This window comes from Lissotriton vulgaris, unplaced genomic scaffold (genome assembly GCF_964263255.1).
Source record: "Lissotriton vulgaris unplaced genomic scaffold, aLisVul1.2 SCAFFOLD_1186, whole genome shotgun sequence".
NCBI classification, from domain to species: Eukaryota; Metazoa; Chordata; class Amphibia; order Caudata; family Salamandridae; genus Lissotriton; species Lissotriton vulgaris.
In genome coordinates this window covers 570,073-714,251 of record NW_028251468.1, presented here as the reverse complement: position 1 = coordinate 714,251, position 144,179 = coordinate 570,073, and positions in this window count along the sequence as shown.

The window sequence follows — 144,179 nt, the reverse complement described above, 5'->3', positions numbered from 1 at the left end:
TGGAGTAGGAGTAGCAGGTGGTGGAGTAGGAGTAGTAGTAGGGGGTGTAGGTGGTGGAGTAGGAGTAGTAGGAGGAGTAGTAGATGGTGGAGTAGTAGTAGGTGGTGGAGTAGGAGTAAGGAATAAGAGGAGTAAGAGTAGGGTGTATAGTATGTGGTGGAGTAGTAGTAGTAGGAGTAGTAATAGTAGTAGGTGGTGGAGTAGTAGTAGGTGGTGGAGTAGGAGTAGTAGGTGGTGGAGTAGTAGTAGTGGGTGGTGGAGTAGTAGTAGTAGGTGATGGAGTAGGAGTAGGAGGTGGAGTAGGAGTAGTAGTAGGTGGTGTAGTAGGAGTAGTAGGTGGTGGGGTAGGAGTAGTAGGTGGTGGAGTAGGAGTAGTAGGAGTAGTAATAGTAGTAGGTGGTGGAGTAGTAGTAGGTGGTGAAGTAGGAGTAGTAGGTGGTGGAGTAGAAGCATTAGTAGTGGGTGGTGGTGTAGTAGTAGGAGTAGGTGGTGTAGGAGGAGGAGTAGTATTAGTAGGTGGTGGAGTAGTAGTAGTAGGTGGTGGAGTAGTAATAGTAGTAGCAGTAGGTGGTGGAGTATGAGTAGTAGGTGATGGAGTATTAGTAGGTGGTGGAGTAATAGTAGTAGGTGGTGGAGTAGGAGTAGTAGGAAGAGTAGTAGATGGTGGAGTAGTATTAGGTGGTGGAGTAGGTGGAGTAGGAGTAAGGAATAAGAGGAGTAGGAGTAGGAGGGGTAGGAGTAGGTGGTGGAGTAGTAGTAGTAGGAGTAGGTGTAGTAGGAGTAGTAGGTGGTGGAGTAGGAGTAGTAGGTGGTGGAGTAGGAGTGGTAGGAGTAGTCATAGTAGGTGGTGGAGTAGGAGTAGGTGGTGGAGTAGGAGTAGTAGGTGGTGGAGTAGTAGTAGTAGGTAATGGAGTAGGAGTAGTAGGTGGTGGAGTAGGAGTAGGTGGAGGAGTAGGAGTAGTAGGTGGAGTGGGAGTAGTAGGAGTAGTAGTAGGTGGTGGAGTAGGAGTAGTAGGTGGTGGAGTAGGATTAGTAGGTGGTGAAGTGGGAGTAGTAGGTGGTGGAGTAGGAGTAGTAGGTGGTGGAGTAGGAGTAGTAGGTGGTGGAGTAGTAGGTGGTGGAGTAGGAGTAGTAGTAGGTGGAGTAGGAGTAGTAGTAGGTGGAGTAGGAGTAGTAGTAGGTGGTGTAGGAGTAGTAGGTGGTGGAGTAGGAGTAGTAGGTGGTGGAGTAATAGGTGGTGGAGTAGGAGTAGCAGTAGGTGGTGGAGTTGTAGTAGTAGTAGGTGGTGGAGTAGGAGTAGTAGGTGGTGGAGTAGGAGTACTAGGAGTAGTAGTAGGTGGTGGAGTAGTAGGTGGTAGAGTAGTAGCAGTAGGTGGAGTAGAAGGAGTAGTAGTAGGTGGAGTAGTAGTAGTAGGTGGTAGAGTAGGAGGAGTAAGTGGTGGAGGAGTAGTAGAAGGTGGTGGAGTAGTAGGAGTAGGAGGTGGTGGAGTAGGTGGTGGAGTAGGAGTAGCAGGTGGTGGAGTAGGAGGAGTAGTAGGGGGTGTAGGTGGTGGAGTAGGAGGAGTAGGAGGAGTAGTAGATGGTGGAGTAGTAGTAGGTGGTGGAGTAGGAGTAAGGAATAAGAGGAGTAGGAGTACGGGGGTATAAGTATGTGGTGGGGTAGTAGTAGTAGGAGTAGTAATAGTAGTAGGTGGTGGAGTAGTAGTAGGTGGTGGAGTAGGAGTAGTAGGTGGTGGAGTAGAAGTAGTAGGTGGTGGAGTAGTAGTAGTAGTAGGTGATGGAGTAGGAGGTGGAGTAGGAGTAGTAGTAGGTGGTGTAGTAGGAGTAGTAGGTGGTGGGGTAGGAGTAGTAGGTGGTGGAGTAGGAGTAGTAGGAGTAGTAATAGTAGGTGGTGGAGTAGTAGTAGGTGGTGGAGTAGGAGTAGTAGGTGGTGGAGTAGTAACATTAGTAGTGGGTGGTGGTGGAGTAGTAGGAGTAGGTGGTGTAGGAGGAGTAGTAGTAGTAGGTGGTGGAGTAGTAGTAGTAGGTGGCGGAGTAGTAATAGTAGTAGCAGTAGGTGGTGGAGTATGAGTAGTAGGTGGAGTATTAGTAGGTGGTGGAGTAGTAGTAGTAGGTGGTGGAGCAGGAGTAGTAGGTGGTGGAGTAGTAGGAGTAGTAGTAGGTGGTGGAGTAGGAGTAGTAGGAAGAGTAGTAGATGGTGGAGTAGTATTAGGTGGTGGAGTAGGAGTAGTAGGAGTAAGGAATAAGAGGAGTAGGAGTAGGAGGGGTAGGAGTAGTAGGAGTAGGTGTAGTAGGAGTAGTAGGTGGTGGAGTAGGAGTAGTAGGTGGTGGAGTAGGAGTGGTAGGAGTAGTCATAGTAGGTGGTGGAGTAGGAGTAGGTGGTGGAGTAGGAGTAGGAGGTGGTGGAGTAGTAGTAGTAGGTGGTGAAGTGGGAGTAGTAGGTGGTGGAGTAGGAGTAGTAGGTGGTGGAGTAGGAGTAGTAGGTGGTGGTGTAGTAGGTGGTGGAGTAGGAGTAGGAGTAGTAGTAGGTGGAGTAGGAGTAGTAGTAGGTGGTGTAGGAGTAGTAGGTGGTGGAGTAGGAGTAGTAGGTGGTGGAGTAATAGGTGGTGGAGTAGGAGTAGCAGTAGGTGGTGGAGTAGTAGTAGTAGTAGGTGGTGGAGTAGGAGTAGTAGGTGGTGGAGTAGGAGTACTAGGAGTAGTAGTAGGTGGTGGAGTAGTAGGTGGTAGAGTAGTAGCAGTAGGTGGAGTAGAAGGAGTAGTAATAGGTGGAGTAGTAGTAGTAGGTGGTAGAGTAGGAGTGGTAGGTGGTGTAGGAGTAGTAGTATATGGTGTAGTAGTAGTAGGTGGTAGAGTAGGAGTGGGAGTAGGTGGTGGAATAGGATTAGTAGGAGTAGTAATAGTAGTGGTGGCGGAGTAGGAGGTGGTGGAGTAGTAGTAGGTGTAGGAGTAGTTGTAGTAGGAGGAGAAGGAGTAGTAGGTTGTGGAGTAGGAGTAGTAGTAGTAGTAGTAGGTGGTGGAGTAGTAGTAATAGAAGGTGCTGGAGTAGGAGGAGTAGGTGTAGTAGGAGTAGTAGGTGGTGGAGTAGGAGTAGTAGTGGTAGGTGGTGGAGTAGTAGCAGTAGTAATGGGTGGTGGTGGAGTAGTAGGAGTAGGTGGTGGTGTAGGATGAGTAGTAGGTGGTGGAGTAGTAGTAGTAGGTGGTAGAGTAGTAGTAGTAGTAGTAGCAGTAGGTGGTGGAGTATGAGTAGTAGGAGGTGGGGTATTAGTAGGTGGTGGAGTATGATTAGTAGGTGGTGGAGTAGAAGGAGTAGTAGGTGGTGGAGTAGTAGGAGTAGTAGTAGGTGGTGGAGTATGAGTAGTAGGTGGAGTAGTAGTAGGTGGTGGAGTAGTAGTAGTAGGTGGTGGAGTAGGAGTAGTAGGTGGTGGAGTAGAAGGAGTAGTAGTAGGTGGAGTAGTAGGTGGTGGAGTAGGAGTAGTAGGTGGTGGAGTAGGAGTAGTAGTAGGTGGTGGTGTAGGAGTAGTAGGTGGTGGAGTAGGAGTAGTATTAGGTGCTGGAGTAGGAGTAGTAGTAGGTGGTGGAGTAGGAGTAGTAGGTTGAGTGGGAGTGGTAGGAGTTGTAGTAGGTGGTGGAGTAGTAGTAGTAGGTGGTGGAGTAGGAGTAGTAGTAGGTGGTGGAGTAGAAGTAGTAGGTGGTGGAGTAGGAGTAGTAGTAGGTTGTGGAGTAGCAGTAGTAGTAGGTGGTGGAGTAGGAGTAGTAGTAGGTTGTGGAGTAGCAGTAGTAGTAGGTGGTGGAGTAGGAGTAGTAGGTGGTGGAGTAGGAGTACTAGGAGTAGTAGTAGGTGGTGGAGTAGTAGGTGGTGGGGTACTAGTAGTAGTAGGTGGTGCAGTAGTAGCAGTAGGTGGAGTAGTAGTAGTAGGTGGAGTAGTAGTAGTAGTAGGTGGTGGAGTAGGAGTAGTAGGTGGTGGAGTAGGAGTAGTAGGTGGTGGAGTAGTAGGTGGTGTAGGAGTAGTAGGAGTAGGAGTAGATTGTGTAGGAGTAGTAGGTGGTGGAGTAGGAGTGGGAGTAGGTGGTGGAATAGGATTAGTAGGAGTAGTAATAGTAGTGGTGGCGGAGTAGGAGGTGGTGGAGTAGTAGTAGGTGTAGGAGTAGTTGTAGTAGGAGGAGAAGGAGTAGTAGGTTGTGGAGTAGGAGTAGTAGTAGTAGTAGTAGGTGGTGGAGTAGTAGTAATAGAAGGTGCTGGAGTAGGAGGAGTAGGTGTAGTAGGAGTAGTAGGTGGTGGAGTAGGAGTAGTAGTGGTAGGTGGTGGAGTAGTAGCAGTAGTAATGGGTGGTGGTGGAGTAGTAGGAGTAGGTGGTGGTGTAGGATGAGTAGTAGGTGGTGGAGTAGTAGTAGTAGGTGGTAGAGTAGTAGTAGTAGTAGTAGCAGTAGGTGGTGGAGTATGAGTAGTAGGAGGTGGGGTATTAGTAGGTGGTGGAGTATGATTAGTAGGTGGTGGAGTAGAAGGAGTAGTAGGTGGTGGAGTAGTAGGAGTAGTAGTAGGTGGTGGAGTATGAGTAGTAGGTGGAGTAGTAGTAGGTGGTGGAGTAGTAGTAGTAGGTGGTGGAGTAGGAGTAGTAGGTGGTGGAGTAGAAGGAGTAGTAGTAGGTGGAGTAGTAGGTGGTGGAGTAGGAGTAGTAGGTGGTGGAGTAGGAGTAGTAGTAGGTGGTGGTGTAGGAGTAGTAGGTGGTGGAGTAGGAGTAGTATTAGGTGCTGGAGTAGGAGTAGTAGTAGGTGGTGGAGTAGGAGTAGTAGGTTGAGTGGGAGTGGTAGGAGTTGTAGTAGGTGGTGGAGTAGTAGTAGTAGGTGGTGGAGTAGGAGTAGTAGTAGGTGGTGGAGTAGAAGTAGTAGGTGGTGGAGTAGGAGTAGTAGTAGGTTGTGGAGTAGCAGTAGTAGTAGGTGGTGGAGTAGGAGTAGTAGTAGGTTGTGGAGTAGCAGTAGTAGTAGGTGGTGGAGTAGGAGTAGTAGGTGGTGGAGTAGGAGTACTAGGAGTAGTAGTAGGTGGTGGAGTAGTAGGTGGTGGGGTACTAGTAGTAGTAGGTGGTGCAGTAGTAGCAGTAGGTGGAGTAGTAGTAGTAGGTGGAGTAGTAGTAGTAGTAGGTGGTGGAGTAGGAGTAGTAGGTGGTGGAGTAGGAGTAGTAGGTGGTGGAGTAGTAGGTGGTGTAGGAGTAGTAGGAGTAGGAGTAGATTGTGTAGGAGTAGTAGGTGGTGGAGTAGGAGTGGGAGTAGGTGGTGGAATAGGATTAGTAGGAGTAGTAATAGTAGTGGTGGCGGAGTAGGAGGTGGTGGAGTAGTAGTAGGTGTAGGAGTAGTTGTAGTAGGAGGAGAAGGAGTAGTAGGTTGTGGAGTAGGAGTAGTAGTAGTAGTAGTAGGTGGTGGAGTAGTAGTAATAGAAGGTGCTGGAGTAGGAGGAGTAGGTGTAGTAGGAGTAGTAGGTGGTGGAGTAGGAGTAGTAGTGGTAGGTGGTGGAGTAGTAGCAGTAGTAATGGGTGGTGGTGGAGTAGTAGGAGTAGGTGGTGGTGTAGGATGAGTAGTAGGTGGTGGAGTAGTAGTAGTAGGTGGTAGAGTAGTAGTAGTAGTAGTAGCAGTAGGTGGTGGAGTATGAGTAGTAGGAGGTGGGGTATTAGTAGGTGGTGGAGTATGATTAGTAGGTGGTGGAGTAGAAGGAGTAGTAGGTGGTGGAGTAGTAGGAGTAGTAGTAGGTGGTGGAGTATGAGTAGTAGGTGGAGTAGTAGTAGGTGGTGGAGTAGTAGTAGTAGGTGGTGGAGTAGGAGTAGTAGGTGGTGGAGTAGAAGGAGTAGTAGTAGGTGGAGTAGTAGGTGGTGGAGTAGGAGTAGTAGGTGGTGGAGTAGGAGTAGTAGTAGGTGGTGGTGTAGGAGTAGTAGGTGGTGGAGTAGGAGTAGTATTAGGTGCTGGAGTAGGAGTAGTAGTAGGTGGTGGAGTAGGAGTAGTAGGTTGAGTGGGAGTGGTAGGAGTTGTAGTAGGTGGTGGAGTAGTAGTAGTAGGTGGTGGAGTAGGAGTAGTAGTAGGTGGTGGAGTAGAAGTAGTAGGTGGTGGAGTAGGAGTAGTAGTAGGTTGTGGAGTAGCAGTAGTAGTAGGTGGTGGAGTAGGAGTAGTAGTAGGTTGTGGAGTAGCAGTAGTAGTAGGTGGTGGAGTAGGAGTAGTAGGTGGTGGAGTAGGAGTACTAGGAGTAGTAGTAGGTGGTGGAGTAGTAGGTGGTGGGGTACTAGTAGTAGTAGGTGGTGCAGTAGTAGCAGTAGGTGGAGTAGTAGTAGTAGGTGGAGTAGTAGTAGTAGTAGGTGGTGGAGTAGGAGTAGTAGGTGGTGGAGTAGGAGTAGTAGGTGGTGGAGTAGTAGGTGGTGTAGGAGTAGTAGGAGTAGGAGTAGATTGTGTAGGAGTAGTAGGTGGTGGAGTAGGAGTAGTAGTAGTAGGTGGTGGAGTAGTAGTAGGCGGTGGAGTAGGAGTGGGAGTAGGTGGTGGAGTAGTAGGTGGTGGCATAGGAGTATTGGGAGTAGTAGGAGGTGGAGGAGTAGTAGTAGTAGGTGTAGTAGGAGGAGGAGGAAGGGTAGTAGGGTGTGGAGTAGTAGTAGTAGTAATAGAAGGTGGGGGAGTAGAAGTAGGAGTAGCAGTAGTTGGAGTAGTAGTAGGTGCTGGAGTAGGAGTAGTAGGTGTAGTAGGAGTAGTAGGTGGTGGAGTAGAAGTAGTAGTAGTAGGTGGTGGAGTAGTAGCAGAAGTAGTGGGTGGTGGAGTAGTAGGAGTAGGTGGTGGAGGAGGAGTAGGTGTTGGAGTAGTAGTAGTAGGTGGTGGAGTAGTAGTAGAAGCAGTAGGTGGTGGGGTATGAGTAGTAGGTGGTGGAGTAGTAGTAGGTGGTGGAGTGGTGGGTGGTGGAGTAGGAGGAGTAGTAGGAGTAGGTGGTGGAGTAGTAGCTGGTAGAGTAGTAGTCGGTGGTGGAGTATGAGTAGTAGGTGGTGGAGTAGTAGCAGGTGGTGGACTAGGAGTAGTAGATTGTGGAGTAGGAGGAGTAGTAGTAGGAGTAGGTGGTGGAGTAGGAATAGTAGGTGGTGGAGTAGGAGTAGTAGAAGTGGTGGAGGTGGAGTAGTAGGAGTTGTAGGAGGTGTAGTAGGAGTAGTAGGTGGTGGAGTAGGAGTAGTAGTAGGTGGTGGAGTAGTAGGTGGTGGAGTAGTAGGTGGTAGAGTATGAGGAGTAGTAGTAGGAGTAGGTGTTGGAGTCGGAGTAGGTGGTGGAGTAGGAGTAGTAGGTGGTGGAGGTGGAGTAGTAGTAGTAGGTGGTGGAGTCGTAGTAGGTGGAGTAGTAGTAGTAGGTGGTGGAGGAGTAGTAGGTGGAGTAGTACTAGGTGTAGTAGGTGGAGTAGTAGTAGTAGGAGTAGTAGGTGGTGATGACGAAGTAGGAGTAGTAGGTGGTGATGAAGTAGAAGTAGTAGGTGGTGGAGTAGGAGTATTAGTAGATGTAGTAGTAGTAGTAGGAGGTGGTGGAGTAGGTGTAGTAGTAGGTGGTGGAGTAGGAATAGTAGGTTGTGGATTAGGAGTAGTAGGAGTAGTGGTAGTAGGTGGTGTAGTAGGAGTAGTATGTGGTGTAGTAGGAGTAGTAGGGGGTGGAGTAGTAGCAGTAGGAGTAGTAGTAGGTGGTGGAGTAAGAGTAGGAGTGAGAGTAGGTGGTGGAGTAGTAGGAGTAGTAGGTGGTGGAATAGGATTAGTAATAGTAGTAGGTGGTGGAGTAGGAGTAGTAGTCGTAGGTGTAGGAGTAGTAGAGGGAGGAGGAGTAGTAGTAGGTTGTGGAGTAGGAGTAGTAGTAGTAGGTTGTGGAGTAGGAGTAGTAGTAGTAGGTGATGGAGTAGTAGTAGTAATAAAAGGTGGTGGAGTAGAAGTAGGAGTAGCAGTAGTAGGAGTAGCAGTAGTAGGAGTAGTAGTAGGTGCTGTGGTAGTAGTAGGTGGTGGAGTAGGAGTAGTAGGTGTAGTAGGAGTAGTAGGTGGTGGAGTAGTAGCAGTACTAGTGGGTGGTGGTGGAGTAGTAGGAGTAGGTGGTGGAGTAGTAGGAGTAGGTGGTGGTGGAGTAGTAGTAGGTGGTGGAGTAGTAGTAGTAGTAGGTGGTGGAATAGTAGTAGTAGGTGGTGGAGTAGTAGTAGTAGTAGCAGTAGGTGGTGGAGTAGTAGTAGATGGTGGAGTAGGGGTAGTAGGTGGTGGAGTAGAAGGAGTAGTAGGTGGTGGAGTAGTGGGAGTAGTAGTAGGTGGTGGAGTATGAGTAGTAGGTGGTGGAGTAGTAGTAGGTGGTGGTGTTGGAGTAGTAGGTGGTGGTGGAGTAGTAGTAGTAGGTGGTGGAGTAGTAGTAATAGGTGGTGGATTAGTAGTAGTAGTAGCAGTAGGTGGTGGAGTATAAGTAGTAGGTGGTGGAGTAGAAGGAGTAGTAGGTGGAGTAGTAGTAGTAGGAGTAGTAGGTGGTGATGACGAAGTAGGAGTAGTAGGTGGTGATGAAGTAGAAGTAGTAGGTGGTGGAGTAGGAGTATTAGTAGATGTAGTAGTAGTAGTAGGAGGTGGTGGAGTAGGTGTAGTAGTAGGTGGTGGAGTAGGAATAGTAGGTTGTGGATTAGGAGTAGTAGGAGTAGTGGTAGTAGGTGGTGTAGTAGGAGTAGTATGTGGTGTAGTAGGAGTAGTAGGGGGTGGAGTAGTAGCAGTAGGAGTAGTAGTAGGTGGTGGAGTAAGAGTAGGAGTGAGAGTAGGTGGTGGAGTAGTAGGAGTGTAGTAGGAGTAGTAGGTGGTGGAATAGGATTAGTAATAGTAGTAGGTGGTGGAGTAGGAGTAGTAGTCGTAGGTGTAGGAGTAGTAGAGGGAGGAGGAGTAGTAGTAGGTTGTGGAGTAGGAGTAGTAGTAGTAGTAGGTTGTGGAGTAGGAGTAGTAGTAGTAGGTGATGGAGTAGTAGTAGTAATAAAAGGTGGTGGAGTAGAAGTAGGAGTAGCAGTAGTAGGAGTAGCAGTAGTAGGAGTAGTAGTAGGTGCTGTGGTAGTAGTAGGTGGTGGAGTAGGAGTAGTAGGTGTAGTAGGAGTAGTAGGTGGTGGAGTAGTAGCAGTACTAGTGGGTGGTGGTGGAGTAGTAGGAGTAGGTGGTGGAGTAGTAGGAGTAGGTGGTGGTGGAGTAGTAGTAGGTGGTGGAGTAGTAGTAGTAGTAGGTGGTGGAATAGTAGTAGTAGGTGGTGGAGTAGTAGTAGTAGTAGCAGTAGGTGGTGGAGTAGTAGTAGATGGTGGAGTAGGGGTAGTAGGTGGTGGAGTAGAAGGAGTAGTAGGTGGTGGAGTAGTGGGAGTAGTAGTAGGTGGTGGAGTATGAGTAGTAGGTGGTGGAGTAGTAGTAGGTGGTGGTGTTGGAGTAGTAGGTGGTGGTGGAGTAGTAGTAGTAGGTGGTGGAGTAGTAGTAATAGGTGGTGGATTAGTAGTAGTAGTAGCAGTAGGTGGTGGAGTATAAGTAGTAGGTGGTGGAGTAGAAGGAGTAGTAGGTGGTGGAGTAGTAGGAGTAGTAGTAGGTGGTGGAGTATGAGTAGTAGGTGGTGGAGTAGTAGTAGGTGGTGGTGTAGGTGGTGGAGTAGGAGGAGGAGTAGGTGGTGGAGTAGTAGTAGGAGTAGTAATAATAGTAGGTGGTGGAGTATGAGTAGTAGGTGGTGGAGAAGTAGCAGGTGGTAGACTAGGAGTAGGAGATGGTGGAGGAGGAGGAGTAGTAGTAGTAGTAGGTGGTGGAGTAGGAGTAGTAAGTGGTGGAGTAGGAGTAGTAGAAGTGGTGGAGGTGGAGTAGTAGGAGTAGTAGTTGTAGGTGGTGAAGTAGGAGTAGCAGGTAGTGGAGTAGGAGTAGTAGTAGGTGGTGGAGTAGTAGGTGTTGGAGTAGTAGGTGGTGGAGTAGGAGGAGTAGTAGTAGGAGTAGGTGATGGAGTAGGAGTAGGTGGTAGAGTAGGAGTAGTAGGTGGTGGAGGTAGATTAGGAGTAGTAGGTGGTGGAGTAGGAGTAGTAGTAGGTGGTAGAGTAGTAGTAGGTGGAGTAGTAGTAGGTGGAGTAGTAGGTGGAGTAGCACTAGGTATAGTAGGTGGTGTAGTAGGTAGAGTAGTAGTAGGTGGAGTGGGAGAAGTAGCAGTAGGAGTAGTAGGTGGTGGTGAAGTATTAGGAGTAGTAGGTGGTGGTAAAGTAGTAGGAGTAGTAGTAGTTGGTGGTGGAGTAGGTGTAGTAGGAGTAGGTGGTGTAGTAGGAGTAGTAGGTAGTGGAGTAGGAATAGTAGGTGGTGGATTAGAAGTGTAGTGTAGTTCCTATATTCCCAATAGGCTCTGCGCATTGGAATAACAAAAACGACAGTGTAGACGTAGGACTGAGGTCGACTAGGTCTCTATTGAATATGTTAGACTTCATTATGCCAGCTAGCTCCGAGGTCACTAGAAACTTTCTCGAATAAACAAGAAGGTGTTAACTTTCCTGAATAGACAAGAAGGGATTAGTTTCTGACAACTGCATAAACATGACAACTTTGCTCCCCTAGAATAAGGAGTATATCTCCAGAGTCGCGGAAACAATAGATAGCTATTTCACTCAGTTAAGCTTGCATGCTTCGTTTCACCAGAAGTGCAGAGAAATAGAGAGACGGGCGTTTTCAATAAAAAAGGTATTAATTGAGCAGTCTACTTTCTCATGCAAGAGAAGTGAATTGCCACAATTGCAATACTTGTCATAAAGTAAAGTGCGTACATTAAAATGAGTATTATGAAAAAAGCATTTATATGGTTTCTAAGCAATATGATACTTAAAATGGATAAAATATATACAATGATAAAATAATGACTAAACGTACTCAACTGGTGTTTCAAAGATATGCCTACCCAGGTGTACCTAACCTAAGCCTAGTACAGGGAAGGAGTAGATGAGTTACAGTTTTGCCAAGAATCTGAATCAAGAATTCTCTGTGGGTCTAATCAGCTCCGTACCTTGGTTATAGAATGAAGGAGGTCTTGTATCTCTTTCTCAGGACTCGATCTCCCAGCAACCCACAAGGGTGACAGGGAAACACTGGAGCTGGATTTCTCGGCAGGAGAAAAGACAGCTTCTCTCTCAGTGCGTCAGCAGGGAGGGTCGGCTTCCTTCGGCACTCGCATCAGCAGGGCGTCGGGCAAGTAGATAGCCGATTTGCTCCAACCCACCGTGTGTTGCTTAAGGCAGATGCTGGTATATTTATACCTGGAAGGTGCCGAGTTTGACGTAAGGTTGGACATAAGACGTCACTAAGAACTAGCAGTTCTTTCAGGACTCCAGGAGTTCTAGGACAAATCAATACAGAAGCAGGGGGAATTCCCGGGCTGCTGGAAGCTTGGTTTGTTTAAGAACGCGTTGTGCTTTCAAGGAGTCTATGGGAGTAGCCTTGCCGTATTTGGACTGCATTGGCTATGTCTTAATATGGGTATGATTCTTATGCCTTTATAAGGGTATGATTTGACATAACCACATAAGGGCATGAAATCGGAAATATTTACTAGAGTCCTAGAATCATCTACAACACCCACTCCACGTATAATGTCCATCATTACTAAATACTAAGCAATGTTTAAGCATATCTAAACATGTGTTTTCCATCCCACCCCAAAATACATAAAATGCATTTGAAATGGTATATACATGAAAATGAGTATTACACTGTACGTTTTTTGTAACAGTGGTGTCATTCAGATAATGCATATATTGTACATTTAGAATGTTGACTGAATGAATCATGAAATTTACATTTATGAAATGGCTCTTAATACAGAAGAGAAGGTCAAGACCATTTCATCACATATTTATACAAGACTGTACATGTGCTAGAGACTAAGAAAATATTGTCTCTAGAGTTTCTTAAAATAGAAATCTTGTTCTCTAAGAATAGTTCTACTTTAACCCCTTGCGTGCTGATGACAGAACGGTTCCGTCATCAGCATCGGTTGAGCTGTGCTGATGACGGAACCGTTCCGTCATGACTCCGCCCGCGCAAGGCGGAGTCAGCACAGGCGGGGAATACGCCCCGCACGCAAGGGGTTAAGCAGAGTATCATATGCCAAAACGGTAAATATTTTGGGAACTGGAAAAAATCAATATTGTTCTCTGGGGAAAAAAATAGTTCCAAAGTTTTTTAGGTTCTGTTTACCAAAACTGACGGCAGAATTCAGATTTCAGGGAACGCTGTGTGCTTGCTTTTTCAACAGTTAATTCTCGTTGTTAGGAGACAACATCAATTCAGATAGGCTGGCAAAAAATTTGTCTACAACAGTAGGTGAAAGTTGGGCCATTTCCGAAAAAGTGGAAATAGTGCATATGTGAGATGCATTACCGTCAGCGTTATCTGGATCAGCAATGTTCACAGAAGGTTGTACCTGTGTGCCGCTTTCATCAGCTACCTCACCGCCACCTAATCGTAATGGTGAGGTCTTAACGAATGCCGTCATCAGAATGGGTAGCCGCTGGGGACAACACGTTGCATGAGCCGTTACCGAACCAAGCAAAGTATCGATATCCATAGGTACTGCTGATGGAAGTGTGAGACAGACGTCTAACACACATTCTTCTCCGCATAACAGGCATCGTAGAACAGGTAAGATGCAATCTTGCCAGATTGGTCTGAATGAAAGAAACCAGGTAGTATTCAGATCTCTTAGCCGAGCCAAGCCAAGGACTTTAGTAATCCGCTCTCGGTACTGCATTGCTAGGATCGTGTCTTCCATTGTCGCCTGAGTTTTGTCTGTGATTTGACTTGCCATATCGAAGCAGAAGGAACAAAAATAAGATTCCTGCTACTAGTCCCAAGATGAGAGGCAGGCCGCCGAACACAGAGTGCACGAAATTCGGGAAGATGCTCAGGACTGCTTCAAAGGGTGCTAACAGTCCCGAAAAAATTGTCTTAAATACATGTGCGATGCCACTGGTATCAGACATGTTTAAGATTTGGTTTAACATTTCTACAAAATGTACGGGGCAATTTGTTGATAATAATGTATGTATCTCTGCTGCTGTCCTTGCAACTTGCAGATCATACGTTTCTCTAGACGAGGTTAAACGCACAGTTGTTTGTAAAAGAATAGACTTCATTTTGCTTAAAGTATCAATTCGAATAGAAGAGATATTCAAAAAAGGCCATATTGCCGCCTCCATCTCTAGCTTGTTGTTTGGATACAATACTTGCATACAACAAGTGACCCTGGAAGTAACGCCCACGAGATAGGCCGTTCCTGGCACCATGCCTCAACAGCTGTGGTCACTTATTAGAACTTAGCTGCCATTGGAAAGCTGTCTGAAAAAAGGTTCTATCTGTGTAGCAGGGGTGCAGTGCAGGTGGCATGAAAGGTTATTTGATGAACCTTCGCAGGCTTCGTGTAAGTTAATTCCTTGACACAGAAGTGTACCGCTTAGTGAATTTTTACAGTTGTTACCACTAAGGAATACCTCTTTCTTGCCCCCACTCCAACATCTATGTGTGTAAGGTAAATTCCAGGTTGACTTGATGTACCCTTTACCCAACCTTTCATACAGGCCTGCTGGTATATACTTTTTGCAATATTGAAACTGAAAATTTGTTATCGGAATTGTAGTGGTGAATTGTATTATCCATTAAATGACAGGTCTTTCGGAGGCTGTCAAAGGTAATCTTTCTAGTTTTTCAATGCTCAGCACTGTATAGTCTGCCCCTCTTTGTGCCAAAGAGATTTGTTTATCAGTAAGGATAAAGATAGAAAATAATGACGTTGTGTTTATCAGACGCCATGGCACGTAGCCTGAACGCAGATTTTGTAACGTCCAGCCTATCTGTACAATAGAACGTAATTGGAACTGGCCATGTTTTAACATGAGCATATCCTGTTCTATTATATCAATAGCAGATGATACAATGCTGTCCAGTGAATAAATTCTGGAGGACAGAGTCGTTAACCCATTGTCCACTACAGAAAGTGATTTTTCCAAATGAATACGATCAATTTCTCGTATTTTTTCTGCAGTTTCAATTTGCGTTACTTTCCAAGCTTCATTGTAAGCTGCGTATATACCGGGGTATATGAAACGTTTTTTGACGCTGTTTGCGAGGTCCCAGTAAGAAATCTCGCAAGTCAGCACCTTCTTTAAGTAAAGTCATGTGTTGCTTAATTTCAGGTAGTGTGGATTTCTGTAGCCATTCGAGGCATAGTTTTCCTACACTATAGGTTGTTATTATCCCTGGATGTTGTCTCTGGGAATATCTTGGGTCTGGCCTATTCTGTTTGAACCCCTGTATTTTGTTCCGGAATCTATCTTGGCAGTTATTGGTGTCTGTGGGCCAGATCAACTATTTGTTTCAATTAGGAAGTGTTCTGTTATGTTTTAAAATATGGGATACGTCTATCTCCACTTCTGTAGTGCTATTACTATCAGGTATGGGTTTTGGTATAGACGGTTTGTTTAGGGCTTTTATCCTGGCTAAGCCAAGACAGGTCGTTTGTTGAATGGTGTCATTCAGGAACATTATTTGTTCTGGGATCATGCAGGCTCTGAATAATGATTCTAAACCTTGTACCTGCCAGTCTTTTGTACCCCAGACAGTTTTTGTCTCAATGTTGTTTTTCCAAAATTCAAAACCAAACGTAGACATTTTTTCAAAAAAAATTCAGAATAAATCAGTTTAGTATTTGTCAACATGTTTTTCATTCCTGTCTTATTCATAATTTTAAAATAAAACGTTTCTGGATCAGTGATATTAAACCCTGAGAAGTATGGGAATTTTTCATAAAATGTTTTTGAGCTGCCTTTTGGCGGAGTTGGACAATGTTCCGATTGATTATACATAAAAACATTTCTAGGATTTGCTGATTTATGCAAATAGTGATGCCCATAATGATTATAGCTATACATTTCTTCATAATTTGATGAACCTTGTAAATAATCATGTTCTGTATATTTAGCTGACATTTCTAAATCTGACATCATATTGTTAATATTTTCAAAGTCCCAATCATCAGAGAAAGTACTAGGTGATACAAAGTCACTTAAAGAAATCTTGAACTCATGTGGATGTTTCAAGAGTTCAACCGGGCCATAGATGTCGTAATCAGTATTGTCCCACGCTACACCACCAGGTATAGGAATGGCTGTAATGTTCACTGATAGTTCTCTTTTTTCAATGTGAGAGGATCTGTGAGGTTTTAGAACCAAGTTGATGTTCTGGCTTGCTGTGTCCATTGTACTGTATTTTCCATCAATCATTCTTCCCAAGTTTAGGATTAAAATGAGCCAGAGTAGGAGGAAAAGTGCACCTAACACAATCCACAATTCAATCCATGGTGAAAGAAGATATGTTTCCCCAAGTTGATGAAAGAGTCTTTGAAAGTTTTGTTTGCTGGCTTGTCTTCATGTTCACTTGGATCCTCAGAAAAGTCATTGAAATTGATGAAGTAGCCAGATGCAGTTCTGTCAATTGTTTGAATGGCATCAGGATTGTTATTAATCTTCGTAGTTGCTTCTTCCTTTTTCATATTGGTATAGTCCGAGGCTGCATCATTGTAGACAGGTGTTTCTTGACGAACTGTTGCAATTTGGGTTTCAAGAGATACAAGTTCCATGGCTTTGTTGCATGGTCCTTTTTTATTCACTGCAGGTTTATCGAATGTGATTAGTCTCTCAGTTTGAACCTCTTGGATTGTAGCAAGGTTTGGTCTTCTGCTACTTCTTGGGAGTCCACTGGGCCTACTACTTATTATTGGCCACATGGTTGTGGTTTTACCAGGTCGATTGATACAACTCTGTTCTCCTTTTTACCAGCAAGGGGCGGTAGTACGACTGATCTTGTTCCGCTGATAGCTAAGACAGGTACTGCTTTTCTGTAAGAAGGCCCAAATTCCTTCTTTACCTTGATTTTTTTCTCTGACCAGATCCCCAATCTTTGGAATCCAGACAGGTCTTGCTGGGACAGGTGGTTTTTCTTCAGTGACCGTTGGCTTTAGCTTTGTGTTACTTAGACTTCTTCTTGTTTCATTCAAGTCCTGTAAAACAGCCAAACGATCTTTGATATCAAAAGCTTTTTGTTCCACCACTGAAGTCTGACAATAGAGATCTTCGATTATCATTCCTGTACCAAACAAAAGTTCATACGGAGTGATTCCACCCAGAGAATTTCTTGGCAGATTATTAAGACTACGTTGGACACTTATTAGATGTTTGACCCACCCATCACCCGAACCTAATACCCTCACTGTTATAGATTGCTTTATGTCACGGTTTTTTCTTTCCACTACCGCATTTCCCTCCGGATGGAATGGACTAGAGTACCGCATTGCAATGCCCAAACTGGTCATCGCCTCCTTGTAAGCGTGAGAGCTAAACGCAGGACCCTGGTCAGAATGTAGCTTGCCAATTGCGTATGTGCCGATAAAGACTCGCAAATCTTTTATAACAGTTCTGGCGTCAGCCGAGCTCTGGGGCCACATCCAAATCAATCTCCTCTTAATATTTATGGGATCACATTTGTCCGATCGGACGCCTGCGTATAGATAGTCTAATGCTGTCTAATAGTGGTGTCTGGGCTGGTCTTACTGTGCTTGAATCAGATATCTGGTCCGGTTCATAACTGCGATCTCTATTGCAGTCCTCACAATCCATTGCAAAGTTATACATTTGCATGCTCATTCCCGGCCACCAGTATCTTCATTGCAATTCTATTAGAGATTTCAGGATCTCTTGGTGCCTCAGACCCATTCCCATGTGTGCTTCTTGAATCAAGAAGACCCTTCCGTTCGTGTTTGGAATTACTCTATCCCCCTGTCAGGCATGCAGGTGTGGGTTGGCTTCTAAAGGAGTCAGCACACCACTTGTAAGGAGTTAGTACTTCTTTTAATCGATAGCCACCAAACATGCCATTCAAACAAATGTAGATACTCTTAGGATCTGGAGAAACAACAAAGGAACATAACGGAAAAGGGACTCTTCTTGAGAGAAAACGTCTCTTTAAGATATTCTTTTCACAGGAGCGTGAGATACTCGTTGTAGGTGTGGAGGCTCCGGGGAACGATTCCAGGGCACAGCAGGGGTTGTTCTCGCATGTAAAGGAAAGAGAAACAAAGACCCGCGATTACTGTCAATTCTGAGGAACGTATTGAGAGGGGAGCAGGAGTGAGGGAATCACCGGGGTCTAACACCAGTTGTGACTTTCTGCGGTTATTGAAGCTTAGAGGTGAAAGAAAAGGCTTTGTGTGCTCGGGGGGTGAAAGATCGTAAACAGCACGAAAGTCAAGCTTGTGACCTCTCTCAGTCCTCCCCTACCCCGTATCCGCCCGTGAGACAAATAGCCCCTTTAGCCGACCCCGTACCTTGTCTAGCCACACTTCTCCGGAAGTGCGGCGGGGCGGCTCATAGAAATGTTGGCCTCCTGGCGTTCCTTCTCCGCTGGGCTGTCCGTCTTCTGGGTTCCCAATGTGGCGCTCAAACTTCTCCGTAGTGCTCGGCGTCTCCTCCCTCGGTCCTCGCCCGGCTTTCGCGGCGTCCTCTTCCTGTAGGCAGGTTTTCACCTCTGTCTCGATCTCCGATTGGGCAGAAGTCAGTGACGTCACGGCTGACGAGTCCTCCTCCGGTAAAGCCCAGGCCACATTAAAGGGGCCGCAGGAATCCTGTCCACGGGGCGGAAATGAAGAAACATTAAAGAACGGCTCCCGTCCAGCAGCAGCCCCGTGACAGATCCCACCCCCGGGACAGATCCCACCCCCAGGATTTTCCCAATCGGGGGGAAAGAGGAAAGCGAGACAAAAAGCCAGCATTGCCCTGTTTTACACCTTTCCGATGACGGACCTCCATTTGGAAAGGTTGGAGCGCCAGGAACCACCGGAGTATACATTTGTTGTGGCCACGATTCCTTTGTAGCCATGTCAACGGGGCATAGTCCGTATACAAGATAAAGGGTCTGCCTTCCAAATAGTACCTAAGCTTGTCAACTCCCCATCGAACCGCTAAACACTCCTTCTCGATGGTGGAATACGCCATTTCTCTGGGGAATAGCTTTCTACTGATGTAGAGGATGGGTTTTTCGATACCGTCGTTGTTCTCCTGCGAGAGAACAGCCCCGATCCCTACCCCAGAGGCGTCCGTTTGAAGAATAAAGGGTTTGGTAAAATCTGGTGACATCAATACCGGGGCAGAAGTGAGGAAGGTTTTCAATGTGTGGAACACTACTGATTCCTTATCAGAGGGGGCTGGCAATTTGGAAGAGGAATGGTTCTTCTCGAGGAGATCTGTAAGTGGACTGGCTATTTCTGCAAATTGGCCGATAAACCGTCTATAATAGCCCACTAAACCCAAAAACGCTCGGAGGTCTCTTTTCGTTTTGGGATAAGGTACATTCAGGATAGCCTTTACCTTTTCGGCTTGGGGTTCGATCAGACCATCACCTAAGAGGTAGCCAAGGTACTTCACTTTTCGAAATGCAACTCTTGATTTCTTTGCGTTAATGTGGAAGCCAGTATCCCGGAGACTAGTAAGAATCTTTTCAAGGTGTTCGAGGTGTTCCGCCCAGGTTTTACTAAAGACGACGATATCGTCTAAATAGGCGGAAGAGTATTGATGGTGTGTGGACAGTACCGTGCCCATGGCCCTCTGAAATGTCGCCGGGGCACCATGTAAACCAAACGGGAGCACGGTAAAATGAAAGTGCCCATGAGGAGTGGAGAAGGCAGTTTTCTCTGGGTCCTCAGGAGCTAGAGGAATTTGCCAATAACCCTTGGTGAGGTCAATAGTAGTGATATAATTAGCCTCACCAAGACGTTCTAGCAACTCGTCCACTCTAGGAAGTGGATATGCATCTTGCTTGGACACTCTGTTTACCGCACGGAAATCGATACAAAAACGAATGCTGCCATCCGGTTTTGGCACCAAAACCACTGGCGAAGACCAGTTACTGTGTGAAGGGACTATCACCCCGGATCGTAGCATTTGATCAATTTCGTCCTCAAAGGCTTGTCTCCTAGCTTCGGGTATTCGATAGGGCTTCTGTTTCACCACAACCCCTGGGTCAGTGGGAATGGTAGGTACCGCTATCTGGATCTTTCCTGGTTGGTCTGAAAAGACATCCTTATACCGAAGTAGGAGGTAAAGGGCGTCTTCCTTTTCTTGTTGGTTAAGGTCGGGGTTCACTGGAGTGTCGTATACAGTATGAACGACCGTGTTGATGGTGTGAACCGCTTGTGGAGGTTTACCCAGCCACTTCTTCAAGATATTGATATTGTACATTTGCGTTCTGTTTTTAGACACCTGTAGAATATAGGTGGTTCTCCCTATCTTCTTAACTATCGGAAAGGGACCTTGCCGCTCTTTTTTAAATTTATGAGTAGATGTGGGGAGTAAAACCAAGGCCCAATCCCCAACATCCAACTCCCTCCATTTTTTTCCATTATCATAAAAAAACTTTTGTTTTACCTGAGCTATGGCTAGATGGTCATGGGCCAAGGTTCTCAGTTTATGAAGTCTGGACTGCAGTTGTCTGGTGTAATCTAACAGGGATTCTGCCTCTTGTGCTCCTTCGTTTTCCCAACTGTCCTTGGTTATTTCTAGTAAGGACCTGGGGCTACGTCCGAACAACAATTCGAACGGGGATGTACCTAGGCTGGCTTGTTTCTGACTACGGAGGACAAAAAGAGCCAGGGGTAACAACTGATCCCAATTTCTACCATCCCCTGACAGACGTTTTTTTAGAGTGAGCTTTAGGCTTCCATTGTACCGTTCTACCAACCCATCTGTCAGAGGGTGGTAGACGGAGGTTTTGATGTGATTGATCCTAAGTTGTTGACAGACTTGCTTCATCAGCCTAGAAACAAAGAGAGTCCCCTGGTCGGTAATGATCTCCCGGGGAAATCCCATTTGGGAAAGACCTCAACCAACCGTTGAGCTATTGCAGATGAAGTAGCGGCCTGGAGGGGAAATGCCTCCGGATAACGGGTGGCGTAATCAACCAACACCAATGCGTAATGATGTCCTCTTGCTGACTTGGTGTGGGCGTGGGAGGGGGTGTGGTAGAGGGCTCTGGTTCAGTAAGAGGCGGTACACCGGTATTTCTCTTCAAGCTAGGTTTTATTTTTAAGGTACGCTTTGTCCTCAAAGTTAGTCTTTCCCTTGCGAACTCCAGGTTGTTCGTGGTTGCGATGTCTTCGGCGTGTGAGACGTCAGGGCTGTCTTGACAGGCGTCGGTTTCTTCCGCTTCAGTTCTCCGTTGCAGGTATGCCGAGGGAAAAGGAGACCAACAGAGGGAGCCGTTAGATTAAGGTTTAGGATACGTCGAACTCTTTAGGGGCTGAGTGAAAGTGAAGGGACACCCGTGTATCTCGTTATCTAGCTGTGCTCGTGAAAGGGGAGGGGTTTACTCGTGAGGGTTACCGGACGGGTAGGGAGGGAAGACAGGTATCGGGGCACACACGGGAAAGGCATGCACAAGGATATCTACAAATTTACACAGGGGCGTTCTTCTTCCCCACCCAAGCCGCCCAACATCTCCGTACCTGGGAAAGCCACACTCCTCCCTCGGGAGTGTGGCACGGCGGTGCACGGGGTCGTTGGCCTCCTGGCTTTCCCTCGCTCTCGGTTCTCTCGTCCTCCTCGTCAGCTCCACACTTCCTCTCTTGCTCGCCTTCTCCGCTTCCAACCTCCGGGGTGTGAACACACCCACCATACAGGACTTCCTGCTCTTTATCCAGTCTGTGTTCACTGACGTCCGAGAGGGGCGGAGTAACGTCCTGCTCAATGAAGGTCCAGTTAAAGGCGCCGCGATCTTTTCCCTCTTCCTGCTCCGAAACGCTGTCCCAGTCACTCCTCGTGTTGTTAGTCTGTAGGGAACGAGGGACATTAGGTACAGGCATCCACCAGTTAGTGTGTCTCTCCACCCCGACCTCGCTACACACCTCCCCCCTTGGATTCTCCCGTTCGGGGAGATTAGGCGCCCTTGACAGGTAGTCTGCATTGCCGTTCGCTATGCCTTTCTTGTGAACTATCGTAAAGGCAAAGGGCTGTAGGTACAAAAACCACCTCAGAACTCTGGCGTTCTGGGACATGTTCTTCTGCATCCATTGTAGAGGAGCATGATCGGAGTGCAGTGTGAAGGGCCTCCCCTCTAGGTAGTATCTTAGCTTGTCCACCGCCCATCGTATTGCCAAGCACTCCTTTTCTACAGTCGGGTACTTTCTTTCTCTGGGGTGTAGTTTCCTACTTATGAAGAGAATAGGATGTTCCAACCGGTCCTCCCCCTCCTGTGACAGGACTGCGCCTACCCCTGTATCAGAGGCGTCTGTTGCCAGAATGAATGGTTTCTCGTAATTAGGGGGAATTAAGACTGGGCTGGATGTGATGGTACTTTTTAGGGTTTCAAATGCAAGTCGTGCGTCTTCGGGAGGAGGCTTTCCTCGTTTGAAGGTAGAGTTCTTTTTGAGGAGATTAGTTAAGGGTGCTGCAATGTTTGCGAAATCCCTAATGAACCTCCTGTAATAGCCTATAAGTCCCAAGAAGGCACGTAGTTCCCTGATAGTAGAGGGAAATGGTGTTTTGGTTATGGCGTTTATTTTCTCTTCCTGAGGTGCGATAACCCCATCCCCTAACATGTACCCCAGATACTTTACTTTGGGAAAAGCGGCTCTCGATTTTTTTGAATTGACATGAAGTCCGGCTTTCAGTAAGGCAGTGAGGATACTCTCTATGTGGACCTAGTGTTCTTCCCATGTTAGACTGAAGATGACAATATCATCCAGATATACGGAACTATACTCTGTGTGGGGGGCTAACACGGTGTTCATTAAACGCTGGAACGTTGCCGGGGCTCCATGGAGCCCCAATGACAACACGTTGAATTCGTATAGTCCGTCATCTGTGGCAAAGGCTGTTTTATGCCGGTCGCATTCCCTCAGTGGTAGCTGCCAATAACCCTTGGTCAGGTCCAGGGTTGTGATGTATCTTGCTTCTCCTATCCTTTCTATCAGCTCGTCCACTCTAGGTATAGGGAAGGCGTTGAAGGAGGAGATGGCATTTAAAGCCCTAAAGTCCATACAAAAACGGGTTGACCCGTCTGGTTTTGGGACCATCACTATGGGCGAAGCCCAGTTGCTTTTTGACGGTCGTATTATGCCGAGTTGTAACATGTCCCTGACTTCCTTTTTTACGTCAGCTCTTATTGCTGCGGGAATGCGATATGGTCTTTGCTTGATCACTTTTCCTTCTTCGGTCTCTATACAGTGTTCTGTTAGGTGCGTACACCCCGGTTTGTCGGAGAACATGGAAGAGAACCGCTGTAACCTTTGTACCAGCTCCACTCGTTTGGTGTTTGGTAACTCTGGGTTAATGGGTAGTTGTTCCAGGGTTGAACTTTCGTCTCGTCCTGGAAGTACTAGCTGGTTTGATTTAGGAGGGGGACCTATCAATTTTTTTAACAAATTGATGTGGAAGGTCTGTTGGCGTGATGGAGAGACCTGTACTCTGTATGTTGTTTTCCCTATGGTCTCTGTAACCAGATAAGGTCCCTTCCATTCACTTCTAAACTTCTGAGTGGGCGATGGTAGAAGTACCAAGGCCCAGTCCCCTTTGTTTAGAGTTCTCCATTTCTTCCCTTTATCATAATATAGTTTCTGCTGGTTCTGAGCCTTTTCCAAATTGGAATAGGCTAAATCTCTTAGTTTGCCTAACCGGGATTTCAATTGTGTGGTATAGTCTAACAGGGACCTTTGATCTGCCGCTTCTTCTCTTTCCCAGGCTTCCCTTGTAATCTCCAACAGCGATCTGGGCTGTAGCTCATAAAGAAGTTCGAAAGGCGAGAACCCTAAACTGCTTTGCACTTGGGACCGTAACACATAGAGGGCCAAGGGCAATAGCTTATCCCAGTCTTTGTTTTCTGCAGTTAACATCTTCTTGAGGGTGGACTTCAGCGTACGATTATACCTTTCGACCAGACCATCTGTTTGTGGGTGGTAGGCCGATGTACGTATATGTTTCAGATCTAACAGTTTACAGACTTCCGTCATCATTTTGGATACGAAAGGTGTCCCCTGGTCTGTAAGGATCTCCCTGGGGAATCCCACCCTCGAAAATAACTCAATCAGTTTTTCTGCGACGTTTTTTGTGGTTGGAGCAATCAGAGCAAAAGCTTCAGGGAACCTCGTATTATAGTCTACTACGACTAAGGCATATGTGTGACCTCTAGGGGTGCGTGGAAGGGGTCCTATTAGGTCCATTCCCACCCTCTCGAATGGGTTACCAATGATTGGTAAAGGTTGCAGCGGCACTGCTGGGGGCCTGTACATATTCTTCTTCTGGCAGACTTCACACTGTTTACAATATGTCTCGGCTGTCTTGTAAATACCAGGCCAGAAGAATAAGCGCACGATACTTTGTAGTGTCTTTTCGGCTCCGCTATGTCCTGCTGTCAAGTGTGTATGTGCATAGAACAATATCTGTTCCCTAAAATCCTTCGGGACAACTAGCTGAAGGTGTTCACCTGCCTTTCCTTCCCTATATAGAAGGTCATTCACGATCTTGAACTTGGGATACCCTTGGGATGGTGTTGTCTGTTCTCTGTGTGCTGCCTCCCAGGCGTTCATAAGTGTTGGGTCATTGGCCTGTGCAAACTTAAACCCCTTATCCAACTCCCAAGGTTCGGATGCAATATATGCTTCTCTGGGTTGTTCTCTCAACTCTCTTCTGAAGAGAGCAAGGAAATCAGGGTTATCTATTCCCACTATTAGGTCCTCTGGTAGGGAGTCCACTACCCCCACTTTTACCTCACACAGGTCTCTACCCATCGGTCGTAGGGTGACTTGGGCTTCGGGGTAGGGTTTCACATCCCCGTGAACACATCGGATATGTACTAGAGCCTCGGGTCCTAACTGGGAAGGCAGGACATATTTTGACTGTATCACAGATTGTCGGCATCCCGAGTCAAGTAGGGCTTTAACGCAATGACTATTTACATAAATCCTTACGTAAAAGGAGGGCCCCTTCTCGGCTGTGTACATCACGGCTCTCGGTATGTATCCGACCTCCATAGGCTCTTCCGTTGTTTTCTTTCTTGTAAACATTCTGGCAATGTGGCCCCACTCCCCACACTCAAAACACTGTGGACCCCTATTAGGAGGAATATCATATCTTGTAGGTCGAGTCTTCCCAATGTCTGGGGTTGGTTTGTTGATTTTCTTGTCTTGTTTCACGGGTCCAGTGTTGGGTTTGTTACTTTTGTCAGTGTCCCAGGGAAACGTTCGGGGCATTGCTCGGTTATAATTCGAAGCCATCTCGATAGCTTGTTCCGGAGTTAGCCCAGAATGCTGTCTCAACCAACGTTGCGTACCGTATGGTAGGGCCTCAATAAATTGCTCCAGGTAGATGCTGGCCATTATTTCTTCTTTGGTACGACTCTCCGGTCTCAACCATTTATCTGCTGCCATTTTAAGCCTGAGGTATAGGGTCTTAGGGTGCTCCCCGGTAACTCCTTTTTCTTTCCTGAACCTGAGTCTGTAGGCTTCGGTATCCAGCCCCAAGTGGTCCAAAAGCACTGCTTTGATTGTTGCGTAGGGTGTTACTCCGGTATGGTTGGCTACTTGGTAAGCCGCCTCGGCTTCGCCGGATAGAAGGGGAGCTAAAAAGAAAGGCCACTTCTCTTCAGGCCATCCACAGGCTCTGGCTGCTCTCTCAAAGTTGACTAGGAAGGTGTCTGGGTCTTCCCCTGGGACATATTTTTGTAACTGCACTCCCGACGGGTTGGGTCCAAACTGCCTTCTGTCCATCGGTATGGGAGCACCTGGATTCTGTACCGCTTTCTGCAGGCTATCCATCTGGGCTGCAATAGTTGTTTTGAATAAGTCCCGGTCAGCATCGGCGGTTGACATCTGCTGGCCGATGCCCCACTCCAACGTCTGTTGCCCCTCAATTAGCTGCTGGATCACCTGTTCCATTGCTGGGTCCGGCAGGGAAGGGGCGGATCCCACTTCTGACACCAATGAGGGCGTGGGAGGGGGTGTGGTAGAGGGCTCTGGTTCAGTAAGAGGCGGTACACCGGTATTTCTCTTCAAGCTGGGTTTTATTTTTAAGGTACGCTTTGTCCTCAAAGTTAGTCTTTCCCTTGCGAACTCCAGGTTGTTCGTGGTTGCGATGTCTTCGGCGTGTGAGACGTCCGGGCTGTCTTGACAGGCGTCGGTTTCTTCCGCTTCAGTTCTCCGTTGCAGGTATGCCGAGGGAAAAGGAGACCAACAGAGGGAGCCGTTAGATTAAGGTTTAGGATACGTCGAACTCTTTAGGGGCCGAGTGAAAGTGAAGGGACACCCGTGTATCTCGTTATCTAGCTGTGCTCGTGAAAGGGGAGGGGTTTACTCGTGAGGGTTACCGGATGAGTAGGGAGGGAAGACAGGTATCGGGGCACACACGGGAAAGGCACGCACAAGGATATCTACAAATTTACACAGGGGCGTTCTTCTTCCCCACCCAAGCCGCCCAACGTCTCCGTACCTGGGAAAGCCACACTCCTCCCTCGGGAGTGTGGCACGGCGGTGCACGGGGTCGTTGGCCTCCTGGCTTTCCCTCGCTCTCGGTTCTCTCGTCCTCCTCGTCAGCTCCACACTTCCTCTCTCGCTCGCCTTCTCCGCTTCCAACCTCCGGGGTGTGAACACACCCACCATACAGAACTTCCTGCTCTTTATCCAGTCTGTGTTGGAGGATGGCCTGCCCTGTTTTCTCTGCTCCTGAATATCCTGCTAACAGATGGGCATGTGCAAAAAATAGAATTTGGTCTCTGAAATCCGTAGGGACCAAAAGCTGGGGTACCCCATCGGGTTTTGCTAGCCGATACAACAACCCGTTCTGTTCTACAAAAGTGGGGTAGGATCTAGTTAGGGGATCTTGACCTGAACGAGCTGTTTGCCAGGCATTGGTAAGACTAGCAACATTTAACTGGGCTGTTCTGAAATGTGTGTCCCTAGCCCAGGGTTCTGATACGAGAAGGGTATTGTTAGGAGGTTGTTTAACAGTGTCTCTCATAAGCTCAAGGAACCCTGGATTATCAGTGCCTATAATGACTGGCTCAGGCAAATCTTCTAAGACCCCAACCACCACCTCTGTGGTGACTCCTGAGGTACTACAAAGAGATATCTTGGCTAATGGGTACTCCTTGACGTCCCCATGGACACACCTTATGTGAACGGATTTCCCTACCTGAAGACAAGAAGGGGATACATATTCTTTTCTAACCACGGACTGTCGACACCCAGAATCAAGCAGAGCCCTTGCTATTTTCCCACCGATGTCTACACTCACATAGAAGACTGGCCCTGTTTCCTGGGCATACAGGAGGGAACGGGGTGCATAGCTCACGTCCATGGGTTCTTCTTCTTTCTCCTTTTTCTTCTTACAATAGGGGGTGATATGCCCCCACTCTCCACAGTCATAACATTGTGGCCCTGAAGTCAGTGGTATCTCAGGCCTAGGGAGACAAGGACGCGGAAGTTCTACTGGAGGTTTTATTAATTCCTTCTCTTGTTTTCCTATTACGTTGCGATTGGGTTTTTCTGGTTCCTTTATAGGAGGTCGGCCCAGGGCGCGTGCATAGCTTGTAGCCATTTCTATGGCGTGCTCAAGTGTCAATCCAGCATGTTGTTTTAGCCATCGCTGTGTTCCATAAGGCAGAGCCTCCAGAAACTGCTTGAGATAGATTTTATTCATGGCTTCTTCCATACTTGACTCTTGTGGCTTCAGCCACAAGTGAGCGGCTGCTTTTAAGCGATAGAATAGTGTTTTGGGATGATCTCCAGGGCTCCCTCTTTCTTGTCGAAACTTTAACCTGTGTGTTTCTTCATCAACACCCAACCGGTCTAAGATGTACTGTTTTACGAGAGCATAGGCAACAGTACCGTCTTTATTCACCATTTGATACGCTGCTTGCGCTTCTCCAGTCAAGAGAGGGGCAAGATAGAAAGGCCACCTGTCCCCGGGTCAAGCACTGGCTCTAGCAGCCCGTTCAAAGTTCAAAAAGAAGGCTAAAGGATCTTCCCCTGTAACATACTTTTGTAGTGGAACAATGGTTCCTGGGGGAGGGGCGGTGGTTTTTCCTTGTCCCAGTACTGCCATTAAATGGTTCTGTCCTTCAGCTATTTTAATAAGATTGTCGGCTTGATTTTGTATAGCAGATGTGAATGTGGCGCGGTCTGCTTCGGCTTGCGCGGACGTTTGACCGATGGCCCACTCGAGCTTGTCCTGGTTCTCCTTCATCTGCGGGATTAGGGCTTCCATCTTGTATCAGATGGCGGTTCGTTGCACCAATTACTCCTCTCTGGCTCGCCAATTGTCAGGCATGCAGGTGTGGGTTGGCTTCTAAAGTAGTCAGCACACCACTTGTAAGGAGTTAGTACTTCTTTTAATCGATAGCCACCAAACATGCCATTCAAACAAATGAAGATACTCCTAGGTTCCGGAGAAACAACAAAGGAACATAACGGAAATGGGACTCTTCTTGAGAGAAAACGTCTCTTTAAGACAGTCTTTTCACAGGAGCGCGAGGACCTCGTTATAGGTGTGGCGGCTCCGGGGAACGATTCCAGAGCACAGCAGGGGTTGTTCTCGCATGTAAAGGAAAGAGAAACAAAGACCCACCATTACTGGCATTTCTGAGGAACGTATTGAGAGGGGAGCAGGAGTGAGGGAATCACCGGGGTCTAACACCAGTTGTGACTTTCTGCAGTTATTGAAGCTTAGAGGTGAAAGAAAAGGCTTCGTGTGCTCGGGGGTGAAAGATCGTAAACAGCACGAAAGTCAAGCTCGTGACCTCCCTCAGTCCTCCCCTACCCTGTATCCGCCCGTGAGACAAATAGCCCCTTTAGCCGACCCCGTACCTTGTCTAGCCACACTTCTCCAGAAGTGCGGCGGGCGGCTCGTGGAAACGTTGGCCTCCTGGCATTCCTTCTCCGCTGGGCTGTCCGTCTTCTGGGTTCCCAATGTGGCGCTCAAACTTCTCTGTAGTGCTTGGCGTCTCCTCCCTCGGTCCTCGCCCGGCTTTCGCGGCGTCCTCTTCCTGTAGGCAGGTTTTCACCTGTCTCGAGCTCTGATTGGGCAGAAGTCAGTGACGTCACGGCTGACGAGTCCTCCTCCGGTAAAGCCCATGCCACATTAAAGGGGCCGCAGGAATCCTGTCCACGGGGCGGAAATGAAGAAACATTAAAGTCCGGCTCCCGTCCAGCAGCAGCCCGGTGACACCCCCACTCCAGGGATTTGAGCAAAAGGAACGGAGTTTGCATCAATTATGTATGTATTTCTGAGTGGATAATTCAGAGGTAACGCCACATAATTGCCTTCCATAGAGGCTTTTACTGCAAGTAGCGCTTCACCATCTATTTGTTTTTTAGAACGCTTTTTTGTAGCTACAGAAGCCGGTTGACCAGCTGCCGCTGTGACTTTATTAGCCAATGAATTCCCTGTAACGTGAACGCCATCACGTTGAAGACTCTTCGTATGTATCACCTGAGTCTTTCGTAGTTCTTTCTGTAAAAGAACTACTTGTTCCCATAGTTTTTTATGTTTTATTGTGCCACCTGTCTCATCTTTGTAACCGGTTTCAATCCAGGTCTGCATGGAATTATTGTAAGATTCGACGTAGTAATGCGAATCGCACACTATTAGTGTGGGGAATTCACGATCTGCATTTTCAAGCGCCATCTTAAAAGCCTGTAGTTCAGCTCGCTGAGCTGTACAGTTTCTGAGCGATTCAGTTTTAGTGATTAATGGTCTAAATTTACCTATGCGCCAGCCACCTTTTACAATCGCGCACGCAGCATTGTAAACTTTTTTATCCACAACGTAGTGTTGTGCAAATCTATCTGTGTAGATTACACAGGTGTACTGTTCCAGAGGTAGAATTTCAGTTGGCAGAGGACATTCGTATTGGAGAAATTGTTGCGTTTTTAAGTTAGGATCAAATTCATATACTACGTCTGATGCAGCAAGAGAATTAACCCATTGTATCCATCTCGGATGTAAGGCTTTAGCATTCAGAATGCTTGCTCTTGTTACTGCTTCTAGGGCAGGTATTGGTGTAACGATTATTATGAGTTAGCTTGTGCCAGGGCTCTTTCGTTTGCTACAGCAGTTTGTACCGCAGTTAGAATCTTTTCAGTGGAACTGAATTTCATTTCAGCTTGTGTGTACAAGTGTGATTTGTAAGCTATTGGTACCGTTTCTCCCTCATTAGAGGTTAGGTATGTAAATCCGCATCTTCCTGGGATGACTCGGATTACAAGGTTGCATTCGGTCGCGCGTGTTTGCAGTTTTGTTTTAGTTAAGATGTCTGTTTGTACTGATCGTAAAATTTCTGTGTGTTTCTGAGTCCAATTAATTGCTTTGAAATCAGGTTTTATTAGTTCGTAGAGCGGTTTAACCCTCTCTGCATAATTTAGAATGTAAGTTCTTCCGAAGTTCAGGAAACCTAGAATTGATTGTAAGTTTTTCAGCATTTTTGGAGCTTGGAGTACTGCACACTTCTCTAAGAAGTTGTCTGCTAGGCTTTTGCCTTCACTTGATAACTCATATCCTAAAAATAGGACAGTGAGGTGGGCAATTCGTGACTTTTTAAAGTTAAATTTGTACCCTTCAGATGCGAACCCAAGTATTATGGTGTTCACTCTTTTCAAGTGTGTCTCCAGGTCATCGTCTGTTAGATAGATATCGTCGACATAAGATAATGCCTCATCATCATACATTTGTAGTAACTCTGTTACTCTGGCTGAAAATAATCCTGGGCTATTCTTGAATCCCTGTGGGAGACGACAAAATTGCTTTTGGGCCCCCATATTGGAGAAAGCGGTCAAATACCTGCTTTCTGGTTTTGACAGAAGAAACCATTTGAAATATCTAATGTCGTTTTATATTTTTTACGCACGATGTTATTCATCAGTGCTGTACTGTGTGAATTTTGTACTGCAAATGTTTTGCACCATGAGTTTAAGTGTCTGTAGTCCGGTACTAGACGATATGAATTGTCTGGTTTGGATACAGGAAACAAAGGATTGTTCATTTGTGAGGTGCATGTTTCAATCACCCCTTGGTACTCAAGTTGATCTAAGATCTCCCTGACTTGTTTTTTAGCTTCTTGCTTAACAGGATACTGTCTATGTGCAGTAGGTTGATTTTTTAACTGGATTTTATGGTGAGGAGACTCCTCATCCCATTCTACATGGTTTTTATATAATGCAGGAGCTTGGGTCACTGCCCATTTTCTAGCATATGTGTATTTTTTATGAATTGGAATGTGATTTGAGAAGGCAGGCATAATCATTTCTTCGCCATGTGGGCACTCCCTGACAAACTCCGGTGGCCAGTCCTTTTCTGCTAGAAGGATATCATAACCTTTAGATAGGTTCTCCCAGAAGAGACCTCTTATTTTTCTAGTTTCGTCCCCCTCTATACGTAATGTTATTTCATATAATTTATGGGGCACACTGACTCTGGTGTCTGCAGTTTCCACTTGAATGTATTCATTCGTGTCCACTGTCTTCAGAAGATTCATCAAGATCTTGCGAGCTATGGTCACTTCTTCTGCGCTGTCTAGCATTGTCTGGGTCTGGGCCCATTCTCCGTTCTTGAGTTGTGTCCTCAGAATCCTCGGCCTGTTTTACTTTAATACTGGCTACCTTCTTTTTGGGAAACTGTAATTGTTTACTTTGATGAGCAGGTTCTTTGTCTTTGGACTTGACGCGCTCTTCTTTATGTTCTGACCAAAAGATCGAGAGGGACGTGTATCAATATCTTGATATCTGTCAGGTTTTCTCAAATTTTCCCTATTTCTAAGGTTATATCTTTTTTCAGAGGGCTCCCGTTGGGGAGACCTACCCCCCCCCCCCCCCCGCCCCCCCCCCCCCCATTCTGGAGATCTATCTCTCCTTTGGGGAGCCCTTCCTCTAGTCTGAAACTGTTTTTCTCTGGGAGAGGTCTGTTTATTTCCCTCCCACTTCTTCTTTTGAGTTATTAAGTTATTTTTAATGAAAGTCTTTTCAGGATTTTCTGTTAGTTGTGTTTTTAGTGGTTTCCCACCCAAACTGTCTCTACCTAATTATTCATAGGATTTTTCAATTATTCTGGCAAGTTCAAAAGGTTGGTCTGCTATCTCTGTTTCTTTTAATTTTTGGCGGCAGGTTGTACCATCAATTATCAATTGAACTAATTGCCTATATGCTTTTGTTAATTGCTTTAGTTGAACTAAAAGTTCTCTGTCTGACATTTCTTCAATGTCAGGATGTGGTGTATAGCTGGCTATAACCGGCCATGTGGCTCCTGGTCTACCTAGTGGACCGAGCCTGGTAATGTGATTTTTATGTTTTAGGGCGCCATTAAACCAGAGCTGATGCTCCTGGTAAGTTAGTGGAATTTCAACGTCCTCAAAAGGAACGTATTCCGCTGGAGGTTCCCCTGTTTTGTTGTAGTGGAACTCGTGTGTTACAGCATTTGCTGCTGGAAAATGTATCCAAGAATAGAATACCTCTGTCTGCGGACATTCATGTGCCTCTACCACAAATATGGCTGTACCACCTCTCGATGATACACCATTTTCTATAAGTTTTATAGTTACACTCTTCCTTACATTTACCGGGATGATTTTCGCATCCAGGTTGTTTTGCTGAAGACTTGTGTCTTCCTCTAATAGTTGAGTTGCTATTCTAGCTCTCTCCCTCTCGTCGTCACTCTCCGTCATTTTGCTGACTGAGAGTTTTCAGAGCAAGTTTCAAGGAAACAAAGATTAGGTGCACAATATTTTGGAACACTGTATCCTTCAATGTTGACTAAAATAAAAACTAATACATAGGAATCTCATCCTACTTAGTTCTGGCGGAAATTTGACCTTTTTACACACTCCTGAAGTCTATTGGAGTTTTTACGGAAAAAAGGGGTCTGTGTGAAAAGCACGACTGAGTTACTCTAGTATCTAGCGTTAAATTGTCGCCTTACCAAACGTTGGGGGCCATGTAGTGTAGTTCCTATATTCCCAATAGGCTCTGCGCATTGGAATAACATAAACAACAGTGTAGACGTAGGACTGAGGTCGACTAGGTCTCTGTTGAATATGTTAGACTTAATTATGAAATGCCAGCTAGCTCAGAGGTCACTAAAAACTTTCTCGAGTAAACAAGAAGGTGTTAACTTTCCTGAATAGACACGAAGGGATTAGTTTCTGACAACCCATAAACATGACAACTTTGCTCCCCCAGAATAAGGAGTATATCTCTAGAGTCGTGGAAACAATAGATAGCTATTTCACTTAGTAAAGCGTGCATGCTTCGTTTCACCAGAAGTGCAGAGAAATAGAGAGACGGGCGTTTTCAATAAAAAGGCTATTTATTGAGCAGTCTACTTTCTCATGCAAGAGATGTGAATTGCCACAATTGCAATACTTGTCATAAAGTAAAGTGCGTACAGTAAAATGAGTATTATGAAATAATACTGTAAAAGCATTTATATGGTTTCTTAGCCATAAGATACTTAAAATGGATAAAATATATACAATGATAAAATAATGACAAAACTTACTCAACAGGTGTTTCTAAGATACGCCTACCCCGGTGTACCTAACCTAAGCCTAGTACAGTGAAGGGGTAGATGAGTTACAGTTTTGCCAAGAATCTGAATCAAGAATTCTCTGTGGGTCTAATCAGCTCCGTACCTTGGTTATAGACTGAAGGAGGTCCTGTATCTATTTCTCAGGACTCGATCTCCCAGCAACCCGCAAGGGTGACAGGGAAACACTGGAGCTGGATTTCTCGGCAGGAGAAAAGACAGCGTCTCTCTCAGTACGTCAGCAGGGAGGGTCGGTTTCCTTCGGCACTCGCATCAGCAGGGCGTCGGGCAAGTAGATAGCCGATCTGCTCCAAACCACTGTGTGCTGCTTAAGGCAGATGCTGGTATATTTATACCTGGAAGGTGCCGAGTTTGGCGTAAGGTTGGACATAAGACGTCACTAAGAACTCACAGTTCTTTCAGGACTCCAGGAGTTCTAGGACAAATCAATACAGAAGCAGGGGGAATTCCCGGGCTGCTGGAGGCTTGGTTTGTTTAAGAACGCGTTGTGCTTTCTAGGAGTCTATGGGAGTAGCCTTGCCGTATTTGGACTGCATTGGCTATGTCTTAATATGGGTATGATTCTTATGCCTGTATAAGGGTATGATTTGATATAACCACATAAGGGCATGAAATTGGGAATATTTACTAGAGTCCTAGAATCATCTACAACAGGAGTAGTAGTAGGAGTAGGAGTAGGGGTAGTAGGTGGTGTAGTAGGAATAGTATGTGGTGTAGTAGGAGTAGTATGTGGTGTAGTAGGAGTAGTAGGTGGTGGTGGTGGAGTAGGAGTAGTAGGTGGTGGAGTAGTAGTAGGAGTAGTAGGGGGTGGAGTAGGAGTAGTAGGTGGTGGAGGAGTAGCAGTAGGAGTAGTAGTAGTAGGTGGTGTAGTAAGAGTAGTAGGTGGTGAAGTAGGAATAGTAGGTGGTGGAGTAAGAGTAGGAGTAGTAGGTGGAGTAGGAGTAGTAGGTGGTGGAGGAGTAGTAGTAGGAGTAGTAGTAGGTGGTGGAGTAGGAGTAGTAGGTGGTGGGGTAGTCGGAGTAGTAGGTGGTGGAGTAGGAGTAGTAATTAGCATTTCTTACAAAGCCCTTGGACTATACCATTTCCTGCTGAAAGACAATATTTTTCTCCATGTGTTCCTATACCTGGCTTGTCACGCAGTTTGGTGCTTGCTTACCCTCTATGTTAAACAAGCATTTGCAATGCAATAGGTCTCGCAGTTACGCAAGTTTGAGCTATTGGCATTGTAAATGTATATGCCTTTTATTTATATATTTAAAACCAAACCAAAATAAAAAGCCTAGCCATTTACAATACTACCCTAATTCCCTTACCTTGTATCTGCATATCTTCCCCTTCATTCTAATCTACATACTCCATCAGTACAACACATCTTACTCACAAACATATACAATAATATGTTGCCCTCTACCAAACACATATAGTTTACAGTTAGACACGATAAGTCTGTATGTATCACATTAGGCCATTTAGTACTATCATTTTACTTTTATTTAAAATTACAATTCATTTTCATTATGTTTTACAAAATAAAAACTACACACAAAAAACAATGTCATTTACTATATCAATAGCTCTAAATAATGTCACTGCGAGACCTATTGCATTCTTAAGGCTTGTTCTCGAATAGCCACTAAGCAACCTAACTTTGTGGTATTCAAAGCATATTATCAGATTCCTTGTCATATTCTAAATGACTTTGCTTCCTTCTGTCGTCGGGAACACGAAGGCATCACAATTTGCATCATTGTTTCGAGGCACATCATTCTCATGACTGACATATCACTCAGCAACCTGTTCTTTGCACTGTCACTCTACCATGACAGTTAAATATCTTGTTGTACCAGCCTAACTTACTTAGTAGCCATACTCTTTTATCATTGATATTTGTGGAATTGGTAATAATTTGCACACATTTCATTGGTTTTGAGAATTTTCTTCTATCCTTCCTAGATCTTACTGGGCTTTTAACTCGTACTCAATCATCCACTTCCAAGTTCGCCTCTTTAGTCCTTATAGAGATTTTGCGCCGTCCTGACATTTTCCCTTACCACAGAGGTTGGCCATTTTCCTTAGCATTCAACAGAAATTACATATCATTGTGATAAATTAAGGGAAAATGCCCCCTCAAATTTCTAAAAGGGCTGAACCCAGTCATGGTGGTGGTAACTCTGTAACCCTACACGAGTGTCTTGTTTAGTTCTTTCTCCCTGCATTTACCACCAGAAATGTCGACTTGAATACTCCCATAATAACTCTATTAAAACTTTCCACTACTCCATTTCCAGCAGGATTGCATAGTGTAGTTGGGTTTAATATTATTGCAGGTTAATAACTTCCTCACACTCTCTAACACAAACTGTGGACCATTGTCACTAAGCAACGCCCACTTCAGGCCATTTGCACAAAAGATCCAGCAGCACAATAGTATATTTAGTGGAACCAATGGACTCCAGGATGGGTCCCGAAATGTAAATTGCCAAGGACTTTCTGTACACCCTGTGGACTGTAAAGGCGATCTGTGCTCTAAGACGTGTCTGCTTAAGTTTACTCCAAACAATCCCATGTAAATCTTTCAATAGCCAAATCAACACCTGACTACCAATACTGTGTCTTTACTCTTTTTCTTTGACCTCAAGTTCAAATAACTTTATTCATCCGTATGGATATATAAGATGGGGCTTTATTCAATGATTTTTTTTTTTTTTTACTTCTGGTTTTTTCTTTATGAAATGATTTAATCATACTTTTGCACCTCTGTATCTTGCTATAATATGTGTTTTTAAAAAGGAATTATGAATCTTCTGTATTATTGTATTGCACTTTTAGGGTTTTGAACAAAAACCGAAATAAAGATTTTATTGATTTTATTGATATATAAGATGCAGTTAGAATTTTACATACCAATAAAAAAACAGTGCAAGATTACAATAAATAAAATATTCATAGAAACATGTCAAAGACACATATCTTTCCTAATCCTAGTAGAAGAGCTTTTAAAACTAATGACTGCTTGACATTCAAAAATAGAGGGTTCTTTGACCAATGATTAAATGACATTCAAACATAATATTATAATTCTCTCTCCTCAGTCCCACAGGCAGCACCACCTTGCCACAGGAATCCATCTTCATCCCAAAAATAATTTGTTCTCATCCATTTTAGGTCATCACCGATTACTATATGTTCATAAATGAATTCTTCATGGAGAAATTTCCAGGTTATTTGTAATTTCCTGAGGCTCATGTCCTAATCATCAATGGTTTTAAAGAGTTTTTGTTTGTTTTGCAAAAAATAAAACCTTTCTATTGCAAGACATATTGTAAGCTGTAAATGGTTGTCAGGATCATCCTATGCGTTCTTGAATTTGTCTGATTACTCAGGGGGCCTCACTTCCATCTCATTATAAATCCTTAGACCCTCAGGTGTTAAAGTGTGTGTTGGGAAGGAAAAGTCCCTTGCATGGTAATGGACGTCTATACTTTCCCTGAGTGCCCCTGCATTGATATCTGGATCCAAGGTAAAAATGTGTTGGTCATGGGCGAACACAGATCATGGAGGTGTTTTATGACCTAGGCCTGTCTTATAGACTGCGGTTTTGCTAAAGACCAGCAGAGGTGCAGAAAATGTTAACGTTAGATAACAGAATGCCATTGCCTTCACAGAGAGTTAAACAGCATGAGAGCAGTGGTGGCAGAATGCCGTTTTTCAAGTAATAGTGATCAGTGAAACGAACACGTCTTTCTACCTCCATCACTGGAGTGGTGCCTCCCATCCCACTTGTGTAGAGTTCCACTGATGTGTGCTCATCTCAACTTTGGCCTACATTGGGTTGTATGTAGTGCCAACAGTGCTCATGATCTTGTAAGTGTGCACTGGAATGTATGTGTGCCTGTGAAGTGCTGCAGTACATGAGAGGGCGTAATTGCAGGTGCTTGCTAGTGCCTGTAAAATGGTACAGTACATGTGAGTCAGCAAGTGTGAGTATGTGCATGCTGGGTTGTATGGATGCTTGTGAAACACACAATACACCGCAGGGCTTGCTAGAAGAGCCCCCATACAGATTTGAGGTTTGATGCATTCCTGAGAGCTGAGTGGGACACACACTGGAGGATGAAAGAGCAGGCTCTACTGTGCACTTCAAAAGGGGTTCTGTGATCCTAAAGAGAGGTCACTGGTCAAATGGACCTTGGTACATCTCAGGGAGAAGATAGGGCGGATAAGAAAATCTTAGTGTGTGGAGCTGGGGCCATTTTTAACCCTCTGATACACATATCACTGAGGTTGACATCCAGGTGTGATCCTCTAGTCACTCCCATGACCTGTGTTTGAGGCTATCAGATTTGAAGACACTCCTGCTGTGATATACTCCTTTCCGGAGGAAGAGCAAGACAAAGGGCCACTTCACAGTGGGCAATCCCCCGAACATAAAATTCGAAGACAGACACTAAATCATGTTTGGAGATGGTTTAGAATTAGGGCAGCTTGAGACTACTAAATTGTCAATGAAGTTGCACATCAGCCTGGAGAAGCTCATCATGAGTTCTGCTGGTCAGTCTGAGGACGAGGGGACATCACCAAGGAGAATCAAGAACAGTTGCCTGGAGCCTTTAGTATCAGCTTCTGCCTGACCCAATACCAGAAAATACTGTGAGGAAACTGAGATTGCCTGGAGAGAGTGAGTTCCAATGGGGATCCTGCTGAGTGGATTCTGGGAACATTGTGTGAGATTGTGGTCACTGGGCCACCCGCCCGTGTGCGTGCTCGCGACCTAAATATGCATGGTAGGGCTGTAGTGAATCTTAAGAGCTGTTGCAATGGTGGAGCACTGTGGAGAAGATATGGCTGTCGCCCTGTGCAATGTTGTGCTCCGAAGAGGGACACCTCTTTAAATGCTTGGCTCACGGCCTCCGTATGCCAGGTGGGGACTTTGATTAAACATTTTTTGGCCAAAAATGTGTTTATTTAATTTTTATTTTAAAAACCAGGAGATACAACACAGGTTAAAGACGTGCACATTGATAATAAGGCCAGAAATCAAACAATGTCTACAGAAGTGTTTTGCAATGCCATTCGTAGTTAGTACAAAGCCATCTTTTTGGTTTTGTAATGCATTTATATATAGAGAGACTCCTCAATTGTTAATTCAATCTCCTTTAGCCTTCCCCATCATCATCTGTATGTTTGTCATAATAACTATCCCAGTGGCCCTAAACTCTACTGTGTTTACGGGCCTCATAAATTTGCAGTTCAAGAAATCTGCTTCTGTCCATGCCTTGCTTCCATTTCTTCTGGATAGGAGGGCTCTCTTTCTTCCAATTGTGTGCAAGATATTGTTTCCCCAGTGTTAGCCCTAGTCTTAAGATGGTCTTCTCGTCGTTTGTATAACACTCATCTTCAAGTATATTTAGGAGAGTGACTTTAGGGGGAAAAGCTCCAGCAGCCTTTGAAGTACGGCATTAAATGTTCCTTCCCAAAAGGGTCTTTAAGCCCAGACATGATCACGCAGTGTATAGAAAATCACCTATCTCCGCTCCACATAACTCAGGTCCTTGGCCCCTCTGGATGCACCTCTCTGTGTGTAGGTGTTTAAATTGTATCAGGGGTAGCCTATTCGTGATTGTAGCCTCTCTCTGAGCCATGAGAGCAAACATCTAGTCCTCATTCTCAAGTAGTCTCAGATCCCTCTCCCATTTATTCTGCAACCTATTGAACGTGTCGGGAGAGTTAATAATAAGTGTTGTATACAGGGACAATAACTTCCCAGTCTGGAGGGAGAGAAGTGAACCCCATTAATTTGGCATCCATTGGATTGTATTAAGGTAAGTCTTCAAGAGACAGCAAAAATGTCCTAAGAACGTGTCTCAGCTGGATATACCTAAAGCATTGTGTATGCACCAGTCCAAACTTCTCATCTATCTCTGAGAATGTTTTCAATGATATGCAGTGTTGTTGCATTGCTTAAGACTGAGATGCCAAGTTTATTACATCCAGTGTAAAGCCCGACAGGCCGAACACCTCTCTCTGCCTGTGCCATGCCATACCATAGGTTTGCCCTGTGAGTCTATCACTCCAGCTATACCGTTTGATAGCTTCCTTCAATCATGATTCTTGTAACTGGGATAACCCTCAATGGCATTGAATACTATTTAAATACTGCAAAGGGGAGTAGAGTCTTCACCCAGTGCCCAAAGCTCAGAAACATAAGCCAGGCCAGGCTTTTCACCCATATTAGGTGAATAGATCCATTCATTCACTACTATCAATTATGAGGCTAGGTAATGGCGCTGGATCAATCATCGCTAGACCTCCATCAACACTCAATTTAGTGTAGTTTGTATAAGAGAATCTTTGGGTGCCCCTTATTCCATAGAAAGAAGCACAGTAAGGTCTTCATTTTATTCATTATTTTTTCAAATATTTTTATTTTGGAGAGTTCATTAAAAATCAAATATACAGTCTTGTTGATATTAACAGTATGCACAAGGAAGATGAAAGAGGTTAGTTAATACATTGTTTTTAAATGCAGTGTCCGGTCCCCTTGTATTTGCATCGCTTGGCCCCAGGAGATGGGGTCCTTGGGCTCTTATTCAGCCCAGTAAGAGGGCTACATGCCCGCCTCCCTTCCAATTTGCACAGCCCGGCCCCGGTGGATGGGGTCCCCGGGCCCGAAGTTGGCAGTGGGAGGAAGACCACATGTAACTCCTCCAATAAATACATATATTTCTCCCCCTGGACCTGACCCACCTGCTGGGCAAATTATAAAACAAGTATGGGAGTCTGCCCTTGGTTTTTAACAAATATTTTTTTCCGTGGAATTACAGATCCTCTGCAATATCATGTAGGGGTGTGGAATTTAATAAAATATCTACTTGTCCATGGGGCAGGTTGCGTCATAAATCCACATGTACCGTAACAAAATTCACTTGTCCCTTTGGTGTCATGTAGTGCGACGACCAATTTTGACAACAATCTCATTATATAAGAGCTCTGATATAGCCTCTCTGATTTTGCCAGGGCTCATACCATAGTAGTGTTGAATACTTGCAATCCCCTTATGTTACCACGTTTCCGCAGATCAACATACTGGGGCTGAAGGTAGTGGTAAGCAATAGGTCCAGGGTTAGAATGCCCTTTTGAGTCTGTGCAAACCTACAAACTTGCATGTTTTAAGGGTTTTCATCAACTCTTCTCTAATCCTTTCCCATACTGAGAAATGTTGGAAATTTATTCCTGACAATGGCAGACGTAAACCTTCTTACAGAGTTGGGAAAAAAGTGGTTGGAGGGAAAGTAAACTTGCAAACACTCAGATTTTCGCTTGAGCAAGTCTACACATGCACATTTGCTCATGCTATTTTCTAGGAGTACTACTACTTGTCCTACTTCTATTAAATTATTGGGAATTCACGAAAACAGTATAGCTGCGCTTAATCCAAAGACATATACCATGTGTGCACTTTTAAGACTTTCTTGAAGAATTGGGGCCCCTAATTTGGTCTGACATTGTCCATGACCTTTTGGGTTTATTAACCCCTTCGCAGTGGGGGTAACTCCCCCACTGTGCTGGGGGGCGGGGGAGCGCGCACAGCGCCCCGGTGCTCATGACGAGCTCAGCTCGTCATGAGGCACAGTGCTCGTGTGCACATGACGAGCTCAGCTCGTGACGGCCACACCCGTTTTCGTGGAACGTTCAGTACAGCAGGGGAATTATCCCCGTGTGCGAGCATTTCACAGCTCATGACGAGCTCAACTCGTCATGAGCTCACGAGCACTATGCCTCATGACGGAAGGAGTTAAAATTCTGTGTCTGTCTGTCTGTCTCTCTCTCTCTCTCTCTCTCTCTCTCTCTCTCTCTCTCTCTCTCTCTCTCTCTCTCTCTGTATCGACTGGCTTCACTGTGAGTACAGCATTCAGCTCTATTGAAGTATTTCGGGGTTCCCAAGGCCTACACGCTCCAGAGATTACCCACTTACACAAGAACTGTTGGCACAGAAACTGTAAAATGCAAAGAACAAGTTTATTAAAACCCCATGGGGTGGTGGTACACTCAAACAGCACCCTTCGGTAATGCAAGAGGTATCACACCGAACACCGGTGTGACCCCGTTTATATACAAGTTTGGGGCAATAAAAGATAGGCGGCACAAGTTAAGACACAGTTTTAGAGACATATATGGTCATGTTTTGGAATACTGCCAGCTCATTGGAGAGTTTCAAACCCACTGGTCAGTTAGCGGCACATTCTTGAAGGTTTACGGGTCAGTGAGAACTGCGCATGTGTGGCTTGACCAGTACTAAAAATAGCCTGTTGCTGGGCAGATGAGAGTGGTCAGTGGAGCGGACAAAGGACTAAAGGGCACGTCGGCCACGAGGCCGCTCATGGTCTAAGATGGCCGCTGCAACATTCAAAATGGCGTTTATCGTATATAGCCAAGTTAAGGAGGACAACGTGTAGGTTCAGCTAATCGCTAATCCGAACGGGCCAATTACGACAGACGACCCTTTTAGCGTTTAGCTGAATCTACCTTATAATGAACATAGTCTGGATGTTCGTCCTCGATGTCTATTAACATAATTTGTGTCACCTCTTTGTGTAGCATCATTTTGTCATGGGCAAGAGCTCGTCTCGATGGTAAGCAAGCTGATAGACACATTGAACATAAGGCAGGGCCACATTGGATACACAAACATATAAAGAACATTGCTCCCACAAGTATGCAGAGAATTGTCAACAGTTTCCAGCCCCAAGTTGCAATCATGGACCAGAACCATCCAGAAAGTGTCCAAGTTCCATTGTCCGGGTGTATTTCGGCAGCTATTTTATGCAGCTTGGAAATCGCATCATACACAGATGGAGAATTATCAGGGACGTAAACACAACAGCTGCTTCCGATGATTCTACATGCCCCCCCACGATCAGCCAAAACAACGTCCAGCACCATCCGGTTTTGGAGGGTGACAATTCTGGAAATCTGCAGTTCTTCGGTAATATTCCCCAGGGCAATAGCAGTGTCATTCGCAACAGCCTCGACAACGCGAGTCAGCCGTCTGATTTTCCAGCTGTTCAATGCAGCCCCCACAAAGGAGAATAGTCCCAGATTGAAATCCACATATTGTTGTAATGCAGTGTCCGTTTGATCAATGTCCTCTAGAGCAACAGTTCGCTTAACTCTGTTCAAAACAAAATCGTGGTACAGAGTATAGTCGTTGTGGTACATCGGAGGGGCAATGAATACAGGAGGTAGCACAAACGATACATAACATGTGCCCAACCACCCCACTGGAAGCTGATGGTACCCCTTCGTTCCACAGATGAAGTAGGTGTTTCGAGATGCAACAAATGAAATGCCATTCGGGCTATCAAACGTGAGAGTAATATTACATTCGCTTTTCCCCACTGCAATCGTGCCCTTGTTTCGGATACATAAATCGGCTTTTGTGGCAATGACATTTATGACATGAGCACTGGATACATTCACATTCCGCTGATTGCTATATATTCGTGGAGCAGATACATTATCAGGCCTGTATTCTTCCCACTCAAAACGTGTACCCTCAGCCCGGGGAAACCCATCCTTGTCATGGGAACATACTTTATTCAAACGGAAAAGCACCCCCCCTTTGGTTGGCCATCTCAAAGTAAAGAGGAGGGTGTACCAGGCATTGCATGACCCATTGTGCGAAAACGGGAGTGGAATAAGTGGGGTGCCCCCTCTCTTCTGGTGCCCAGGCAACATTCCACACACCCAGCAGTTAGAGGTATTGGTCATATTATGCGTGTGGTGAAGAATCTGAATGAAGCTGTTATTTAAGTACGTTTGGCGATGGCGTTCTTCATGGAATGGCAATGTAAAATGGAAATGTTCAGACGGTGCCGGGGTAGTCGGCAGCAAATGTTCTCGTACAGGCACCACAAGTTCGACTACCCAAGCTATAACAGCTATCACCACAATAGTTAGAACAAAGAGAAAGGCACCCAATATTTTCTTGTCACGGGATGCCGTTGATGCCATAGTTCAAGAAAGTTTGTACAGAGTCTCAAGTAGCACGAATTGTTCACAAATTGTCCCAGATACACGTGCGTGTATACCTAAAAAAAAAAGAAAAATGCGGTGCTGAACTCCGAGGTAGCCGTTGTTTTTTTCTCCGGGCCAAGACGGGTGTCGCTACTCTGGCAGAACTGATCCCCCCCCCTTGGAATTCCCGGTTTCCGTTTCACAAACCTGGAGCGGTAACCAACCAGTCAAAAAAAGGAACAAAAATCTTCTTATCGCGGGCGTAGATTGTAGCGCTCTCTTCCGGTAGCAGATTGGTCCGGGAAGACTCCCTCCACTTCGGCCGACGTCACAGCTGGGCTCTTTTCTTTCTCCAGGATCTCCTTATAGTCAGTCAGCACAGCAGGAGTCACCAGGTCCGGAGAGACACGGCGACAATGGGTCGAATGCACCCACCGCTTCCTGTTCGTCACTCGTACTGCGGTGCGGGTCGCCAAGAGGACCTGCTCGGGGCCTTTCCACCTGGGCTCCAAACTGCTTGCTCTCTCAAACGAGCGGATCATCACGTGGTCCCCAGGACGAAGATCGTGGCCTTCTCCAGTGGAGTTATCAGGGAGCGCTTCTCGAACCTGTTGATGAATAGAGAGCAAATCATTTGTTAATCGTGCCAAATAATCATTCATCATAACACAAGGCACATCATGTATTAATCGCGGCTTGGGCACCCCCCAGATATTCATGGGGCGGCCAAACACCACCTCATAGGGCGTAAGGCCAGTTCGTGAGTGGGGTACTGATCTAAGAGAGAGCAGTGCTAGCGGCAATGCATCTGGCCACTTCAACGATGTAGACGCCACGATTTTGGCCAGCTTAAGCTTCAAGGTGGCATTGTACCGCTCGACCAAACCTGCTGACTGAGGGTGGAATACAGCGTGGAACTTTTGCTGAATCCCTAACCCCTTCAGTACATATTCCACAATCTTTCCAACAAAATGGGGCCCATTATCGCTCCACAGAAATTTACAGACTCCAAAGCGAGGAAAGAATTCCTTAAGCAACACCTTAGCTGTAGTCAAAGCCGTATTGTCTTTCGTGGGGTAGGCCTCAACCCATTTGCTAAAAGCACACACCACCACTAGGACGTACTTCAGGTTATTGCAGCGCTCGAGTTGGATGTAATCCATTTGAAGCACTTCAAACGGTGCAGAAGGTGGAACGAACCCTCCTTTCGGAGTATGGGCCCCCTTCCCAGGATTGTGTTGTAAACACACCAGGCAGGTCTGCACTACTCTCTTTGCAGTATTTGCAATCTCAGGATGTTCCCAGACTCGTGTTAAAAGCCGAGTTATTGCAAGAGCTCCGACATGGGCCAGTCCATGAGTCATCTGGACCATCGCCTGTAAGTAAGCCGCAGGCAATTTCCACTTCTCCATGTCTTTGCTTCTCCAACAACCTTCGTCATCTAGCACCCCATCTGCTGCCCAAGCCGCAAGCTCAGATTCTGTAGCTGATTTTTGAATATCCCGTATCTCTGCTCTAGCATCACTCCATCTCTCGGCCTGTGATTGTACCACGTACATAGGGGAGCTAGTTCGGGACATAGCCGTCTGCCTTGCTATGCTGTCTGCAAAGGCATTTCCTTGACCCACTTTATCCGTGATCTTTTTATGGGCACTGCACTTCACTATCGCTACTTTCTTGGGGCAAAGCAACGCGTTTAGGAGATCACGCACTAACTCTCCGTGCATAATGTGCTCTCCGTGTGATGTCAGAAACCCACGTTCCCTCCAGAGAAGTCCGAAGTCATGGGCCACTCCAAAGGCATACCGGCTGTCTGTGTATATGTTCACACATAGGCCAGCACTCAATTCGCAGGCTCTTGTTAAAGCTATCAGCTCTGCTGCCTGAGCCGATTTTTGTGGTATTCTAGCTGTTTCAACCACCGTCTTAAGAGTCGTGATCGCATATGCTGCGGAAGTCGTACCATCTGGTAGCCTCAAACACGATCCATCAACCCACAGTTCCCCATCCACATCAGGAAGTGGCACATCCTGTAAGTCAACACGACCCTTTGTCTGTTCCTCAGTCAGGAAAACACAGTCATGATGTTTTTCTTCCTGACCCTCCTCGGCCGGATAGGGCAATAAAGTTGCGGGGTTCAAAGTAGCGCATCTTTTCAATGTTATGTGTGGCGCTAAAAGTGTCAGCTCATATCCTGTAAGTCGTGCGCTCGTGAGGTATTGGGTCTTTGTTTGGTTTAACAGGGCATCTACTGCGTGAGGAACTAACACCAACAGTTTGTGTGATAACACTATGCCCTCACTCTGTCGTATGGCTACTGCTGTTGCCGCTACCGCTCGAAAACACCCAGGCAACCCTCGTGCTACAGGATCCAAAATGGCAGAGAAGTATGCACATGGTCTCTGCTTATCCCCGTGTAACTGCACTAACACTGACAACGCGCACCCATCATTCTCGTGCACGTACAATGTGAAAAGTTTCGTGTAATCTGGTGTTCCTAGCACAGGTGCAGAACAAAGGGCCTGTCTCAACTGCTCAAAGGCTTTCTGACATTCGTCTGTCCACTCAAGAGGCATCGGTGTAGTTTTGGACAATAATGCTAACAAAGGTTTTATGATATGTGAAAAACCCATGATCCATTGTCTACAAAAAGATGTCAACCCTATAAAGGCACGCACATCTCTCTGCGTGCGGGGGACTGGTGTGTCTAAAATTGCCTGAATTCGATCAGATGTTAATGCCCGCCCCTCCTTAGACAACAGATGACCGAGGTAGGTCACCTGGGGTCTACAGTATTGAAGCTTTTTCTTGGAAACCTTGTGATTGTTTTGTGCCAAAAAGGAAAGCAACGCAAGCGTACTCTGTTCACATTGTGCATAGGAGTCGGCGGCGAGCAGAAGGTCATCCACGTACTGGATGAGTGCCACACCAGACTGCAATTTAAAGGAATCTAGTTGACGTTTCAAAGCCTGGCTGTAGATGCTAGGGCTCTCAGTATAGCCTTGGGGAACACGACAAAATCTATACGATTTATTATTGAGCGTAAAACCAAACAGATATCTGCTATCTGGGTGAACAGGGATAGAAAAGAACGCATTCTTTAGATCAATAACGCTAAAAGTGGTGGCTGTCGGTGGAACCAAAGTAAGCAAAGTCGTGATATCAGACACCACTGGGTATTGGGGAATGACAATTTTATTTATTTCACGCAAATCAATAATAAATCGATAGATCTTGCCATCTGAGTCTCTTTTAAGAATCGGTAGAATAGGGCTGTTACAAACATTATAAGGGACCTCCTCCACCACCCCTGCAGAAATCAAATCCTGAACAATATGCGTCAGTGCAATTTCACCTTCCTTCGAGATCTTATACTGTGGCACTCGTGGTAGAGGGGCCCCCTCCTTAACAGTAATGTGTATTGGTGGAACGCGCATCTCTCCCACATCCGTATCTGATGTCGCCCACAACGTGTGCGGCAGAGAGGCCAAAGCGGGAATATCTAAAATGACACAAAATCTGTCAGGGTCAGGGCAATCATCAGGGTCAGGGTAGTTGTCATTCAGAATAACCCGCACTCCCTCTGGAGCGCAGCGTATTGTTGCTCGAAAATATTTAAGCAAGTCAATGCCCAAGATATTATCTGGGGTATAGGGCGATAACAAAAATTGGCCAAAACTAAAATATTTGTCAATGCATAGTGCAAGGGGCTTGGACAATGGGCTGGGGGAGGGTGTGCCATCAAACCCTACACACGTAATCATTTCGCCAGACAGGGGAGCCCTCGGAACCAAGTTTTTCGACAGAGCGCTACGAGTAGCTCCTGTGTCGACTAGAAACTGATCAGTAGAACCCAAAATACCCGCTGTTACATATGGACCTTGCTGATCTACTGGCACTTCAACTGATTCCTTACCCCATCCTACGCAATCCTATGCATGCACATAATCCTGATGTTCCACATTCTCTCCTTCCAAAATCTGATATTGATTCCGTCTATCAAACGTATTTCGTTCGTCCTGGCCACGGCCCCTCTCCTCAACCTGCCTACGATCACCTCCGCCACCTCTCATTCCAGTATAACCTCCTCTTGACCTTCCACTACCTCGACCACGCTGACTACGCTGTTCACGAAGTACCGGACAATCGTCGGCCCAATGCCCAAACTCCTTACAATAAGCACACTGATCCTCCGCAATGTCCGTACGACCATACGATGCGTTACCTCCACCTCGTCTACCTCTCTCATTCCCTCTACCCTGTGTTCCCCGAACCTGTGCCAACATCACCTTCGTTTTCAATTCCTTCGTCTTTTTCTCTACACTTTCTTTAGCCTCCACTTCCTGCCGCTCATAATACTGAGCCATAGTTAACAAGGACGCAGGGGTCGCCGTGGCCCAGGAACTCTCACTCGACTTCAATCGCTTTGCAATCTCTGGTAGGAGATTAGCCACATACTTATCTACAAACAAATGCCGACCCGTATCATCTGTTAAAGATTGACCACTGTAATCATGAAAGGCCTCCTCGAAGCGCGTAAAGAAATCGGAAACCGTTTCATCGGGTTTCTGCTTGCACGACGTTAACATAGTCCAATCAATCTTTTTGGCGGGAACAAGCGTTTTTAATTTACGCAAAATAGCTGCCGGGAGTTCTAGGATTAGCTGACAAGGCTTGCATGCTGGTGCCCTGTCTAGATCTGCAGCATTTATTTCTTTCCATGTCCCTCCCAATATTGTCTCATCATTATTTTTACGAATCTGCTGCCACATATCAGGGGGTAATATCAACCCAAAAAACAAATCTATATCTACAAGAGTCATCACACAAGACGATATAGCCCCCTCCACCCCTTCATAAAATGCCGCCGGATTCTTCCGAAGGTCAGGTAAAGAATTTTTCAAGGCCATCACATCTGCTCTATTCCACGGCGTATATACCCAATTATACACAAAATACCCTTTCGCATCCTTCGACAACTTATCATCATCCGTACCTTCCCCTTTTGGTGGAACATACAAAGGCGCGGCTTCACGCATAGGCATAACATGCAACGCAGAATTCTTATCTGAACCACGAAGAGAACACTCCTTAGCCTCCCCGCTATTTCCCGGCTCGGACTCCTTTTGTCTCCGTTTTCGTTCCTGTCGCAACTGGGTTGTCTCATCCCGCAGCTTGATCAATTGCTTGAACAGGTCGTCAACATCTGTAAGATCAAAATCACCTTTAGCTAAATTCTCACGATACACCGACAACACTTTAGGCTCAAGCGTATCAGAAAGTTCACGATATGCGTTTACAACTTCATCCGCCAAACTAGACAGAAAATACATTAATTCAAGATCCGACCACCCCTTTCTTCTCTGTTAACAACTGCTCCTGAGTAACACAATGCTTATTCACTTTACGAGCCCAACTACGTAAATGAGCGGACCTATCCGCAGTAAACCTGAGAGCAGATACACCCTTTTGGTTCGACTTATCCTGTCCATCATCCTCGGAATCCGCAGCCGGAGCCGTTGGCAGAACGTACGGAGGCGGTGACCGATCTAACAAAGAAAAATCATCAATTTCATTATTAAGGACAGGATAGAGTGGTCGGCGAATAGGAAATTGACCAGTCGTTTGCAATTTACGCTCCCGTTCCTCCCTTTCTTTCTTCTCCTGAGCCTCCTTTTCCTCAAGCTGTAAAGCCTTATCCCGAGCAGCCTTCTTCTGCTCTTTGTCCGCCAAGGCAACCTCACGCTTCATTCGTTCACGCACCGCTTTCTCCCACATTCGCACACAATCAAACATGTTTTGTCTAGACCTGCGCTGAAACATACATTGCTCCACAAATTGGATTTTACTCAAATCATATGACCCGTGTAGGGGCCATTGCAATTCGGGATCGGCCTTAGTGTACTTATGCCACAATTTACTGTACATAATAGGGGGGAGGCCAAACTTAATATACATTTCCCTATTTGGAGTCCCCTCTGGGGGAGCCGGCTGTGATTCCGCTAACCTAATTGAGGTACCGTCTCCAAAACAACACATTCCTCGAAGTGTGCTAAAAACAGGCATGTTCGAAAAGTATCACGAGAGCGTGACACCAGAAAAAATGGCACTTACAGTTCTCCACACGATTGTGCCGCTCAAGGGGAAAAAACAAAGTTAGAGAAACATCTCTACATGCCTGCCTATGTGAAGTGCACTACACATATAAGTTCAAAGATCACAAATTCACAATGTTAGCTAACTCAAATCAAAGTTCATAGAATTCGGCAAGCGTCCTCACCGATCACAAAGCACAGATTTTCAGTAAGCGTCCGAAGACTACCTTACCGAACACAATTCGTAGGACTTCAGTAAGCGTCTGAAGACTACCTTACCGAACACAAAGCTTACCAAATACTCAACTGTCCAGGTTCCAACTGCCAAGGTCTTGTAAGCCAAATCAGCCAAACGGCACTCTCTCAGTGATGCGGACACTTCGAAAACTCAGTCGGAGACCGGCGCCACCTGGAAGGTCAGATCGGAAGGAAAGGAAAAAACACCGTGGCAGCCAAGACTCGGGTCACTCGTGGCAGCGCGCGCCCATGGCGGATTTCCAAGCCTTCGTCACGACCTCTCCTTCGGGCATCCGAGTCGCCGATGAGTCCCTTCGTGGTCGCCAATTGAAGTATTTCGGGGTTCCCAAGGCCTACACGCTCCAGAGATTACCCACTTACACAAGAACTGTTGGCACGGAAACTGTAAAATGCAAAGAACAAGTTTATTAAAACCCCATGGGGTGGTGGTACACTCAAACAGCACCCTTCGGTAATGCAAGAGGTATCACACCGAACACCGGTGTGACCCCGTTTATATACAAGTTTGGGGCAATAAAAGATAGGCGGCACAAGTTAAGACACAGTTTTAGAGACATATATGGTCATGTTTTGGAATACTGCCAGCTCATTGGAGAGTTTCAAACCCACTGGTCAGTTAGCGGCACATTCTTGAAGGTTTACGGGTCAGTGAGAACTGCGCATGTGTGGCTTGACCAGTACTAAAAATAGCCTGTTGCTGGGCAGATGAGAGTGGTCAGTGGAGCGGACAAAGGACTAAAGGGCACGTCGGCCACGAGGCCGCTCATGGTCTAAGATGGCCGCTGCAACATTCAAAATGGCGTTTATCGTATATAGCCAAGTTAAGGAGGACAACGTGTAGGTTCAGCTAATCGCTAATCCGAACGGGCCAATTACGACACTTTCACAAAGAGCATATCGCCACACAAAGTAGTTTTGATCAGTGCCAGTCACTACTGTGGCAAGGTATGCTTTTAGAGACCAATAACAATTTTTTGTCAATGGTTGTTATAAGGGTGTGGGGCCCTGCCGCTCCCACATCAATAAGGTTTTACAAAAACCATGCCAAAACAATTCACAGATTGACAAAACTAAAAAATCGACCTCCAATTTCAGACCTACTTGCTTTGCCAGTGCTTGTTTATTTGTGTTTCCTATAATTTTATTCAAACTGGTTACACTGATTTTCCATTATGAATATTTTTGGGAAATACTACCATGCATCAAATGATGCTGCACAGAAATGGTACCTGAAAGTTTACAGTAGTTCAGCGAAATGTTTTTTTCCTGCTTTCATTCTTTTATGAACATTTTATTTTGAAAGCAGAGAATCATCAGTCTTGCTTTCAAGCTTCTGGGAGCATTATACATAGCCTCATATTGCAAAATTTTGAAAACGTGTGTACACATTTTCATGCTGAAACCACAGTCAGGAGTGCAGTCAGAGCTCACAACATTTACTTAGAGCGCTCAACCTAATAAGAAAGGCTTTCAATTAATGAACCATAAATACAAGTTTGAACAGCATTAACATATGGACAAAAATAATACCTTAACTGCAGACAGTGCCCTTCTTTGATCCATAATGGGGTACTGCAAACTGGCAGTCAAAGGGTTGTTGCCCTTGACCCCAAACAATATGTCCTGGGCGTCGGGTTATAGGCATTCCGCATCCCTGTTTGTGGCAAAAGTTTTTCAAAACGTTTTTGGGCCCCAGGGGTCAGGGTGCTCCTAATCTGCCCCATCATTCTTTTTTTCATCGTTTTTTCTTGGGTCCCAAGATGGCTGCCAACACTTCTTAGTTCAAGTGGAGGCATCCAATCAAATCTCAGCATGGGATCCGTCGGGTCGCGAAGTATTAGCGTCTCTAGATATCTATAAATACTTTTTTCTTTAATACCTCTCAAACTACAAAATGACACCAAATTACAAAAGGATTTCTTTCTGCACCAAGATCTACCTTTTTGCCAAATTTGGTGTCATTCTGTTCAGCGGTTCGGGCTGTAGTTGTGTCTTAAATCTCTATGGGAAATTGTGTGAGACGGCAACGCCCTCTACGCCGGCACCACCGCCAAGCTCCAGAAGAGACTCCAGCGGATCCAGAACGCCTCAGCCAGACTCATCCTCGACATCCCACGAACCAGTCACATCTCCGGACATCTGAGAGACCTTCACTGGCTCCCCGTCAACAAAAGAATCACCTCCCGCCTCCTCACCCACGCACACAAAGCCCTACACGACCAAGGCCCGAGCTACCTCAACAGCCGAGTCAACTTCTACGCTCCCAAACGCCACCTCCGATCAGCCAACCACGCCCTCGCCGCCGTCCCCCGCATCCGAAGAGCGACTACAGGAGGAAGGTCCTTCTCCTACCTGGCCGCCAAGACCTGGAACTCCCTCCCAACCGACCTGCGCCTGACCCAAGACCACCTCTCCTTCAGGAAGAAGCTGAAGACCTGGCTGTTCGAGCAGTAGCGGCAACCCCCCCCCCCCCCCGCGCCCCCCCCCAGCGCCTTGAGACCCTACGGGTATGTAGCGCGCTTTATAAGTGTCACTGATTGATTGATTGATTGTGAGAAAAATAAGTTTTGGGACACCCAACCCCTTTTTCTCAGCCCCACCTTGACAGATCACCCCAAAACATTCCAGACAGCAGCTGAAGTGAGTGGCAAACTAGTTTTAAAAGTGTTGTGAAGATTAATCTTATGACTGCAAAACAAAAAATGCTTTGTCGGTGGGAACCAGGTCATAACTAAAACTACCTACTGGTACCCGCACCCCCTTCCCTTAAAAATTAGAGTGGGCCCCTGGAAAATGGGATCTATAGAGCTGAAAACAGCCTGTGGAGGGAGGATTCGTGCCCCCTTCCCTTATAAAATGCTCCGGGCCCTGAGGGATGGGGTCCCCAAGGCCAAAAACAGCCTATGGAAGAAAGCTACGCACCCACCTACCCAACAAAACACTAATTGTTTTGTCCCCCTGTACCAGCTTGAGTTTTTTTAAAAAGAAGCGCTTGAGCTTGATTAAAAAAATATATTGTTTTAGATGTAGCCACAGATTTGTGGCCCCTCTGAGAATTTGTGGTAACATTTTAAAACAATAAACTTTTTTGGCACTAGGCAGGGTCGCTTTGAGACACCACCACCAGGACTAGAGGGTTAGGTATCCCTATTCTGTCCCCTTATGTCTTTCAAAACATTTTTACTACTCTGGACTGAGTCTTGAGTCCTAAGACGGCTGCCAGTAATCCGTGTTGATGAGGTGGCAGCCAATCAGATCTCAGCAGAAGATCTGTCGGCTCCTCAGATCTGCGACGTCCCTATATATACAAAGTTTTAGAGTATTAATTGCTCAAAAACTAGTAAAAAGAATTCACACCAAATTGCAAAAAGCACTCGTTCTTGACCAAGATCTAGCTTTAAGGATACAGAAATTAGAACTTGAAGAGCCATACAGCCCTGAAGAAGTCGTGGGGTCAGCCCCATTTGACCAAACATGTGTTGGCTGGGCATTGTTTGGATTTAAAAAAACAAGAAAAACACAAGACCTTTTTCACTCTTGATTGATGCATTTTTTTATCTAGTTAATGTAACTTGACATGTAAAATTGAGAGCGTGCATCGGATAAGAATCGTTATTTCTATTGGCCCTAGAGACCAATTATTTGAGGGTGTAGGGTGTTTCCCCTCACCTTGTTGCACCGCAGAAATAGGCGCCATTTCTCCATACCATATCAAATGACACCCCTCTTGGTTAAAATACAAACTAAACTATTACATTAGACTGCTTACAGTGGAGGAAAATTATTATTACTATGGATTATTTCAGTGACTGTGTATTAATCACTTTACATTCATGCACTAGGAAATGTTTTTCACGATCACATTACTAGATTTACTTTGTTTTCTTAAGTAAATTGGGTCCTCAAAATGTGATTTTGTTGTATCATAATCAGTGTCACGATTACCAACTCCTTCTTTGACGTCAGTTTTACTCTCTTTTCATTTCCATAAAGTTGTATCCTCGCCTACATTCTCAGGCTTCCCGCCACGTGGCACCATTTGCCCCCTGCATCTAATGCGTAATTCAACGCCACTAACTTATCTATTTCCGATAACATGTGTCACCTTTAATTGTAACTTGCACTTATGCGTAGCACCTAGCAAGCTGGCATGCATGCAGTTTTGCTGCTCTCTGTGCCTGTTAGTTTTTAAACGTGTTAAGTGCCGTATTGCCAAAACCGCCCTTTGACTTACAAAAGTCCCGCTTATCATGAACAGCGGACACATCAGCCTTTATGGCCACTATTACTGTGTTCTATGACGACCTGAGAACCCTCCTGTCACTCTATTAGTGATCCAAACATTCTATAAAGTTGCTCTCTTTGCTGATACCACAGACCAGTCCTTAGCTGACCTACTCCATTGGCTGCTTTTTGTCCTAGAGTTTTTAACAACATGGTGTTAAACCTCACAGGTGTTGCAATCAGTGGCTCGATTTTGCCAGACCTTGATATTTACCTTGATACTTGGTCTGTGTCCCACCCCCTCTCCCCTTGGAAGAGGGGGGGACACAGACCAACCAGAGACACAATATAAGGTGTGACAAAGGCCGCTTTATAGGAAGCAGGTGCACCCTACCAACACCACAACCCTTGGCCTGTGCCGTACAAAACTAGGCCTAACTAAATATGCACTACTTGACAAACCCCCACCCCTAACATGGTTCCCCCGAAGAACAACATACACATAATTGCAAACTGCACGATGCCTGACTAACTGGTTAAAACTTGTCATATGTACACCCCCCCGCCCCCCCCTCTGTCCAGAAACACCTCAGTCCTCCTATCCTGACACCCCCCCTAGACTAGGAAAAGCACCCTTAGAGCAACCATCATACCAGCACCTGTTCCAGCGACACAAAACAAACCCCCCAACCTAACCTTGGATACACCTGCTCCCAAGAAAACACCCAGAGACCCCTCCCCCCATGCACCAGTACCCTCCCCCCATGACCGCTTATAGGGAGGGAGGGTGGTACACAAAAAGCTCCTGCCTAATCCCCAGCTGCCGTGTCACTGTCCCTAAAATGGTGGACAGTGACCTGACATGGCCGGTTAAATACCCCCCTAGCCCAAAGAGCCCAAACCAAGCTCAGGGGAAGCCCAAAAGCCGCCCAACCAGCACAACAGCCTTGCTCCCGTCTCATCCCTGTCACTCCCCCTTTTCCCGGGGCCCCAAACACCCCAGGGGGGGCAAGCCTCCCTCCGGTCGGCCGCCTCCGCAAAGCCCCATTGGGGCCCATCGGGAGAGGTGGGGACACAGACCAACCGGAGACACAATATAAGGTGTGACAAAGGCAGCTTTATTGGAAGCAGGTGCATCCTACCAACACCACAACCCTTGGCCTGTGCCGTACAAAACTAGACCTAACTAAATATGCACTACCTGACAAACCCCCACCCCCACCACTAACATGGTTCCCCCCGAAGAACAACATACACAGAAATGCAAACTGCATGATGCCTGACTAACTGGTTAAAACTTGTCATATGTACACTCCCCCTCCTCTGTCCAGAAACACCTCAGTCCTCCTATCCTGACCCCACCTCCATCCTACCCAGACCCTCTTTTACCCAAAACCCCCGCATCTCCCTGTTAATCTTCCTCCTTGTCCTGTTAATGGCCGCCGGCCTCTCTGCTCCCCTCCAGCTTTGCCTAGGGACAACTCTGACCAAATTACAGGACACCCCGCTCACTGTTTCCGTATCTCCAATAAGTCCCGTTTCATCTGCTTCACAAGCGCTAATCCTTTAACTGCACCAAATCGTTTTCCCCTAAATGAATGACCACCACATCTGGGCAAACTCCAACATTGTTCAATGCCGGTACCAACTTGTGCCAGGGCATGCCCCCTTTACCTCGCCAATGACAACGAAACAACTGGTTATCCAACTCCAAATTGAGGTTCCTGTGCTTGTCCCATTCGGCCCTCTCCGCTCTTTTAACAAAGGAATGGCCCACAATGTAAATGCTCATCGCCGCTGCAGTTGGCCCCGCCACCGCACCTGCAAAGACACACATGTAAGCAGTGGGCAAAACAGTTCCATCCTCACTCCATGCCTACCCCCCGCATCCTGACATAAGTCCTGTAACAGTCCGACTTCCAGCGCCCCAACCGTTTGATCTCCTCTTTTCCCCAACCCCGCCGTGCTGCCTTTGTCGCCGCCCGATGTGAAATGAATGTGTCCCGAACTCCTTTGGGTCCTCACCCATAGACCGTAGGGCGAGCCGCAGGACCCGCAACACCTGAGCTGCCGTCACCCGACCGGCTCCCCCCCCACCAAAAACCTCCCCATCTCTCAGTGACTCCCCCCGCCAGCTGCCTCCCCCATCCTGCCGGGCACACCGCCGCCGACCCCCCTGGCTGCCACCGGTCCCCTTGCCTTACCGCTCTGGAGCGCAGAAACTCCTGCCATACCTACTCGTACGCCTTCCACGTGGACGCTGCCACTGACGACTTTACCAGTTGAATGACCTGCATTCTCCTACCGACCAAAGCGCCGCCGGCACTGGCGTCTTGACCTCATCCGCCTCCGTGGCTAGCCCATGGAACCTTCGCCACTGTGAACGAGACAAGGCATCCGCAATGTCATTGTCCACCCCAGGCACATGCCGGGCTTGAAAAAGAATGTCATGTTCCAAGCACCTCAACACGAAAACGCGCAACAACTTCAACACCTGCGGATCCCTAGCGGACTGCCTGTTCACGACCTGCACCACCGACATATTGTCCACCCGGAACAGAACCCACCTGTCCGCCAAGTCCTGTGCCCACACCGTAACGGCCACCACCAACGGGAACAACTCGAGGAAAGCAATGCTTCTCCCACCTGCCTGCCAGTGAGCCGGCCACTGCTCTGTGCACCAACGCCCCGACCAGTAGATGCCGAAACCGCCGACTCCCGCCGCATCCGAAGACATCGTAACGTCCCAGTCCCAGTCCTCTGGCGGCGGCATGGGCACCCCATTGAAGCGCCCAAGGAAAGCCAGCCACATGCGCAAGTCCTCCTTCGCTCCCGCCGACAGTCGCACATGATGATGGAGCAACGTCAAACCGGACAGCGCCTGCCCCACTCAACGGGAGAACGTCCGCCCCGCTCGCACCACGCGGCACGCGAAATTCAAGTGGTCCAGTAATACCTGCACCTCTCTCACCGTCACCTTCCGCTTCGCCAGCATGTCCCCAACCATCGCCACCATCACCGCCTGCTTGTCTGCCGGTATGCGCGCTTCCATGGCCGCTGAGTCGAGCTCAATACCGAGAAAGGACAGCACCGTGCTGGGACCGTGCGTCTTCTCCGGCGCCAGGGAAACCCCCAGGTAGCCCATAAGGTCCATAACACTGTGCAGCTGCCTCTGGCAGTCCGTCGAACCAGGCCGGCCCACCAGGAAGAAGTCATCCAGGTAATGCGCCACTGCCTCTGAACCTGTGCACCAGGAAAAAGCCCACTGCAAGAAGGAACTGAACCTCTCAAACAATGCACAGGAAACCGAGCAATCCCATGGGAAGCACTTTGTCCACAAAGATGAGACCGTCAAACTGGATCCCCAACGACTGGTGATCCGCGGATGTACCGGCATCAACCGAAACGCCGATTTGATGTCGCATTTTGCCATAAGGGCACCTTTTCCTGCCGCCGTCACCAACCTCCTTGCCACGTCCACGGACGAGTACGACACCGACGCCAGTTCCGCCGATATGTAGTCATTCACCTACGTGCCCTCCGGCCACGACAGGTGCTGGATCAATCAAAATTGTCCCGGTTCCTTCTTGGGAACAACTCCGATCGGGGAGATGATCAAATTGGACAGGGGAGGTTCAGGAAAGGGGCCCGCCATCCGACCCTCCTTTACCTCCTTAAACAACTTCTCCCGCACGACCCCTTTGTGTGCGTTCACGGACTTCAGGTTATCAGCCCACCAAGCGATCCGCCGACCCTCGTAGCCCAATCGGAAACCCTCCCTGAATCCCCGGCGCAACACGGCCACATCGTCCGCCCGCGGATAAGCTGTCAACAGAGGCTCGATTCGTTCCAGCCTAAACGGCGTATAAGCCTTTGCCCATGTTGCGGCCCCCCCCCTCTGCCGCCTCCCCTTCTCCCGCGGGAGCCGTCGCTTGCTGCTGCCCCTGTGCGGGTCCCCCGACCCCCCAGCAGCGCACCACTGGGTGTCGTCTCCCGAAAACGGCACACCTGCCTGGTACATGCGCCCTTATTAAAGTCCCTGCAGGCCCGACGGTGGTTTGACTAGCGGTGTCCCCAGACTCCACCCCTCCATTAGGTGGGATGGGCTGAAAAGGGGGTCGGCGCGAGCTGCAGCCCGCTGGCGGTGTATATAGTGCGTCCAAACTTCGCACCACTCATCGTCTGCAGGTACAGATCCGCATCCAGCTCCGCCCACTTAGCCTCGGGATCCGACGCCATGCGGGCCGAAACTCCTCGTCGTAATGAGACCAAGCATACCCACCATATGTTACCTGGGCCCGCCGCACTACATCCATATATTTGAATAAGGCGACCGACAGATCCGGATACTTCTCAGAATATACGCTGGCGTATATCAGAAAAGCTGCCGACCAATTCTCAATGGTCAAGGGCACCTTGGTTCGCCTGGCCAGCTCCTGCTCTTCCTCCTTCGAACCCTCTTTGGCTATCAGCTCCCCGTGCAGCAGTTTCAAGATTTCCACATACTCCCCCTTCCAAATCTTTTCCTTGGTCGCTAAAGACAGATGTGCCCCCAGCGGCTTCGTCACCCCTATATACGGGAGCTTCCGAACCGGCACGTCGCAACTCTCCTTCTTCCCTGCGCCACTCCCCGTAACCCCCCCCCGGTTGTGCCGCGTCCGCCGTCACTCCACCAACCCCCCCCGTTCCGGTGCTCGCCGATGGTGCCTCCGCCATCGCCCCCTCCTTGTCCTTACCCACCCCGGCATCTGCCACATACCTGCCCTTCACCAGCCTAACCAATTCCTCCCCCCTTGCATCCGTACCCACCGACACCTTGCCTCCATGAGGCGTGCCCAAGCCACTCCCCGCTCTGCCACCATCCTTACCTGCCGTCAAGGCTGGCGTCCGCACGGGATCCTGCCGCCTAACCAGTTCCGCCGGGGGGGGCCTTCACTCTCGGCTCTGTCTGCCGGGGGCATACCTGTTAAACACTTCCAACAGCGTTACTCCTCTCTCCCCCCCTCCCGAATCTCCCCCTCCTCCTCCGACTCCTGCTCCCTACTTTCCAAACCATCCCCCCATTGACTCGCCTGTCCATCCACAGTAATCATCCTGCTGAGCCCCGCCCTTTCCCTACACGTCTTCATCAAAACCCCCAGTTACACTCTCTTCCCGCCCGCAATCATCCTGTAAGTCCGCTCGGTCCGATACAGCAAAACTCTGGCCTCCGGCGGCTGTCTTGACCCTTTGGGGTGGGGCCGGCAGAGACCTACCCCCCGCCATCCGACGCACTCTCTTGAGGGCTCCCTCGGTGGAGCACGACCGCCCGTACAAGGCTGAGCCGGCCCATACTCTCGGTGGGTTGGAGCCGCATGCTGCTCACCCGAGCACCCAGCCAACTGCTCCTGCCAAGTAAAAAGGGGGGAAGTCCAGCATGCCGGGGAAAACTCGCCACCCGTGAACCCCCACCCCCTCGGTGCGCCCCTCCCCCATACCACGGAATGCCCCCGCCTCGCTTGTTGCCCCCCCAACCTCCCCCCGTCACCCCCATTCCTCCCCACCCCCGCCGCACTCCACCCTGCCCCCGCACTCGCCCCCCCTCCCGCAGGCTCTACACCCCCACGCACCCCCTCCCCAGCTGCTTGACGCCCCACCCTCCCCGAAGCCCCCATCCCCCAGGCCCCTCGCACCCCCTGCTCCCCCTGCTCCTCCGCCACTTCCCACCCCCCACTCACGGTCCGCCCGCGCCCCCGCGGTGACGGCTGTCTGCTCGGCCCCACCACGTCCCCCTCCCCACCCAACGACGACCCCCAATCAAACTCGCTCTCCACCCCCCTCCGACCTCCCCCCTCAACATCCAACTCCTCAATCAATTACGGCGACCCCTCCTCCCCTCCCATCTGCTCCCCAATGCCAGCCCCCCTCTCCTCCTTGGTCCTCCACCTGTACCCCCGTCCCAGCTCCCCGACCCAACCATCCCCTGAACCAACATCCTCGTCCACCCCGCCATCCTGCCCCCCCTGCCTCCTCCGCTCTCCAGCATTTGCCCCGGCAACCCTCCTGACCCCCGTCTCCCCGCCCCCCATTACACCCCTCATTATCCACCCCACTGCCCCTCCCCCCACCTTCCCCACACTCCCCTCACCCCCAGCCTCACGGTACGCACCCCTCTGCCCCCCCAAACGAACACCAGCGCCGACTTCTTTGTGCCCCTGCTCCTGTTTCCCTTTGCCTTCTTTCCCCCCGTCATCTCAGACGCACCCCAGCGCTGCCCGCCGCCTCTCGCTCTCCCTCCCCGCACCCGCCTCACCCCTCGGACGTGACCTCAGCGGATCTCCGCATGCCAGGACTGCCGCTGCTGCGCCATTGGCAGCGTGCCGCGGGGGCCTTGCTCTGACGTCGTCCTGCACCATGTCCATGCGGCCGGCTTCATTTAGGAGGTGCAAGGACTCCGGCACCCGAGAATCCGCCATTGCGTCAGCCGCCATACCAAACTGTCCTGTGATCTCGACAAGCACCGCGATACGGCCCGCACACAATCTCCAGCGACCTGCTACAAATAGACTCGCACCACCGCTCTGCCTGGTGATAACTGCACCACTAAACTAGGACACAAAAAGCTCTTGCCTAATCCGCGGCTGCCGTGTCACTGTCCCTAAAATGGTGGACAGTGACCTGACATGGCCGGTTAAATACCCTCCCTAGCCCAAAGAGCCCAAACCAAGCCCAGGGGAAGCCCTGATGCCGCCCAACTAGCCCAACAGCCTCGCTCCCGTCTCCTCCCTGTCATCCTCCCCCTTTCCCGGGGACCCAAACACCCCGGGGGGGCAAGCCTCCCTCCGGTCAGCCGCCCCCCGCAAAGCTCCATTTAGTGGGTCAGACTCATAGATATGATGCTTGGGATTGAGAACCTATTTTCGGAGTACCCAACATCCATGATTTTCACAAGTTGATTTGGGTTAAAAAAAAATATTTGGGACTCAGGTAAAGTATATTGCAGTCATCTCCCAATTTATATAATTCTTTAACTTGACCCGAACCGAACCGGGTATCAGAGCGCTTTACATAGCACCAGTTACCTTACATGAGGACACACATTCATTTTGTTAGGCACGGGGAGATTAAGTGAAATGACCAGAATCACAGGAGGTTTTAGCGACATTACCGAGACTCGAACCCGATTCCCCAGGTTCGAGGTCCAGCGCCCTGAATGGAAAATAAAGTTTACGGCTCTCTCTCTCAACAGGCATGGTTTCTCTTAGGTGCCCAAAAAGTACATGGGTAGGGCTGGCAGAAACGTACCCTCACAAAGGGAATCTTTTGAAAATTCTGCCAGTACGGTGCATTTGCAGATTTATTCTAGCCCATTCTTCGTTACCCCAGGTTTATAAAGGATCTGTTATGTGTGCACTATATGATTCAATGCCTATTAGATTCCCCATTTGATTCTTGTTGTGATCTGTTACCTTCCTTTCTCTCAAATTGTGAAGCGCTCTGATATCCCTCGGGATCAAGTTCGCTTTATAACTAAATAAAGTAAATAAATAAATAAAAATAGGTCCTTGCACTTTTGTTTATGATGCTCCATTGAGCTTATTAGCTACACTGATTGTTGCTTGTTTTAACCATTTACCTTGGTTATTTACTCTGGTCATATTTCAAGTGATCCCTCTCTGGTTAGTGCGGTGCCTATTTGATGTCTGTCTGTTTGTTTGTTTATTGTGTCTAGACCCTGTGGTTCTTATCCATAGGCCACTTGTTTCTAACGCATTACTGAAGTCTGTTATTCATTACAACATATGACAAAGAGACACAGGGTTTTACCTCTTTACTTTTTTTCCCGCTCTGTTTTTACTTTGCCATCCTCCTGGCTTGTAGGTTTGTGTGCGTTCACGGACTTCAGGTTATCAGCCCACCAAGCGATCCGCGGACCCTCGTAGCCGAATCGGAAACCCTCCCTGAATCCCCGGCGCAACACGGCCACATCGTCTGCCCGCGGATAAGCTGTCAACAGAGACTCGATTTGTTCCAGCCTAACCTGCGTATAAGCCTTTGCCCATGTTGCCGCCCTCCCCCTCTGCCGCCTCCCCTTCTCCCGCGGGAGCCGTCGCTTGCTGCTGCCCCTGTGCGGACCCCCCAGCAGCGCACCACTGGGTGTCGTCTCCCGCACTTGGAACTTTCGTGCCGAAAACGGCACACCTGCCTGGTACATGCGCCCTTATTAAAGTCCCTGCAGGCCCCGACGGTGGTTTGACTAGCGGTGTCCCCAGACTCCACCCCTCCATGGGTGGGATGGGCTGAAAAGGGGGTCGGCGCGTGCTTCAGCCCGCTGGCCGTGTATATAGTGCGTCCAAACTTCGCACCACTCATCGTCTGCAGGTACAGATCCGCATCCAGCTCCCCCCACTTAGCCTCGGGATCCGACGCCATGCGGGCCGAAACTCCTCGTCGTAATGAGACCAAGCATACCCACCATATGTTACCTGGGCCCGCCGCACTACATCCATATATTTGAATAAGGCGACCGACCGATCCGGATACTTCTCAGAATATACGCTGGCGTATATCAGAAAAGCTGCCGACCAATTCTCAATGGTCAAGGGCACCTTGGTTCGCCTGGCCAGCTCCTGCTCTTCCTCCTTCGAACCCTCTTTGGCTATCAGCTCCCTGTGCAGCAGTTTCAAGATTTCCACATACTCCCCCTTCCAAATCTTTTCCTTGGTCGCTAAAGACAGATGTGCCCCCAGCGGCTTCGTCACCCCTATATACGGGAGCTTCCGAACCGGCACGTCGCAACTCTCCTTCTTCCCTGCGCCACTCCCCGTAACCACCCCCCGGTTGTGCCGCGTCGCCGTCACTCCACCAACCCCCCCCCCCGTTCCGGTGCTCGCCGATGGTGCCTCCGCCATCGCCCCCTCCTTGTCCTTACCCACCCCGGCATCTGCCACATACCTGCCCTTCACCAGCCTAACCAATTCCTCCCCCCTTACATCCGTACCCACCGACACCTTGCCTCCATGAGGCGTGCCCAAGCCACTCCCCGCTCTGCCACCATCCTTACCTGCCGTCAAGGCTGGCGTCCGCGCGGGATCCCGCCGCCTAACCAGTTCCGCCGGGGGGGCCTTCACTCTCGGCGCTGTCTGCCGGGGGCATACCTGTAAAACACTTCCAACAGCGTTACTCCTCTCTCCCCCCCTCCCGAATCTCCGCCTCCTCCTCCGACTCCTGCTCCCTACTTTCCAAACCATCCCCCCATTGACTCGCCTGTCCATCCACAGTAGTCATCTTGCTGAGCCCCGCCCTTTCCCTACACGTCTTCATCAAAACCCCCAGTTACACTCTCTTCCCGCCCGCAATCATCCTGTAAGTCCGCTCGGTCCGATACAGCAAAACTCTGGCCTCCGGCGGCCGTCTTGACCCTTTGGGGTGGGGCCGGCAGAGACCTACCCCCCCGCCATCCAAAGCACTCTCTTGAGGGCTCCCTCGGTGGAGCACGACCGCCCGTACAAGGCTGAGCCGGCCCATACTCTCGGTGGGTTGGAGCCGCATGCTGCTCACCCGAGCACCCAGCCAACTGCTCCTGCTAAGTAAAAAGGGGGGGAAGTCCAGCATGCCGGGGAAAACTCGCCACCCGTGAACCCCCACCCCCTCGGCGCGACCCTCCCCCATACCGCGGAATGCCCCCGCCTCGCTTGTTGTCCCCCCAACCTCCCCCCGTCACCCCCCATTCCTCCCCACCCCCCGCCGCACTCCCCCACCCTGCCCCCGCGCTCGCCCCCCCTCCCGCAGGCTCTACACCCCCACGCACCCCCTCCCCAGCTGCTTGACGCCCCACCCTCCCCGAAGCCCCCATCCCCCTGGCCCCCCGTACCCCCTGCTCCCCCTGCTCCTCCGCCACTTCCCACCCCCACTCCCGGTCCGCCCGCGCCCCCCGCGGTGACGGCTGTCTGCTCGGCCCCACCACGTCCCCCTCCCCACCCGACGACGACCCCCAATTAAACTCGCTCTCCACCCCCCTCCGACCTCCCCCCTCAACATCCGACTCCTCAATCAATTAACGCGACCCCTCCTCCCCTCCCATCTGCTCCCCAATGCCAGCCCCCCTCTCCTCCTTGGTCCTCCACCTGTACCCCCGTCCCAGCTCCCCGACCCAACCATCCCCTGAACCAACATCCTCGTCCACCCCGCCATCCTGCCCCCCCTGCCTCCTCTGCTCTCCAGCATTTGCCCCGGCAACCCTCCTGACCCCCGTCTCCCCGCCCCCCATTCCCCCCCTCATTATCCACCCCAATGCCCCTCCCCCCACCTTCCCCACACTCCCCTCACCCCCAGCCTCACGGTACGCACCCCTCTGCCCCCCCAAACGAACACCAGCGCCAACTTATTTGTGCCCCTGCGCCTGTTTCCCTTTGCCATCTTTCCCCCCGTCATCTCAGACGCACCCCAGCGCTGCCCGCCGTCTCTCGCTCTCCCTCCCGGCACCCGCCTCACCCCTCGGACGTGACCTTAGCGGATCTCCGCATGCCAGGACTGCCGCTGCTGCGCCATTGGCAGCGTGCCGCTGGGGCCTTGCTCTGACGTCGTCCCGCACCATGTCCATGCGGCCGGCTTAATTTAGGAGGCGCAAGGACTCCCGCACCCGAGAATCCGCCATTGCGTCAGCCGCCATACCAAACTGTCCTGTGATCTCAACAAGCACCGCGATACGGCCCGCACACAATCTCCAGCGACCTGCTACAAATAGACTCGCACCACCGCTCTGCCTGGCGATAACTGCACCACTAAACTAGGACACAAAAAGCTCTTGCCTAATCCGCGGCTGCCGTGTCACTGTCCCAAAAATGGTGGACAGTGACCTGACATACACCCTCTAGCCCAAAGAGCCCAAACCAAGCCCAGGGGAAGCCCAAATGCCGCCCAACCAGCCCAACAGCCTCGCTCCCGTCTTCTCCCTGTCATCCCCCCCCCCCTTTCCCGGGGACCCAAACACCCCGGGGGGGGCAAGCCTCCCTCCGGTCGGCTGCCCCCCGCAAAGCTCCATTTAGTGGGTCAGACTCATAGATATGATGCTTGGGATTGAGAACTTATTTTCGGAGTACCCAACATCCATGATTTTCACAAGTTGATTTGGGTTAAAAAAAAATATTTGGGACTCAGGTAAAGAATATTGCAGTCATCTCCCAATTTATTTAATTTTTTAACTTGACCCGAACCGAACCGGGTATCAGAGCGCTTTACATAGCACCAGTTACGTTACATGAGGACACACATTCATTTTGTTAGGCACAGGGAGATTAAGTGAAATGACCAGAATCACAGGAGGTTTTAGCGACATTACAGAGACTCAAACCTGATTACCCAGGTTCGAGGTCCAGCGCCCTGAATGGAAAATAAAGTTTACGGCTCTCTCTCTCAACAGGCATGGTTTCTCTTAGGTGCCCAAAAAGTACATGGGTAGGGCTGGCAGAAACGTACCCTCACAAAGGGCATCTTTTGAAAATTCTGCCAGTACGTTGCATTTGCAGATTTATTCTAGCCCATTCTTCGTTACCCCAGGTTTATAAAGGATCTGTTATGTGTGCACTATATGATTCAATGCCTATTAGATTCCCCATTTGATTCTTGTTGTGATCTGTTACCTTCCTTTCTCTCAAATTGTGAAGCGCTCTGATATCCCTCGGGATCAAGTTCGCTTTATAACTAAATAAAGTAAATAAATAAATAAAAATAGGTCCTTGCACTTTTGTTTATGATGCTCCATTGAGCTTACTAGCTACACTGATTGTCGCTTGTTTTAAGCATTTACCTTGGTTATTTACTCTGGTCATATTTCAAGTGATCCCTCTCTGGTTAGTGCGGTGCCTATTTGATGTCTGTTTGTTTGTTTATTGTGTCTAGACCCTGTGGTTCTTATCCATAGCCCACTTGTTTCTAACGCATTACTGAAGTCTGTTATTCATTACAACATATGACAAAGAGACACAGGGTTTTACCTCTTTACTTTTTTTCCCGCTCTGTTTTTACTTTGCCATCCTCCTGGCTTGTAGGTTGGTGTCTGTACCATTTGCCTATTGTAGCACCGGACAGTTGTGGTAACATTTATGTACCTAATTGATAAGTGCCACATTCTACTACTAAAATGTTACCACATTCGGGTAAAGCAATTACATTTCAAGAATTTTGTGACCAGAGATCCAACACAATATTTTTTGTCTATTTACATTACAGGTATCAAAGTTGGACCAGAAAAAAGCATACAACCACTTGTTTTAGTATCAACACTTTGTTGTGATCATTTGTAATTTCAAATTGGGTCATTTATTTGTTTGTCAGTAGCTGCACTTCACAGATCCAGATGAAAGCCGAGACACTTTTATAGATCGTTATGGCTGAAACATGTTGATCTAGCTAATGAAGCCTTTATAGTTTGGATAGGCTCATTTTTAGCTTTTTAATCCTGTCAAAAGGGAGCTTAATAAAGTCTATCGCTCTACCTGTAGGCAGTTTTAGATTCACTCACCTATTCAGCACTGCACTATTTTTACACATACCCCACGCTCACATAGGGTTTTTAGGACAACCCATGTGCCACAAAACAAAACATCCCTGAGCTCCCTCCTCGTAGAGAGGAGGTTGTAGCCCGTGCCGTGACTAGGTCCCGACACGAGAAGGCACCCCTATGACGACTCCCCTCACACACCTTTAGGTGTGTGAGGGGAGTCGTCCTTTAAAAGGGATACCCCCACTTGACTTTTATAAGTTGGGCACTGTGGCTCACATTTTTCTTGACTGTTTCTTATGAAACCTTTGTGTTTTCAGAATTTAGTGGGGAGTTCACCCACGCTGGCCCTTAAACCTCCTCTTTCCCTCTAACGTGTGTGTGAATTTTCATGATGTACCTAGATTCAAGATGTCCAAGGGTTCTTATTTGCTCTCCTCCCGTGATACTGCATGGGACTTAATCATGTTACCATACAAACCAAATGGTCACTATTGAAGGCAGCTATTTCACTTTCCTGCCTCGGCCCCGTCCATACTGTGACGGAGGCTTACAGTGGCTACTGGGTATCCTCACTGCCATCTTGCCCGGCTGCCTTGACATCGCCTGGCCTTGCTGCGAATGTTGTGGGCCTGCCTAACTAGCCTCACCTGATTTGTGCCCGGTGGAGAAGAATGCCCCCTTGCCACCGGGGTAGGGTCCGCCCCACTACCAATCTTCGCAGTAGATGTGTAGCCTGCTGGAGGAGGCATGCAGTAAACGGGTGCATTGTTGGTGTGTGGCTGTGTTTCCCTGCGAGTCCGAGAACTCTTCGGCCCTATGGACGTCCAGGCGAGACTCCGACTTCAGCTGCCTACAAGAGGACACCCGGACACCAAGCCTCCCACCCTGAGGCTTCCGTGGTGCGCCTGGACTCCCTTGATCACTCCCGACGTACCATATGGCCTGTTTGGGCACACAGAGAACCAGAGGTGAGACGCAATCGAGGTGGCTGTGCGGATTACCTATTGTGTGGGAGGCCCCTGGAGCTTAACTTTCTCTGGTGTCGGGGATTTGTCCTGACCCTGGCAATTGATGGTGGGACTGGGGACCCTGTGACTGCCTGTACGCCCCCGGTTCAGTGATCGGACATAGCAACAACAGGGGGGAGCTTGTGTTTCAGCTGGCCGCTTGGGAGCATTTCACTGAGAAGCCCACTGCCTTACAGCCTCTACTGTATGGATGTGACCCAGCTTGACTGCCTGCCTTTGGCCCATGGTCTGCAGCCCTGCCTCCTGACGGTGGCTGGGAAAGTTGCCCTGGTCCTTAGCTATGTGTGAGGTCTCTAGAGCTGTTCTTCTCTTGTTGCCTGGTGCCTGCTCCTGCGTGAATCCAGTGGCCTTGTGATTGTTTGCCTACCGGCCTACCTAAGAGCGAGTAGGTCTAAACTTTCCTGGGGCGGCTGCTGCAGTGGAGGTGTGGGTAGTCCTCTGAGGGCCCAGTAAACTATTTCCACTGGGACCACACACATACGGTCTGACTACAGCTTTGGACCCTCTCTCTGCCACGCGGGGTGAGGACCTCCACGCCCCTGCTTCTTTGGCCCAGCTGCCTTGGGGACAGACAGCTGTCCGCACCTTCCTCTTTCGGCCTCAGTGAACCATCCACTGCCTGGTAGGCCATTGATGGAGGCCGCCCTGCGTTCTCTCCTGTTCAGCATGTGCTTGGGCCATTTACTCAAGAGAGGTGCACTGTAACTGCTGACACTCCTCTTTCTGGTGGAGTAGTGGGGAGGTGGTGTGGCCCGCAGGCTCTCTGTTGCGCTAGGCATCCAATGTAGAATTTTCTATTCTCCTTCAACCCTGAATTCTTGCACACTATTTATCCATAGTCTTAGCTGAATAAAGCCCCGCCATGGCCCTACACATCTGCCTGCCATCATCTCCTTTCCTTGCTACCACTGAACTGCAATGAATGAATGAATGAATGAATGAATGAACGAATTCATACTTGTATAGCGCACTTATACCCTGAGGTGTCTTTGCACTGAACGCATACCACTCTGGAACCCTTCCTGGCTTCTCCCTGTGAAATGCCCACTCCTGGGCACCCCCAAGGTGAAGCCAGGCATCCCAGCGCTGTTGGGCCCGTTGTGGAGATTAAGCAAGTTATTGCCCAGAGTTGCAGAGTGGGACCCATGATTAGAATAGGCACCGAGGCGAGAATTATCAGGTCCGGGGAAATTGAGCCCAAGAGCCGCCAAGGCGGGAATTGAACCCTGGTCCGGGGCCAGACCTCTGCATCAGGGTCTGCCGCTCTAACCATTGATGTGTAAAGTAACAGGAGTAGAAACCCATCAACCTTGTTGGGATTGGGGTAGAAGAATGTGTATGAGAAACAATATCCCAACTGGTATTATTTATGGACAATTAAAAAGGGGGATATCCGTACAGTATTATCTAAGAAGGAACAAGGAGACTCAATATGAATTTCATATGTGCTCACAGCATAATTTATATCAACATTTGAGAAAATCACGTGAGACAATAGCAATTACAGTTAGTGTCAGCACTGCAATTAATAAATAACCAATAATAGCCCAGTATTGTACAAGGTGCACGAGTGCAAAGTGGGTGGCACTACGGCGACGCAAGTGATAGTGAAAAAGAGCGTGGTCGGCGCAAAGTGAAAAGTGAGTAAATATATACAGTGTCTAAAAGCAATTTGGTATTCAAACAATTTCGTTTTGCATATATCTTTTTATGACAACCACTAAGTAAAAGGGCGCCTAGGAGTTCACTGGGAAGTCGACGGCGTTTCGATCCATGGAACTTAGGATCATCATCAGGACTGGAGGGCCAGGGGCAGTGCGTCAGGCAATGGTTGGGTGTGAACCACTGGTCATGAAACTGGGCGCTTGTCTCAGTTTTTTAGGGGGCGGAGCGAGAGTACAAACGGGTCCGGCATAGCATCCTCGGTAGAGTAGATGCCGAGGGTAGTTGAAAAGTAATCCGGGACCGGATGGTCCAGACAAGGTACGGATACTCTCGGGGTGGGTGATTGTAGAAGAATGAATCGATCAGCGGTAATCCGGGAGATGGGGAGAGTAGGTATATAACTTTACATCTCCTCTGGGGACAGCGGAAGCTCATATTGCTCAACATATATGCACCAAAAACCTCACAGGATGCTTACTTTAGACGCATTTTGCGGGAACAATTAATGGGGGTGGAGGGCGACATTATAGTATGCAGGGATTTTAAATGGTGTGGGATCCCACTCTAGACCGTAGCGGAGCCACTTTTCAAAAGACGATGGCCATGTCCTCTCACCCCATATGGGACATTGAGAACCTGGGCTTAATAGACGCATGACGCTACAAATACCCTGAAACATGGGTTTACTCGTTTTACTCCCACGTACATTCCTCCTACTCCTGCCTCGACTACGCTTTATTCACTCACTCCCTCCCCTGACATCAGAATACAGTAGAGCTTTCGGACATCTCTATTTCTGATCACGCGCGCCTAGAGCTGATGTGGGCGGGCAATAACCTCTTCCCCGGGAGTCTACCGAGCTGGTGCCTGCCCCCACACCTCCTACGTGATCCAGTGAATGTAGCTGAGATACGGAAAGGTATTGCTGACTACTTCACTCTCAATGCTCTACCAGAAACCCGCCTTCACACTGTCTGTGATGGGTTTAAGGCCACTCTCCGGGGTACAATCACATTGCACAGGGACAGGATGCTAGGCTAATAGAATCTAATTTGATGGCGGAAAGTAAACCGCCACCACCTCCCACCGAACCAAACTGCAGCTAGCCGTGCTGCAAGGCCGATTGCGCACCCACCATAGGAGAAAGGCTGAATGTGCTCTCTTGGCACTTCAACAACAGTACTACCAGGGGGGCAACAAAGTGGGCAGGCTTCTAGCTCGCAGACCGAGTAATGCACAGATCAAGACACACATTGCTAAGTTGGGGACAGATGGTGGGGGTTGGGCGATAGAACGAGATAAACTTAAGGCCTTTCATGATTATTATCAAATGTTGTACTATCGGGATGACCCACACCCTGAGCTGATCAAAACAGACTTAGATGCTTCTGAATAGGAACCTCTACACCCATGCCACGCAGATCTTGATGTACCGATCACTCTTGAGGAGCTGCGTGCTGCCCCTGGTAAAACCCCGGGCCATTTTAATTATCTCTTTCTACCCCACTTACAAGAACACCTATTGCAGCTATTTAATTCATCACACAAGAAACTGGTCTCACACCCACGATGACCTCTGCCAAAATTTCCCTCATACCTAAAGCAGGCAAAGACCAAACCTCATGCTCTTCCTATCTCCCCATAGCCCTAATTAATATGGATACTAAACTGTTCACTAAAATACTGGCCTCTAGACTCAAACTGTATCCCCCGGGCCTTGTCAACCTGGATAGGGTTAGCTTTAATCGACATAGACAGAGTGTGGACAACATCCACTGCATAGCTCACTTGGTTGAAAAATCACATTGCTACGACATGCCAGCATGCCTTCTCTCACTCGATGTAGATAAGGCCTGTGATAGGGTAAACTGGTCCTTCCTTTGGGCAGTGCTCTCTAAAATCTGGATCTGAAAGATTTACGTAGTGATCGATTCCGTACCTTAGACTTGCCCCCAGGCGTCAGACTGGATCCGGAAAGTTTTCATCGGAAGGTGGCATCGTGCAGCTCCGCGTCCGTCGTTGACGTGGTCGCAAAGATGACGTTGCGGCTGCAACTTAGACACCGCCCTAGCGCGCTGACGTCAATTCATTCTTTTTCTGTGCCAGCAAGAGCAGATCCAGAGAGAACGGTACCCCAGTCACTTTTTGACTGAGTTTTTCGAGGCCTTTTTGTCTCTTATCTTCGAGTCGATCGACTCCTGGTGCCTTAGGGATGCCCAGCTTCAAGTCCTGCTGGAACTGTCATCGCATGATGTCAGTGACGGACCCGCACCTCGTGTGTCTCTACTGCCTGGGGCCCAACCACGACCCCAAGTCGTGCCCTGACAGTCGCGCCATGGCGCCAAAGACTTTGTGGGAGCGGTCCCGAAAGTTGCTTGAAGTCCGGCAGTCGGCTCCGCGCCGTTCAAGGTCCCAGTCCCATGGGAGGTCGGGGGACCGGTCACATAGCCACCACCATCATTCGTCGGGATTGAAATCTTCGCATTAGATGTCAGGTAAGGCGAAGCATCACAAGATGTCGAAGAAGCACCATCGCTTTCCGACTTCACTTCGCCCATCGCACGACACAGCTGAGGGTGCGGTGGTGCCTCCCCCCGCGGCTCCAGCAGAGCCTACGCAGTCGTCGTCGGCCTACCCGCCCTTCCCAGATCCTTTGCCGACTCCGGCCCAGCTGCAGGACTTTTCTGTCAGCCGTGGCCTGCCTCTTTAGGCCGTCGGGTCCCTCCGTCGCGCCTTTGGGTCCCGCCGGCACGACTGTGGGCGGCCCCGGCATCGCTGTCGGCTCCGGCCCAGGCATCGCAGGGCCCCCAAGGATCCAGGCCTGGATCCCGGTCGACGCCAGTTGACCTTGTGACACCTCCAAAAACGTCGACCCCACAGGCACCACCTTCTACATCGACCGTGCCCCCGGACGATGTCGTCCCCGGTTTCAGCCCTGATGTGGACACGGCGCCAGAATGGTGTCGCTGGACGCCGATTCCGACGCCGATGAGGCCTTTCTAACGCTTTGTCCAGCCTCCTTATTTTCGACCTGTTCAACAGCCTTCGGAGGAAGTGGTGGACTGGGAGAGTATGAGGACCCTCTCACAGCACAGTGTGAGTTTGACCCGGACTGGGCAGAGGAATTGGGGAATGCCAGTGGTCTTGACACCTCTCCTGACCTTTGCATGCTAACTGGTGTCATGTAGGGCAGCCGAGGCTCTCCACCTCGAACTCCCTACAGTGGCAGTCTGGACTAACCTCCTGACAGAAGTGCATCAGCCTGCATCTACCTCTGCGGAGCCACAGCTGCCTTTTAATGATGCACTTTCAGACGTTCTTTTGGGCACCTGGACTAGGCCCAACACAGGGGCTCCTGTGGATAGGAACGTGGCCCGACGCCATCGCCCGCGACCGGGCGACCCCATTTTCCTTTCCTAACACCCCACCCCTTAGAGCTTGGTTGTCCAAGCCTCTGCGTCCCCACGCGCATTCCTTTCCGCACCCTGGACAGGAATCCAAGAAATGGAAACAGTTTGGTAAGAAGATTTTTTCTTCCGCCAGTTCAGGGCTGTGGTCTGTGAACACAGCATGCCTCTTGGGCAGTTATTCCCACTCTGTGTGGGATACGGTGGTGCAAGTGCTGCCTCAGTGTCCGGAAGAGGCCCTGACAGTGCTCTCTCAAGCTATTGCTGAAGGGAGAGATGCAGCAAAGTTCACAATTCGAGGTGGCCTTGACACCGCCGACTCGCTGGGCAGGGCGATTTCCACGACAGTGGTGCTCCATCGCCACACCTGGTTGAGGACCACTGCTTTCTCTGATGATGTCCAGAACACCCTGAAGGACATGCCCTTTGATGGCATTTGCCTTTTTTGGCAACAAAGCAGGCAGTGCAATGAAGCGCTTTAAGGACTCGCGGGCTACGGCCAAGTCCTTGGGTCTTCCCGCCACGCGCCCTCCTCCGCCTTCTGCTTTTCGCTCCTTTCGTGGCCACGGAAGGGGCGCCCTGACACGTTCGCTTCAGAGCCACATGCCTGTGCAGCAACAGTCTCAGTGCGGCCGCGGATGTGGAACCCGCTGAGGCGAGTCGGGGCCAGCGGGTGGGTCAGTCCACCTCCACCCCGGCCACCAATGCCTCCAAACCTTCCTAGTCCGGTCTTTCAAGCCCATCAAACACCAGTGGGTGGCAGGATTCGCCATCACTTCCCCCACTGGTGCACCATCACTTCGGACAGGTGGGTTTTACATATAGTCCAAAGGGACTACTCCCTCCCCTTCGAGACTACCCCTCCAGCCATGCCGCTAAAGTACTTGGCACTTCTTCAACAGGAAGTCGCAGCCCTCTTGGCCAAGGGGGAGATAGAGCGCGTTCCTGCTCCAGAAGGAGGACGTGGTTGTTATTCTCACTACTTTCTGGTGCCCAAGAAGGACAAGGGCCTGTGTCCTATCTTGGACCTCAGGGACGTCAATCGCTTCTTCCGGAAGGAGAAGTTAAAGATGTTAACCCTGGTTCAGGTCCTTTCTGCCCTCGATCCTGGAGACTGGATGGTAGCGTTGAACCTCCAGGACTTATATTTCAACATTCCTATCCTGCAGGCTCATAGGCGTTACCTGCGGTTCACGGTAAGCCACCAGCATTTTCAGTTTACCGTGACCCCCCTTTGGCCTTACCGGCACCCCTCGGGTGTTCACGAAAGTGATGGCATGGTCGCAGCTCATCTGCGCAGATCAGGGGTTCCAGTCTTCCCCTATCTCGACAACTGGCTGTTAAAGGCGGGCTCGCCCCAAACAGTCGTCTCCCACCTCCAGACTACAGCCGGCCTTCTGCATATGCTGGGGTTCTTCATCAATGTGCCGAAGTCACACCTGATTCCCTCTCAGAAGCTCCTCTTCATCGGAGCAGTTCTGGATATGACGCATTTTCGGGCCTATCCTCCCGAATGGCGAGCCCAGGATATTCAGGCTATGATTTCTATCTTTCAGCCTCTATCCTGTGTTTCGGTCTGGATGACCCTGAGGCTACTGGGCCTCATTGCCTCCTGCATCCTGCTGGTCTCATATGTCAGATGGCATAGGCGGGCGCTGCAGTGGGACATGAAGTTCCAGTGGGCGCAGCATCAGGGGAACCTGTCTGATTAAATCTTGGAGGGCACTGTACAACTGCTGCAGTGGTGACTCACGAACCAGCATTGGGTCAATAGCAGATCCCTCTCCCTTCCCCAACTGGAACACACAGTGGTGACGGATGCATCCCTCCTGGGTTGGGGGGGGTCAAGGTGGTGCTTCTCCTTCTCTGACTTGCACAGGAACAGAAGTTGCTCTCTTCCCAACTCCCTCTCAGGCATTCCCTGGAGACAAAACTAAATCTTATATCCAAAAGAGTCCCAAGGGGGAGGGTGGAAATTGGATAAAATAACAAATAAGAATGCCGTCCAGGAATTCTAGCTTCCAGTTTCTTCTCTATTCTGTTCTGCTTTCTAGCGACTGTATTTGAGGATGACCTATGGAAACTAAACACAAAATATTTGTTACTCACAACCCTACCTCAACTCTATCCAACTTCTCTTATTATTTTAATGTCAACTACCTACCCAAGTTTCCTGAACACTGAGCCTCTCTCCTACTTCTGGTTTTTATTCTTTTCTCAGATATATTCTCAGTCTGATCTGCTTTACACTCAGGCTGGTTACTCTGTAAGGATTAAGCACATTAATATGTCTTACAGGTTGTTTATTTCTACCTTGTTTTGTATGTAATAGCTTTACTTAAAAAGAAAATTACCTACCTAAGTGCCTTCTTAGTGCTAACTTCTTATTTAATTAACTCTCTTCTGTAGTAGATATGCAATAGTGCTGGTATTAACTGTCTACTTGTTTTCTTTTTAGGTTATCCAGGATTCTTCACTTGAGTAAGTATAAACTATTTACATTAACTGTACTTTACAATGTTCTCCATAGCATTCTCAATTCTTTCTAAATGAAAGTTTGTCTCATCACAAGTAGCTATTTAACATTTAGAGATCACTTTGCTGAAGTGAAGGTTTTCATTCCTTGACAATACGGTTTGTCAAGCAAGTTCTCTGTCTGTAATGGAAGATACCGGGAAGACTCAAAGATACGTCAGACTGACTGGAATCTCGCATGAAGCCTTCTTGTCTTGAATAGCGCAGTCTCAAACGTGCGGACGTTGAAGCTGAATCCTTAACCCAATGGGCTTCAGGATTATAGTAGAACCTGGAACTGGCTACCGCCGAACTCTTGGAGAATTCACAGGAATTTTAACAGAGCTCTACAAGTAAGTACCGATACCGGGAAAAACCTCATTGAAGTGCGCAGTTCTCTGGCAGTGCGCGCTCACCAAGGTTCCAAGAGCTTGAGGGTTAACAACTAGATCGAAGAGACGATCGAAAGATGGGCGGCCATCTTGGAAATCTTATTGTGCCAAAGTTGATACCAGGAGAGACTTTCAAATCGATCACCTTTTCCTTTAAGTGATTTTATGTCTAGCAAGGCACAGATATATGTCACTGGATGATCCGGAGGTCTGACAAGGGGCCACATGGGAGAGGCGGAGATCAGAGGCCTCTGGTCTCCGGCGGAGTCCAGACTCCATATCAACCTTCTGGAGCTTCGGGCGATCCGACTTGCACTGAAAGCATACTCTCCCCTTGGGGAGAGTAGTGCAGGTGTTCACAGACACCACCGCCATGTGGTACTGCAACAAACAGGGCGGGTGGGGTTGTGGACTCTGTGTCAGGAGGCTCTGCGCCCCTGGACATGGCTGGAACATGGGGGCATTTCCCTGGTGGTTCCACACCTGGCAGGTTCTCTGAATGCCAGGGCGGACGAACTCAGCTGCAGGTGCATGTCGGCATCTTCACTTGGGCGTGGCGCAAGGTCTTTTTTGACAGTGGAGAGAGCCTTGGTTAGATCTATTCGCCACTAAGGAGTACGGGCAATGTCAGCAGTTCTGCTTGTTGGAATTTCCAAGGCGGCACTCGCTAGGTGACTCTTTTCGTCGCGAGGGGGTATTGTTGTATGCCTTTCTGACTATACCACTACTGCCCAGAGTGCTGAAGAGGATCAGACGCGGCTGGGCGGAAGTCATTCTGTGGCTCCGGACTGGGCTAGAAGAGTTTGGTATCCCGAGCTACTCAGTATGACCATCGATCCCCCGATCCGACTGCCTGTTCGGGAGGATCTTCTGTTGCAGCAGCAGGGTACGGTCCTTCACCCGAACCTGTCCAGTCTCTACCTCATTGCGTTGAGATTGAGCGGCAGCAGTTGATTCCTTTCGACTTGCCTCCTGAAGTCTGTGATGTCATTCTGGCACCCAGGCGTCCCTCCACTAAGTTGGTATACGCCTGCAGGTGGAACAAATTTGTGGCAAGGTGCACAGCAAAGGCTGTGGATCCCCTTTCTGCCCCTCTTTCAGAAGTTCTACTGTTCCTCCTTTCTTTGGCCCAGCAAGGATCTGCTTTGGGCACTATCAAGGGCTACCTTTCTGCTATTTCGGCCTTTCTCAGGCTCCCTGATCAGCCCTCTCTTTTCAAGTCCCCGCAGAGGGTCAAAGGCATTACTCATCTCTTCCCTCCTATTCCCTTCGTAATGCCACAGTGGGACTTGAACCTGGTTCTCACATATTTAATGTGCGCTCCATTTGAGCCTTTTTTTTTTAACTGTCCTCTTCGTCTTTTGACTTTGAAGCCTGCTTTCTTGGTGGCCATCACCTCTGCTAAGAGAGTGAGTGAGCTCCAGGCTCCGTCTTGTAAACCCCCTTTTCTGTCTTTCCATCTGGACAAGGTTGTGCTCAGAACGCGAGCATCCTTTCTGCCAAAGGTTGTCACTGCCTTTCACATCGGGCAGGCCATCACTTTGTCCACCTTGTTTCAGCCTCCGCATCCTTCCAGAGAGGAAGAGATGCTGCACCGCCTGGACCCAAAACATGCGCTCTCATTTTACCTGAATTGCACCCAACAGTTCCGGGTGGATGACCAGCTCTTTGTTGGCTACGTTGGCGCCAAGAAATGCCAGGCCGAACACAAGCGGACTATCTCCAGCTAGGTCGTCTTGTGTATTAAAGCCTGTTATTCTCTGGCAAAGAAGGAGCCTCCGGTAGGGCTGTGCGCCCATTCCACCAGGCGACGGCTGCCACCACGGCATTGGGACGTGGTGTTCCCTTACAAGACATCTGTTCTTTGGCCGTTCTGTTCTCGGGACTTTCAGGTGTGATCTTGGTTCCCAGTCCCACCACCGGGGTTGGTATTGCTGGGGTATCTATTCTAAGGTAAGGAATCTATCACTACATGTTTCTTTCAGATGAACAAGTTACTTACCTTTGACCGTGCCCATGTCAATCCCACAGGATGATATTCTGCACCTACAACAGAGGCTCGAGTAGCCGGAAGCCCGCGCGGTGTAATATTATAAATCAGCATGGGTGAGAAGGCGTGCAGCGTGTGCGCGCAGCGGACGTGCCGTAGACGCGCCGGAGGTGCGCCAGAGGTAAGCCCGTTTGTGCCCGTTTGCGTCCCGGGCGCTCCCGGTGTGCTCGCCCTGGCTAGTTCTCATCTGATAGATTCTCGTGACGATTCCTATGATGCTGGTAAGAACTGCCTGTCGGCTCCATCTTCTCCTAGGGCTCTCTCATGCGGACTGTTAAATGTTCGCTCACTTGTAAAGCATTATGCTGAGATCGCTCTCCTAATTGAATCCTCTCATTTGGACATATTATTTGTCACTGAGACTTGGGCCACGGTGGACTGTGGGGCGGAACTTGGTTGGGCTTGCCCACCGGGCTACCTCATAAGACATACCCCCGAGTCTCCGGTAGGGGGGGTGGAGTAGAATACATCTTTAGAGACTCAATCTCCCTCTCGCAGCTGGTGGTAAAAGAGGTGGTGGGGTTTGAGCTCATGGGCTTCTCAATCACGGCCCAGGGTGGTACCCTGATAGCAGGTCTTTTATGCTACAGGCCACCTACTCTGATCACATCGACCCTTCAATCATTGGTCGATCTGATATACGACCTCTCTAACTCCCATGCCAAGTTCCTAGTATTGGGCGACTTCAATCTTTGGCCCTCTGGCCCTCAAGATCTGGCCTTTAGAGAACTCTGCCAAGCGTGTAGCAATATTCAACTTGCACAGCTGGTTCTGTCTCCTACTCACGCAAAGGGGCACACTCTAGACTTGGTCTTCGCTGAGAAGGAGCTGGTTGTAGTGAAAGAGGTTGTGAATCCATGCTGGACCGACCATGCACTGATCCTCATGTCTATTGCCTTGCCTGCCCCGTTATAACCATGTAACCCGGGCGGCATTAAATTCAACAGGCAATGGTCTCGTATTCTCAAGGAGCCAAACCGACCCACATTACTGCACAGGACCTTTATGGTGGAGGATAGTGTGGATAAGAGCTATGCCGTCCTCTGCCAGCAAATTTTCACATTTTTAGATGAGCTGATCGCTCTACGGAAAGTGAGAGACAGACCTAGAGGAGCTAATGCTTGGTTCACTGACGATCTTAGACAATATAAGCTCTGTTGTAAACAGGCGGAACGTACCTGGAGGAGAGGGTATAAGAAGCTGGATAAGGCAGCGTACAAAGTGGCCCTGCAGGAATATAAGGCCCAGCTAAGGAGCGCAAAAGCAAGGTTCCTGGAAGATACCTTGGCTAAGGCTCCTAATAAATCGCAGACCCTGCTCAAGCTGGTCAATAATTTAACCAACCCGTCCTGTACTGTACCAGCCATCCCGGCCTCTCAGGAATTATGTGATTCTTTTGCCCTCGCGTTTGAGGAGAAAATTAGGACCATTTTGAATGGGCTTATGGTGCCTGGGCAGTCTGTACTGTCTTCTTCTTCCCCCTAAAATCTTCCCTGCTATTCGGAACCCGAATGGGATGACAACAAGGAAGAGTCCTCTCAGCTGTCCTGTTTTCCTACTCCCTCGCTCGAGGAGTTTTGTGCCCTGGCCAATGGCGTGTCCTCGGGTTCACCGTTTGACCCAATGCCACACAAGATCTGGAAGATATTCCAAGATGAGCTGTTTCCCCCGCTCCATTCTATCTGTTGCCAGTCGCTGATCACAGCATCAGTCCCAGACAGCTGGAAGCTGGCAATAATAACACCATTGCTAAAAAAGGCTTCTCTGGACCCTCTATACTCGGCCAATTATAGGCCCATCTCGCTCTTACCATTTCTGATAAAAATTATTGAGAAGTGGGTCACGAGAGCCTTGTCCACCTTCCTGGAAACCAACTCCTGCCTGGATGCAGCCCAATTTGGCTTCAGACCGGCCCATGGCACCGAGACCGCATTGGTTACCGTGTTGGACGATCTACGAACGCGTGTCAACAGGGGCAAGTCAGCATTTTTAGTGCTGCTTGACATGTCGGCCGCGTTCGACACAATAGACCATGCGGTTCTACTGGGTCGCCTTCGGAGCGTGGGAGTAACGGGCCTGGCTTTAAGATGGTTAACATCTTACCTCTGCAACAGACAGCAAGCTGTGGCACTACCACCATTTCGATCAGCCACACGACAGGTGAATCAAGGTGTCCCCCAGGGATCAGCGGTTAGTCCGATTCTTTTCAATTTATATCTTCGACCCCTGGTAGATCTGATTAAGTCATTCGGCATATCAGTCATCAATTATGCCGATGACACTCAACTGATTTTCTCTTATGAGGGTACTGAGATAGTCTCGATGGACACCTTTCACCGCTGCATGTCGGCTACAGCAGAGTGGTTGTGAGCTAACTCACTTCAATTTAATGGGTCAAAAACAGAGGTACTCCATTGTTCCCTAGACCGACTCCCCTGTGCGCTACCGAACGACTTCTGGCCATCTTCCATTTTGGGCACGGTGGAGGCTGCAGAGTCGGCCCGCAATTTGGGAGTTCTGTTTGAGCCTAACCTACAGCTGGACGCCTCTGTAAATAAGACCGCGGCGACCTGTATGGGCCTGCTTCGTGCCCTACGTAAGATCTTGCCATTACTTCCTCAGGGAGCCAGAGCAGAGGTAGTGCGTAGTTCCATCCTCAGTAGGTTAGACTACTGCAACGCACTACTTCTGGGAGCTCCTAAGATCTTGATCCTAAAGCTGCAGAGGATTCAAAATATGGCTGCTAAACTGGCCCTCTCTCGTCCACGCTCTGCTTCTTCTTCTACAGCACTAGCTGATCTTCATTGGCTACCTGTCCAGCATAGGATTGCCTTTAAGGCTTTATGCCTTGTCTTCAGGGCTCTGCACGGGCTAAGACCGATACCACTTCAAAATCTTTTCTCTTGGTATCAAGCTGCCAGACTTCTGAGATCTTCCTCCGCGTTCCTGGTGAGGATTCCTAGGATTAACAGAGTGAGGATGGGCGGCCGAGCTTTTAGTTTCACAGCCGCCACGTGATGGAACACCCTTCCTCTGACGCTGAGGAGTAGACAAGATCTGACCTCCTTCAAAAGGGATCTTAAGACCTACCTGTTTCCAAGAGCATTGTAGGGCACTGCACCTGATGGTTAGATATGGTCTCAGCGCCAGGATACCCTTTGGGTGACAGCTGCGCTTAATAAGTATAAAATACATACAACGTGACATCCGAATCTTCATATGGAACAAAAGCGGCTTCGGGTAGCCAACACACTGTTGATGCTCCCATGAGATAGGGGTGGCCTGGCGTGCCCCAATCTCCTTAAGTATTACTGGGTGGCTCATCAGCATTATGTTTCCAAGTGGGTAGTCCAGGAGAGTAAGAAGCACTGGTTCCACATGGACCAAGCGGGGTGTGTCGGCCCCTGTGGAACCTAGCCTGGCAGCCCAAGCACGCACGGTCACGCAGTGCATATGTTGCCACTACTACCAGGCCAGTACTCGATATTTGGGACAAGGTGGCCCTCAAAAAAGGTCTGACTAACTTACCCTCTCTAAACATGCCTATTGCTTGTAACCCAGACTTTCCTCCAGTGTTTTCACCTCTTTCGTTCAGCTTTTGGAGCAACAGAGACTGTTGGACGCTTCAAGACCTCTTCACGTGAGATGTCATGAAGTCTTTCGACCAATATAGGGTGGAATACCAGTCCACGTATGCCACACGGCTCCAATGTTACCATCTGCGGCATTAGGCTTTGCACCCCTTGGTATACCCGGCGATTATTCGTCCTTACACCCTCTTGAAAAGCTTAATCGAGCCTATAATGGCGTAAGAGCCCTCATATCACCCATACCTACCAGTCGACATGGCACAACACCACCCAGGAAGATATAGCTTCCAAAGAATGGGAGACACTGTGACGTGACTTACCCAAAACCTACTGCAGTCTCTCTCAGAGAGGCAACATACAAATTGATGATCCAATGGTATTACATGCCGACCCGTCTCTCCACTATCTATCCAGGTACCTCCCGTCTTTGCTGGCGTTATAAGGAAGACGTGGGAGATTTCTGCCATATTTGGTGGTCGTGTAGAGTAATTACCACATATTGGGACATTGTAGGCTACCCAGTCTCTTCCTCCTATCTTACGGTTATTCTAGGTATTCGACCCTGGCCCTAGCCGCAATGGCTCTTGCCGACTGGACGGCACAACAACTTATAGCACTCGTGTAAAAACAGAGAACCCCTCCCTCAATGGCCCAGTGGTTTACCCACGTGTGGCATATTCTAGCAATAGAATGGATATCACAGAATTTGGTTAAAATGGAGGCAAAATTCCATTATCTGTGGAAGCCGTTAATCCACTACCTCATGTGTACAGAGTTCACTTACTTCAGCCCCGTGAAACTCCTGACGCTCCAGCTCTTTGCGTGAAACCACCTTGTGTACCCCGCCTTAATGTAATGAATACTACCATGTCAATGGGGACACCATACTGTTCCCCGCTACGCAATGTATCCCCCCTTCTCATGTCCTCTCTTCTGCAGACCCTGACCTGTACATACTATGTTTGATTTGGTTTCTTAGATTCCAGTCTAATTATTTCTCCCCCTTTTTGGTCTTTGTGTATTGAGTCATGAGATGTCACCAGGAAATGTATCTTGATAGCAGATGTTGCTTCATTGCTGTTTAATGTATCTTTTTGTTTTTATAAACTTTATTTAAAGATTTCTCAACAACATAATCATGATTGTGCAAGGGCAGTACAGATTTAGTAACACCATTGATAATGCTTCTGTACATCAGCCCCTCCAATATTCCACTCCTCCTCCCCATTGTTCTATTGCATGTGCTAGACATACGAATCCGATTACCCCCATCCTACTCCTCCCCCCGTCCTCAGAACTCCCATCATTTACACCTAGAGTACTCGTTGGGGACCCCTCAGCCAGGAACTCCCGGCATAGCTCCCTTCAGAGCCTTATTCATCATTCAATTGCTCCTCTTTACGGCTTTTCTTCATATGTATCTCTTCGGCGAGTGGTCCACTCGTGGACCACTCGCAGCCATGCCTGAATTTCTGATGCACGTGTACCCATCCACACTATTGCGATTCTGCATCTCGCCAGCACCAACAGCAACTGCTGTAGTCTATATCCCATTTTGGTACATTTTTTGCTTTTCCGCATGCAGTAAATATTGTCCCTGTCCTAACCCAAACTCCCTACAAGCCTGCTCGAACGTGATGAAGCACTCGCTCGGGTACTGGTCCGCCAGCGAAGTACAACCCCCCTCCTGCCATTCCCTGAATGACATTTTGACCATCACTTTTCGGACTGGTGCCAAATCCCACACACTCAATGAAATGGGGCATGCCTAAGGACTTGCTCCACAAATAACTGCCAGACAGACGCTGTCTGCTGAACCATGTATGATGCTGCCTCCGGGGCACCCGCACCTTCCATAATTAAGATTGGCAGCTCAGACTCTGGCATACTTTCACATATGAGCCTCTTCTCCTAGTTGTCCCCCTCTGTAAACCACTTGGTCGCGTGTTGCAGCTGGGCTGCATCGTAATACAGTTCCATTCCTGGGGGCCTCCAGCCCACCTCCCTCATAATGTTGCAAGCGCTACACTGTTTCATCACCCCGCCCAGTAGAGGTCTATCAAAAGCGAGTCCCGGGCCCTAAATATCCGTCTCGGTATTGAAGCAAAGACTTGTTCCTATTGTCTCAATTCAGAGCAATTACCAAACTCCTCTAATATCCGCTACAGTTTCGGCACTGCCTGTCGAGGAGCGGAGAAATAGAATAATGCATCATCTGCATACAATGATATTACCTGGAGCACTCCACCCACCTGAATACCCCACTCGGCCAGGTCCCTCCCCGCCCAGATTGCCAGCGGCTCAATCGCCAATATGAACAGGAGCAACGAGAGTAGGCAGCACTGACTGGTCCCCATCTCCAATCTCCACTCACCTGATCTGCTCCCTCCCTTACCCTGGCGCAAGGGGCCGTATACAGGATTCGCACCCATCTGCTGAACTGTGGGCTGAACTCAGCCACCCGAAGCACCTACATGTATCCCCAATCCACCGAATCAAGGCCTTTTCCAGGTCAATTGACACTAAGGCCAATTCCTCGTCCTCGTGCCTAGTTTTGTGTATGATATGGGACAATCTTCATGCCCGTATTGTGAGCTGGAATAAAACCACATTGATCCTCATGGACCAAATGAGCCATGTGAGGGGCCAGTCTAGTAGCCAGGACTTTACATAAATTGTGTACGCCTGAGTTAATCATCGTGATCAGACGGTATACTGAGGGATCCTGTGTGTTTCCCCCTTAAGGAGCATGACTATTTCACCCTTGCACATTGAGGGAGGCAACCCCCCAACTCAAAGGCCTCCTCATACACCTGCAACACTGCATAAGATGTTCTGAGTATGCCTGCAAGAACACTGCAGGAAACCCAGCATCACCCGGTGCCCTAAATCCCGGCATGGCTTGCAGAGCCATCTTCATTTCCTCGACCATGATCGGGGCATCTAAACTTTCCACACCCTCCGGCGGGTGGTCTGGGAGCGCCAGTTCCTCAACAACTGGAACATACCTGTCTGCAGTTACTCCAGGGTCGGCAGTATAAACCCATTGTAGGTGCTGGTGGAACACCTCTAAAACGCCAGCTCTTTTGAGAACACGGCTGCCCACCTGTGTAGTTAGAGCTATCTTGAACGTGGGAGCCTGCTTCCATTGTAAAATCCAGGCCAACATGCGACCCAATTTTTCGCCCTCTGTGTATAACCGTTGGTAATAGCATGTTAGGTTATATTTGTCCAGCAATATATATCTGCTAAACACTCACGCCAATCTCGTTCTCTTTTTCCCTTGTCTGGGCCTGCTAGGTTTTCAGCCTTTACGGCCGCCAGAGCCTTCTCCTCCCTATCGAGCTCCCCGAGTAGTTGTCTCCTTACCCCACATACAAGCCCCATACCTACCCCGCTGGTAACTGCGTTTAGAGCCTTCTACTCAGTCGCCCTCCCTGTCTCTCCTACCCAGTTCAGATCTAGATGATCTGTAATCAATTGTGCTAAGGTTGCCCTCCCCACTTGGTCTTCAAAATATCTGGCGGGAGCCTCCAGCGCTTGGGGCTCAGGTCCGGGGTCCCCCACCTCACTGTGCACCAAATGAGTCACCTCTGCCTCTGGGAACACCGGCTCCCCCAACACCAGCACTCTGTCTAATCTCCTCTGGGTTCATTGCATCAGGAATTGACAGGTAAACAGAGGGAGTGTGGGCTGAGTCTCTCTCCAAATATCATGAGCTTCTAAGTCATGCATGACCTTGCTAAGCATAAGTGTAATTTGTGGTTTCGTGCCAACCTTCGGGGGGCTCTATCAAGTGCCAGATCCAGCACACAGTTAAAGATGCCCATCTAAATAAATTGTTGAGTAATTCCTGCATTACCCGAAAAAAGGAGGGGTAATCATTGTTGGGGGCGTATGAATTTAGAATGCCAATGTCCTTGCCATCTAGGGACCCTCGCAGCAATACGTATCTGCCTCTCACATCTGATTCACTATATGTTACCGTAAAGGGGGTGCCCGGGCAACCCTAAACATAGTGCCCATAGCGTAGGTAGAATAGGAAGAGTGATATATCTAGCCTCGCCATTTCTTAGCTACCCTTTCTGCTCCACAATCATCTAGGTGCTTTTCCTGGAGACAAGCAATCAAGATATGATGCCGCTTAAGGAAGGTAAAGACCCTGTGTCTTTTAGCACAAGTACCCAGCACCTGCATGTTCCATGTCATAAATGTATACTCTGTACCCATTGCGTAGAGTACTTACTCCGGGTGCCAATGTCAAATCCTCCCAACCTCCACATCCACCGCTGTTATGCACATCATTTAAACAAACCAATTTAAAAAAAAGTTCATCATCACACCATGCCCCTCCACGGACATTTTACGTGTAACAAACTGTTCAGAATTGACACCCTGTTTCGTGCCAGGCCACACGTATTCCCTTATAAAGCCCAGCAGGGGCAATCCCCCTTCTCTATAGGAATCCGGAGGAATAGTTTTCCCCACCAGACATCACTTCAGCTATAGTAATTTTAATTACTTTATGACCTAGTAACGTTCGCAGCTGATTAATTAAATGTCTCCTTATCAGTAGGGACCCACCTCCTGGCACCCATGTGAGCTCCAAGCCTGCCATTAGTTCGTCACTTACCAACTTACACAATCAATCATTCAATCAGAGTACTTGTAGAGCATGCTACTTACCCGTAAGGTCTCAAGGCGCTGAGGGGAGGGGGGCAGGGGGGTGCTGCAACTGCTCGAAGAGCCAGGTCTTGAGGAGTCTTCTGAAGGCAAGTAGGTCTTGGGTCTGCCGTATGTGGGTAGGGAGGGTGTTCCAGCTCTTGGCGGCGATGTAGGAGAAGGATCTGCCACCGGAAGTCGTTCGTTGGATGTGGGGGACAGCGGCGAGGGCGAGGCTGGCAGAGCGGAGCTGGCGGGTGGGGGTGTAGAATCTGAGTCTGCTATTAAGGTAGGCTGGTCCGGCGTTGTGGAGTGCTTTGTGTACATGGGTGAGGAGTTTGAAGGGGATATTCTTGTCGACGGGGAGCCAGTGTAGGTCTATCAGGTGGGGGATGATGTGGCTTCGGCGGGGGACGTTGATGATCAGTCGGAGGCGTTTTGGATGCGTTGTAGTCGTCGTAGGTGTTTGGCTGGGATTCTTGAGTAGAGTGTGTTGCCGTAGTCCAGTCTGCTGCTGACGAAGGCCTGTGTCACCGTTCTTCTTGCTTCGGTCGGGATCCACTTGTAGATCCTGCGGAGCATGCGGAGGGTGTTGACCTGCATAGCCATGGAAAGAGAGGAGTCGAGGATGAATCCTAGGTTGCGTGCATGGTCGGTGGGTGTGGCTGCCAGGAGTCGTCCCAGGCTGAGTGGGTGGGTCCGAGGATGAGTACCTCCATTTTGTCCGAGTTCAGCTTCAGACAGTTGCTCCTCATCCAGTCGGCGACGGCCTTCATTCCCTCGTGGAGGTTGGTTTTGGCGGTGGTTGGGTCCTTGGTGAGGGAGAGGATGAGCTGGGTGTCGTCGGCGTAGGAGATGATGTTGAGGTCGTGATGGCGGGTCACTTGTGCGAGGGAGGCCATGTAGGTGTTAAACAGCGTTGGGCTGAGGGATGAGCCCTGGGGGACGCCGCAGATGATGTCGGTGGCTTCAGATCGAAAGGGTGGGAGGCGGACGCTCTTTGTTCTGCTGGAAAGGAAGGACGTGGTCCAGTCAAGGGCCTTCTCTTGGATTCCGGCTTCTCGTAGGCGTGTCTTTAGAGTGCGATGGCAGACCGTGAGGAAGGCGGCCGACCGGTCCAGGAGGATGAGGGCTGATGTTTTGCCGTTGTCTAGTTGGCACCTGATGTCGTCTGTGGCGGCGATGAAGGCTGTCTCGGTGCTGTGGTTTTGTCTGAATCCGGATTGGGACAGGTCCAAGATGTAATCCAGGTGGCGGGCCAATTGCCTGTTGACGATTTTCTCCATGACCTTTGCCGGGAACGGGAGCAGGGAGATGGGGCGGAAGTTCTTGAGGTCCTTGGGGTACGCCTTGGGCTTCTTAAGGAGGGCATTGATTTCGGCGTGCTTCCAGCTTTCCGGGAATGTCGCTATTTCGAAGGAGATGTTGATGACCTTCCGTAGTTGGGGTGCGATGGGTGCATCTGCTTTGTTGAATACGTGGTGTGGGCACGGGTCTGACCGAGATCCTGAGTGGATGGAGTTCATGCCCTTGCGTGTCTCGTCGTCGTTGACATTGGACCAGGAGGTCAGGCGGATGGCGCTGGTGGTGTTTACAGGGAAGGTGGAGTCTGGCGTAGTCGGGGCGGTTGTGGTGTTGAAGCTGTCGTGGATGTCAGCGATCTTGTGGTGGAAGAAGATGGCTAGTGAGTCGCACAGTTCTTGTGAGGGCGGGATGTCGTTGGCGCTGGGGTTGGAGAGTTCCTTTACGATGCTGAAGAGTTCTTTGATGTCGTGTGCGTTGTTGTCCAAGCGGTCTTTGAAGGAGGATCTCTTGGCTAATCTGATGAGGTGGTGGTGTCTGCGGGTGCTGTCCTTGAGGCCTGCGTGGTTGTCCGGTGTGCGTTTGTGGATCCATTTTTCTCCAGTTTCTGGCATGCGCATTTGGAGGTCTGGAGCTCGTCGATGAACCAGGTGGCTCTCTTGCTGGCATGGCTGTTGGAGGGTTTCATGAGCGGGGTGAGGGTGTTGGCGCAGTCGTCAATCCACTGTCTGAGGTTGCGGGCTGCTGCGACTGGGTTGGTGGGGTCAGTGGCTGGGTTCTGGGGGAGGGTCGTGATCAGCCGGTCTTCGGTCAGCATGAGCGAGGCAGCTGTTGGGTGTGGTGGTGCGTGGTTGGTTTCTTGAAGGTGAAATGAATGCAGCGGTGGTCGGTCCAGTGGAGTTCGGTGGTGTGGTTGAAGGCGATGAGGGTGCCTGTGGAGAAGACGGGGTTTAGCGTGTGGCCAGCGGAGTGGGTGGGTGTGGTGATGAGTTGTTTGAGGCCGGGGCTGGCGAGGTTGTCGATCAGGGTGGCAGAGATGGCGTCGTTGTTGTTCTCGAGGTGGAAGTTCAGGTACCCGAGAAGGATGTACTCCGTGGATGCGAGCGCGTGGGTACTGGCGAGGTCGGCGATGGAGTCGCTAAACTGAGCCCGGAGTCCGGGGGGTCTGTAGATGAGTGTTCCTCTGAGGGTGGTGTTGGGGTCGGTGTGGATCCGGAAGTGCAGGTGTTCGGCGGTGTTGAGGGTGTCATCTGCGTGGCTGGCGACCTTGAGGGTGGACTTGTGGACGATGGCTATTCCTCCTCTGATTCCGTTGGCACGATCCCTGCGGGTGATCTTGTAGCCGTCCGTGATGGCTATGGCGATGTCCGGCGCCGAGGAGTCGTTCCACCAGGTCTCGGTCAGGAAGTCCACGTCTGGGGCGGAGGTGTCAAGCAAATCCCAGAGCTCGACGGCGTGTTTGCGTACAGAGCGGGTGTTGAGGAGTATGCAGCGGAGGTGGTTGGGGCCAGTCCTTGGAGGCTTGGTGATTCTGTTGCAGGTGAAGCTGCAGGTGTGGCAGGAGAAGGGTCCGTGGGTCCCTTTCGGGGTGGCCTTGAAGCAGGTGTGGTTTCGGCCGGTGTTGACTGCGTGGAGGCTGCTGGCGTCGTAGTGGAGTCTGGTGTTGTGGCGTTCACGGGGTCCAGGGTTCTGGCGCTGGGCGCGGTCCAGGCACGGACGGGCGCAGATGGGCTTACCTTAGCATCTGCCCCGCATCTGCCGCCATTTAAAGGGGAGCTGGGAGGGAGGAGCAGCTGGGAGGCGGGAGGCAGGGGAAAGCGAATGGGCGCGGGGGCGGGGCCGCAGGGGCAGCAGCGGTGGGAAAGTGAGCAGTGGGCACGGGGCGAGGAAAAATAGCGCTGAGGGATGGGCAGCAGAGAGACCAGGGATGCAGGGCACAAACGCAGGTAGAGCTGCAGGGGGGGTGGGGGGGAGCGACCTAACAGAAGGTCAAGGGTCGCTCTCCTAACCGCGCAGCTGCTGCCATTTAAAGGGTCGGTGGGAGGGAGGAGCAGCTGGGTGGCGGGAGGCAGGGGAAAGCGAAAGGGCAGGGGGTGGCGGGGATGCATGGGCAGCAGCGGCGGGAAAGTGAGCACTGGGCACAGGGGGCGAGGAAAAATAGCGCCCAGGGATGGGCAGTAAAGAGGCCAAGGATGCAGGGCACAAGCGCAGGTGGAGCTGCAGCGGGGGAACGACCTACCTGAACACATAATTGTTCATCAGTACAAAGTCCCTGGATTCAGCGCACCCCCCACCTACATTACATAGGCTGCCCCCTCCGCCCATCCCCAGCACTCTCCTCCTACTCAAGGAGCGTCTCTGGGACCACGTCCATTGATGCATTTGGCCCCTCTGCTATTGCGCTATTGTCGGGCCGCATTATCCTCTTCAACTTTCGGGGCCGAAAGGGAATCTTCACTCAAGTGCAAAGCACAGTCGCCTCCAACCCTAATCCAGTTATCTGAGCCAGCATTCTTAATGGATGACCCCTCTCCAGAGCCCTTCTCCTGTGACCCCGACTTGGGCCAGGTCCCCATCCTTTATTGCGTGCTCTCGACTTTCGCTGAGTTAGTGCATCCCCCCCATATCTCACGCCATTCCCACGCTTCCTCTGAAGTTTAAAAAAAGTGTGCCATCCCGTGCATTAGGACCTTGAGCCAGGGGCGGCCTTAGGCATGTGCAAGTTGTGCACCTACACAGGGCCGCCAAACCCCAGGGGCCACCACACCAATATAATAACCCTCTGTGGATGGATACATATTTGCTTGGCGGCCCCTAGCAGGGATTTGGCTGCCTCCGGCACTTCCAAATACCCTGACCTCCCCCTCTTCACTGGCCTCCGCGCCTGCGTTCCTCCGGGGGCCCCCTACCTACGCTCCCTGCCCATGGCAGCCATGAGCCTAGAGCCGCCCCTGCTTGAGCTTTGCTGGATATAGGGGCATGTACTGCAGGTGGAGGTCTCTCAACTTCCTCTTAACCCCCAAGAATGATTTCCGCTGCTCCTGCACATGTCTTGTATAATCCGGATATATAGATATCTTGTTGTTCTCAAAGCAAATGTCTTATCACTGTCTTGCAGCCCGTAGAATACAGTATTGATCTTTAGAATTCAAAGTCTTTGCAACAAATGCACGGGGAGGAGGCCCGGGAGGCAGAGGAGGCACCAGCTCCCTGTGCACTCTTTCAATCACAAACACATTTGACAAACCTGCTGTACACAGCTCAGACTTAATCCAATGCTCCAAGAAAGCTTCAACCGACCTCCCTTCAACCCTTTCAGGAAAGCCCAAGATGCGAACATTGCGGTGCCTGCCTGGTACTCCGCATCCTCCACCTGGCGCTCTAGGGCTTTCTTTGTAGAGCAGTTTCTTCAGCGCAACCACTTCACCCTTCAGGCCTGATACATCGTCTTTCACGATTGTGACATTATCTGCCACCTTGCAAAGGTCAGCACGCAAAAGGTTAACATCCAGAGACACAGTGTCAATCCGGGCCTTCAATCCCCTTACTGGACCCCTGAATGGCAGCCAACAGCTCACAGTGCGTTTATACAGCACCCCCACCCCCATCTTCTTCGTCGGTGCTAGCAGTCTGGCATGTCAAACGCTGTGTGTGGGAAGTCGCAACACAATGTACTGCGTAATAGTATTGGAGTACCCTGCTCGGGCCGCTTTGTCCTTGCCAATGACAATGTAGCACCAAGACCACCCTCCGACTAGTTAGGATCCCCCACTTTTGACTGCACTTTCGCTTGAGGCCGGTCCTGCTTACAATTTGGTTGCCCTGAGCACGCCCTCAGCTCCTCCTGCCCAAATTACTCAACCCATCTCCACTGGAGTCCATCTAGAATTGGGTTCAGGAGGGTAAGGCTTGCTTCTCCCAGTGACTGTCCCAGCACAACTGTGCCCGGTTATCTTCTGATGCCTTTAGTCTCAATGTCCTGCTTTGACGCCAGACTCCGCTGCCGTTGTGCTCTTGGATACCCAGAACAGTACCCCGACCTCTGCCCTTATAGGTTCCCGCTCTCCCCCCCCCCCCGGTGAGCAAGGTCCGCGTGGGCCTCTTCAGTCATTCCCACAGGCTGTGGTCATATCGCTGCTGTGTTATCCACTCACAGGCCCATGCATGCCGCAACCATTGCGCCCAGTGTTCCCTCGTGGTGCTCCTCGCTGCGCCAGAGTTATACTCACTACCACTCTGAGCGTCTTCAAATTCACTCCTCCCCAGGCCCCTAACGGACCCATAGGATCTTCTGCCCAGTGTCTCTGTAGGCCACTGCTAAACCGCACGTTCTCCGGCGTCCCTCTAGGGCTCTAAGTGAGTTTTTCCTCAAGGCCCTGCTTGGGTGGCCCCTTCTGCCGCCAAGCAGCTGCACTTCTCCCTTACAGGTTCTCACAGGACGGTGCCAAATCTGGTCTCAGGCACCACTCTGCTTGCTCGCTGGGGGTAGCTCGGAGAGAGAAGAAATAGAAATATGCCCCAGGACCCTCCACACACCACGGAAGAGCGTCCCGCTGCGGTACAGTCTCTGATCCACCTCTGCAGTCCTCGCTCGACCGGAGCTCACCCTCACGGCAGGGTCACCCACTCACCGCCTGTGAGGGGGGGCGGAAGAAAGTCCCTCCTCAGATGATCGCTGGCTGCGACCTGCAGCCTGCTCCAGCTGCCGTCTGCCTGATCGGGTTTCCGCGCTCCGCTGCACTCCACTAGGCCTGTATTACGTAGTCTACATCTCTGCACGGGCCCATCCAGATCTAGGCTGCTGCACTTTTCCGCAGCTGCTCCACCGTGGGAAAAAGGCTCCTCCAGATGCACCCAAGTCTGCCGATCACAGCACAGTGGTCCAGGGGTTCAGACGTCTCAGGACTTCAGGATATTTGCAGGACTTTTGCCGTGGGCCGGCCCGGAGCTCGAGAGCTCACGTCCTTTCGGCCAAAGTGCCAAGCCACGCCACCTGTTTATTGTATCTTACACATATCAGATGATGCTTCATTGCTGACTAATGTATCTTACACATATCAGATGATGCTTCATCTGGTGGCCCACCGCCCTCCAAAACCCGCCAACCCCCACAGACCACGCACGCAACCTGGGAATCATCCTGGACTCCGAGCTCAAAATGGACCGCCAGATCAACTCTGTCTCATCTTCCTGCTTCCACACCCTCCGCCTCCTTCGTAAGACCTTCAAATGGATCCCCCTCGAACACCGAAAGACAGTCACTCACGCCCTGGTCACCATCAGACTCGACTACGGCAACGCACTCTACGCCGGAATAAACAAAAACCTCATCCGCAAGCTACAGAACATCCATAACGCCGCCGCAAGACTGGTCCTCAACCTGCCAAAACACTGCCACATCTCCCAGCTCCTGCGCGCACTCCACTGGCTCCCCGTCGAGGTGAGAATCACCTTTAAGATGCTCACCCACGCACACAAGGCCCTCCACGGCACCGGACTAGCATACCTGAACAGCCGGCTCAAATTCCACGCACCCCAAAGAACCCTACGATCAGCCCAGCTCTCCTACGCTGAGGTCCCCCGCACCAGAAAGACCAGATTGGGAGGCCGTTCCTTCTCCTTCCTCGCGGCCAAAGCATGGAACGCCCTTCCACTCCACCTCAGACAGACATCGCTCCCCATCTTCGCAAGAAACCTCAAAACCTGGCTCTTCGACAGACCCCCTCCTTGATGGAATGGAACCTGAACCCCCCCACCCCTAGCGCCTTGAGACCCTTACGGGTGAGTAGTTGCGCTTTAACAAACTCCAGATTGATTGATTGATCATTGCTGTTTAATTTTTTAATGTCATTTAAATTTTCTTATTTGTAAGGTGCACGAATCATCCCCAAGGGGATCTCTCGGCGCCCAGAGAAGAAGGCAGATCAGGGCTCGATAAATCCCCTCGACCGCTTGCATTTGCGAGGTAAATTTTATGAGGGCGAGCTATTTTTAGCCCCTACTCGCCCTTTCTGTCGAGTAGGAAAATATACTAACTTTTGTCCTCCGTCTTTGAAAGCGGAGCAAATGTGACAAGATAACAAGATTTAAAGGCCTTTTTATTGCTCACAAAGCAAATGGGCAATAAAGATGCCTTTAAATCTTGTTATCTTGTCACATTTGCTCCGCTTTCAGAGACGGAGGTGAAGTAGGTTTCTGTTAGGTCGAGGAAAATTTTCAGTGTACTAGACCTGCAGGACTAGTACCATTTTTGAATATATGATTTTTCAACGATTACAAGTTCCACGCATGGCATTACCACACGAATTTTACATCGCAAGTGGCTTTACCACGCTGGAATTTAAAACGAAGGATTGTACCACGGTAGTAACGTCTTACCTGCACGTCTTTCTCCAGCAGCCCCTTACTTCCATCTACCATGGAAACAAGCGTCAAAACACGTCTTCTAAAATAAAAAAAGGACTGTTTTTTTTACGTACACTGCACGTCTTTGGGGGAGGGTCATTCCTTTTACTTCATTAATACCACAGAGCGTTTTTTTCATTTATCTAACTCGCTCCTTAATTGTTGTTATTTTTTGGGGGGGAGACCCCCCCAGCCCCCCTAGCCCCCCCCCAGCCCCCCTAGCTCCCCTCCCAACCCTCCCCCAGCACGACTGGATGAAATACCACGTCTCCCCCCAACCCATGCTGAACGTACTTTCGTGGTCAAGACGGTCGTGGAAGGCACCCACGTTGAAAAAACGTTTGCGTGGTAAGTGTACCGTGGTAAACGTTATGCGTGGGGATGCCTTCGTAGTAAATGATGTTTCCCACCATTTTTCAGATTTGTCGAGCCCTGCAGATGGAGAAGAGGTGACTATTCCCTCTTTAGAATAGCCAGGTCTTGAGGAGCTTTTTAAATTGTGCAAAGTTAGGCCAGATAAGAAAATGCCCGGCCTCCCATTTTAACTTTCCTAATTCTCCTACCATAGAGCAGGCTGCAATTACTGGATCTAAGTTGTCGCGCAGGTTGGTAGCGTGCAATTTTGTTCGTCAGATAGACCGGGCCCAGCCCGTGTAGAGACTTATAGACCATGCAGAGTAGTTTGAAGATGGCGCGCTTCCTAACAAGAAGCCAGTGTAAAAGGAGAGGGAAAGAAGGGATTTGGGCTGGTTTGTTAAAAGCCAGATGGGCTGCGGTAATCTGCACCACCTACAGCTTAGATAGCAGGTTTTCCCTGATTCCTACCAACAAGGAATTACTGTAGTCGAGGTGGCTCATAAGGAGCGACTGGATAAGGGTCCTTCTAGCGTTCAGTGGAATACAGGGGAAGATCTTTCTGAGTAACCGCATGGTCCCAAAGCAGGTACCTGCGAGGGTTTTAACCTGCTCTTCCATAGAAAGTTTATTATCAATTTTTACCCCTAAGTTCTTGGCCTAGCCCCTGGGGGCAGGGGCTTCTCCTAGTTCTGTCGACCACCAATCGGCACTCCACAATTACTCTGTCTTACCGAACAACAAAATCTCCGTTTTGGAGGAGTTAGATTGCAGAAAGTTCTTCCTCATCCAGCTGGCTATATTCCTCATACACGCAATAAACTTAGCCCTAGTGTCTACGGGGTTTTTCCAATGTGTACTATCAAATTGTTATGCTTTGTGACCTCGGGGTCGGGTTGCCCACCGTGTACCTGTAATAATAGCAAATCTATTCCTTCAGGATGAACAACATACACGTTATGATGAAATTATCTGTGCTAGTTTATTACGTCACTAGTGCACATGAAATCATACAATATATAATTATAATGAAAATGTCAACGATACCCTTGCCTTCCAGCAATTCACCACGGAACCCCCTCGGCCGACAATGCCGAGCGAACCAAGGGACCAACCGTCCTCCGCAAGAACCACCGTCCTGGTGACCCGCCAACGGAGGGCACTGTGCTAAACAGCGGCCGACAATGCTGCTCGAGTTCTGTTTTGCTGAGGCAGGGCGAGCTACTGGCCGAAGTCGGCACAAGAGTTACTGACGCAACTCCGTTGTCTTGGGGGTTGCCTTGCAAGACAAAGTTCAAACTCCCCCTGCAATGAGCCGGTTCCCGGAGTCGAATCACGAAAGAGGACATGCTCGCTTCCCATGACGCTGCACGGCTCGTTAGTCACAAGATAATTCACAGCGAGACAACACGCCAGCCGCGCGCTCCTCGAATCCTGACTAGCACGGCTAGGGTTCGCCAATATCTGACGCCGTTTCTGGTTCCCGGCTTCCATTTAAACTATCTGTGTCTGTGCATGTCCGCGCAGGGCCTGATGGTGCTCGTAGTCCATTGCTTCATGTGACGCGTCTTCCGGCGATACTCCGCTGGCCGAGGCAGACAGGTACTACGGCAGACTTAGCTTTGGCTGCGATATTTCGTTGCCTCTCGCTCCGGACAATGCACTTGAACCCTTGGGATGTTCGTAGAGCGTTTCTTGAGGGTGTGTGTCAGCGCGATCCTGACAGTACATCCCCCTCCCATCCAGGGCCCACCACAAGAACGGCCTTCGTCGGATGTTTCCTGTGGAACGAACTCACAAGCCTTGGAGCGTGCACTCCAGATGCCGGTTCCCACGACTGCTCCTCAGGGCCAAAGCCCTTCCACGCCACCAGATACCACAACTTGCCTCTGTGCCACTTGGAGTCCCTTATCCCTTCCACCTGGTATTCCACTTCCGAATTCACCAGCACCGGACACTGTTTCGGCCTCCTGATGCTTGCTGCCGGTTTTAGGAGTGAGATGTGGAACACTGGATGTATGCGCATGTGTGAAGGCAGGCTAAGTCGTACATTCACCTGACTGATTATCTTATTGACCCGGTAGGGTCCAATGTACCGTGGGTGGAAGATGCTGTGTTTGCGGAAGTGTAGATTCCGTGTTGATACCCACACTTCGTCTCCAACTTGATACTCCGGTCCCTTCCTCCGATCTTGATCCGCCGCATTTTTGTACGCTTCTTTGGCACGGTCGAGGTTTATCTTCAACTGTATCAGCGTTCCTCTAATGAGCGCCGTCCTCCGTGTAGCCTCCGGTGGCCCAGGAGTTTGTGCCGGGTGTAGGAAGGGGAGGAACCTTGCATGATGTCCGTAGTTGCCATAGAACGGGGAAACCTTCGTAGAGCAGTGTGTGGCATTGTTGTAAGCGACCTCAGCAAGCCACAATTGTTCCACCCACTCCTCCTTGCCTTGTTCAATGTAACAGCGCAAGTATTGTTTGAGGGACTGGTTGAGACTCTCTGTTTGGCTGTCCGTCTTCCGATTCTCTGCACCAGGTCTGTACTTGATCGGTGAAATGGAACCCAGAGAAGAAGAGCATCCTTCTGAATTGGCGGGGAGAGAGGTGTCTGGCTTCCGTCATGTACTGGAGGTTCCGATGGTCTGTGAACACCGTCACCACATGTCTAGCCCCCATCAACAGATGTCTCCAATCAGTGAACGCCTCCTTTATGGCAAGTAGCTCCTTTTCTGCGATATTATATTTTCTCTCCGCATCGTTAAATTTCCGCGACATGAAAGCAACTGGATGGAGTTTTCCCGTTCTGGCCTGTCTCTGCGATAACACGGCCCCTATCGCCACCGACGAGGCGTCTGCTTCAACTATGTACTCCTGGTTCAGGTCCGGATGTGCTAGTATAGGAGCCGTGATGAAGGCTTGCTTCAACTTTAGGAATGCCTCGTGGACTTCCTTCGACCAAACAAACGGATGCGATTTCCTTAACAGCTGTGTGATCAGTGCAACAAGACCAGAGAAGCCATCTATGAATCTCCTGTAGAAATTGGCGAAGCCAATGAAGCATTGTACATCTCTGACGCATTGTGGAGCAGGCCAGTCTTCTACTGCCTTTACCTTTCTTTCTGCCATTTCTTGTCCTTCCGGGCTTAACATCACTCCCAGGAATTCGACTGTATGCACGTGGAAGTCACATTTGCTGAGTTTGCAAAACAATTTGTTGTTACTGAGGATTTCCAAGACATGTGACACGTGTCCGACATGGGCTTCTTCGTTGTCGGACTATATATTAAAATGTTGTCTATGTAGACCACGACATAGACATCCAATATCTCTCAGAGCACATCGTTTACGAAGTACTGGAACGCAGCAGGGGTGTTGCAGAGCCCGAATGGCATCATTAAATACTCAAAGAGGCCATATCTTGTCTTGAACGCCGTTTTCCACTCGTCCCCACTCCTCATGCGAACTAGATGATAAGCTCCCTTTAGATCGAGTTTGGTGTATATCTTGGCTGACTTCACCTGTTCGAGCAGGACGTTGATGAGTGGCAAGGGGTAACGGTTCTTGACGGTTATAGCATTGAGCTCTCGAAAGTCTACACAGGCCCTTTTCTCCGCGTTGGCTTTAGGTATGAAGAAGAGAGGAGACGCTGCCGGTGACTTGGAAGGCCTTATGAAACCTAAGCTCAACATGTTGTCAAGGTAAGAGCGTAGGTGTAGATTCTCTGGTCCTGTTAATGCATACAAACGCCCACTTGGCACACAAGCCCCTGGCACCAGGTCCATCTGGCAATCGTATTGCCTATGGGGAGGTAGAACTTCCGCTTGTACCTCATCGAATACATCCCCGTACTTGTGGTACCCCTCCGGTAGTCTCACATCCTTTTCAGCTGCCGTAGCTATCACCTGCGACTTTGCTGTCAATGGTTTCTCACCATTCCGCTTCTGAATACACCGCAGCAGACAATACAGTGAATCTATGGTAACCGTCTTGGTATCCCAACGGATGGACGGGTTGTGTTTCTGGAGCCAGGGCAACCCCAGTATGATTCCGTACGGCGGAGCCTTGATGATGTTGAAATCTATTGATTCCTGGTGGTTCTCCTTGTACCGAGCTTGTACATCTCCGGTGTGTTGTGCTATGGGCCCAGAGATGAGTTGACGCCCATCCACGGCGTACACATCCTCTGGTTCTTCCTTGTGTAACAGCTGCAGGCCCATCCTGTGGGCTTCATCCGCGTCCATAAACAATCCAGTGGCCCCTGAGTCTACCATGGCTCTTGCTGTAATCCAAACTCCCTGAACGTGTATCTTCAAGGCAATAAACAGATGTACCTGTTGAAACTGTGCAATGTTCTGCAGTGAAGGGATGAAACTGTGACTCCGAGAAGCCCCTTCTGTAATCCTGGAGTCCTTCAGTTTTCCGCCCCTGGGTCTGTGGCTGCTGCAGAGACCATCCTATTGGGACGAAACCGACTGGTCTTTGGCTTAGCTGGACACTCACGCACCTAGTGCCCCTTTTTCCCGCAATACAGGCACAACCCCTGTTTGCGTCGAGCCTCTTTTTCGGTTGTGGTAAGGCTGGCTCTAATGGCTCCAATTTCCATTTGTTCCGGTCCCAGAGACTGGGGTGTATCAGACGTACCCAACTGTCTTCCCGCCAGTGGTGACTTGTCTTTCTTTTTGTGGTCGCTTCGACGCTCTCCCATCCTATGTTCCAGCCGCAGGGCCAGGCCTATCAGACCTTCACATGTGTCTGGCTGTGGGTCTATCTGAGCGATGACGTCTTTCAATTCATCGCTCAGTCCTTGATGAAAGATCGCTGCTTTCTTAGATTCAGGCCACTTTGTTTCTGACACTAGGCATCTGAACGTGTTTAGGTAATGCAGCAGTCCTTTGCTCCCCTGACGCAGTTCCAATAGTTCTCTGTCCGCGGTGTAGGAGTCCGCTCTGCGATCGAACACCTTCATGAATTCCTCTCTGAAGGCTTCCCAATTGTGTAGTAGAGCGTCATCTCTGCTCACGAAAGGCATCTCTGCTCACGAAAGGCACTGCCCATTGTGCCGCGTCTCCTGCCAAGTACGAGATCATGAACGCTACCTTGGCTTGAATGGTGGGGAATGACTGGGGTTTGCACGCGACATGCAAAGACACCTGCGTCAGGAAGACCTGAACCTTGTTTGCCTCCCCATTATATCTCTCCGGTGTTGCAGGGGGTATTGAAACAGGCAGCTCCACTACAACAGAGGACTGCGGGGGGGGGGGGGGTGGTGCCGCCCCTGCACCTAACGGGTTCCTTTGACCCCCATCTAGTCTCGTCTTGAGGTCCAGGGTTTCCTGCCTGGAAACCTCCAGTTCCGCCTTAAGCCCAGCCAAGGCTTCCAGAACATCCTCCATAGTAGCCATCTTTCTTTACACTGACCCGGAGGGATTTTAGTTGTAAAGGTCAGATATTTTGTTATGCTTTGTCACCTCGGGGTCGGGTTGCCCACCGTGTACCTGTAATAATAGCAAGTCTATTCCTTCAGGAAGAACAACATACACGTTATGATGAAATTATCTGTGCTAGTATTACGTCACTAGTGTACATGAAATCATACAATATATAATTATAATGAAAATGTCAACGATACCCTTGCCTTCCAGCAATTCACCACGGAACCCCATCGGCCGACAATGCCGAGCGAACCAAGGGACCAACCGTCCTCCGCAAGAACCACCGTCCTGGTGACCCGCCAACGGAGGGCACTGTGCTAAACAGCGGCCGACAATGCCGCTCGAGGTCCGTTTTGCTGAGGCAGGGCGAGCTACTGGCCGAAGTCGGCACAAGAGTTAATGACGCAGCACCGTTGTCTTGGGGGTTGCCTTGCAAGACAAAGTTCAAACTCCCCCTACAATGGGCCGGTTCCTGGAGTCGAATCACGAAAGAGGACAGGCTTGCTTCCCCTGACGCTGCATGGCTCGTTAGTCACAAGGTAATTCACAGCGAGACAACACGCCAGCTGCGCGCTCCTCGAATCCAGACTAGCACGGCTAGGGTACGGCAATATCTGACGCCGTTTCTGGTTCCCGGCTTCCATTTAAACTATCTGTGTCTGCGCATGTCCGCGCAGGGCCTGGTGGTGCTCGTAGTCCATTGCTTCATGTGACGCGTCTTCCGGCGATACTCCGCTGGCCAAGGCAGACAGGTACTACGGCAGACTTGGCTTTGGCTGCGATATTGCGTTGCCTCTCGCTCCGGACAATGCACTTGAACCCTTGGGATGTTCGCGGAGCGTTTCTTGCGGGTGTGTGTCACCGCGATCCTGACAGTACATCCCCCTCCCGTCACGGGCCCACCACAGGACCGGCCTTCATTGAATAAAGAAATAGTAGGCTTCTTTAATGGGCTTGGGTTTTTTCAAATATAGGGTGGTAATTGATTGCATATTTATAACTTGTTGGCTTGCCTTGCACTTGCACTCCATTGCTAAAAACTAGTTTGGGGCAAGCCATATTTTTAGCATTTTGGTTAGCTCACTTTTAAACAGACTGTCTCTCATTGATCTGGATCACATAAATGCCATTCGTAGTCTGTTAGGTAAGTCCTTACCTAATACCAGGCAATTTTTCTGTAAATACCAGTGTTGTTAGAGTATGTAGAATATTGCAGCATGCTGTTGTGATAATTCTGCAAAAATTACTCAAGCTAGTTTCTTTAGCTTGTTTTTCTTTGAAGATACTATTCTCTCTGTTTGATCCTCCTACTCCCTGCATGGCTCTATTAAGTGTTGTCTCTGTGCATCCTTCAGATCAAAACCACCTCAACATATCAAAATGTGTCCTTCAAATGTCTCATAGTGCTGCAGTTCCTCATTGCTCTTAACAGTTGGCTATACAGAATACTTTCCATTAATGCACGCGCATATAAACTGCTTGCGGGTAAACTGTAGGTACTAGTTTCATGTCTACCACCCATATTTTAATATCCATGAATTCTATTTCTTTCTTCTCTACTGTACTACTAAAATGTAAATTCATGGTATTTTGATTTACCATTGACACAAATACTATAGCCCCTTGTTTATTGTCTCTCCATATATGATATAATCATATATAAATCGCAACCAAATACAATGACAAGACTCTTCTATGTCTGATCCACTAATCACCTCTCTTCCCTTAACCCATGTGTAAGTTTGCATAGCTGGGGGAGAAGCAGGATCCTATCATTGTGCCCTGATGCTGTTTCAGAAAATAATTGTCAAATATTAATGTTTTTTGTTAAACACAACTTTATTATTCCTATCAGAATCTGTGTATGGTGGTGCAATGTTATTGGTCTAGATCTTAAGAAATGCTTAGCTGCTCTAAGTCTATCACCATCTGTGATGGTGGGGCCAAGAAGAAGGGAGATCCTAAAACGTTGATTTCCCATGTCCATTTTAATAGGAAACATCTGACGCAGCTACAGAAATAGAAAGCTGAACTAAATTATACCAAGACTGGCAAAAAGTTAGAACTTTACTCTGAAAGTGTGCTTTCCATTATTTAGTTTAATCTGTTTAGCCATTTTCAAGAAATTTGCTTTTAAAAAGTTGCTTTGGGTAGTCATGAATAGGTTCAAAAGGTGGGTATATTTGGACAGTATGTCCTGCAGGAGTCCCACAGTAGACACGTTTTAAAAAACTAGGTCTTGCTGATTGGTCGAGGGTGCTTTTTGGGGCTGACTGATTGGCCGAAAGCCCACTTAAAGCCTTTCCGCAGTCTTTACCACTTAAGAGAACTTCAGTGTCCTTAATTCTGCACCAATAGATATACAATAACTCCAAGGTTTCCTGTATGAACCCTTCACCCAACGCTTCATAAATGCCTGCTTGGATGTATCTAAGGCAGTATTGGAACTGAAACGTCATTATTGGCAGTGTGATATAGCCATGAATTAACCATTCAGTAGATGGTGAATCTGCTGCAGTGAAAGGTAACCTCCAATTTCTCAATGAGCATCATGGTGTACTTTGCATCTCTGTGTGCCATAGTCACTTTCTGTCGGTCAGATTGTAAACTGAAAACAAACTCGTGCTATTAATGTATTTCCATGGCACGTGGCCTGAAAGCAATGATTGCAGCATCAAGCTTAAAAGCATAATGGAGCGCAATGGAGATTGCCCATGTTGTAGAATAGACCAATCTTGTTCAATTATGTCAATTGCCGAGGACACAATGTTGCCCAATAAATAAATAAATACGTGAAGAAAGTGTGGTCATACCATTGTCTACCATAGCCAAGGCCTTTTCGATGTTATTCCTATCAATTTCACGTAATCTCTCAGCAGCATCCTGTTGGGAGACTTCCCATAGTTCATTGTAGATGGCATACATGGTTTCTTGGGACCTAACAAGAAATCCCGGAAATCTATATTGTCTGATAGAAGGGACAAGGGTTGTTTCATCTGTTGTAGTGTTGAGGTTTTCATCCATTTTAGACACAACTTCCCAACACTATAAGAAGTCTCTACCCCTGGATGGTCTGTGTGTACATAATGTGGGTCAGACCTATGGATATTAAACCCTTTGGTGTTACCCTTGAATATCGCTTGACACCTTTTATTGTCTATAGGCCAAACCAACCTTCCCTTTCAATTGGGAGTTGAAGAATTGTATGTTTCATTCTGTAGCATTGCACCCAGTTCTCCTCACTAATCAGGGTGTTATTCATTATACCTTCAATAGGTATGGGTAAGGGGATGCATAGTGTTTTCAGGTCTTTAGTTTTTGCAAACCTGTAAACGCTAGTTTGTTGCACTGTTCTATGTAGGAATATTATCTGGAACTGTATGAGGCAAGCTCTGAATAAACCTTCTGTTCCCGGATTCTGCCAGTCTTTCATCCCCCAGATGGATATTGTGTCTATTGTGTCCCTCCAGTTGTCTAAACCTTGTATAGACAGTTGGAAGATGAAAGGTGCTGAATATATGAGCTTGGTATCTGTCAGCATCAGCATCATTTTCTTCCCAGTTGTATTAGTCTGTACTAACTTATAGTATTATTGGGTCTGATGTATGGAACCCTGGAACGTATGCAGATTTCTGTACGAATGTGGCAGAACTGCCTTTAGTTGGTGTTGGGCAATGTTCCCATTGGTGGTAAGTGTTTACAACACAAGGAGCACTAGCTCTGTGCAAAAAGTGATGACCATAATGCTGGTAACAAAACATGCTATCATAGGTAGGTGTATCTTCATACAATTCCCTATAAGGAAATGCAGCAGATTGTTCTAAATCTGAAAGCATAGTCTTTACAGTCTCGAATATCCCAATCATCAGAGAGTGTACTCGGGGTAACAAAGTCATTCAATGAAATATTGAACACGTGTGGAATTTTCAAATGTTCAGTAGTCCCAAATACATCAAATGAAACTCTGTCGCATACTGTACCATCCAGTACTAGAATTGCTGAAATGTTCACTAGTGACAGGTCCCTCTGTTCACGATGTGATGACGTATGAGGTTTTAAGACGAAGGTCCAGATGTAAGACCATGTAATTTTACGAGTCGCAAATTGCGCTCAATTGCGAGTCGCAATTTGCGACTCGCAAAATGACATGTACAACAGTGTCAGAGACACTATTAGCGATCCTCAATGAGGTCAAAAATTGCTTGACTCATCAATATTCAGGAGGCACTCGCAATTTGCGACCCCATTGAGAATGGCTGGCCCTCCCAAGTATGGTGGCCTGCTGGGCTCAGCAGACCCCCATGTCTGGGATTGCTTTTAAATAAAGCAGTTTTTTTTTAAAATGCAGCCCGTTTTCCTTAAAGGAAAACGGGCTGCTTAAAAAAAATACGTTTTTGTTTCATTTTTTAAGGGCAGGTAGTGGTTCCTGGGTCCACTGCCTGCCCCTAAAAAGGTTTTCCCCTGCATTTGCAAAGGCCTTCTCATTTGCGATGCATTACCACCCTCTTGAAGAGGGTGGTAAATTGCAGTTGTTTTGCGACCGCAATTGCGGTCGCAAAACATTCTTACATAGGATAGCAAGTCACAATTAGGAAGGGATGCCCTTTGAACGATCCTTCCTAATTGCATGTCACAAATCCTATTTAGCGAGTCGCAAACAAATTGCGACTCGCTAAAGAGGGATTTACATGGCCCTGTAGGTTTTTGCATGCGCAAACGGGCCGTTCATCTGGCCCTAAGTTCACAAGTTGTACTGCAGAGCGTTGTGGGAGATAAGGTCCATTCAGTAGTTGGAAAAAGACAGTTACTATACTAATCCAAATTAACAGAATCAGGATCCCCAATGCAAACCAAAGATGCAACCAAGGGGACACAAAGTAAGTCTTTTTCAGCCACATATAGAATTGTCTAAGTTTTACTTTCTTGGAAGTGGGTGGCTTTTGCTCAGGTTCACTTGGATCTGAAGAAAAGTCATTGAGGTTGATGAAGTAGCCAGACACAGGTTGATCTATCTTTGGGAGCTCAGCAGTGTTTGTAGAACTGGCATTTGCTTCTTGTGAAGGCACGTTGGTGTAAAATTCATTAGTGGGCCGAATTGCAATTTACGTTTTAGTTTCATTTGGATGTTGTTCAGTTTCAAAAGGTGTAATTCGCACTCCGTTATTAGCTACTCTGTCATCTTGCACAGAGGAGTCTTGACACATTATTAGTCTTTCTGTCTGAACTTCCTGAATAGTAGCGAGAGGAAATCTTCGGCTACTCAGGACTCCACGTGGCCTGCTGTTGAGAATCGACCACATAGTGTGGTTTGATCCGATCAATGGAAAAGAATCTTCTTTCTTTTTGGCCGGCAAGGGGCGGAAGAAGTACTGGTCATGTTCCCTGAACCGCCAGGACAAGTACAGGATTTCTGTAGGTTCCTTCTTGTCCAAGATCTTTTCTTTGACCAGGTCCCCAACCTTTGGGACCCAGAAAGGTCTTGCTAGAACCGCTTTCAGTTCCCCAGTGTTTTTCTTGGACGTTGCTTTGTAATGCCTGGAATAATTGAGTTCCTGTAAAAGAGCCACACAGTCATTCAATTCATCCACTGTACTGGCATAATTGAGGTCAGGTACCCACATTCTTGTCCCAAACAGGATCTCATAGGGAGTACGTCCTCCCAAGGATTTTCTTGGCATATTATTCAGTGACCGCTGGACCCCATATAGGTGATTGACCCAACTACCACCCGCACCTAATACCCTTGCTGTTAAGGATTTCTTTATGTCCCGGTTTTTCCTCTCCACCACCAAATGTCCATCGGGATGATAGGGGGAAGAGTATCGTAAGGCCACGTCCATACTTTCCATGGCTTCCCTGTAAGCCTGAGAGCCAAAGACAGTTCAAGTTCAAGTTCATGTTTATTTGTTTGATTAATTAAAATCTTACAAAACAAATACATTTTAAAATATCTTTAAGTAATCAGTAGTTTAAAAAAACGACATGCACTTAATTATGCTCATATTTCATTAAAATGAAATCTAATTAAAAACTTTCCTTAAGATTTTTCATGATCACAGATAAAAATTTTACAAAAGCTGAATTCATTGGTAGATCTTTCGGGTTTAGACAAGCCATTACTGCTTGTCTACAAGTCCTTATACCTCGGCATTAAATAACCTCCTGAGGATTACTTTCCTTTCTGTATCCATTACAGAACACAGACATACCAAATGCAAAATATCTTCATGTCCCCGTGTACATAACCTACATGTCGTATGGCCCTCATTAGTCTTCCATGGTGGAAGATGGCACGAGCCTGGCCAGAGTCCAAAGCGTACTTTTATAAAAGATCGCTTACTTTGTTGGGACCATGGAGTTTCCAGGTATTTTTGGACTTACTTTTTTTTATATTCGTTTATAATAGGCCATGCGTGCTTTCTTTTCACCAATATTTCTTTGTCTTTTAGCAATGATAGGTGAATAGCCAATGTATTAATTGTTTTTTAAAGCTTTCTTGGGTGATTGTATTTTTCCAAATTGCTGTTATTCCAAATTCTTCTTTTGCTTTGTTTAGATAAGCCCATGCTTGAAGTTTACGATTGTCTCTTACTTCATGCCATAAAGCTCTAGATAATTGATTATCCTGGTCGTTTTTTACACGGTTCCAGACTTTCAGAATTTGGCCTTGTCGGGCATATTGCTGATTGTTTATCCCAAACTCCAGCCTTAGTTGTGCCTGCGAGGCATTGCGTGGTAACTGGAACAGTATTTTGTAGGTTTTTGCCACTGCTTTGTTAATTAAGTCTGCGTCCTTACCATTTAGAACTTCGGCACCGTATGTTAAGGTCGGTAATAGTTTGGCAGATATGATTTTTAGTAAAGGACTGTATGTCAGAGCAGTTAGTTTCTTTTGAATGATTCTAAAAGCCGCAATCAAGCTGTTTGCTTTCCTGGTGATATCTTTCCTCTGGGGGAGAAAGCTTCCATTCTCATTAAATAGGACACCAAGATACCGATAGTTGTCAACTTGCTCTAGCTGAGTTTGTCCCAGCATTCATTTGTTTTTTTGTCTTCTATTCCTTGTAACTACCATTACTTTTGTCTTTGCCTCATTTATTACCATTTGTTTATCCTTTGCATAACTAAGTGTTCGATCAATTAGTCTTTGCAGTCCCACTTTTGTCTGACTCAACAACACCACGTCATCTGCATACAACAAATTTGATAATTGTGTTCCTGCTAGCCTTGGTGGATGTGAGTTCACATCATTTAATGCATTGGTGAGGTCAGCTAAAAATAAGTTAAAAAGTAGTGGTGCAAGGACGCAACCCTGCTTAAGGCCACGCTTCACCGGTATTTTACTGGATAAGATTCGCCCATCTCCGATCCTCACCCTGACCCAGTTTTCAGAATAGAGTAATTGAATAAGGTTCAGAAGTGAGCCCGGGATTCCATAATCTTCAAGTTTTTTCCATAGAAGGGACCTGTTGACAAGATCAAAAGCCGATTTAAAATCGACAAAACAAAAGTAGAGGGACTGCTTAGATAAAAGTGCCTTATCCGTTAAAACTGATAAAATTAAAATATTTGTTGTGGTACCTAAACCTTTAACAAACCCGGTTTGGTTTGGGGGTAATATTAGCTTTTCTTTAACCCAATCTGACAGAGTTGTTAGTAAAAGACCCGCAAATAACTTTGCATCCGTATCTTGGAGAGTGATCAAGCGATAATTTTTTGGTAGTTGCCAATTACCCTTTTTGTAAATGGGAGATATTAATGATCCTCTCCAGGTTTCCGGTATTTGCTTTGTTTGGACAACTTCATTAAACACCTTGTCAGGTAAATAGCCCATAGAGCCGGATCTTCCTTATAAAGTGCAAATGGTATTCCATTGGGTCCCGGTGCTCCATCCTTTTGTCTCTTTATTAAATTGGCTACTTCAATTTCTAAGATGATTTTTATCTCATCCATTTCTTGCCCTCTTTCAGTCTTCAATTTTTGATTATCCTCCTCCGAACGGAATTCTCTTTCAGCATATAGGGTCTTTTTAAGAAATCTTACCCAATCCTCTTCCGTTATTGGGGAGGCTACCACATGTTTGTTGGATCTATTTAGATCATTAATTATTTTCCAGAATTCTCTAGAGTTTGTTTGGTTACTTGCATGAAAAATTTTTGTCCACAATTCCTGCTGGGCTTTGTTTTTTTCCGACCACAACAATTTTCTCAAGTTCTTGTTCGCACTTCTCAATTGATTTCTTATTTCCTTGTTCTCCGGTAACCTGGTTAGCTGTTTCCTAAGATTGTTACGGGTCCGCCTTACCTTTATAATTGTGTATGGAAGGTTGATACTAATATCTCTTTTTTCATTTATCCTTAGTTGGGTTTTTCTACTATTTGAAGTACCTTCATCCAATTCGACCGCTTTCTGGGTAAACTGTTCCCATTGCTTAAGAAAGAGAGCCAAAGACAGGGCCACGGTCGGAATGTAACGTGCCAATTGCGTATCTCCCGATAAAGACTCGCAAATCCTTAACAACAGTTCAAGCGTCAGCTGAGCGCTGAGGCCAAACCCATAGAAATATAGAGCATAAATCTACTGCCATCAAGATATACTTGTAAGTCCTGTCTGAATTTAAAAGGCTGCAGTGATCCAAATAGAAACATGCGAGAGGTCTGTCTGAAATTAGTAATGGAGTTTGTGATGGCCGTGCTATGGAGGAACTTTTAATCTACTGACAGATGTCTCACTTTAAAACATAAGCCTTTTTTGTTTAGACAAGCTTGGCCACCAGAATCTCCGCTTCAGTAGCAAAACTGTAGCAGTGACTCCAGCGTTTGCAGAGCCCAGACCCCCGTGTGCAGCTAGAATTAGACCTAATCTGCGATCCATGTGTGGTATAACTCTATCCCCCACTCCTGAAATTTGAGCATACGGTGTGTTTTGCGCATCTAATTTATAGGAATATTTGAGTGGAAAGCCCGTTCTGTTAGGCGTTGACAGCTATCAGTATGTCTCCATCTATCCTCGTACTAGAACAAGTGATTGCAGCAACTGCAGCAGTTCACACTGTCGCCTTGCCAGCTTCATCAGCCAGTGAATTCCCTTCAACGTGTATGCCAACTCGCTGGTGACTCAAGGTGTGAATAACTTGAGGCTACTGCAGGCCTGCTTTCAGCTTTGCCACTTGTTCCCAGAACAATTAATGTTTAATTGTGCAACCCTTTGAATCTATATACCGATTCGGGACCCAGTAATGAAAATATTCATTATAGGACTGCAGACAATAAAACGAATCGCAACCTATCAGTGTGGGGAATTCCCGATCCGTATACTGTAGTGCCAATATCAAGGCTTTCAGCTCTGCCAACTGTGCTGTACAATCTCCTAGAGATTGCGTAGTCATGTTGCTGGGATGGAATTTACCGTCCGGCATACGGCCCTTCACTATAGCACATGCAGCTCTATGCTGTTGTTTACTTCCTATGACAGGCTGAGCAGATCCATCAGTATAAATGATGTATTCATATTTCTCTAGAGGCAAGATTTCATTCCAGAGAGGGTATTCTTGTCATACAGCAAGAAGGCTTGCGTTTTCAATGTGGAATCGTATCTGTAATCTACATTGGTTGCAGTGAGAGAATTAGCCCATTGTATCCATCGCGGATGTACTGCTTTCGCATTTGAAATGCTTGCTTTGGTAGCAGTTTCTAAAGTTGGTACCGGGGTTACAACAATATTGCCTTTCCCTGGGCTAGTGCTCTTTCTCTCACTACAGCAGTCAGTACTGCAGTCAATATTTTTCCAGTTGCTGCAAATCGCATTTCAGCATGTGTGTATAAATGTGACTTGTATGCAATTGGAACTGTCTCATCTTCATTGAAAGTGAGATAAGTGTATCCTGATAAACCGGGGACGACCCTGATCACCAAGTTTGTTGAATTTACAAGTGTGTGCAAATGTGCTGATGCTATCATGTTGGCCTGAACTGAACAAGAGTATCTGTGTGTTGCTGTGTCCACTGATGGGGTGTGAAATCAGGTCTGATTAAGTCGTAGAAAGGTTTTTCTTTTTCTGCGTAATCTAGAATGTGTGTACTGCCAAAATTTTGAAATCCTAAAATGGATTGCAAACCTTTCAGATTCTTTGAAGGTTGGAGCAGCGCACACTTTTCTAAAAAAGTTGGCTGCTAGGCTCTTACCTTCACTTGAGAGTTCATATACCAAAAACAGGACACTGAGATGGGAAATTTTAGATTTCTTGAAATTAAATTTGTAGCTCAAGTTGGTGAATCCCACAGTTATGTTGTTCACCCTGCTGAAGTGTTGAAGTCATTCATCGTCCGTTAGGTAGATGACATCTACATAGGACACAGACTCCTCATCGCAAGTTTGTAATATTTCTGACACTCTTGCCGAGAATAGCCCAAGGTTGTTCTTATACCTTTGAGGCAAACTGCAAACATTTTGCTGAGGGCCAATCGCAGAAAAGGCTGTCAAATATCTGCTTTCTGAAGCTATATTCTGGCAGAAGAATTAATTCAAAATATCCAATGATGTTTTGTATTTCTTCAGCACAATGTTATTCATTAATGCGGCACTTTGTGCATTTTGAACTGCAATTGTTCGTGTGCATGTGTTTATATGTAGGTAATCTAAAACTAGATGATATGTGTTGTCTGGTTTCATTACTGGAAACAAAGGATTATTCATCGGGGATGTGCAAGTCTCAATCACACATTGATATTCCTGTCTATGTGGATTTGGAGTAGATTTTAATGGGATTTCGTGGTGCGTAGACTTCATGTCCCTACATGGTTGCGGTATAATGCCGGCACTAGCGCTAGCCCCCACTCCTGCGCATATGAATGTTTTGAAGAATGAGCTCAGAGAAAGCTAGCAAAATAACACGTTCCCCCTTTGGGCAATCCATCACAAACTCAGGCGGCCAATCCCTTTCTGCTAGCAGTATGTCATATCAGTATATTAAATTCTCCCAAAAGAGACCTTTAACCTTTCTTGAGATGTCCCCCTCTATTTGAAGTGTAATTTCATACTGTCTGTGCGGGACACTAACTCATATGTATCAGATGTTTCCACTGTGATGTGTTCATTTAATACTGCTGTCACCAAAAAATCCTTCAGGTTCTGGTGAGCTATTGTTTCTTCTGCTGCGCTGTCTAGCATCGTCAGAACCTTTTCCCCGGTAAGAAGCTGAGTCCTCAGTAACCAGGGCATGCCTAATCTTTAAGCCATCTCCTTTCCTCTTTTTGAATTGAGGTATTGCTTGATGTTGCTCTTCCTGGTTGATTATATAATCTGAAGTGTGATGTGTTTTTCTTTATGTCTTTGTTCGGTCTTCAGTCTTTTGTACTGATCTCCCTTCCCTCTCCAATTTTTCCGATGAACCTGGAAGGAACGAACGGAACATGTATCAGTTTCCCAATACCTATCAGGTTTTCTAATGTTACCACAATTCTTAAGGTTGTACCTCTTATCAGAGGACTCCTGTGGGGGAGACCTACCCTTTGATCGGGAATTCTTTTCTGAATTATTATTTTTAGAATTTTTGTTTTCCCATTTCTTTTTAGAATCAAACATTTTTTATTCAGCAGCGACATATCATTAAACACAGCGGGGCTGCCTACATCCACCGGCCGGCAGAGCATAGTCTGACAACATTGAAACACAGCCATGGGGTCTACATCCCGGAGGGCGACTCGGCGAGCATAAACTGGCGGCCAGATGGCGCATCCAATTCTTGTGCTGGTACTGCATTTTATAGAAAAGGAGAGACAAACACTAACAAAGAAACAGAAACCTACCCATCCCCTCCAACCCTCCCCCACCATGGACCCCCCTTCCCTCCCCCACTCCGCATCAGCCTTGCCTGAGCATCCGCCTCTGCCCCCCACCGCATCTCCGCCCTCATGAAGCCATTCCAATCCCCTTATGAGCTCGCCCTCGCCGGTTCCAACGGGATAAGCTGTAGAACTTGCAGGAACTTGGGGCATGTCACCTCCTGCAGATCCCGTGACAGCAAATGTATAAATGGTTCCCATAGCTGCGCATACGTCTCACCTTTGCCATCCACACAGAGGGAAAGCCTCTCCATACCCAACAACAACCAAAGCCGTGTAATCCAATCTCTCGGGTCGGGGGCAGCAGGCGAGCGCCAACGCGCAAGGAGGACTAGGCGCGCGGCCAAAAGAGCTAGGGCTATCTGCTTACCTCGCAGGGAGCGCAAGGGGAACGCTTTAGGGTGAGGAAGACCTAGTAGCACATGCTCCGGGCCCTGGGAAATGTAATACCAAATGCGTTATCTATATCATCCAGGACTACCTGCCAGTAGGGCACCAGCTTGGGGCAGTGCCAAAGCAGATGTGTCAGGGTACCCGTCGCACCGCAGACCCGCTAACAAAGATTCGGGCATTTGGGATCCCACCCGTGGATCCTAGCCGGTGTGTAATATCAGTAGGACACCATTTTGTAGGCTGATTCGGCCCCAGCCACATTAGTAGCAGTGTGGTGTGCGCGATAGTGCACCCTGTCCCATTCTTTGCGTGTCAGAGGGCGGCCCAACTCAGTCTCCCATCGAACCTGCGCCTTAGTGCGCTGTGTATGTGGACGCGTCATAATTAGGGCATAGAGTTCGGAAATAAGTCTGCGGTCATCCTTCTTAAAGACAACCCAACGCTCTAGTTTCGTCATGGGGCGTGACATGTCCGCCACGTTAGAAGGTAGTGTGACCCAGTGAGCGACCTGTGAGTAAGGGAAGGCATCTGACTCGTGCAGCTCAAAGTATTCTCGACGGAGAGAGGAGAACGGAATCAGCCCCTCTGACTGGAAGAGGTGGCCCACTCTCTTACAGCCCAACTCCCTCCAGCGCTGAAACACCGGCGAGGCACAGCCCGGGGGAAACTCCGGGTTGTCCACTATAGGCGTCAGAGGTGACGGGAATGTGGTCCAACCCCGCCTGCATGCCAACCGATCCCACGCAGCAATCGTTGGGGAGGTGATCGGTGATGAGTATAGGCCCCACGCCCTGTGTTTACGTGGGAGCCATAATTCGCGCCAAATGTTGCGGCCCGCCACCGTCTGGTCCATAAATAGCCAGTGTTTGCTGGACATTGGTCTGTTCCATTCAAGGATAAAGCGCAGGCAAGATGCCTGATAGTATGCCTCTACACAAGGGAAGCCCAGGCCACCCTCGTCTCTGGGTGCCGTAGCCCGGGCGAACGCAACTCGGGGACGCTTATGATTCCACAAAAATGTGGTGAACAATCTCTGCAGTTTCTTCAGTGCTCCCGGTGGGGGGTTCAAGGGCAACATCTGGAAGAGATAGAGAATACGCGGGAGGATCGTCATCTTTGTCGCTGCCAGTCGGCCAAACCAGGCCAGCCGCAACCGGGACCAGTCCGAGACAGATTTGGCCGTCTGTTCAAGTAGGAGCCTGTAATTGAGGGAGACCGTCTGCGGGATCATGGGTGCTAAACGAATTCCCAGGTAGGTAATGTCTGTGTGAACCCACTGGAAGTCAAAGTCCTTCTGAAGGTCTCGAACATCCTCCACCGGCACAGAGAGATTGAGAATTTGGGATTTGAGGAAGTTGACCTTGAAGCCGGCCACCGCCCCGAACTCCCGGAGCTCGTGAGAGAGGTGCCTCAAAGAGGAATGAGGTTGGGTGAGTGACAAGATCACGTCGTCAGTGTAAAGGCTCACTTTGTGATCTTCAGCACCAAAGCGGATCCCATGTATGGCCTCATTGCCCCGAAGGCGTTGAGCAAATGGCTCCATGTAGAGCGTGAAAAGCAAGGGCGACAGGGGGCAACCCTGTCGCGTCCCGCGCGTGATGGGAAAATGCTCCGATCGGCAGCCATTGACCCTCACCGCTGCCCTAGGGGAGGCATTGAGGCAGCGTACTCAGTTGACATAGGTGTCTCCCAGCCCAAAAGTTTTCAGGACTGCCAACATGTATGACCAGTCAACTCGGTCAAACGCCTTCTCGGCGTTTATAGAGAAGAAGAAGGCCTGCGTACGGGAACGGTGCACCGAGTCCATCTGGTGCAGGAGCCTCTTGGTTTTCTCACCCCCTTGTCACGTCGGGACGAACCCCACCTGATCAGGTTCAATGATTCCGTCCATGAACGGGCTAAGGCGCGCGGCCAGGATACCGGAGAACAATTTCATATCAATATTGAGGAGCGAGATGGGGCGGTACGAGCCGCACTCCCTAGCATCCTTTCCCACTTTGGGGATGACCGTGATGACAGCCTCGGCCATAGTGGGAGTCACCCTCCCCGTCTCCCTGAAGGAATTGAAGAGGCGCGTCAAGAAGGGTGCCAGCACCCCACAAAACTTCTTGTAAAAAGTGGCCAAGAAACCATCCGGCCCCAGCGACTTGGCCGTCTTCAAGCGCGAAATAGCAGAGATAACCTCTTCGATGCGTATCTCCGCGTCAAGAGACACAGCCGAGCTCTGGGAGAGGGGCGTGATTCCGCAGGTTGCCAGGTAGGCCTGGACCCGATCGGGTTCGGGGGGCTCACATGTGTACAGCGTGTGATAAAAGCGTTGAAAGATCTCCGCTATGTGGCCATCCGCCGTCCATTCTACTGCATGCGCGTCCCTAATAGCCTTGATGGCCGCCTGCTCCATGCGGGCCCTCAAGCGGTGCGCCAGCATTCTGCCCCCTTTATCGCCGCTAAAATAGAACTTGTGGCGCAGGCGCAAGAGTGCGTATTCAGCTCGGTCAAGGTCTAGATGCTTAAGCATGCGCCTTTTCGTCTCCAACTGCCTCAGACTCGTTGCGCCCTGGTTTGCTTGTGGATCGCCTCCAGCCCCTGCACATCGCGCTCAAGCTCTACCCGTTTCTCCTAGCGCAATTTAGCTAGCGACACCGAGACCGCTATACAGTCGCCCCTGACCACTAATTTAAGTGCTTCCCACACCGAGCTTAGTGACATGCCGTCCACATCATTGGTGGCGAGGTAGTGTGTGATCGTGTCTTGCAGGCGCTCACCACTGAGGTGGAATTGAGGAGAGAGTCGCGCAGGTGCCAGCCCCCGGGCGATCGCAAGTCGCTGGCCCCCGCCACCCTTACGAAGATAAGAGCATGATCGGATAAAGAGCGCGGGGCAATCTCCGCCAAGGAGAGCTGGGGAATTAGGGAAGTAGAGGCGAGGAAGTGGTCTAGGCGCACGTAGGTCTTATGGGCCGCGGAGTAGTAGGTGTAGTAGCGCTCCAGCGGGTGCAGGGTACGCCAAACATCATGGAGCCCCCCTTCCTGTAGCCACAGCAGACCCCCTTTGGTTATGGCCCCAGTTTGGTGTGAGCCTGCTTCTGACCTATCGAGGGACGAGTCCATCACCATATTCAAATCACCCCCTACCAGTACCCAGGGGTCAGGAGATGCTAGAGCGTCCGCAAGAGCTGAGGTCAGAAAGGGCTCCTGCTGTACATTGGGAGCATAGAGGGAGCCCACTGTAAAGCGTGTGTCGTCCCATTGGATCCTGACCGCTAGAAATCGGCCCCTGACATCTACTACCTGAGATAGTATTTTACAGTGCGCTTTCGCACTGATCAGTATCGCTACTCCCTGTTTCTTCGCAGTGCAAGAGGACCACATTTGAATCGGAAAACGCTTATCTCTCATCCTCTTGGTGTCCTTGGAAAGGAGATGCGTTTCTTGCAACAAACAGATGTCACTCTCCGCCCCCTCCAATAGTGACAAAATCGCTGCACGCTTAACTGGGCTGTTAAGGCCCCGTACATTCAAACTTACAATTTTCAGATCCTTCCCCATCGTAAAAGCAAAACACAGATAGCTCTTCTAAGGCTGGGCACACTACAACTGGACAGCAGATCATTCAATTTTAAAATGGAGGCATTCAACGGCTGATGCGAAGTCCCCCCCCCTCCAAAGCCCCCCCGACCAAACTTCCCACTACTCCCCCCAGGAACCGCCCCAACAACAAAACCCCCAACAGTCTGACAGCACCCTCCCACATAGTAGACAAGAGGAGGGAACAATAGTTCGTCACAGAAGTCCAAAGGGCTGGGGGCATGGACTTAACCCCACCAGCCACCCAGATCCTGTTACAGGACAGTATGTTCGGGGAACGTGGCATTACATTACCCATCAGAGTCCATACTTCAGGTCCCTCCGACGCCAGCCACTATCCTGCAGAGATCAAGCGTTCAAAGGTAGAGATCAGGACCCCTCCGGGGTCTCCGTCGCCCTCGCCACAGAGGCCACCGCAGCCCCTCTCTCTTTAAGGCTAATGGATAAATCCGGACCAGAGTGCTTTGCTGGTTTGCCCACCGTCTGCCACTCCGTGGAGCGACGACGCCGCCTCGATGGGGAGGACGAGGCCTCCGTCTGGGCCGCAGCACCCTCCAGTCCTAACAGTTCACGGGCCACCTCCAGGGAGCGCACTTGGATTAACTTGCCCTTCCACTTAAAGACGAGTCGGAAAGGATGCCCCCAGGAGTAGGGGACCCCCTGTTCGCGCAGGAAGGTGGTGATCGGTCGAAAGTCTCTCCGCTTGGCCAGGGTGGATGCTGCAAGGTCTTGGTAGAGCACTGGGCGGTGATTACGGAACAGAAGAGGAGCTTGTTCGCGTGCTTTCTTTAGGATCCGTTCTTTAAGCTGAAAATCGTGGACACACACCAGGATATCAGGGGGAGGTGCATTGGATCCACGGGGGAGGCCGACTCTATGGACTCTGTCTATCTGAATCTCACGGAGGTCTTCTTCCTGCAGGACGTGGCGGAAGAGACTATCTACGTATTCCCGCAGGTCTGTCCCCTCACCTTTCCACGGGACAGCTCTGATCCTGACTTTGTTGCGCCGAGATCTATTCTCTAAGTCCTCTGTATGCGCCTGCAGGTCCAGGTTCTGCTCCGTGAGGCGCAGGACATCCTGTTGAAGCTGATGCATGTCCTCGGCCGTCCCCAGGTCGTGCTCCTCAAGGGTTGCGACTCTATCTCCAATGGCGTCGACGTCCCTCCTCACCTCCCTTAGATCCGAGGCCAGCTGAGTCTGCAACTCCTGGATATCCTCCTTTATGGCCGTGAAGAGTTCTCGCATGAAAGCTTTGGTGGCAGGGGCTTCACTGTCGTCCGGATTATGGTGCTTGTCGGTCACTGGCGCGGGCCGCAACGGCGAGGTCTTCGGAACCCCCTCCTTTGGTGTTTTATCTTTCTTAGGCCTGGTCGACGCCATGATGCTTCCTCGCCTTTGGTGCCCCTAGGCGATAGTCGGCGCGCCGTCGCTTCTTCCTGTTTCGCGCCCCAAGGTCGCGATGGAGTCACGAGACCCGGGGGTTGCTTCGTGTAGCGGTCCCCCCTGTTCGGACACCACAGACACAGAGCTCAATTCGCTAAGGGCCTCTCCCCAATGGCTCCGCGCTGAATCTTCATGCCCACCGCCTCCTCGACGCCGCTGCTGGGCACCTCGTCGCAAGCCCGGGCGGGGGAGGCTCAACTGTGGGCCCGGGGCCCTCTGTCGCAGGCAGGGCCCGGGGTAGCACGCTGTCCAGGGGTCCCCCCAGCGTATGGCGCGCTGTGGGCGCAAGCTGCTTCCACCGCGTGGCCGACCACCAGGGTCACCTCGCCGGTTCTCAGGCGCCAGTCACTCTCTCTTCGCGGGTCTCGGAGGCAGGCAAGCCTGTCCTGCGGGGCTGAGCCCTGATCCCCGGGGTCCTGTGGCCACTGGCATGCAGTGCGGGGCCTCCTATGTTCGACCCGCTCCCCACGCGGCAATCCGCTTACCCGGCTCCTCGGGCTCCGTTCAGTCTCTCCTGATGTTACTCCAGGCAGCACCACCCGAACGCTTCTACTCGCGGGCCGGCAAAACGGGAGCGCGGTAGCGCTCTTAGGGTTCCCGGCAGCGGCCTGCCAGTCTTCAGCGTGGCGTCGCGGTGCCCGTCAAGGTTCCGGCCTTTCGCGCCGGGGACTCCAGTAGCAGCTCACTGGAAGCAGGCTCCGGCGGCACAAGGCGCAACACCCTGGTCGTGCGCCTATGGAAGGCCGCGCTCCGCAAGCCGCTCTCGTTGCCTCCAAGAAGCCGCTCGTTTCGCGGGGAACTTCCAGGCAGCGTCCAGGCGCCCGGCGACGGCCGTGGACCTCGGACAGGGAGCTCCGCAGGGCTAAAAACAAGGCTATAGATAAAGCGGCGACGGAGGGACCGAGCAAGACGTCTTACTCCGCCGCCATCTTGGCCACGCCCGCACTCCCATTTCTTTTTAGAAGAAGTGGGTGCTTGCTTCGAGATGTCCTTGTCAGGACTACCCGCCATTTGTTGCTTCCCGGCTTTGGTTCCCAAATTATCTCTACCTAATGCAGCATAGGTTTCTTCAATTATTTTTGGTAATTCTCGCTCCCTATTTCTAGGTCCTATTTCCCTCAGGCGGCTGTGTATGGCCACTGCTGTTGCCTCAACCTTTATATTGCTCAGCATGATTGCAGAGGCTTGGGCAAAATTACCCACCAAGTCTTGCCCCGTACTCGTTCTGGATTTCTTTCAGTACTTCTGATCTACTACAAAGGAAGGAGTAACGTCTACTCTGACGTAAATGGCAGCAAAGATTGTTCCCCAAGTGGTACAGTCCTCAATCGAGGGAACCATCCCCATTGGCAAGCAAATGGTTAGCATTCTATGTTTTTCCTTTGGACCCTTATAGGGAAATACTGCTTCCAGCTGTGCAATTTCTTGTGCTATCCAGAACGGAATTTGATACTGTTTGGAAGGAATTGTACCTATTACTGATTTCAGAGTCTGTGGGTTAATTATAGGCGTGGTCTGACCAACTGGAGCATTCCTCGCAGGTTGGACTGTCAATGTTCGCATGACACACTGGATAATGTGTCTGTATAGCCTGACTATTTCTTTGTCTATTGTACGGACTTCATCCGCTGGTAGTCTATCTATCTCGGGATGTGGAGTGTATGTGGCTAAGACCGGCCAGGTTGCTCCTTCTATGATGAGCGGACCGAGTCTCACAACAGATATTGTGTGTGGGAGGGCACCTTTAAACCAGCTTTTATGCTGCTAGTAAGTTAACAGGTCTTCCAGGTCTTCATATGGAATGTATTCTTCTGGCGGTTCAACTACAATTAATGTGTGGAACAATATAGTCACTTGATCTGCAGGTGGGAACTGAACCTAAGAATAGACTACCTCTGACCCGAACGCCTCATGTGCCTCCTGTTAAGGATACACAGTGTTCTTACAATTTTATAGTTACTGCATGTCTGCAGTTTTCTGTGATGTTTATTTATTATTTATTTATTCAAGAGTTTTATATAGCGCTGGCTAGATCCGGAGGTATCAGAGCGCTTTACATGAGGTTCCACAAAAATTACAATTACAAGATTACATCAGTTCCAATTTACATCAGTTGCTAGACAAACAATTGCAAGAGACATAGAAGACGAGATAATTGAAGTGTAGAGGGGAAGGGGGGAAGGGTAAAGGGATAGGCGGGAGATACGGCAGAGAGACGAAAGGAAAGTCTGTCCAAAGTCCGGCTGGGTAGGTGACGGTCGAGGGAAGTCCCAAAACCCATCTCCTCTATAGCTATCAGGTAGCTCCACCGGGCATTGGCCAAATAGCTCGGTCTCAATGGGAAAAGCAATTAAAGGCACATGGAGGGCAAAATAAATGGAGCGTAGAGGGGAAGGGGCATGGAAGGAGAGAAAGGGGGGATAGGGGAAGAGACAACAGGGAGAGACGAAATGAGGTCTGTCTAACGGCCGACTGGGTAGGTGACGACCAAGGAGGGAGTCCACGGTCCATCTCCCCTATAGCTAAACCAGGTAGCTCCATCGGGCATTCGACAAAATAGTTCAGTCTCAATACATTGGGAGAGAAGAGACAAAAATAGAGGGAGGATGCGGGAAGAGACGACAGGAGAGACGAAAGGGCGTTTGGCTGAAGACCGACTGGGTAGATGACGTCCAAGGAGGGAAACCCCAACCTGTCTCCCCTATAGCTAAACCAGGTAGCTCCATCGGGCATCAGACAAAGTAGCTAGATCTCAAATGACGAGGGACAAATTCACAGATAGACAGGGTTGGGACTAAGGGCCAGGACAGGTGAAGGCAGAGGCAGCAACAGGAAAGTGGAGAGAAGTAGAGCGAGGCGATAAACAGGGTGGGGACTAGGGCCAGGACAGGTGAAGGCAGAAAGGTAGTTCGGCAGGAAGTTCCCATGGATCTGGTGGGCTATAGATCGCGGTCCTGGTGTTGCGTCACGAGGGCCAGGACCCTGGTGCCCACCGAATCCACATCTTGCTGCAGGGACGACACCGCTCCGGCCAAGCCGAACGTAGATGATTCATTGAGGATTTGATGTCGCGACTGATGTTACTGCGTAGTTCAGCTTTGTAGTCCTTGAGCATGTTCAGGCGATCTGCTTTTTGAGGGTCAATGTTGCTGCGAGAGCGTTTGCAACTTTGTCTTTACCTGAGCTACTCGCGGGATCAGTAATTTTCAAAAGAGAAGAGTACGTTTAAGAGGTAGGGTCTTGCACAATGTGGGGAACCGTTTATCCTTACAAGCTTGCTAAACCTTCAGCCAATACACAGTATATGTCTGCGTAGCTGAAGCGGATTTCCCCTTCCCACCTCAGACGTCTCTGAAAAGGTGTTAGTAGGGCTTTCTGAGAAAGCACGACTGAACTACTCAGATTTTTACTATTAATATGAGAACCAAACCAATGTTGGCGGCGCCATGTCGTGTAGTACCTAGGAGTCCACAGGATATGCCAGCTGTTAGACCAGCTAGCACTATTCTACAGGGGTGTAGGTAGTTTCTGGGAACCACTGAACATGACAACCCTGATTCCTCGGGGATTGTGGAAAACAGTACAGTTTTTTCCGCTCAGACACCTATGTTAACATTCTCTCAGAAAACACACAGGATGGCGATTAGGACATTTAAATAAGAATGTATTGGTCCAGCGACAGCCTTCTGTGAAACATATGTGCTGCGACAATCAGGAGACAAAAGCATACGCATACAAAAGAGATTGCCAGTGCCAATATAGTGAATAGCAGATACATTTCTACCATAGTGCTAATAAGATGAACTGAAACAGTTCACCTAAAAACAGTAGCACTTTCATGTTCCTCAAATGCATGCACTAAGTAATTTGCTAAAATGTACCTAGTCTAAGCTGGATGTGTAGGTGTATATGCGTATAGCTATGTGTATCTGTAGCCAAGAACCCCCTAGGGAATAACCATCCCCCTCTCCTTATGGTTTGGAATGAAGGACCCCATCTTTGCCTCAAGGATGACAACCCGGAAGGGATGTCCGACCACTACTTGTCGGATATTCGGCATTCAGAACACCTGTCTCCGCTTGGAAGGAATTCTCCTCTAATTTGTATGGGGGAGTGAGGGTCTTTTATACGAAAGTGGTCACTCCAGGTTGTTTTCTAGAATCAATATATTTTACAAACAATCATGGATGTTTTTAAAACAATCATAAATGTTTTTAAAACAATCATCAATGCTTTTCTAAACAAGTGAAAAAAAGTGGTGACCCTTATACAGAATAAATCTGCTGTGCCTGGGGACATGTTTATGTACGTCAGGTACAGGGAAACAGATAAAAAACTAAGAGCCTGGTGTTGAAGAGACAGGAGCAAGATATTAGGTAAAAGGTCACCTGTTTAGAATCGTTATAGTCGTGTGGATGGGATGAGGTATGTAAAATGAAGTATACATGATATGGCTTTCCTAAAGGATATGACAATGCTAAACTAGCAGCATTCAAATTGCATTTCACCAGCCTGAGAGCTCACACTCATACAATACACAATGTCCTACTACCAGGCTGTAGTGTAGTTCCTATATTCCCAATAGGCTCTGCGTATTGGAATAATATATGCTATAGTTTAGACGTAGGACTGAGGTCGACTAGGTCTCTATCGAATATATTAGACTTAATTGTGCGTGCCAGCTAGCTCAGAGGTCACTAGAAACTTTCTCGAATGAACAAGAAGGGATTAGTTTCTGACAACTGCATAAACATGACAACTTTGTTTCCCAAGAATAAGAAATGTATCTCTAGAGTCGCGGAAACAATAGATAGATATTTCACTCAGTCAATGGTGCATGCTTCGTTTCACCAGAGGTGCAGAGAAATAGAGAGATGGACGTTTTCAATAAAAGTATTTATTGAACAGTCTTCTTTCTCATGCAGAGGAAATGAACTGCTACAATCGTAATACTGGTAGCAAAGTATAATGCGTACGGTACGAAGAGTAGTATAAAATAATACTGTAAAAGCAGGATATGGTTCTTAAGCCATATAAAATAACATAGAATACATACATTTATAAATAAAAACTAAAGGTACTCAACTGGTGCTTCTAAAATACGCCTACCCCTGTGTACATAACCTTAGTCTAGTACGAGGGAAGAAGTAAGTGAGGTGTAGCTTAGTTTCAGTATTCTTTGCCAAGGATCTATCCAAGAATTCTCTAAGGGTCTAATCAGCTCTGTACAAAATGGTGCAAAATGCAGCTGCCAGAGTCTTGATGGAGATCCCTAGAAGGCAGTCCGCTGCCCCGGCCCTAAAAGCACTTCACTGGCTCCCCGTTAAGGAGCGGGTGAAATTTAAGGCGTTGTGTACAGCCCATAAAATTTTACATGGCAAAGGCCCCCCCATCCTTGTTAATATGGCCCGTCCCTATAAACCTCCACGCCTTTTGCGCTCAGACCAGCAACATCTTTTGCAATCTGCGAGAGTCAGGAGAGCTCGGACGGGGGGCAGGCGTTTCTCGGTTCAGGTGGCATCTCTGTGGAACTCTCTGCCCCTTAAGATTCGCTCAGAGCACAAGATCCTAATATTTAGGAAACTTCTTAAAACCTACTTGTTTCCACAGTAGTGAGTTATCGAGTTCCTCCTTCTTTGGTCTGTTGCGCCGGGATGCCCCCGGGTAAGCTGAGCGCATTACAAATTTCATATAATAATAATAATAATAATAATAACCTTGGTTTAGAATGAAGGAGGTCTGTTATCTCTCTCTCAGGACTCGATTTCCCAACAACCCACAGGAGTAGCTTGGAAAGACCGGAGCTGGATTTCTCGGCAAGAGAAAAGACAGCGCCTCTCTCAGTGCGTCTACTGGAGGGTCGGCTTCCTTCGGCACTTGCTTCGGCAAGCTGTGTCGTGTAGGTAGATAGTAGAACTGCTCCAAACCACTGTGGGTTTGCCTGGGCAAGTGTGGGCATATTTATACCTTGAAGGTGCTGAGTTTGACGTAAGGTTGGACATAATAACATCATCAAGGACTCATGTGGAACAGGAGCCCAGATTACTACCGATGCCCAGGCCGCTGGCGCAAACCGCCTCTTAGTTCCCATGTTGAATAGTTACCAAATAAAGAGACGGGCGCTGGAAGCAGGAATCAAGAACAGAGTTTAATTCTCATGAGGAGAGCCAGTCATTTCGGACACGAAACACGGTGTCTTTCAGGAGGTGCTCTAACAAGTGAGCTGAGACTCTTTCTTTTATACCTTACAAAACACTTGATAGTACAATCAGAACAGTGTGACGCAAAAGAAAAGACATCCCTATAATCCTCGTGTCAATCCTACCCCACATATGTTCACAATAGGGACCCTTGACCTGCTGATAAGAGGGGAGGGCAATCACGCAGCTGAGTGTTCCGTCAACTGTTTAGGATGTGTGCGCCTGATCATAGCCAGGGGGTGGGGTGGCTAGGATCAATAGTGGGTCCTTTGAAGAGGGGTAACTTCATACAATAAGGGCAGTAAATGGTATCTCCTGGCTTAGGCGATGGCCTCGGACATGTGTGGTCAGCCGGACTCGGGGGAAGGGGTCATCAAAGGAGTGGTATTCATGCTGCGTGGACAATCGAGCGCGGAGGGAAGGCTTGTCAACAGAGGGGCATTCCTGGAAGGAAAGGAGGTGTTGGTCAGGCGCGGCCGTGGCTCTCAAGGACAGGGTCTTGCAGAAGAAGAAGGTTTACGGCTTGCCCATGTGAGGAGAAGGGAGGGGGGGGGGGGGAAGCCAGGGTGGACACGGGGACAGAGTCACATAGCGAGAGAGAGATCTTATGACCCGTACAAGAGAGAGCGGGGGCAGTTAGGTGCAGCTGGGGAGGGCTATGTCAGCTAAGGCGAAGGATGTCTCTTCAAGAGGGAATGGGGGGTTTTGTGCGGGTCAAGCAGGAGAGTTGCCTTTCGCAGCAGGGTCGCGCAGAGGGAGAGGGTTTCATGGTCTATGCATGAGAGAGGGGGTGTAAGATACGCGCAGGAGGGAAGCCGGGGATTCCAATGGGTAAAAGGCCATGGTGCCTAGAATGGCTGTGCATATGCATATAGGTATGGGCTCTTACTGGCAGAGTGATACGGTCAATAGTTTACGGTATTCATGGTGCTCACAGGGAGAGGAGTGGGAGAAGAAGGGAAATGAATGCTGTTCATGTACATCAATTTCTCCAGTTTCTACAGTCGCCCCTTTTTACATTACAGCAGTCATTTTTGTAATTGATGGGGTTACAGGCAGACAGGCATCGTTGATGAATTTAGCATTTTGTCGATACTAACATTTGGCATACAATCATAGACAGTTGAGGTGATGGGCAGAATGCAGCACGTAGGAAATTGCATTTCGTTGTGTTCCTGACAATTAAACGCACTACATAGCATAAATCTTTCTAACTTAAAAATGTGACCAATGAACAGTTTTGACCAGGTAGTTGAGAGCGGAATTCAGTTCAATACACAAGATCTCTTTGTCACAGTGTCTTTTTATCAGTGAGCCATCACTGGTAGGCTCTAGTCCGTGTACTTTCGTTGGCGCTGTTGAGCACCGGCGGTGGAGCTATAGGTCCAGCTCGGTGCTATCCTTACGCGTTGCAGGGTGCGGTCAGTCCTCTGCTGTTAGACCACAGTCCTGTTCCCTAAACAGTCCGTTTGGCGGCGCCTTATGCTCGGCACCTACATTTCCGTGGCAACACCCTATTCCCACTGGAATGCAGTTCTTTCCTTTGGCAAAAAGTCACGTGGGAATGAGGGTGAGTGTGGTTCAAATAGTCGATAGGAGAGAGAGAGAGCGGAGTTGGGTCAGAGTTCCTGGGACACACAAAAGGGACCAAGGGAGCAAAGGATAACAAGCAGGCAGGCCCATCAATCGGGCCCAAAGAAGGGGGGACGGAGACTCCAAGCACACGTGGGTTAGCAGACGGAGGGCTTCAAGGCAGCCCGTCATTTTTCATTTTCCACGTTGAAATTGCGGTCTCGTCCCGTATCCTGTTGCTCTGCAGCTCCACCTTTGGTCGGGGTCACACGTGTCCCAAGATCTGCAGTCAGGCTGTACGTCACATCTGACCCATCTCCTTCGGTGATCGTGAATCTTTGAATAGGTACAAGACAAGGTTTTAGAGAAATGGCAGAAGAAGATATCTACGCATGTGAATTCCTCCCTCAATTCTACGCATTTGGGAGATACGTTCACTGGTCACAGTCAGAGGTCCATTACTAAGCAGTGCATGTGTCAGCATTCCTACTGAGTTCATGGCAGGTTTATTCATCGTCCTATTTATAACAGTGAGGTAAATGAGATTCCCATCAACTGTGCATTACATCATATTCAACATTACGGAGCATTTCCCTTCAGGACTGGCTAACCTTTTCAAACAGGGCGGGGGTGCCATCATCGAGAGTCAGGCAAAAACAGGGTTTTCTCGAGGGTCAACAGCTACTCATGGTCATCATGTTTATATTCGGGACAGCAACTGGGGTCTATCAAAATGGGGCGGGAATGCTTCGGGTGCTCGCGCTTGGGTGCAAAAGGGGGTGGGGCAATCTGGGCATTGGGGGTCAATCTAGACGTTGGCGTTCGTCTCTGAAGAACAGACATAAGGTGCCATTGACATACAGTTCCCCTATAAATGGCCAGATTTGGGGGACTTTTAGTCGTCTTACCTGTCCTTTCCTTTTTAGCCAATTCAAGTTCATTCATTTTGCAGAAAGGAGAGGCAGTAATATGGCGAGATACAACCATTTTAGTTTCGGTCAATTTCGCTGAACACCTTCGCGTTCAATATGTATCAAATCAGACTGGTGCCGGTGGGGCACACTTTTACCAAAAAGAGGGAGAGAAAATAGGGAGACTCTCATAGAGAGTGAGAGTCGTCCGCAATCTAAACGAGCCATTCGGTACACGTATGACATGTAGAGAGAGGGAGAGAGAGAGAGAGAGAGATAAGGGGGTGGTGAGAGAGAGAGAGAGAGAGAGACGTGTACGAAAATAGGTCATTTAGTGCGCTCGCAACACAGAACAGCAAAGGTCAGGTAACACGCAAATACAGACAGGGGGAAGACATAAATCCGTACATTACACACACACAAACTCAGACAGGGAAGACGGCACATGCATTACACATATATAAGACATTCACGACAAGACAGGAAACAATTGTTAGCCAACAAGATCTGTTTTATATCCTACGTATCTTTACTATCCTATTTATCTACGTGCTTAGCTCTTTTTACCCTTCCCTCCTTTTCTTTCTCGCCCGTTATCTCTGTGAGTGTTCTCAATTGCCAATACTTACACCTCGGTTGGTCGGTCAGAAATTAACCTGGTCGCGCTATTTACCCATGGTTGGATCTTAAACCATTTTTCAGTTCCTTCCTTTGGTGGGAAGTTCTCCAGGCTGAGGCAACGGCAAGTATTGATCGGGAGAACAGTCGGACAGCTTGGCTATATCTATAAGAGTGTGAGAAAGGGGGCAGTGCATTTTGAACATCAGCAACATTTCTAACTTCCCAGACGGGTGGTGCTGTGGTAACCCTTACCCGTATATTTTTCTTTTGTCCTTTCCCTACCTAGTCAAACGTCCAGTTACATTATTTAACGCGTCATTTCTTAGTCAATTTTTCGTCATTCAGTACCTGTCCAGTTTCTATGTCAGTCCATCCTCCCAGTTGCTATGTTCTAAGGAGGAACAGTCATGTTTAAGTCTACGTCTTTTAAAAACTTATCGTTATGAGGACTATGCACATATTCCCTCCTTCCCTTTTCGTCGGTGGTTCGACCATCGCTCTCCCATATTTCAGCCGACGTTCTGACGTGACCTGCAGAAGGGAGGAAAAAGAAGGGGTGGGGGGGCAGCATTCAAAACACATCAGCATGCAGTAGTCCGAAAACGTTTTTACCTACCACATACTCGACCTATCTCTACGTACTGCATTTCTTTACCATCTCGGCGTTTAAGCCCAGAGGGACCAGTAATGTCAGATAGATAATCATTGACGATCTGCGTATCTACATGAGTTACTTGGTCGTAACCCTCTTTGTCGGGTGCAAAGGTGACGGTCAGGTGGCATTTCTGTGGTGTCGTGTTAAGGGTGTCTAAAACACTTTTCTGGCTGCCTGTGACACATAATGTAGCTGCTAAATATCTGATCCTTTTGATCTACATCTTTCATCATACTTATTCTTCGCTCACAGTAGTAAGACATCCAAAACTCATTAATGCAACTGCTACAACCATGCTTTCTTTTTCAAAATACTTTTAATAAAAAGTGTTGAGGTACAAGTACAGGCCTACAACTCAGTGGGCCGGCTACGAAGCAGATTGAAGCTGTACATAAGAAGAACGAAGTTGGTGGCAGTTCATTGCATAAAGTGCAGCAGTGCAATAAAATCGTATTAAACTTCCCTACAGAGCAAGCATGATGCATGTCAGTAATTCATCTTTAATAAATTCATAAATTCATTATCCAATGTTCATTCATTACCTAAATTACACCAATTCATTTTCCAAATCATAATCAGTACCCACCCTAAGTCAGTTCATTGTCCAAGCACATACTCAATATCCTTCGCATCTACTTTCATTATCCAAGAAAACTACATACATATCTCGGGGCAAAAAGCTGCGTGGTCATGGTGCAACAAAGTTTATTCAAAAAGTCTCATTTTGTGTCGGCGCCATTTTGGGTGGGGTCAGGCGAGTTCCAGTACAGTCAGAATATCTCCAATGACTCGTGGTTGGACCAGAACCTTCCGTTGGAAGTTCAAAAAGTTTTGAATCATGTGGTTAACAGTTCTAACAATATGGACCTTTAGTCAAAGAGTGGGGAGGGCGGCAACAATTTTCCTACCGGGTCATTCTGGTGCTCCACCGGAACTGAACAAGTCTGTGCCGTGGCTGCATTTTAGCCATTTCCTATCCGAGGCTGGCGCCGGCAGGAGTTGCACCGATGTCGTGGTTCCCAGTGAGGGGGGCGGGGGCGCCCATGCGGAGGGATCGGGGTGCCCCCCGGCTCTCATAGAATCTTCAAGGTTGAGGAGAGAAGGCATGGGGTGCGTGCCCGTCCTGGGCAAAAGACCGCTTTTTGATGTTGACCCTCTTTAAGTAAGAGCATTGGGGTGTCGCTGGAAGCCTCCACCTGGAGGGAGGTGGGGGAGGCTCGTTCGCGTCACCTCCCCCTTCCAGCGACCCCGCGCCGTTCCTCGGCTCCGTCGCTTCGATATTGGCCGTGCTGGCTATTGAAGATGGGGGGGTGGTCGGCGGCTGAGGCAAGACAGTCCCCCCCCCCTTCCTTTTCGACAGGTGGCGGGACTACCTCCAACTCTCCAGGGGTGGACATGTGGCGGGACTACCTGTAACTATGCAGGCGATGGCATGTGGCGGGACTACTTGCAACTGTCAGGCGTTGGGTGTAGTTGCCGCCATTATAGCACAAAGAAATGCCGCCATCCTCGCTTTGGCTTCGCCCTTCAACGAAAGCCGGATCGGGTGAGAGAGAGGGGTGGTCGGTGGCCGAGGCAAGACAGCCCCCTCTCTCCCCGCGGCCTGCAGGGCGGCAGAAGAGAAGAGATGGAGAGGTCCTTGTCATTCTTTGGACCGCCTGCCCAACATCATCTCCTACTGACCGCGGCCAGGCGAGCCCCTCGTGCCTCGAGGCCTCGCCTTCCGGATGGGCGTAACCGCGGACCTGTTGCATTTCGGGAGCTTCCGGAATGGGGGTAGGTACCTATTGAATTGTTTCTATTTCATGTGACCGTTATTTGGGCGTGGCGGGCAATGAGGCAGACATGTTGGGAGCAGGAACAGGCAGTGGAGCCTAGCTACCTCGTGGCTATCTTTGCTGCCAAACTTTCGCCATTTTATATTTCTTATTACGAACTATTTCTAATGTTTCTTATTTTTAGTGAAGTCAAAAGCTCATCAGGGGGTTACTGACTTAGCCTGATTTCTTTTTATTTTTCTTTCTCTTCCTTAGCGTGTTTCGAGCTAAAGTTTTCTGTTAGTAGGGAACGGTGATCACTTCATATTTTTATGTGTCCTTTTCACTAGGGGGTACTTCTGGACGGACCAGACGAGTTCCCTCCAATAAATGGTCCGGGGTGGAACTAGATTATCGATCAAAAGGGGAACATATATTCCTTCATTAGGGTATCATCCTGGACAGACCGAGCGATGTACTTCCACTTACTAGGGTAGCCTCCTGGACGGACCAGATGGTCTACTTCCACTAAATGGCCCATGAGCGGGGAGCATATGTCCTCCATAAGGGTAGTCTCCTGGGCGGACCATGTGAGCTACCCCCCAAATAACCAAACAGTGGGGAGTGGGTAGGACTGACTAATTCACAAAGGGGCATAACCTACCCTTTACTACTTGCAAAGACTAGACAGAATATTTCTATTCCACGTTGTTTGCAGGCAGAAAATACCTCAAACGAAACAATTCCTGGAACAACAATGTCCAGGCAACCAACCAATCAGTGGGGAGAAAAACAGGCATGACGGATTACAACGGGGACAAACGTCTGCATTACCTGCCCTTCGCTATCCAGAAAGGAAGACAGAATATTTCTACTCGTCTCAGTTTGTAGACAGGGAAGATCTCAAAGAGCAACAATCGATTATTAATCGATTTCAAACAATCAGTGGGGAGAAAGGTAGGCATGACGGATTACAACGGGGACAAAAGTCTGCATTACCTACCCTTCTCGATCTGCAAAGAGGGACAACGTTCCTATTCGCCGCTGTTTGCAAACAGAGAATGTCTCGTTCTCCAGAAGAGAACCAATATGTCAAGTAGCCTTCAAAGCTAAATGAACCAATACCAACAATATCAGTATACAAATACCGATTCCAATACAATCAATCAATCAATCAGGTGGATAGAACCACCCTACCAATCAGGCGTAAAAACACCCTACTTAATCTTACCCGGACCGGACCATACGGACAGTTCTTCGACTTCCTCCCCCAGCGCCCGATCGTTCTCTTACTCCATGTAGCATTCCTGTGGGATTCCAGTCAGGACAATAGGTCACTCAAGAGAGGTCCGTTCAGAATTGGCGAAGTTCTTTTGATCGGCAGCCGGGCTAGGGCCCTCTCAAGGCAGGTATACTCCGATCATTTTAGATGTTCGCTTCTTCGTCTGGATCTCTCTTACCGAACCTTATGTCACTGATGGACCCCGCGTTGGGACGCCAATTGTGGAACAGGAGCCCAGATTACTACCGATGCCCAGGCCGCTGGCGCAAACCGCCTCTTAGTTCCCATGTTGAATAGTTACCAAATAAAGAGACGGGCGCTGGAAGCAGGAATCAAGAACAGAGTTTAATTCTCATGAGGAGAGCCAGTCATTTCGGACACGAAACACGGTGTCTTTCAGGAGGTGCTCTAACAAGTGAGCTGAGACTCTTTCTTTTATACCTTACAAAACACTTGATAGTACAATCAGAACAGTGTGACGCAAAAGAAAAGACATCCCTATAATCCTCGTGTCAATCCTACCCCACATATGTTCACAATAGGGACCCTTGACCTGCTGATAAGAGGGGAGGGCAATCACGCAGCTGAGTGTTCCGTCAACTGTTTAGGATGTGTGCGCCTGATCATAGCCAGGGGGTGGGGTGGCTAGGATCAATAGTGGGTCCTTTGAAGAGGGGTAACTTCATACAATAAGGGCAGTAAATGGTATCTCCTGGCTTAGGCGATGGCCTCGGACATGTGTGGTCAGCCGGACTCGGGGGAAGGGGTCATCAAAGGAGTGGTATTCATGCTGCGTGGACAATCGAGCGCGGAGGGAAGGCTTGTCAACAGAGGGGCATTCATGGAAGGAAAGGAGGTGTTGGTCAGGCGCGGCCGTGGCTCTCAAGGACAGGGTCTTGCAGAAGAAGAAGGTTTACGGCTTGCCCATGTGAGGAGAAGGGAGGGGGGGGGGAAGCCAGGGTGGACACGGGGACAGAGTCACATAGCGAGAGAGAGATCTTATGACCCGTACAAGAGAGAGCGGGGGCAGTTAGGTGCAGCTGGGGAGGGCTATGTCAGCTAAGGCGAAGGATGTCTCTTCAAGAGGGAATGGGGGGTTTTGTGCGGGTCAAGCAGGAGAGTTGCCTTTCGCAGCAGGGTCGCGCAGAGGGAGAGGGTTTCATGGTCTATGCATGAGAGAGGGGGTGTAAGATACGCGCAGGAGGGAAGCCGGGGATTCCAATGGGTAAAAGGCCATGGTGCCTAGAATGGCTGTGCATATGCATATAGGTATGGGCTCTTACTGGCAGAGTGATACGGTCAATAGTTTACGGTATTCATGGTGCTCACAGGGAGAGGAGTGGGAGAAGAAGGGAAATGAATGCTGTTCATGTACATCAATTTCTTCAGTTTCTACACTCAGTTATTTGAAAACTCCATGAGTTCTTGGTTAAATCAATATTGAAGCAAGGGGAAGTCCCTGACTGCTGAATGCGGGTTTTTCCGAGAAATCGTTGTGGATTTTCGGAAGTAGCCATGCCGTATTTGGACTGCATAGGCTAAGTCTAAATATGGTTATGATTTATATGCCTAGATAAGGATAGGGTGATGTATACCTATATGGGCATGAATCGGGAAAATTACACTAGGGTCCTAAATTCATATACAACAATGCATGCACCTTGCATTCACTGCATCTACAAGCACTCAACATGCACCCAACATGTCAGCATAAGGTTTCACATAACAGCAAAACTTTACACGGTATCAGCCAGTAAGCTTGCCTCTCAACCCAGAGAAAAACGAATATTCACAATGTACATCTAAATAACACTACATGTTATCACTACTGCTGTATTTTAGGCACTCACAGTATGAACATTGGTCTAACACCCAGTATGAGGGCACGCTTAGTGTAATCTGCTAGCTCACAAAACAGCTTCTAGTCCTTGTATTACCAGGAACATGCCTAGGCCTCTGCGAACAGGCTAACTTAACATGATGCCAGGACCAACATAAATGTCAAGATGTCAGTTTCATTCAGGGCACTGTATGTGCCCATTCATTTGAGTGGGACATTCCTGCCTCCACAAACTAGAAAAAATGGAATAGGACTCCCGTTCAATATTGTTGGTTTTCGGAACTTATGCCATGATTAAGGGGGGCACAAGTGGCATTCGTATTATGCTGCTAGAGGTGAGGTTCTTGGACCAGTGCATGATTAACCAAGGCAAAAACGATTCCCAAGAAGAGTTTTTTATTCAAGAGTGTAAGTTGGAGGTTTGAAAACAAACATATATTGTTGTAGTCCTGACCATAAACAGTTTCGACTAGCAATATGGTGCTCTTTTTCCCATGAACTGTCAAAATGCTTCTAGGTAACCAAAGTCTTTAGGTTCCGAGTGGGATTGTGGTTGCAAAGCTGACACTTGATTGAAGGGCACTATCAGGAAAAGAGCCTATAGCTTAATTTGACTCAACACGGGAAACCGCACCTAGTGCACATGCAGTGAGGATTAATAGCTCTCTCTGATGCTGTGGTTGATGGTGCATGGCTAGTTGCGTGATTTGTTTAATTCCGTTCAAGACTCCTCCATACTTACTAATTACATGGCTCCCAGGGGTTTGCTTTCAACTTCTTTGAGGGACAGAATGTGAAAGCTGTTGCAGGTTAACGATGCCCTTAGATTTCCAGAGCGACATGCACATTCCACTGAAAGAATCAGCATGTGTTTACTCTTCGCCAATAGATGCAGGTAAATCCAGTGCTCCCTGTTCGTGATAGGGATTGGGGATTACAATTATTTCTCATGATTAAGGAATTCCGATTAAATGGGGGTCAAACAAAAAATTGCTTTGATTAAGTCCCTGCTCTTTGTACCATCAAATATGGTTTAGGAGTTCCTCAGATCGGGCCGGCTAGAGTCAATAATGGCCCTGGTCAAGCACCGAGTGGATCATGGGTACTCACAAAGTTTTTCTCGGGGGTCAAAAGTATAGTCTGGTTTGTGGCCGAGGGCCGCACTGATGTGCCTGCGGGTGGGAGCGGGTCTACTAGAGCAAAAAAAAAAAAAAAACATACACACTCATAATCGCCACTATTTTAAAACATTAACTGGATACAGAGTAGGGAGGCTGATTTTACACCCTAAAAAGAGATGTGGAGTGACATGGAGGGTTAGGGACAGGGTCAAACTAGGACACAAAATAGTCCCCAGTACCAAAATAAAAGTGTCCCCCTTAAGTAAATTAAGAAAACGAAAAACATGTCCCATTACAACAAATTGAAACAGTTTATATTTAGTAAAGACATGCTTAATATGTTTTTTGCAAGGACAGGAAGACTGCATTGATTTGAGCTTGCTGCACACAACGTTATTTTAATAGCAGGGAAAACAACAGTAAAACCTGACCCAGCAGACTGAAAAACAGGCCCACACAAAGTTCAAAACAGCCTACGCACACTGACCTGCAGGCTGATTTCACAGGGCAGGCAGACAGGCTTCATGACGAGGAGGGAATTCTGGCTATCGGTTTGCAGGATGACAAAGAAGAGAAAACAAGCTGGTCGACCAGAAGGGGGGACGACTGTCCCGATCCAGAAAGGCACCCTACTGCCTGTGCAGGCCTTTTGGCAGATCGGAGTAAGCAGGCTGCTGGGGGCGTGGACAATGCGGACAGCGACTTCCTCACACAGGTAGCAAGAAACTTGCTGCAAGGCTCCTTAAAAGTCAGCTGTGAATGCATAACAGCTGGCTTTTAAAGGGCCTTTGCTTTTCACCAATGTCGAACGTGTGTAGTCACTGAGACATTCAGTAAACACCAAGACAACCACTTGAGCATGCGCAGTAAAGTTGATATTGCGATGCTAGAGCAGCCCTCTTTTGTATTTACTGTAACCCTGGTTGGATTCCGCTACAGAGAAGCTGTGCTGGGCTTGCCCAAGCAAGAACGGGTCCATGAGAAAGGTCCGCATGCCGCCAAGCAAGATCTGGAGGACTGCTTGCGGCCCACGGGCCGTACTTTTAGTACCACAGGAGTAGATGATCAAACCTGACTATCGAGAGGGAGTTAAAGTCATAGCAAGGGTTTCAATAGTGAACCTGCAACTGGAGGAGCTACCTGAGGGAAGGTGCTAGCCCAACATCAGCTACCTTCCAAATGGAACAAAGGCACTTGGCTGACTCCCCCCTTGAGCGTGGTTGGGGGAGTGGTCAACAAATTGTGCCTTCCTGGGCTGGGCCCTGATGCCTGTGCGAATCAATCTAGCCTGTCTGAGTTTCAAGCTAGTGGAATTGACTCATCCAGGTAGCAGGACAACCTGGACAGGAAGGCGCCAGTACTATGAGGGAGCCCCAGATTCTCTTTATAAAAACACTATGCTTCTCAAACTCCCTGACCTGAACCCCAATAGTTGAAGATACTGGTCGTTTGAGGGTTTGGTGGGGAGCTGTCCTAGCTGCTCAGGCTTCCACACATGCACCCCAGCGGTCACTGTGTGAGTCACTTTGATCATCTGTTCTCCGCAACACTTTCTTCAGCAGAGGGGCCCAGTCATCAGGTACGTCTTAGGGCAGCTGCCAAATTGTGTGGCTCAATGTGCAGAGGTGGAACCCTGACCCCTGCCAGCCAGATGATAGATGGCTGATCGGCAGGTAACCCTCCCTTGTTTTCAAGTACCTGGTTGCAGAGACCTGGTTAGGGGTTTGAAGACTTGTGTGGTCCTACCCAGGCATCTGTGCCCCCTCCCGGGTGGACTGGTAGCAGAGCTCCTTTCCTTTGCTGCTGTGAGAGCAGCTAGTCTGCCAGTAGCCATGGAATAGTGCACCAGTGTGAGCTTCTGGCAACATTCTTTTAACTGCTGAATGTGACAGGGTGCTAGGTTGTATCGCTATGCGGGCAGCAGACAGGTGGTGCTGCCTTCCTTCGCCGTTCCTTCTGCTAGGGGTGGATGAATGTTGCAAAGTTCTTTGTTTGAGGGGTGCTTGATTGTCAGTCACCCTGGGGCCTTCCCATGGTCTGGCTGGGATTTCTTTGGTAAGCTATCCTTTCTTTTCCTCCCAAGGCGATATCTCTGTCACCTGTTGAAGAACCCTTAGTCTTGGCACAGATGTTCGCCACCTGTTTGCCTGTCCTCCCTCTCCTAGGGAGGGCAGGAGCCTGTCATGTAGCTGAGACACCACAGTTGCCTTTCATGTTGCTGAAACATAAAGAGTGTCTTGTCTGTCTGTGTGTGGCTATCTAGGGAGAGCAGGCGCCTGTCATGTGGCTGAAACACCAAGAGTGCCTGTCTGTTATCTGTGATGTCCCATATGTGCCTCTGGTGCCCTTTCTGTGACCTGGGCTGCGAGGCTAGAGTACCCCTTTGGGTATTAGCTATGACTCCTAACCCCTTGGCTTCAGATTCTGCTCTGGGAAATTGCACACTGCCATGGCCCCTGGGTGATAGAGGCTCCTGACATGAGTCGCTTTTGCCCAGCTAGTTATCCATCTTCCTAGGCATTGTCGTCCACAACGTTGGGGATTGGATTGTGGATAAAAGCACCTTCATCATTAAAGGGCACCCTGTGCTACATCATTTGTAGATGACCTGATTTTGGTACAGGGTTTCATAATTAGCCCAGTAGCTATTTTGTTGTGGTACATTGAAAGTCATCATCTGGGCCACATGTTTGTGTTTGTGGGCATCTCTACTGTCAGCATTTGTGTGTCCCTGACAGAAGGCACAATGGCCCAAAGAATTCCCCCCTCCATGTACCCTCGTGGTGTGTGGGCCTTCCCCCACCCAGCACCGCCGAGTGCAAGGTGGGGTACACACTGCCTTTGCAGTTCAGCATGATAACCTAATGGCCCAAGTGGGCACTAGCGGAGGCCGGCTGGCCTTGTGGTTAGCAGCTCCAGTGGACCTAGGCACTCTGGTCAGCAGCTCCAGTGGGTCTGGTGTATCTGGTAGGGGACAAGCCTTGGCCATCTGTCCGGCAGCTAACCACAGCCAACAGGTCAGCGGTTGGTAGACTAGATAGCCAAGTGCTGGCTGCATGGCCAACTCCAACTTGTCGCTCGTTCTGGGGTCCATAATATGCTCCACTTTGTAGGGGCTTAATAGTCAAGGAAAATGATAAGAGGTTAGTGTGAGCTGAAAGGTTGGGCTGCAGCTCAAGGGTTTGGCCAGCGCCACTTTCCCTAACCACGGCTGAGTGCTGCCCGACCGGGGATGATTCTTGTGTTTCTTCTGGGGTCGAACTTAAACTGGAGTGGAGTGGTGCTCAGTAAAGGCAACATGGATGCCTGTGGGCTGGTCTCCTGGGCCAGAGCTCCAGTGATAACATATTATGCACTTTTTCAAAATACTCCCAGTTTATAGAAACTCTAAACCCTCTGGCAATGCGCAGGCTCAACCAACTTACCAACCTGAGCCAGGGAATGTGGTGGACTGTAACCCAAAACCACTTATACATTGCATGAGAATGGTACATTCTAGGCAATGATATCTTCTGTGAGACTACAGATTGTTGTGTTGTGTTAGTGATTTCTGAAACTCCTGTCACCATGGATATTCACACACACGAAATCCACACTATATATTTTAAAAACCTTTATTAAAATGAATGTCCTGGGGGCGTGGCCAAGATGGCAGCGTAGCTGGACGCGTCTCCTGGAGCTCCCGCCGTCGGCCCTTAGAAGCACGGGCTCCCGCCTAGTGGAGCCCCTTCTGCGCTAGCCCCACTGGTGTGCCAGCTACCCTCTGCTCGGGGGCACCCGCCACGGAAGGTCCGGCTCTTGAGGACGGCCGGAATCGAGAGTTGCGGACGGGCGCGGCCGGCGTCTGGGGAGCCGCTGCCCGATTGCGGCGGAGGAGCTGCACGAGAGACCGGGGATCGGGCCTACCGCGATCTATACGGTAAGCCTTTGGCGGGCCCGGCCCGCTCCCCCACCGGTGCGAGACGCCGGGACTCACTTGTCCTCGGCGCTTCTGCGGGCCCGCCATAGATCTGGAGCAGCGGGGCGGCGCTGGAACCCGCGGCCTCTGTGGAGCACGTTGAGGGGGTGGGCCGCACCGCCTCTGGAGGCCCGGCCTGGACCTCTGCATACATATCTCGGGGCATACCATACCTGGCAGTCCGGCACAGTGGGGATTGTCGAGACCGGAGCCTAGACGCTGCTGGGGTGGGGCCCTCCAACCAGTGACCCTCTCCTTCGGCCTGCGCTCGAAGAAGCTGGCAGGGATTGTCAGGCCATAATCAGGCGCGGCCTGGCACACAGACGGCGTGGGGCAGGGGTCGAGAGACGCCAGGATAGCCGTGAAAGGCCTTACGGTGCTGCAGCTGTCCTGGGGGCCCGGCAGGTGCTCGGGGGAGCGCAGAGAGGACTTGACATGGATAATCTCCGTGGCCCCATAGGTTTACAGCTATTACCGGCTCAACTCAGTTCGACTGGCGGAGTACTCCAGGGTGGCCCCTTGGAGAAGAGGCATAGCGGGGCGCCATTTTGCGACGCAGAGTGGGGAGCACTGACACGTGGGTCAGCAGCTTGCGGAGCACTGCTGTCCCGTAGAGTTTGGCCTGGGCTCGGCGTGGGAGTGGACACACCCCAACACACCACATCATAGCGCAAAGCTCAAAAGTCCGTAAAGACCGGACAGTGAAGGACCTGTTTACGAAGCCGCACTCGCCCACGGCAGCTAAAGAGGCCTCGGCCACCAGCTTGAAACAAGGTGGGGAAGGGGCAGAACCCATCACTAAGGCCTTCCTTGAGTCTCTCTTCACGACACTCCGAGAGGACATTCACACGCTCAAGAAGGAGTTTGCTGAGGAGATACGGGCGGTCCGTCGTGATCTGGACGGCGTGGGGGAACGCGTGGCGGATGTGGAAGCGAAGCAGGATGCCAGAGACGCCGAGACGGAGGCGCTCCAACAGGAGATCATACGCCTCCACGATCAGCAGGTAGACCTACAAACACATCTGGAGGATCTTGAAAATCGCTCTAGGAGGCATAACGTGCGCATTCGAGGAGTGGCACACTCGGAGGTGGACAAGGACCTCTTTAAATTCACCAGGGGACTTTTCAATCACATCCTGGGGCGATCAGAGGATGCCGCCCTCACAATTGACAGGGCACATAGAGTCGGACCGCAACGTTCTGGATCGTCTTTCCCCACCGACATTTTAGTTTGTGTACAAGACTTTCGCACTAAGGAAGACATCCTTCAAAAGGCAAGACAGAAGCATCCCATCTCCTTCCAAGGACACTCTCCGACGCTATATCAAGACCTGTCGGCACTCACGCTCCAGAAGCGCCGCTGTTTCAAGCCTGTGACGTCTTATCTTCAACAGCAGGCCATACCTTATAGCTGGGGGCATCCTTTTCGGCTTATTTTCAAACTGGACAACAAGCTCCATCAGTTTCGCTCCCTCAAGGACGCCTGTCAACTGCTGGGTATCGATGTTCCGCCGGAGGAAGAGGACCAGCCGCCCTCCCAGACTGGGAAGTGGGAATCCGCGTCACAATGGCGCCAGCAGAGGAATAGGAGGCGCGTGAAGCGGCCACTGAAGACGGAGATTGAGAGTGGCCGTCAGGCGGCAGTGGAGGCGGTGTCCGCTGAGCTATCTCAGCAGCCAGGAGGTTGAAACCGCTACTATGGGCCACGCCAGGGGTCTACTATGCCCTTCTGAGGGTCGACGGTGGGGGGGACGGGGGTGAGGTTCGACCCTTTTTCCCCGGAGTATAAACTGACCAGTCATCTGTGTGAGATGAAGGACAATGATGGACCGTTTGACTGGGGTGGGGTGGGCGGCGGGGTGGGGTGGAAGGGGGAAGAGGCACATGTTGGGGAATGCATCTTTTTCTTGGCCTGCTTTGGGGATGGGAGAGGGTGGGGTTCCAGGTCCTAGGGGATTCGTCACGACTTCTGGATGTGAGACTTCCCTGCCAAGCGCAGACACAACCCATGGCTGGGAAAGCTTATCGCGGGCACCTAGTAGCGACCCCAAAGATGACGCTGTTGTACACAAGGCGGGTGGGGTGGGACCAGGTCTATGGCCCACACTGAAGTGCGCATTCTCTCCCTGAACGTCAGGGGGCTTAATAACCCAATCAAACGACGGGCGGTGCTGTCCAGCTTAGAGCACGCGCAGGCTGACATATGTCTCTTGCAGGAGACGCATTTATTACCCAAGGATTGTTCTAGGTTGAAAGCGCGCAGTTTTCCACAGCAGTTTTTCTCATCCGGCCCGAATAAAAAAGCGGGAGTGGCGATCCTTGTGGCCCAGAGGTTCCGTGGGAAGGTCTTGCATAAAGGTGCGGAGATTAAGGGGAGGTTACTGTCGTATCATTTTTCACTGGGAGGGCTGGCCTTCACGGTCGGTTCAGTCTATGCCCCCAACGAGGGTCAGGAAACGTTTCTTCAGACCGCACTCAGCATGGTAGCTGCATCGGAAGACAGGCATGTCCTTTTAGGGGGCGACCTTAATTTGGTGCTAGACTCCACGCTGGACAGATCAGCACAGCGCTCCACCTCGGCGGGGACTTTGTCGGAGGGAGGTCACAGGAGACTGGGGGAATTGGGTATGGTGGATCTCTGGCGGAGACTTCACCCCACTTCTAGGTCGTATTCTTACTTTTCCAATGCACACCGCACATACGCCAGACTAGATTATTTTTTAGCCTCCAGCTCCCTCCAGGCCCTGACATCCACCGCAGACATAGGAGTGGCTACGCTTTCTGATCACGCTCCCATCACGGTGACCCTTCTTTTTCCTCCAGCGCAGCGCCTCTCCAGATGCTGGCAACTCAGAGACACACTATTGCAGCGCAAGGGTACACACGAGACGATCACACACGCTATTGAGGAATATTTACAGCACAACGCCACTTCTGATACTTCCCCAGCGACTCACTGGGCAGCGCTGAAGGCGGTACTAAGGGGGGTGTTTATCTCCTTGTCCTCGGCTAAAAATAAAGCGTGCGCTGAGAAAAGAGAGGAGCTAACACAGAAGGTCAGGGAATTGGAGGGAATGCATCAGAGGACCTGCGCGCCTAGGATTTGGCGGCAGCTGACTCAGGCGCGGAAACAGCTAAGCGCGTTAGATCAGGACAGAGCAGAATTCGCGGCGTTGAGGACGCGGCATTTGTATTACACTGGGGGGGACCGATGCGGTCAGCTGCTGGGACGTGCGCTGCGAGAGAAAAGACAGCAACACTTGGTGAAAGGGGTTCGGACGTTCGCAGGTAAGCTTGCTACAGAGGACGGCGAGATCGCAGCAGCCTTTGGTGAATTTTACTCTTCCCTCTACACGGGTGAGACGTTCGACCACAACAGGGGCGCGGCATTCCTTGACTCCGTCCACCTTCCGGTCCTCACGTCGGACCAAGCAGCGGCTCTGGAGAGTGCGATCAGACCGGAGGAGGTCATCTCGGCCATCTCCAGGCTTAAGCTAGGAAAAGCCCCAGGGCCTGATGGCTTTACCGCCATCTTCTATAAGACCTTCTGTGCCCAGCTGGCACCGCTCTTGACCGCCCGCTTTAACTCTTTTTCGGAGCCTGGATCGATCACAGAGGATCTCTTAGATGCCTCCATATCGGTTCTCCCCAAACCGGGGAAGGACCCTTCCACCTGTGCGGCCTATCGGCCCATTTCGCTGCTCAATATTGACCTGAAACTGTATACGGGGATACTGGCTGCGAGTCTGGGCCCGCTGCTGACGAGACTGATAGATCCAGACCAGGCAGGGTTCATCTCGGAGCGGCAAACGGTGGACAACACCAAGAGGGCGCTCCATCTTATAGAGAAAGCCACACACAGACAGGGAGTACATGCTCCTTGCTATCGACGCGGAGAAGGCGTTCGACCGTGTCCACTGGCCGTATCTGAAACAGGTCCTTGTGAGGGCGGGGTTGGGGGACCGATTCCGCACCTGGGTCTTGAACTGCTATTCACAGCCCTCAGCTACGGTCCGCGTCAATGGCTGCTCCTCACCTCGCTTCCCCATAGAACGGGGCACAAGACAGGGGTGTCCACTATCCCCCCTGTTGTTCGCCTTATATATGGAACCCTTGGCTCGGGCGATTCGCCTTGCACCGGAGATACGCGGGATAAAAATGGGCGCCTTTGAACATACTATCAGCCTTTACGCAGACAATGTACTACTCTCCTTGTCCTCCCCCCGAACCTCGCTCCCGGCCTGCATGACCATTCTAGAAGACTTCGCGAAAATAGCGGGCTTCAAGATAAATCTCAGCAAATCGGTGGCGCTCGATCTCTCCTTGACGGAGTCCACGAAAGCACATCTTCAAGAACTCTTCCCATTGCCTTGGGCGTCGGAAGCCGTTCCATACCTGGGTATCCAACTGGCGAGCACCTTGCGAGCCACGGTCTGCCTCAACTATTCGCGGCTCCGACAAACAATCAGGTCCGAGCTAAATAGGTGGAAACACCTTCCACTATCTTGGTTGGGCCGGGTTTCGGCGATAAAAATGACCGTCTTGCCGCAGATCCTTTACGTGTTCAGAGCCATCCCCATGCGGCCTCCGGATGGGTGGATCCGTCAGACCCAGTCTGAGCTGGCACAATTCATCTGGAACGGGCGTCGCCCGCGGATGAAGTTGTGCCTCGCGATGCTGCCCCCTGAGAATGGAGGTTTGGGCCTCCCTGACCTGTTACTGTATTACCAGGCCACGCAGCTGCGCACACTGGTGGAGTGGAGTAGATGGGAGTCGGAAAAACACTGGCTCTTCCAGGACCAGGCGGTGGCGGGCCGCATGTTGCAGGAGGTTCCATTTATGCGGCGGCAGCATCGCCCTCCTAACCTTTACGCCTCGTTCATAACGAGGACCCCTCTAGAGCTATGGGACCGGGTCAATGTGGCGCACGAACTGACGTCCTTCCCCTCCCCTTTGACGCCCCTGCTCTGTAACCCTGACTTTAGCCCTGGTATGGACACGACTGCCTTCGCGAGGTGGGCCCCCGCTGGTTGCAGGGTACTCGCTCATATGTATGCGGCGGTGGGAGTCCTCCCATTTGACGCCTTCCGTCGGGAATATGACATGCCGGAAGGAGAGCGCCTACGTTACCTTCAGGTGCGACACTGGGCTCTTCATACGACTACTAGGGAGGGTGCGGACCGCAAACTTAGCAAGTATGAATATTGGCTGCTCTCGAGGAAATCAGACCGTAAGCTCATCTCTGATCTCTATCGTATGCGCCTGGAGCGGTACACTCATATCCACAACCCCGGGAAGGCACGGTGGGAGAGGGATATGGGCCGGGGGCTGGGTGACCGGGAAAGGGAGGGTATGTGCTATAGAGCCCGCCACTCCGCACATCATATGGGTCTCACCGACACTCTCACGAAAATGACCTACTATTGGTACTACACCCCCGAAAAACTACATGAGATGGATCACACAAGGGAGGCGCTGTGCTGGAGAGGATATGGAGGGAGGGGCACGCTGGTTCATCTACTATGGGACTGTCCACACTTACAGGCTTACTGGAGCAAGGTACTAGACGAGGTGGATCTCCACCTAGACACTACACTCCCAAGATTTCCCGCATATGTCCTGTTGGGTTCCCCCAATCCCGTTTCCTATCCCTTGCGCTCCCACCGGGGCAGATTGATAGCGATAGCCTTGGGATCCGCGCTGCAGAATATACTCACGTTCTGGCGCACTGCCCACATTCCTGCCTTTCAAGGTTGGTTGCACCGTCTCTGGAATGTCCTGGGGATGGAGAAGCTGTCACTAGTGGCTAGGGGGGAGTGGGATAAATACCCGGATCTGTGGCGCCCCTTTCTGGCTCTCCTTGCCTCAGAGTTCAGGGAGGTGACGTGTCCTAGATTCTTGCGTCTTCTTCGGCTGCCGGATGATCTTGTCACGAAGTCAACAGAGTAGTCCACAGCATCTTCAGCGCGTATGGTCAGGACCTGGAACGGGGTGGAGGGTGGGCCGGGGGGATGGGGGGGCGGTAGTTGGGGTGGGCAGTTTGACATTTTATGTTGCCTAGAGGGATCGGGGCAAGCAGCACTGGAGGGTAGGGGCTGGCTCAGCTATGGGACCGTGCTGACCCCATGGGTCCCTTTCTCCTCGTTCCGGGATGAACTCTACGGGCCTGGGTTGCCCACTTCGGAACCTGGCTGAGACCCCCGGTATATATATGCTGTGTTTTAGCTCTCCCTCGTGAACGCACTGTTGGTAATGTAGAAAAGCTGTATCAACACTGGTGGCCGAATGTTGACGCCGTCCAGTGGGTAAAGCGTGATGTTGTTCTTTATCTATGTGTGCAGCACAATAAACATATTTTAAACATAAAATGAATGTCCTTATCTAGTGTAGATAATGTGTATATGTGAAACTATAAAAAATAAGTGGCAATGAACTCAATTAATATGCAGAATATAAAAAAATTGCAACACTGTTATGATATTTCAATAATTCATTGTATCGAATTATCAAATCAGTCTTTCGTAACCCACCTCACCCTTGCAGATCCTAACTAAGCTTCTCTGAGGAGCTAATAGCCTTCCGTGGGGATGTTTCCAAATATAAATGAAATGTAGGTAGGGGGTCGGTCCTTTGCACATGGGTATGACCCCGTTTGGGGCCATATATATATATACTTTTTTTTTTAGAACAGGGGAAACACACATTTGAAAACAAAATACGATATTCGCCACATAACCTATCATCCACTGCAGATTATATAAGAAAAAATGTGTAGCTCAAATGTATCAAATGTTGCAAAAAACTTGGCACAGTTCACATGCAGTGGAAGCCCCTGTGAAAAGTTTGACTGGGCATCTTCAGTTGCTTACTTAGTTTTACCATATATTGCCCCACGCCTATTCTCCCCACATCTGAAGCATGAGTCTCAAATGTCCCTGCCAGCCCATAGACAGGGTTTTGTAAAAATTGTTCCTGAGCATCTACAGAGGCAGTAGGCCTCACACCCTTCTGTAACCTCAGATGTATCTATCCTATGGCGGTCAATAACCTCAGGTCACTGTCTTTCTGATGAACAAGTCTTCAAGCCCCTGTCCTCCATGTGTACATCTTTCTGAACATCAAGAAGATTTAGCAATAACAGGATGCAGCTGTCATCTAGAAGAACAAAATGGGCTAAGAGTAGGAGTGGGGGCCAACTGGGACTTTCTGCAGCTTTGGAAACTAAAATAGCGACAGGCCTTAAAATAAACAATAGCCTTATAAGGATCTTCCACCTTAAAGCTTTCGAGGGGTGACGCAAAGTGTTTTTGATAAAAAGTTCAAATTTTTGTTATTATCTGCAGTCAAGCACCTGCCAAAATTAGACCTTGCGGTCAAAAGAACTGCTTACTCTCCAGTTCGTCGACCACCTCTCACAGTGTACTATTTTCACGACAGTGGTGCTCCTGGTTAAACGTTTTAGTTAGCATTTTGATTCAGGTTCTTATGCTTCATTGTACTTTGATATTCATTTTCTCTCTCTCTCTCTCTCTCTCTCTCTCTCTCTCTTTTTCTTTGGATTGCTGTGATTTTAAACTTACTAGATTGCATGTTTTTGTTCTTGATCTGCGATGTGTCTTTTACACATGGTGTTAGTTTTGATTAATGATGTGTCTTTGACATTTATTTTCTAAATTGTTTGAATAAATAGTGCCACTCTTGACTCAGTTCCTGCATTTCACACGTGTGTCATTTTATTGTAGATAGCACACTCCTGCGTTAAATTATGTGGTAAAAAACACCCTCTAACAGATGCTAATGAAGTGAAATCTTTGCACCGGCATTAGTATATTTTCAAATCACAAAATAAAGAAGTAACACTGACAAGTATCACTAAGAAAAAAAATTGCTGCATTATGCCGCATAATTTGCCTTTTCTTGCTGCATAATTTGGTCAACCCTGTTGCATAATGTGGTGCTTTCCTGCTGCATAATTCCAGTGACCCTGGTTATCGAACTGTGAGTCTTCACAAGGAGCAGGCCGAGGCACAAAGTTGCAGGGGCTGTTATGTGAAGGTGTACTTCTTGAGACATGTTTAGCTTCAGGAAATAATGTTTATGCTGGCAGTGGCCCAGCATCTCCATAAACAATACATTTTTGCATAAGCCATGACAAACGTATGCTCTAGTATTGGGTATGTGGCAGATAAAGTAATACAGTCGGTTTTCTTTAGTCTTTTTTTGGGGGGGTTTGGAGAACCTACAGCTTCAGTGAGAAAGATAAGAGAAAGGTACTTTTTGTTTTAGCCAGTTGCAGCGATGGCGCCTAGTGGATGACTGCTGCCCATGCCCTAACTCGAGTAATGGAGGACAGCTATGAGGCAGGAACAGATACTGAGACAGCATCTGTGGAAAAGGAAGATTTTTCAGTTGACGGAGTTCCATCCAAAGACTTGTCTTTCAGTGATTTTGAGGAACATGATGACAGCAGTCGTGATGTCCCTTCACAAGCACAATGTG